At 36.6% G+C, this 104,421-nt stretch overlaps 9 protein-coding genes across 16 annotated transcripts; 3 read left to right on the top strand and 6 right to left on the bottom strand.

The window, feature by feature from the left end:
• Nucleotides 1-10,893: 10,893 nt before the first annotated feature.
• Nucleotides 10,894-13,735, bottom strand: LOC135623102 (protein trichome birefringence-like). Its single transcript, XM_065125649.1, has 5 exons — nt 12,281-13,735; nt 12,008-12,200; nt 11,740-11,933; nt 11,510-11,668; nt 10,894-11,423 (listed from the first exon to the last, which is right to left on the bottom strand). The coding sequence occupies exons 1-5, from the start codon at nt 13,555-13,557 to the stop codon at nt 11,087-11,089; spliced, it is 2,160 nt and encodes a 719-aa protein (XP_064981721.1). The 5' UTR covers nt 13,558-13,735; the 3' UTR covers nt 10,894-11,086.
• A 7,540-nt stretch (nt 13,736-21,275) lies between these two features.
• LOC135621964 (probable inactive receptor kinase At1g48480) lies at nt 21,276-24,020 on the top strand. The gene is made up of 2 exons (XM_065123591.1): nt 21,276-22,688; nt 23,216-24,020. Exons 1-2 carry the CDS (start codon nt 21,365-21,367, stop codon nt 23,818-23,820), a joined length of 1,929 nt encoding a protein of 642 aa, XP_064979663.1. The 5' UTR covers nt 21,276-21,364; the 3' UTR covers nt 23,821-24,020.
• An 18,397-nt stretch (nt 24,021-42,417) lies between these two features.
• On the top strand, nt 42,418-68,972 carry LOC103998021 (alpha-glucan water dikinase 2). 8 transcript variants are annotated; one of them, XR_001975655.2, is made up of 33 exons: nt 42,425-42,565; nt 42,671-42,866; nt 42,937-43,040; nt 43,120-43,198; nt 43,316-43,407; nt 43,496-43,649; nt 43,818-44,141; nt 44,210-44,320; nt 44,474-44,572; nt 45,293-45,427; nt 45,767-45,858; nt 46,022-46,156; nt 47,295-47,457; nt 47,553-47,642; nt 47,718-47,903; nt 48,607-48,669; nt 48,771-48,833; nt 48,982-49,041; nt 49,120-49,272; nt 49,354-49,437; nt 49,619-49,795; nt 50,600-50,706; nt 50,795-51,008; nt 51,123-51,226; nt 51,303-51,423; nt 60,180-60,305; nt 62,393-62,503; nt 63,789-63,887; nt 66,550-66,723; nt 66,800-66,892; nt 68,311-68,426; nt 68,561-68,824; nt 68,900-68,972. XR_001975655.2 is itself a non-coding variant. In XM_009419385.3 (32 exons), exons 2-32 carry the CDS (start codon nt 42,786-42,788, stop codon nt 68,763-68,765), a joined length of 3,912 nt encoding a protein of 1,303 aa, XP_009417660.2. In that variant the 5' UTR covers nt 42,418-42,565; nt 42,671-42,785; the 3' UTR covers nt 68,766-68,972. The 8 variants fall into 8 exon arrangements, 7 of the variants coding, with proteins under 7 accessions (XP_009417660.2, XP_009417659.2, XP_064981718.1 ...); XM_009419385.3 differs by having other exon boundaries at nt 42,418-42,565; nt 45,770-45,858; nt 68,561-68,972; XM_009419384.3 differs by having other exon boundaries at nt 68,561-68,972.
• Nucleotides 68,973-70,105: 1,133 nt separating this feature from the next.
• On the bottom strand, nt 70,106-71,659 carry LOC135622196 (glutamine synthetase cytosolic isozyme 1-like). The gene is made up of 7 exons (XM_065123840.1): nt 71,426-71,659; nt 71,257-71,332; nt 71,103-71,154; nt 70,975-71,012; nt 70,816-70,909; nt 70,679-70,739; nt 70,106-70,591 (listed from the first exon to the last, which is right to left on the bottom strand). Exons 1-7 carry the CDS (start codon nt 71,550-71,552, stop codon nt 70,500-70,502), a joined length of 540 nt encoding a protein of 179 aa, XP_064979912.1. The 5' UTR covers nt 71,553-71,659; the 3' UTR covers nt 70,106-70,499.
• Nucleotides 71,660-76,462: 4,803 nt separating this feature from the next.
• LOC103998156 (transcription factor MYB20-like) lies at nt 76,463-77,698 on the top strand. Its single transcript, XM_009419547.3, has 3 exons — nt 76,463-76,706; nt 76,809-76,938; nt 77,080-77,698. Exons 1-3 carry the CDS (start codon nt 76,574-76,576, stop codon nt 77,657-77,659), a joined length of 843 nt encoding a protein of 280 aa, XP_009417822.2. The 5' UTR covers nt 76,463-76,573; the 3' UTR covers nt 77,660-77,698.
• A 3,757-nt stretch (nt 77,699-81,455) lies between these two features.
• On the bottom strand, nt 81,456-84,734 carry LOC135623100 (protein TIFY 6b-like). Its single transcript, XM_065125645.1, has 7 exons — nt 84,576-84,734; nt 83,602-83,804; nt 83,233-83,507; nt 83,033-83,123; nt 82,572-82,935; nt 82,259-82,316; nt 81,456-81,866 (listed from the first exon to the last, which is right to left on the bottom strand). The coding sequence occupies exons 1-7, from the start codon at nt 84,625-84,627 to the stop codon at nt 81,677-81,679; spliced, it is 1,233 nt and encodes a 410-aa protein (XP_064981717.1). The 5' UTR covers nt 84,628-84,734; the 3' UTR covers nt 81,456-81,676.
• A 2,755-nt stretch (nt 84,735-87,489) lies between these two features.
• Nucleotides 87,490-92,613, bottom strand: LOC135623098 (plant UBX domain-containing protein 2-like). The gene is made up of 3 exons (XM_065125641.1): nt 91,662-92,613; nt 89,546-89,824; nt 87,490-87,992 (listed from the first exon to the last, which is right to left on the bottom strand). The coding sequence occupies exons 1-3, from the start codon at nt 92,451-92,453 to the stop codon at nt 87,744-87,746; spliced, it is 1,320 nt and encodes a 439-aa protein (XP_064981713.1). The 5' UTR covers nt 92,454-92,613; the 3' UTR covers nt 87,490-87,743.
• A 1,197-nt stretch (nt 92,614-93,810) lies between these two features.
• Nucleotides 93,811-95,974, bottom strand: LOC135585892 (uncharacterized protein At1g66480-like). Its single transcript, XM_065125642.1, has 2 exons — nt 94,994-95,974; nt 93,811-94,342 (listed from the first exon to the last, which is right to left on the bottom strand). The coding sequence occupies exons 1-2, from the start codon at nt 95,657-95,659 to the stop codon at nt 94,313-94,315; spliced, it is 696 nt and encodes a 231-aa protein (XP_064981714.1). The 5' UTR covers nt 95,660-95,974; the 3' UTR covers nt 93,811-94,312.
• A 2,734-nt stretch (nt 95,975-98,708) lies between these two features.
• On the bottom strand, nt 98,709-102,315 carry LOC103998015 (U-box domain-containing protein 10). The gene is made up of 4 exons (XM_018818354.2): nt 101,822-102,315; nt 100,736-100,852; nt 100,161-100,610; nt 98,709-100,057 (listed from the first exon to the last, which is right to left on the bottom strand). Exons 1-4 carry the CDS (start codon nt 102,179-102,181, stop codon nt 98,981-98,983), a joined length of 2,004 nt encoding a protein of 667 aa, XP_018673899.2. The 5' UTR covers nt 102,182-102,315; the 3' UTR covers nt 98,709-98,980.
• Between the last annotated feature and the right edge of the window lie 2,106 nt (nt 102,316-104,421).

The following is a 104,421-nucleotide window of genomic DNA, read 5'->3' as shown; positions in this document are numbered from 1 at the left end:
AAATTAAATAATAATCTATTAAAATTAGGATATATTTATGTAAAGAGAAATAGTCTTGTATATACTAGAACAATGAAATAAAGATTAAAGGGAGGCGAGAATAGATCATATATCGTATATACTATTTATTTATAGATAATAGCAAAGCATGTATGATAAGTAATTTAGAGAATCCCTCCCATCAAGGTTATCTCCTAATAAATCCTATCATAAGTAAATTTTATTTCTATTAAGAGATAATTATAATCAGAATCCAATCAAAATTATAATATATTTTATTTAATTAAATAGGATCATATAATCTAATATTCTCTTACTTATCCATTAATTAGTAAAACATAAAAGAATTTAAAATTAAAATAAATAAAATAATTTTTTTATTAAAAAATAATTTTATTTAATTAGATTTTAAAATTTTTGAAAAGTATTTTATATGTGAAAATAAATTTTAAAACAAGCCAATAAATCTAATAAGTATAATAATACTTCATTAATTTCAACTACTAATGCAAATCATAATATATTATGATTGGAATGTGTATCTTTTGCTGACATTTAGAATATCTTTATTTGAATAAAATACACTCGATAGTTCGGTTTGTAGAATGCAAAAACATTTATCTACAAAAGAATTAATTTCGTATTAGGATCACAATAAATGACGAAATAAAGACTAAAATGAGATGAGAATAGATCTCATATCATACATAATCCCTATAAGGTCTTGTCTATTTATAATTGACAATAGAGGGTTTAAGATAAGTGATTATGAGAGTTTCTTCCATTTATGTCATCTCCTGACTACTATCATAAGCCAACTTCCTTTCTATTAATTAATGATTATAATTAAAATCTAATCAGAACTAGAATATATCTTATCAAACTAAATAAAGCCACACAATCTAATATTCTCTTACTTAATCCACTAATTGATAAGATATAAAAGAATTTAAAATTAAAATAAATAAAAAATTATTTGAAAATAATTTTAATTAAATGAATTTTAAAATTTTTGATAAATATTTTACATATGATCATGAATTTTAAAACAAGCTAATACGTCCAACAAGCTAATATCTAAAATAGGAAATGATAAAGAAGTATCAACTTTCTTCTCCTTAATATCAAAATTAAATTTTTGAGAATTTTCACTCATACTAATTGTGTCATTTTTTTAAAAATCTTATATTATCAAATTCTATTATTCGCATACTATAATTAGGATAATTAAATATATATCTCTATGATTTTTTTAGATAACTAATAAAATATCTAAAAATAGTTTTTTAATCTAATTTCTTTTCATGTGGATTGAAGACTCTTATCTTTTTAGGACAACCTTATATATGTAGATACCTCAAAATTGATTTCCTACCGATCTCTAACTTAAATAGATTTAACGGAACAACCTTACTCATCATAACTATAATAAAATTTACCACTATTGTCAAATCTAGTAATTTTAACTTTTTATTTAATTATCTCTCGATTTTATTTATATATAATATTAATAATTTAATACTTTTCATGTATTAAATATAATAGTCATATTTTGATAGATCATTTATAAATGTGATGAGATATCTTTCTATTAAAATATAAAATATGAAGTGATATATATATATCAGTATAAATAATCTTAAGGAGTTCTTTATTTCTTATGATATTTTTCTTTATATGCTTCATTTTTTTCTTTAATATAATTTATACAAATATCAAAATCACTAAAATCTAAATCTTTCAAATATTATTCTTTATTAGTATTTCAATTCTTTCTTTGAAGATATACCTAAAATATCTATGCCAAAAGATGGACAAAATTTTATTATTAAAATTATATTTTAATTTAACATTTGATTATAGGGTTACCAATATCTTTTCAAATTCAAGATTTAAATTAATTATATACAAACCATCATATAAAATTCTAGAATCAACTTTTATTGAATCATAAAATATACTAAGTTTATCATCATAAAAAAATAATATCTTAACTCATCAATTCTAGATAGAAAAATAATTTTTTTTAAAATAGTAATAATATAATATGTCTACAAGATCCATTAGATGACTAGTCTCTAGGTATAGACAATAAGTTCTCACTATTGTCATTTTTGCTTTGAAATGATTTTCTATAACGATATATCTTCTATGTTCTTTTGCTTTCCAGATTGAAAAAAATCTCTTTATATTATTGGTAACATGAGTTGAAGTACTAGAATTAATCTATCAAATATCAGAGAAACCTCTATAATGTTTGATTTGAAACATATAAAAGTTAATTTATACTTTTCTTTTCGAACCAAGTGTTTAATGCAGACATTTTTCATATATTCTTTCTTATCACAAATGAAGTACTTTATTATGAATATTTTATTTTCAGTAATCTGCTTAGCATTTTTAGACTTAATAAATTTGTTTGGTAGATGATACTTTAACCTTATTTTCCTGTTATTGGCTCATTGAATAATAGTCAAAATATTATGAGAACTTTTTTATCTTAACCTTAATTCTTCCCATATATATACTAATTAGCTCATTCAAGTTTTATTTATCTTTATTTATATTGTAGTTAATCTTAAATGGGCTAAATTAAGGAGGAAAGAATTAAGAATGAACTATATGAAGAAAGAAAAACTTATCCACACTTATACATAATGGTTTAAGTTTCACGGTCTTAAAAGTCATATTAATTATATGATCTTGAATCTCTCAAGTGTCCTACATAGTAAGTTTCATTACTATATCAATCAATAACTTGTCAGCACATTTAAACCTATCTTTAATAGCCCTAAAATATTCTTGTGCATTAGTTATAAGCGATAATTAAGTCTTGATGTTATTTACAATTATCATTATTATAAACATTCAACTAAGCTTATTATATCTTTTTTAAATATTTATTTTATTAATTTATTCTATAATACTATTATCGTTCAAGTATGCGAGTTTTTTAATAAGTATCGGTAGGTTAAGAGTACAAGGACACTAAGCATAATAATGTATCAAAGGAAGTACTATTATAAAATATAAAATGACATTAATATTTTGAATTATCAAAACATGATGAACTATTCATCTCGTCCATATTTCACCTTTAAGTGAAACATTCGGTATTCACTCATAATTATATAGAGAAGAATAATATAAAAAATTATAAGGATATCTAAAATAGTATCATTTTACTATATTACATAATTATTCAAAGTAAATTTTAGGATTATCTAAATATTTAAATTGTGAGTCATTATGAATATTATTATTTTAATATTATTTAGGATTAATTTTTAATATAATTTTATAAATAATTTGTTCAAGTCAATTTAGTGATGATAAGGCTAATATAATAATATAAATATAATTTAGAACATCTTATAAATGATACAGTGTGTTTGGTAATTCACACCCATAAGCCTTACATCCTAGACTACTTTGGCAACTACTAATTAGATAAAACTTAGGGGTATAAGTTATAAATAATATTTACTAATTTTTTATTAATCAATTTTATACATAAATAGTTTAATAATAAAATAATAATTATAATAATGATTAAATATTAATCAAAATAAAAGATAACTCACATGATGATTATAATCATGATAAAACATAAATCATACTTTTATTAAAAATAAATATTATTTTATAATTTTAAATATATGTTTGTGAAAAACTAAATAAATATCCAAGAACAATAATTAAAATTTAAGCATCACAATCAAAAAATTTACTAATATGTCATATGAAAAATTCATAATTTATATTTTAATTATATAAAAGGTCCAAATCAATCTTATTTAATTGAACAGTCTAAATTGAGGCACAATGAATTAAGCAGTCCAAAATTAGACGATCCAAATTAGGCCCAACAACCAGTCCAATCAATCCAATCAAATAAAATTAGGGTTGTTCAAGGTCAAAATCTGGATTCGATCAAAATTAGGGCACAAGATTGGTCAAAATCCCTTGTACAACCTTTCAAATAGGTCAAAATCACTTGTACAACCCTTCTTTAATCTTTCTCATCGCACACATGGTTGTGCAACCTCCTTTGCTGTGCATAGTTTCCCATCGGTCTGACTACAGCTACTGCGACCACACGCTCTTCACTGGTGGCCAATCTCCAACATTGTTTGGCAACGCTGCAGTGCTGTCGCCCGTTGCCACACGTTATCGTGCACAACCACCATAGTCACACGACGCAACCTACCAGCCGTCGTTGCCACATAACCTCCATACAACGACGTCCTCTCCGTGGCCAGCTACCCCTCGGTCCAACGATCAATATCCTAGCAATGCAAACTCATACTATCGTTTTAATATAGAATTTATATATGTATGTGCCTTTTAATTTTATTTATGATTTATATAATATGTAGATAGGCTATAGGGTGTTGCATGACATAGGAAAAACTAAATAAGTTAGTGATATTTTTGATAGTTACAGGTGCCCTGCAAACTAATCATATAGTGACATGTCCTCTCCGTTGCCACAATTTATTATTTATTATTATTATTATTATATTTTTTACTTTATATTGGATGATGAATATATTATGATGTTCTTATATTTGAGCAATGAGAATTTGATCAAGATGAGATCATAATAATGAGACTAATTCATTTATAAACACAGATCCTAAATATCTTCGATCATAGGTTACTCGAGAGGGATACCGAGATAACTAGACAAACCAATGTACTTATTATATACCCATTCATATGATGAAGGCAGTTGGTCTTATAGCTACTTTGTAGGGATACTAAGGACATAGTGCATGTGCTCATTAGAGAATGAGTTCACTGAATGATCTGCTTACAGAATGCTGGTTGGTTAATGATACCTTGATATCAAATAATTATTTTATAGTCTTAGTTGTGCGTGTGGTCCTTAGACTTAAGACACCAAAGATGCCCTATATAAGTACTTCGCTTTTTAATACCAGACTTATAGGTTTGAAGGTTCCAGATCTAACATAGTCGGTCATCAAGAGTGGTAGCCAACCTTACAAAGATAATTAAGTGTCAATAGAGGATCATCCACTCTCGGTATCGAATATTCCATGTACTCTCACTCAAGCAAATCCCTAGTCAGGGTCGATTAAATCATGATGAATCTGATAAGCATGAGATTCGGATTGAGAGAGAATGAGTTCTATGGGAGAATCCAATTAGAATGAGACTCGGATAGATTTCATATAGGCCTGATAGCGCCATGCCCGGTATATGATCTCTGGAATATTATATAGATGAGGGACTATAGATACACGGTAACTAAGGGTAGGCAGGTCCAATGGCTTATATCCCCCTATACCATTTGAGGACTATGACGTAGTAGCCTAGTGCTAATCATATATATGCCCTATAAGCCAATCACGTGAGTGATGACAAGTGTGACATTATATATATTCTTTTTGTTTATTATGTTATTTGATATTTTATCATTTTATCTTGTATACTATATATATTGTAATGTTTGTGGATCTGTGCAATTAGAATCAGATCGTGATAAGATAACTATAATGAGACCGATTCATCTTTAAACATAGATACTAAATAATCTCGGTCATAGGTCACTCAAGAGGGACATCGAGATAACTCGATAGACTAGTGTGTTGTAACCTCGTCCATATGTTGGAGGCGGTTGGTCTCATAGCTAGTCATGTGGGGACACTAGGGATACTACGCAGGTGCTCATTGGAGAATCAGTTCACTAATTAATTCGCTTACAGAATGTTGGATGGTTAATGATGCATCGTTATCAAACAATGATTACCCCACTGGTGTATCTAGTCCTTAGACTTGAGACACCAACGATATCCTATATGAGTACCCCACTCTTTGATATCAGACTTATAGAGCTGGATGTTCCAGATCTAGCACAATTGGTCATTGAGAGTGGCAGCCAATCTTACAAGGGTTATTGAGTGTCGATAAAGAATCATCCGCTCTCAGTGTCATAAGACAAATATCCCATATGTTCTTGCTCGGACAAATCTTTGGTCAAGGTTATTCAAATTGAGAGAGAAAGAGTTCTCTTGTAAAATTCGATTAGAGCGAGACTCGAGTAGAAATTATATGAGTTTGACAACACCATACCCAATATACGATCTTTGAGATATTAGATGGATGAGCGACTATAGATATACTATAACTGAGGATATATAGGTCAAAAGGATTGGATTCCCTTGTATCGTTTAAGGACTATGACATAGTTGTAGGGAAATCTAGGGATGACATCATATATGCAGCGGAAGAACAGTAGAGTTGCGACGACGCTCCTCAAATCTCTAGTCCTAATATCGAGCTGGCCGTGAGTCATACCTGTTAGAACTTTTTCTGGCTTAGTGAATTATTATCTCTATAATAATTCACTCGACTCATCGATTGCAGACGTACTAAGCCACTATGTCATAGTCTCCAAACGATACAAAGGAATCTAATCCATTATATATGACTGTCCTTAGTTACCATATACATATAGTCCATCATCCATCTAATATCCCTGAGACCGTATATCAAGCATGGTGCTATCATACCCATATTGTTTCTACACGAGTCTTGCTCTAATTGGGTTCTCCTAGAGAACTCTTTTTCTCTCAATCCAAATGACCCTGGCTAGGGATTTATTTGAGTAAGAATACATTAGATATTCCTCTCATGACACCGAGAGTGGATGATCCTATATCGACACTGAATATTCTCGTAAGGTTGGCTACCGCTCTCGATGACCAACTGTGCTAGATTTAGAACTTCCAATCCAAATGACCCTGGCTAGGGATTTATTTGATTTAGAGAACTCTTTCTCTCTCAATCCAAATGACCCTGGCTAGGGATTTATTTGAGTAAGAATACATTAGATATTCCTCTCATGACACCGAGAGTGGATGATCCTATATCGACACTGAATATTCTCATAAGGTTGGCTACCGCTCTCGATGACCAATTGTGCTAGATTTAGAACTTCCAAACCTATAAGTCTGGCATCAAAGAGTGGAGTACTCATACAAGACATCCTTAGTGTCTAAAGTCTAAAGACTAGGTACACCACTAGGTAATGGAATCGCTGTCTGATAATTAGGTATCATTAACCATCCAGTATTTCATAAGCGAATCAATCAGTTTATCCAATGATCACCTGCATTGTATCCCTAGTGTCCCCACATGAGCAACTATAAGACCAATCGCCTCTATCATATGTATGAGTATACAGTACACCAATCTATCTGATTATCTCGATGTCCCTCTCAAGTAACCTATGACCAGGATTATTTAGGATCTATGTTTAAAGACGAATCAGTCTTATTATCGTGATCTCATCATGATTTGATTATCATTACACAGATCCATGGATATCACAATATATTCATGCAACATATAATATAAAATGATAATATATTAAAATATAATAAATAAAAAGAGTGTATATCATGTTACACGTGTCATCACTCACATGATCGGCTTGTAGGGCACCTATGACTAGTAATCTCCCACTTGATCTAAAGCCAATCACTTATGTGTCTGATCCCCATCAAACTCCTCTAATGCTCAAAGACAATATAACATAATGACTTTGTTAGTAGATTTGCGATATTATCTTCGGATGAAACTCTTTCCACTACTACATCTCATCGGGTCACGATCTCTCTAATTAGATGAAACCTCCTCAGAATGTGCTTAGACTTCGGATAAGACTTGGGTTCCTTCACTTAAATAATCGCCCCGTTGTTATCGCAATATAAGGAAATCAACTCCTTGCTGCCTAACACAACTCCTAGATCTATGATGAGCTTCTTCAGCTAAACTCTCTCCTTTACTGTCTCTACCATAGTAATGTACTTCGCGTTTGTGGTTAAGTCAGCAGTAGTATCTTGCTTGAAGCTCTTCCAGCATACTGCTCCTCCATTCGAGATATACATATACTCCGAATTCGACTTACTATCATCGACATTGAATTGGAAACTCGAGTCCGTGTAGCCTTCATCCTTAAGGCTACTACCTACATATACCAATAAAGGATCCTTAGTCCTTACAAGTACTTAAGGATACACTTTGCTGCTTTCTAATGCTCCAAGCTTGGATCTGCTTGATACCTGCTCGTGACACTCAGAGCATGCGCTATATCAGACCTGATATATAACATGGTATACATAATAGACTCTATCGCTAAGGTATAAGGTATCATATCTATGTTCGCCCTTTCTTTAGAAGTCTTTGGAGACATACTCCTAGAAAGCGATATCCCATGTCTCATCGGTATAAGACATCTTTTCGATTTTCCATGCCAAACCTTTTGATAATGGTGTCTATGTACCTGGATTGGGACAAGCCAAGCATCCTCTTGGATCTATCTCTATAGATCTGAATCCCCAAGATATAAGATGATTCCTTTAAGTCCTTCATGGAGAAGTGTTTAGATAACCAAGATTTTACTGTGGATAACATTTATACATCATTCCCAATGATTAGGATGTCATCCACATATAACACCAAGAAGGTGATAGCACTCCCACTTACCTTCCTATACACACAAGACTCATCTTCGTTCTTAACGAAGTTATAAGATCCGATCGCCTCATTAAATCTTATATTCCAACTTTGAGAAGCTTGCTTCAGTCGATAAATGGACCTAAGTAACTTATACATCTTATTTGGATAGTCCTTGGATACGAATCTCTTAGGCTGTATTATATACACCTCCTCCTCGAGGTTGCTATTAAGGAACGTTGTTTTCACATCCATCTGTCAGATCTTATAATCATAGTGTGCTACAATAGTCAATAGAATTCGGATGAATTTTAGCATAGCTACAGGTGAGAAGGTTTCGTCATAGTCAGCACATTATCTTTGATGATACCCTTTAGCCACTAGTCTTGCTTGAAGATTCACTTGCAATCGATGGGTACAATACCCTCGGGTCCATCAACTAGGTTTCAAACCTTATTGGAGTACATGAAATCTATCTAAAAATTTATGACTTCTTGTCACTTCCCGGAGTCTATACTCATAATAGCCTCCTCATAAGTCTAAGGATCAATATTCTCAATATCCTCTTCTCTAATATGTCTCACATGTCTTTCAAGAGAATGAGATACTCTACCGGACCTACATAAAATCGGAACTTATGTGCTAGGTACCTGAACTGACTTAGGCTGTGGAGTGATGCTTGAGCTAGATTCTCCAACCTCGCTCAACTCTATCACACTCTCATTGTCTCTGTCAAGAATGTGTTCTTTCTCAAGGAACTCCGCTTTCTTGGCTACAAAGACATTTTGGTTATCGAGATGATAGAAATAATACCCACAAGTTTCCTTGGGGTATCCCACAAACTTGCACCGCTCCATCCTCGATTCTAACTTATCGATATTGTATTTTTTAAGAACAAATATACTATAGATACACGGTAACTAAGGACAAATAGATCTAAAGATGATAAAGCTACTGTGCTCTTGTGCTACCACACGTAGCGCCATTGCTACATGTGCAGTCACTATAGATGGCAAGGCTGATAATTAAGGTGGGTTGTCGCCCTCCATAGTGTTGTCATTCCTCTATCGTTGCCCGTCGTAGCCACTATCCATCGTAGGGCCTACAACCATCGCCCTCAATAAGGCTGCCACACTTTCACTACATCACCGCGAATAGCCGCCACACAATAGCAACTCTTAACAAGGCCGATAACTACAGTAGACTATCGCCGTATACTACACCATCTCAAACAATAGGCCATTGACGGTAAAACAATGTTTTTTCGTTCACAACTTCTCTGTATATATAAGGAATCTTATATTACCGACAAGTAAGCAAAAAGATAGAAGTGCAGACTTGATTGAGTTGCATCAAAACAAACAGATTATATGAGGTAAGCTTCATATGATTAGAATAGTAACACCTTTTATAATGATAAGAACAAATCACATACAAAATAGATTTAATATTTTTACTATCTAAGTTATTTTTTATTTTGAAATATTTAACTCTAATACCAATTGTAAATATAAAATCATAATCATACTATTATTCAAAATAAATTTAATGTTAGAATCTCAAATCAAATATCAATAGATCAAGATTAGGATATGTACCTTACGATATTATTCAAAATATCTTTATTTGAATCGTAAATGCACTTTATAATTCAATCCATAGAATGCAATAACAAAAAAAAAAAAAAAAACTAGACTCGCTTTCTTTTCTTTTCTTTCATACGACCACTATAAATGATAAAATAAAATTTGAAAGGAGAAAAATAGATCATGTATCGTAGTCACTAGAAGATCCTATTTGTTTATAAACGAGAACAGAAGATAGTAAACAAAGTAAAACATTTGTTCTTTTTCGAAGAAAAGATGGTAAAATAATTTGTGTTTCAAGAGTGCCAGCAACCTAAATGGTCTCATCATCATAAAAGGAAGTGAAAAGAGAAGAGTCAAATAAAACACCACTTTTGTCATGGATATGCAATTCTTTTTCTCAAAATCAACACAGGATGGACCCTGAAGCAGCCAACAAGTAGACATAAACATCGGGAAGAACTCACTAAATAAGAACTAGACATAAACATCGCCTATATATTTATAGGCGAGAGTAAAAAAAACCAAAGATAAATGATTAAGAGAAACCCTTCTATCACAATCAAACTGAGAAGAATAAGCTCAACAAAAGGTAAAATAATTTTTTTTTGAAAGAAAAGATGGTAAAATAATTTGTGTTCCATTTCAAGATTGCCAGCAACCTGAATGGCCACATCATCATAAAAGGGAGTGAGAAGAGAAGTGTCAAATAAAACACCACTTTTGTCATGGACATGCAATTCTTTTTCTAAAAATCAACGCAGGATGGACAGTGTACAAATCTAAAGCAGCCAACAAAAGAATTGTGTAGACATGAACATGGGGAAAAACTCACTAATACGTTTTCCCTCTCTTGTTGCATAAACTAATTATATCTAACACTTCTTCTCCAGAAACATGTATTTAATGCTCCGTAAGTAAATCTTCATTTTGATCACTCAAGTTTACTTATTACCTCATAGGAAATTAACATACAACTCCACTGTATTATTCTCATGCTTGTTCAATTTTTGTTACAGCAGCTGATGCTGTTTGACGATTAGCTGCGCGTATAGTAGCTCATTCCAAGAATCAGGCACCCCAGGCAAGCACCAATGACTGCAATCCTGATATCTCTCAGGCGATCTCCTCTCCTCCTCCGTCAAATTCTGCTTACGGTATATGGAAGGGTGGGCATCCTTCCTGTAGTCAGTCATTGTCGTAATATTTAGATAACCAACAGGGGTTTTCATTCCCTTAATTACTGATTCCAGAACAGTCATCTTCCATGGATAGGATGAAAGATATTTCTCATTCTTGATGGGTTCCGTCTCCTTGTCGCATTGCCCACCAGAATTCCATCGGCCACCGCTAAACAATTAAACAGACTCAAATTTTAGCTACCGAAGCATTTGATGCTAAACCCTGTAACCGAGGCAATGAGGTTCATGAAGTACCTGAAATGGGTGACAGAATAGCCTCTGAAGAAAACTAGGGAATTCTTGGAGTTTACATTGGCATCCACCCATTTGGCCCAAGTGTTGAGAGCTTTGTGAAATGCATTGACGACATTCAAGTCACTGTAAATATGGTTGCCTTCTTGATAGTAGTCTTTCCTGTTTGGAAATATCGTATCAGGAAACCATGCAAATAATACAAGGTTTGATTGTGAGACACTCTTGGTTACCCTTTTGAGGTCTTCTCATGTGTCCACCAGTGCCCTGTGTTAAAGACAAGAACATCTGCATCCTTGTACTTGGCCGATGATCTCTCAATTATGTCAAGCCTAAGTGTCTCCTTTTTGTTTCCATTGCTTCCGGGCGTCTCCCATTCCTGAACAAGGAACGGAGAGCGGAAGAACTCCACGGAACAATTGAAGTCCTAAACAGATAATATTTCAATCACTGAGAAGATCATGAAAGCAACAGGAAAATAGACTAGGAACGGAGAAGAACCTCAAACACAAAAGAATAAGAGCCCTCTGTTCTGAATTCATGCCTGCCAGAGGCCTCAAAGACCTTCCTTTGATCCTCAATAGAGTTTCTCAGAATACAAACTAAAGACTCCCACATGTTTCTATTCAGTGAGTCACCAACAAACACCAGCCGTTTTCCTCTCAATCTCTCCAACATATCAGTTGCATTCAATCTAACACAGATATGAGCAAAACATTCAAGTCAGTTGACACACAGGAATCAAGCACATCAAAAATTTCTAATATTTCTCACCTTGGAATGCTGCAGCCATTAGGCAGCCAGCGGAGCTTCTGGTAAGCCCGATCAGGCCTGCCATTGTGATAACAATCAAAAGGTTCATCGATGTGAGGGCAGGACCCCTCAGGATAGAGTGGGTACGAATCATCTTTCACCCACCTTCCTTGAAAAATATCACAACCTTTCATAGCATTGATCCAATCCACCTGTTTCCTTCCATCACCACCAGAAGTTGGTACTGACGAACCATTTATTTTCACGAGCGAATCTGATAAACCTGAAGCCCCTTCCTTATCCTTCTTTGGAGTAGCTCCGGTACTCTTTGTAACTGAGGGAAGCGCACTGCTGGATTGGTTATTTGCTGCAGCTCCATTTTTAGGAGCATTAGTACCTGATTCCTTACCATTTGGGGGGACTGGATTTGCTTTCGAAGCAACCCCTTTTCCCGTCTGATTCTTCACTGGTAAATGCCCATTTTTCAAAGAGCCTACTCCAGTTGCAGTCTCATTATTCTTTAGAGGAGCTCCAGTTACTGTCAGGTTTTTCGCTGCCAAGATTGCATCTTTCTTAGAACCGTCTTCGACCTTAGTCTGATTCTTCGATGGCGAATCTCCAGATTTTGGAGGACCAACTCCGGATGTAGTCTGATTCTTCGTCGTCAAGGTTGTGGCTTTCGCAGAACCAACTCCATCCTTTCCTTGATCACTGGTCGAAATCGCGTTTCCTCCCTCTATCGTTTGGTTCTTCATGGAATCTCCACCTCCCTGCAACCCGCTTCCACTGGCCGTGCGATTTTTCTCCGCAACACCACTTTTCGGCAACCCAATTTCACTTGCCGTCTGGTTCTTCGCCGCCAATCCCCCACCTTTCTTCACCCCCACGCCCTCGACCGTCTTGTTACTCCCGGAAACTCCACCTGCTGCACTCGTCGCATTACCCCCCAAGATCCCGCCTTTCTGGGCCCCACCGCCGTCGGCCGGCATATTATCCGGCGAAGGCGCCGTATTTTCCAGCGACGGCGGAGGAGAAGAAATGGGGAAGATGTAGGAGACAAGGGAGGATATTTGAGATCTGTAGGGAGCGGTGGAGACGTTGGCCGAAGTGAAGAGGCTGTTGAACCAAGGCGAGGTCTTTTCCGGTGGGCAGAAAGCTAAGTAAGCACTGAAGGCCACAAAGGCGAAGGCGGATCCGTATAGGAAGACCTTGGTCCTCCGAGTCCTGAAAGGACAGAAGAGGGCCTTCAAATCTGAGACAACGGCCGAACTCTGCGGAGGCTTTGCGGCTTCCTTCATGCCGCAGAACAAGAGAGCGAGGGAAGACGGAAAAAATTGGAAGAAGAACGTAGTTCTCGGTGGCTTTTAGCCTCTCCAGCTTCAGGCAACGCCGAGGAGAAGTGGGAAGATAGACGGCAGGGGCGAGTCTAGAACTCTCCGCTGCCTCACAGAGTGTGAGAGTGCGGTGGGTCTGCAGAGTGTAGTCTTGCGATGATTTAAGAACTGCAACCGCGTTCCGAGACTGGCATTCGTATTCCCGTAATATTACTGTTCTGCCACACTGTTTCTCTTCTCATTGTCGGGATTGGATGCAGTCTCCGTTCCGATTTGGATCGAACTCTTTTGATCAATAGAAACGAGACAAATATTCAAAGATTTTGTTATCTTATTATTAAGTGAATAAAAGCAACTCTTCCTGCCTTCTCTTTTTAACTACATATACATATATTTTAATATATTTGTAATTATTTTTATGAATCTATTTTGATTTTTTTTTATAGTATCAAATCTCTTGACACGGGTCCGATGGCAATTGGACAGCCTCCTATCAAATCTCCGTAAGATTGTCAATCTAGGAGAACAATCTAAAGTCATAGATGTTGGAGTAATCAATTGCGAGAATGGCAAATGATATCATGTTGAGGTTCTCGACAGCAGTGGGACAGCAATTGCCGCGTGGGCCCCCTGCAATTTCACTTACCCCCAAAAGCCAGAGAGAGAGAGAGAGAGAGAGTGATGAGTGAAAGCACAGCCTCCTCCTTATGATATGGGTAGGCTTCAAGAGGACGTCGGCTGTCTTCTTGGAGTGAGTCATGAAGGGGACGATGAAATATAGTGGAGGAAGAGATGGAACGCATTGACATCGTGGTGTGTGAGAATAAATGGGCTGTGGGGGTGGGGTGGTACTACATGTTCTATCCGTACAGGTGTGTGTATCCCTCGTGAAGCCAAATGTACTAATGTTGTTTCTTTTGATTTGTGCTCTTGTAAGTGTGCACTCACATTTCAGTGGTTCGAGTCGATGTTGCCGAGATCTCGTTTTGTGTTTACGTCTGAAAGACTATATTAGAGCGCATATGATAAAACTTTTAAGTTAGAATCTTATTACGAGGATTCCATCAGAAGTTGTATGAAAGTTTAATTATGAATTGGAGGCGATTTTTTAATCGATTGAATGAGATTGAAGTATCGATCAAAATGAAGATAATGTGTCGATTTGTTAATGATGATGTATCGGTCAAAATATGGATGATATATTTTTTAAATGATGATGATAAGAATTTATATCTCATAATCTCACGTCAAAAAGACTGAAGGGTTTGACGTGGGATGATAATAATTCACACTGACAAACGAGATAAAATTGGAAAATGGAATGATAATTAAACCGCTATATTCAAACAGTAAGAAAACATTGGTCGGCAAGAACAAATGGGCACCGCCACCTCTCTCTCTCTCTCTCTCTCTGTCGTGGTGATGTAATTAGCACTAAATGGTAGTGATGGGGGAATGACATTCTTTCACGCGTGGGGTAATTTTTCTTAGAGCGGATGGGGAAAGGCATGGCATCGGAGGGTGGTCGCATGTCGAGTTGAAGTGGGACGATTAATGACCGGTTGACGAGGAGGGAATGGAGGTCGTTGACATTTGGGTCTTGCACACAATCGACATTAATGATGAGCACGAATTGATCCATTCGTACATGTGAATTGACAGGATCCATTGTTCGAATGACGTGGCACCCTTAAGTTTGAAGATAAAACAAATTTATGTAGGCATATATACTAACACCAACATGCCAGATTTAACAATAATAATAACATTAAATAAATTCTTCAAAAATATCTTATTTTTTTATTTTTTAATAGAACTCTTCGTTTTATTTTATTCTTGCATAGTATCTTTTAAAAAAAATATTATCCTTAACATCTATTTCATTGTATATCGTTGTCTTCGTTTTTCATTATCATCTTTTATCTTCGTCTCTTTGGTTTCATCATGAAACACCTCTTAACGGCTTCAGCTCTATTCTTCATCTCTTGCTCCTAATGTCTTATTTGTGCTTATGCCCTCAAGAAGAAAAAAAAAAAAAATTAAGATGAATACTATTGAATGAAGATAGTAGGGTGAAGACAATGATAATGGCAACGAGAAACTTTGTGGGATTTATAAGAACAACAATGAGATCTCTACAAGCAAGATAGAGATGATAAGAATATTAATAAGGAGCTTTGATAGACCTACAAGGATAAAGGAAGAAGGCGAGATGGAGGCAATAAGAATGATAGTAAACCCTTCACGAGTGGGGTGGAAGTGGCGAAGGGTCTCATGAAGCTTGCGAGGATTTTTATGACAATAAGAAGAGACGGAGGTGATGAGCATCAAAGTTAAGGTGAAAGATATACTCTTATCTTTCAAAAAATAAAAAGGTGCTCTATTGAAAAAAAATAAAAATTAAGATTTTTTTATGTCATAAAATTTTAGCAAACCTCACATATGTATTTTCTCATACAATGAAAGTTTTTTTATAAATAATAAATGATTAAGGTAAATATCTAACGAGATTATGTACATATGTTCGTATCATATGTCAATTTCATATAAAATTATAATTATTCAATTTTAAAATTTTTTTAATCATATTCTTCTTTTTATTAAATATCTAAAATAATTTTTTTATAAAAAAAAACATAATTACAATTTTTTTTTCTAAAATTGTAATTAAACTTTCGATAATAAAAAAATGAAAATTTATTTTTTTGAAGTGGCGCTTAGCATCTTATTATGGGGCATCAAGTCGTGGGGCCCGTCGCCCTTTGAACAGGGGCAGGACAATCACGTGCGACGCTACCGTGGTTTCATTTCGTACATATGTTGCCCAATTAAATTCTTATAATTTTAAGATGTTGGATTATATATACATATCATGTTTTGATTCGAATCAAACGGAATCAGGTCAATCGTTCTAATGATTTCAAACCGAATAACAAATAAAATGCAGTGAGCCCATTTTGAATCGGTAAAAAAAAAAAAAACTTAAATACATTCATAAATGATGAATTTATATTTTTAATAATATAATAAATGGTTAATTATAGGGATACTTTTGAAAAATAAAAATAAAAATAAAAGGATTAAAATAGTTGATCTAGTTTGAAATCAAAATCATAATGGGAATCATTAAGGTAAAATTGGAACCATTGGTTTTGAATTGGAATCAAAACGGACTAAAATCTATTCGATTTCTATTGTAAATTTAGTAGCACCGAAAATTATTCTTATTTTGAAATCGGGATTAGGGTTAAGAAAGAGAGACTAACAAGCAAAACTACAGACACCTTTTCCTTCCGAGTCTAATCACTCTGAGATGGTTTGGGTGTCTTCCTCCCGCTTAAGATTGCCATCATTGTGGTGATTTTTTGCTTGGTTGAGTAAATTACACCGATGGTGATGCTGACTTTAGAGGCAACTGTTTGCTCAAGCCAAAGTCAACCACATTATCAAGCCTCAGTAGACAATAGCAAATGGTCAGACTCCCCTTTACATTTTCATGGTTCACCAACCACAAAACTTGCCATATGAGAGAGGGGAATGAGGCAATGATTCATAAGTATTAGGATATTATATAAATATTAATTGAACATAGGATGAGAGAGAGAGAGAGATCGATATGATATTTAAATTTATGATTTCGTCTCATCCATTCTTTTCTTGAAAAATGAGAAAACTAAGTTTAACTAAAAATAACTAAAACAATATAATCTTGCACATAAGAGCAAAGTGTTGGGAAAAACATGTTAAAACAGTATAATTCTTTTCCTATCAAAATAAGTTTCTCATCAAAATACCAACTTGATATCAAAATATAAATATAAACCATAACAGCATAAACAATAGAGCAATAAATCAATCAGTGAGACCAAATTTTTAACATAGAAAACTCAATACGGAAAAAACCACATGATCATACTCCACCTCAAACTTTCACTATCAATAGCAATGATAACATATTTACAATAAATCTTCTTTAGAATAATTAGAGGATCATAATAACATCAAGAATATAGATCTTGTCTCAAGAATAACATATCATCGTCATATAGGATGAATCTCATGAATAACATATCATCGTCATATAGGATGGATCTCATTAAAAGGATAATTTTAGGTCTCACAAAGTGGGTATAGCAAGAAAGTACCTCAGAGAGGGTAAACTACAGATCGACACCATTAGGATTGTAGAACTTGCTACAAGGATTCTCCATATAAAATTTGGGTTAAAACTAACAATGTTTAGCCATTGATCATCAAATAAAAAACTCAAAAAACTATATTTTCTCTCTCCTTCGTCTCTCTCTGTTCCTTTCTCCCTCCGTGCGCCGCTGCTGCTAGCTGCGTGTATTCTTTGCGCCAATTATTCTTTGCACCAATTACCCTCGCGTCTTCTCTTTTTCCTTTTAATAATTGATTTGGGCTCAAAAGGCCCAATTGTACAAACCCACATATGGGTTGGACTCAACAATTCTTTCCCTCCAACTCATAAGGTGGGCTGTACCAAGTCCGCTCTACGCCTACATGCTTCAAGCTTCTCCTTAGGCAAATGCTTTATCAACATATCTAATTCATTCTCATTAGTATGCACCTTTTCCAACTATAATTCTTTCAACTCAAGTATATCACGAATCCAGTGATATCTCACATCAATATACTTGGATCTAGAATGATATGTTGAATTCTTAGAGAGGTGAATGACGCTATGACTGTCACAGTAAATAGTATATCCTTCATGTTTCAAGCCTAATTCCTATAGAAACATTTTCATCCATAAAACTTCCTTGCAGGCTTCAGTAATTGCTATGTATTCTGCTTCTGTGGTTGATAGAGTAATACAATTCTATAACTTAGATTGCTAACAGACTGCTCCCCCTGCAAATATCATCAAGAACCCCGAAGTGGACTTCCTAAAATCAATATCATCTGCCATATTTGCATCTATGTACCCTTCTAACATAGGTTCATCACTGCCAAAACATAAACATAACATGAAAGTACCTCTTAGATATCTTAATATCCATTTCACTGCTACCCAATGTTCCTTACTAGGATTAGAGATAAATTGACTGACAACTCCAACTACATGAGCTATATCTGACCTAGTACAAACTATAGCATACATCAAACTGCCTATTGCAAATGAGAAAGGCACTCTGGATATTTTTTCTTTTTCTTTCTCACTTGTAGGACATTGTTTTGAGCTAAGCTTAAAATAACCTGCAAGTAGAGAATAAACTACTTTGTCTTTACTCGTGTTGAATCTTTTAAGAACATTTTTAATGTAAGTCTCCTGAGATAGCCAAATATTCATTTTCTTCCTATCATCCTATCACAAAGAATCTTCATGCCAAGTATTTGTTTTACCGATCCCAAGTCTTTTATGGCAAAAGACTTACTTAGCTCTCTTTTAAGTTTTTCAATTTTACCAGTATTATGGCCAACAATCAGCATATCATCAACATATAGTAGGAAAATAATAAAATCATCATTTGAAAATTTTTTCATAAATACGCAATGATCATATGTGGTTCTATTATACCCTTAGCTTATCATAAATGAATCAAACTTCTTGTACCATTATCTAAGTACTTGTTTAAGTTCATATAACTTTTTCAACTTACATACCGGATTTTTTTTTCCCTTGACTTTGAAACATTCTGATTGCTCCATGTAATTTTTTTCTTTTAAGTCACCATAAAAAAATATTATTTTCACATTAAGTTGCTCAACTTCTAAATTTAAGCGGGCAGCCAAATCAAGAACAACTCAGATATAGAACAATTTTATGACAGGTGAAAATATTTCTTTAAAGTTAATACATTTCTTCTGATCGAATCCTTTCACAACTAGTCGTGCCTTATATCTTTGTTGTGAGCTATTATTTTCAGACTTCAATTTGCAAACTCATTTATTCTTGAGAGCTTTATTCTCTTTAGGCAACTTTACTAAGTCATAGGTGTGGTTCTCAAATAAGGATCTCATCTCTTCTTGCACTCATGTAGAATAGTTTCTTAGTAAGTTTCTGGCTTTCCCATGTCAGTAAGCATAAAATACTCATATGAAGGATATCTGGTAGATGGTTGTCGCTCTCTAGTAAATCTTCTCAACGTTTGGTCACTAATTATCAAGTAAAAAACTCAAAAAACTATATTTTCTCTCTCCTCCGTCTCTTTGTTCCTTTCTCTCTTCGTGCATCGCCACCGCTCGTGTGTGCTCTTTGCATCGGTTGTCCTCACGTCTTCTTTTTTTTTTCTTTCAATAATTGATTTAGGATCAAAAGGTTCAATTGTCCAAGCCCACATATCGGCTGAACTCAACACTAAAAAAATCTAATTGAATAGAAGGATCCCAAAAGTTTTGCAACTCGATTATTTTTAATAAAAATATATGAGAAATTTAGAATCTTAAAAATTTCTTTAAAAGATGAATAATATTTCTAATAAGATCTATAACCCTCTAAGGAGTTTTTATACACAACTTAATTTATCTCAACATAGAGTCTCTCTCTTATTTTGTATTTGTTATCCCTTAATTATTATTTTTTGCACAAAATAGGTACTCGTAACAAACTTAAACAAATATAGTACAATCAATTTTAAATCAACTTATATGAAGACATACCCATTTAATACTTTTGATAGATCCGTATCAGTGCGTTCATCGCTCACCTCTGACAAGGACTTGATACGCATGCCTAAAGGGTTACCATCTTCAACTGTAAGGAAGAGGGAGTAGCGGATGGCAACACGGATCAAGGAGCTCTCCATCTTCTATTGTGATGAAAGAGAATATATGGCTCCAACCTTGTTAAGGAAGTGGCATTGCACAAAGATGATGGGAAAGGGTGGATGACGGAGGAAGAGGGGGATGAAGAGGAGGAGAAGAGAAAAAAAGAGGAGGGAGAGGAGGCAATAGTTATTAACGGTAGATGACAAATGATATTTTTATCAAATTAATAAAAATTAAGCATCTTCAGACTAAAATTAATGTGAGATATTATTTGATAAAAACCCAATAGGAAAGATTTTTTACTTCAAATTTCTATAGTTATGTTATGATCACAAGTTCTAGAAAGATTAAACCATAAGGAAAGTATTCAATATATATATATATATATGTATATATATATATATATATATATATACACACGGACGGTCATGATCGGCTTCGCAGGTCTCACTGTGTACCGCGCCTCCGTTTCTTTTCTGACCCCATTTGCCTTTTTCTGATGGCATAACGGCCTTTTTGAATGGAGAAATGTGGGCCCCAAACACCGAATCCGATCAGACGGTGGACGAGCCGCGGGCAATGGATACGGCAGAAACGAGCGGAAAAGGGCATTCCCCGGGGCCCCGACCCACGTCTTCCAAAGCCGTCGACGTGGGAGACACGTCCCCACGCGGCCCTACTCCACCGACACCAATTCGCTGACGACGCGTCACGCGGAGATGGAGAAGCTTCCGAGACTTTTTCTTGAAATCGACGGTCGGATCTTGCTTAATATGGGTCCACATTGCCTTAACGGCTCCCAAACAATTAATTCAAATGAATTCCTTAGTTTCTGATGCACTGACGCCAATAGAAGATAAATTAACTTCCTTTTTAATTTTTCTTTTTCCAAAATGTTATTTAGATAAATAACATTCCAATTCTCAACTCGTTCGCGCTTTCCAAAAACAAAATCGAACACTTGAAAGAGGAAGAAGACTCCCGCTCTCTCTCTCTCTCACTCTCTGGCCCGAACAAGCTTCTGTTGACTTGTTACCTAAGAATGGCGTTCGGTCAGCGGACGACGGGCTCATCGCTCTTCCTCCTCTTCGTATTCTTCTCGTTTTTCGGCGGCGGGGCACCCGACGATCTCGCCTCCGACCGCACCGCCCTCCTCGCCTTCCGCGCAGCCGTCGTCGGCGTCGCGCGGCGCTGGAACTCCACCAAGTCCTCCCCTTGCTCGTGGTCAGGGGTGACCTGCGCCACTGGCCGCGTGACCAAGCTCCGCCTCCCCGGATCCTACCTAGTCGGCCGAATACCGCCGGGAACCCTTGGCAAACTCACTGCCCTCCGCGTGCTCAGCCTCCGCTACAATCTCCTTTACGGCACCATACCGCATGACTTCGCCGCCCTCACCAGCCTCCGCCACCTGTGTCTACAGCACAACCGCCTCTCTGGCGAGATCCCGACCGTCGTGTTCGCACTCCGCCATCTCGTCCGCCTCAACCTTGCTAATAACTCCCTCTCCGGCGCCATACCACCAGCGTTCAACGACCTCACCGGCCTCTCCACGTTGCTCCTCGAAGGCAACCGGCTCTCCGGTGCTCTCCCCGACCTCCACCTCCCCGGTCTCTGGCACTTCAATGTCTCCTTCAACCAGCTCAACGGTTCCATACCTGCGGGCCTCCGCAGCCTGCAAGCGAGCTCCTTTATTGGCAACACTCTTTGCGGAGGGCCCCTTCCCGCTTGCCCTGGCGAATTCCCACCGGCGCCGTCTCCATTGAACCCAAGAGGTGCCGGGGGAGGGAGCAAGAAACTCTCCGCCGGCGCCATCGCCGGGATAGCGATCGGCTCCGCCGCGGGCCTCTTGGTCCTCCTCCTCCTCCTGGTCCTATGTTGCCGGAAGAAGGAAAGAGGCGAAGCTGAGCCAAAGGCGGCGCGGAAGATGGAACCGGAGTCTGAGATGGCGCTGAGGAGCAATCGGGAGGTAGCTGATAACGCATCAGGGCCTCGCCCGACGCGGCCTCCGCCTCCAGCGGCGGCGATGGCCGGAACGTCGAGCGGAAGCGGCCGGAAGCTGGTTTTCGTCGGGAAGCTTCAGAGGATATACGACCTGGAGGACCTGCTGCGGGCGTCGGCGGAGGTGCTCGGGAAGGGGACGACCGGGACAACGTACAAGGCGATGCTGGAGATGGGGATGGTAGTGGTAGTGAAGCGCCTGCGGGACGTCAACCTCCCCGAAAAGGGGTTCCATGAAAGGATGGAAGCCATCGGCGCCACGGACCATCCGAACTTGGTGGTTCTGCAGGCTTACTACTACAGTAAGGATGAGAAACTTTTGGTGTACGAGTTTGCGCCCAACGGAAGCCTCTCTTCCGTCCTTCATGGTGAGCTCTCTTTTTTGAAGATTTCGTGACTTCGGATTGATAGCTGTTGCGTGTGTCACTTTCATCTTCTTCGGATTTCACGATCTTGTGCTATTTTCTCTTGTCAGCAATTAGGGTTTCGGATTTCATTGCCTTTTCCTCGAGTTTTTCGTGATATTGCAATGGAAAATGTTCAAGTTCTTGGTGACTTGGTCTGTATTTTTGATTGTAGATATCCTTGTTAGCAGTTCATATGTCTCACGCATTTCTTCAAACAAGTTGAAATCTCAACAGAGCTTAATTTTTCTTATTATTGACTTTTTGATGTTGCAATCTGTGATTCTTAAGATGTTGATGATATTTAAATAAGGCTTCATGTTGTATAAAATCTCTCAACAGAGCTCAAGTTTGATTATTATTGGTCTTTTGATATTGCAATCTATGATTCTTAGATGTTGATGACATTTAAATAGGGCTTCATTCATGTGGAATTACTGGTAAGCATTCTACTAGATGTTTGTATGCTCTTAATTGAACTCCATTGGCAGGAAACACCCTTCTCGATTGGGAGACGAGATTGGAGATTGCTCTTGGAGCAGCTCAGGGCATCGAGTATATCCACTTGAAGGGCGCTGGTGTCTCTCACGGCAACATTAAGTCATCCAACGTTATTCTCTCAAGATCAAACAAAGCTTGTGTCGCTGACTTTGGCTTAAGCAGTTTAGGCTCTATTCCGATGCCCAATCAACGTGCAGCTGGCTATCGCGCACCTGAAGTCACCGACGTCCGAAAGGTCTCTCAGAAGGCAGATGTTTACAGCTTCGGCGTGCTCCTCATGGAGCTACTGACAGGAAAATCACCGGCACAGACGCTCAACGATGAGGACACTATCGACCTCCCCAGGTGGGTCCAGTCAGTCGTCAGGGAAGCATGGAACTCGGAGGTTTTTGATCTTGAATTGTCAAGGCACCAGAATGTCGAGGAGGAAATGGTGCAGCTGTTGCAGTTGGCCATTGATTGTGCTGTACAGTACCCAGAAAGTCGACCGTCGATGTCCGAGGTAGTGGCCCAGATCGAACAGATCCGCAGCAGTTTCAGCGTGAGGCAGCAGCAGCAAGGCGGCACCATATCTAGTGGTGTTAGGTTTTCATGAAGGGTTACATATGCTCATTTGCACTTGGTCCTATTATCTCACGGATATCTTCTTCCATGGATGAACCAACGTTTGGATGTTTGTGTGTTTATTATGGGAGCAAGTTGATGGTTCTTTTGTTCCATTTCTTTTAAGTTGAGCTGCTGTATGTTGGTTTTTAACTCTACAACTCATGTTACTATTTTCATTTATTACTTGTGGAGGCTTGTTTGGTGCTGAGGATGACTAACTTTAAAAGACCAATGATGTACTTTTACATTGAAGGAAGATGTTATGGTGGGGTTGGTGACTGCTTCTCATTGATGTAATTGCATTCCACTCTTCATTACTTCAATCAACAAATGTAATTGCCTTGTAAACCTCTTATAATTCTGTTAAGGTTGTTTTATTCAGAGGTGGAAGGACTAGTTCCAGTTTGTCATGTTCAATATGCTAATGCAGAAGCCAGGGCTTCATTATTGGTCATTAAGAATGACCAAATCTAAATTTCTGGCTCCAGTTGTGTAATCTGTGTCTGCTTCTTGGTGGTGTCTAAAATGAATGGGGATTTTGACCTTTCATCATGTGATTCTTCTTAGTCATGAAATCTGAGGTGTTTCAGACTTGCCTCATGTTATATATCCTATTGCCTTTGCATATGCTTCCATGTAGACACAGTAGAAGATTAGACTTCTTAAGTAGACACTATTGATCTGCCAAGTCTTCTCAGGTGATTGAGATTATGTCACAAGTTATTTCTAGTGTTCTTATCAACAAAAAAAATTAGGAGAAATTAATTACATGCTGTCCAACTGTCTTTAAGCTCATTATTATTACCTTGTTATTACTGTGCCTACCTCTGCCGGTGATAGCTGGATATTTATCATCAAATTGTAATTAATTGGATAAACAACTTACCAAAAAAAAATTAATTGGATAAGCCATCAGCAGCATTTCCAATTATTAAACCAACCATGGAAAGAGGATTAGGGTGGTAAACTTTTGTCCAACCTTCCCTTAAGAATTTGATTGGGGCAAAAGCATTTGACTCACTTTAAATCCATATCAACTTCAAGTTTAAGCATCGAGACTACAATGTTTTAGATGGTTGGTCACATGTTTGACTCAAATTAATTTGATTCTAGGAATTTGATTTATCTTTATGTGTTAAATTCGGTTAAAATTTAGATCAAATTGAAAAGAAAATCATTTTTGGAGTAAAATTGGGTTCAGATAAATACTGGAGAATTATCTAAATGTAGCCATGTCACTTGAACAATGTAGCAAAATGTGAATTTGGACGCTTGCTTCATATCCAATGCTAACTTCGTGGAAAGAAGAGAAAGTTCATGATAAAAGCAACAGTTCGATCCAAAAGGCTTGATGTTAAGACTGATAAACCCTAAAGAGAAATGCTATGCTAAAGCAAAGCTTTGAGGCATATTAAAAACTTACCTCCGAGAATCTTAACATCTTGATTCTGCAACATGCCAGGATCTAATCATCTGAATCATGATATGGGATGGTAAAAGAGTATGGTTTACTTATGCTTTTAAGATATTCCTCTCATCTGAATTTTCTTTTGCTGCAAGTGTTGAATCCTTGAGTTCCACATTGAACTGTTGACCAATCTTGTATGATCATGATGATGATCTGTTCTTCCCAGCAATCATGATCATGAATAGTTTGTTTCTTAACACTTCACCATATAAACTATTGACTCAGATGCGCATTAGAAATTTGCATGATCTTACGGTCAGCATGAAACATCAACTACTGCAACTTTCCAAGCATCATCTACCACCTTCTCTTGCATCTCATGGAAGTTTAAACATGGAACTTCATATGATTTGCTATCATATTTCCCGATTGCATGAAATTGTGTTGTCAAGGCCTCCTTTAAGATTAGAAATAAAATATGTTAATTGTAATAAATTGATCTAATTATGTTAGATTATATGATCCTTATACTATGAATATGATTGAATTCTAATTATAATCATAAATTAATAGAAATAAAATTCAATTATAGTAAGATTCCTTAGAAGATTACATTGATGGAAATAACTTTTCTAATTACTTATCCTAAATCTTATGCTCTCGTTTATAAATAGGTAAGACCTCGTAGAGACTACATATAATGTGTGAAGATATTGATATGTAACATGATTGAGAGATTACAAAGATTCTCTTATCTCCCTTTAGTCATGTGAATTAGTCAATAAAGGATTACATATCTTCTCTTATATCCCTTTCTCCCTAAATCTATCGATTATAGTGGTCCAATGGAGGATAGAAAGAGAGGAGAACATGAGTCTAGTTCTTCTTATAGATCGATATTGCTATAGCTTTCGGTGTGCCCATAGATTATATAAAAGGTTTTTTTGAGCATCATCCAAATATATGCATCATAAATTTAGAGATATATTATTATTTGATTTCATAATATTAAAATCATTCGTTTAATAATAGCATATTATGGTTTTTATGCTTATAATTGATATCAAGCCATAGTTTTGGAATCAAATACTTCAGATCTATTAGTTAGCACCTCTTGCTCATGAAAATGTATCAAACAATTTTTATTTACGATACGTGAATAATTTCTCAATATTATTGATTTGCTTTTCTATCTTGTCTATCATATCGCTTGCTTACGATGATGTAAGATTCCTCATATTTGATCGATAGATCACTATTGACTATCAACGATAATATTACTGAGAGCGACGACCTCCGATGATTGCCTGCCCAATCGTGAGCAATAATTGCATAGTATCGTTGTGTGCGGCAGTTGTAATAGTGCCACTACCTATGACAACTGTGGTGGCTACGCAACTCTACATACATGGCTATAGCAGCACTATTGCTACCTATAGTAGTTGCGGCAGCATGCATTGACTGCGGTTGGCATCAATTGGACACCAAAGGTTGCACGTAATTGGCGGCTACTCATGGTGGCGGCAATCGCTTCTCGCATAGTGACCGCTGACGACTGTTGTGGCACCTTGCGTAGTGGTCATGCCTCACACACAACGACGGTCATGTCTTATGTAGCGACCACAAATGGCGACCGCTCACGACAACAATCTATGTGCAAAAAGTGAGATAGTTAGGGTCTATCTTAAAATGATATTTCTACCCTTCAAATGAAAGAATTTTAGTTTGTATCCTTAAATTTTACCTTTCGTTTATGCCCTTTAGAAATAAAAAATTTTCATCATATATCTTAAACCAAAATTATACTTCTATCCTTTTTAAGATTTAAAATTTCTAATTTATATCCTCCATTATAAAACTAATTAATTTGATTTATTTTAATCAAATACTTTGATCAAACTTGATTATAACTATATTTTTATTACTCAATTAGGTTTAGATTCAACTAATTAAGTCTTGATCGAATTCAAGAAAAATTAATTTTTGATTTTGATATATTTTAATTTTTGATTGACTTAATTGGGTTGATGTTTAGTCTAATTCTAAACTTACCTAATAAAATAAAGTTGACTAATATAAAGGTTCCATGCGAAATTTAAAAAATATATATAAATTATGATTTTCTTTTATATTTTTCTCATGTGACTTATTGATTCATATTTTTCATTTGATAAATAAAAATTTAATTATTATTCTTAGATATTTATTTGATTATTCATATGTATACATTTAAAATTATAAAAATAATATTTAATTTTCATATAATAGTATGATATATATTTAATCATGATTATAGTTATCATATGAGTTTTTCTTTATAATGATCTATGTTTAATAATCATTATGGTTATTATTTTATTGTTAAACTATTTTAATATAAATTAGATTAAAATAAATTTAATAAATATTATTTGTAACTTATATATCTAAGTTTTATCCGATTAGTAGTTGTCAAAATGGCTTGGGATGATAGGCTTATAGGATATAAATTATAATAAAATTATATTATTTATATATTATTTTATATTATTATATTGGTCTTGTAGTCATAAAGTGGTCTAGACCAATAATTTATAAAATTATATTAAAAAATTAGTCCTAAGTGATATTAAAAAATAATATTCATAATTATACATATAATTAGAAGATTTAGATAATATAAAAGTAGAATTTACTTTGAATAATTATGTGATGGGGTATGACACTGTTATCTTAGATATCCTTATAATTAAGGTTGTATACCTAAATGTAGTAATACTATTCCATGAGAATAATATTAGTTTTCTATAAATAATTTTGTGTAAACACCCAAAAGATAAAATAGAGATGATATCAATAATTCAACATTACCTGAAAAACTCAAATTATTAATATTATATTATGATAGTGATACTTCCTTCATTGTATTCTTGTAAATATCCATATATATTTTTGATTAAATGACTTAAGCATATACAATTTATACTGAATGTATTAGATCTTTATCAAATTAGTTGAAAGGATCACAAACTTAAATACTAAAAGTTCTGTTGAATAAATAATCAAGATAACTTATTAGGAAAAGTCTAAAATATTTTTTTATAATTACTAATAATATTTAGACTTCATTATAATATATAATTAGCACACTAGAATATTTTAAAAATTAATTTAAACTTATTGATAAATCATTAGTTGACACTTTAATGAAAGAACTAATTAAATTTTAATATGACAGTATTTAAGAAATTTAAGATTATATCATCAATATGACTGACAAAGTTGTAAGCTTAAGAATATTGAGCATAAATATAATTGTCATTTCTTATATAATTCATTCTTAATTTTCTTTTTTAATTTAATTTATTTAAAATTTATTATAACAAAAATAATAATAAGTAAAATTTTAATAAGCTAACTACTATATACACTCAGAAAGAATTAAGATCAAAGTAGGAAAGACTCATAATATTTTGAATACTACTTAAGGAGTAGGCAATTATAAAAAAAATTAAAGCATAAATCACCCGAGTTTATAAATATTATATGCACCTATAAAAAAAAATCTTTGTATTACATTACTACTTCTTTGGCAAGGAACATCATGTGAAGTGGCGTCATTTGCGAAAGAATATAAAACTTGGTTTAAAAGGGAAAGGTGTAACTCAGACCTATGTATGTTTCAAATCAAACGATATAGAAATCTTTTTCTAATACTTAATAGATTGATTCTAATACTTCAATATATGTTTCCAATAATAGAGATTTATTTTAACATGAAAACAAAAAATAAAATATTCATAATTATAAGAAATTATCTTAAGGTGAAAGTGATTGTATTTGGTACTTATCCTTTATATCTAGAGACCATTCATTTAATGGATCATGAGGATATATACTATCTTCTTATAATTTTAGAAATTTTAGTTCTTTACCTAAAATTGTCAAGGTATTATTTCTTTTTTAATGGTCATAAACTTAGTATGATTTAATAAAAGTTAACATTTGAATTTTGTGTAATAGCCTAACAAAATTAATGTGAATCTTGAGTTTAAATGATCTTATAATCAAATATTGAGATGAAAGATAGTTTCATAAACTTTTTGAGATTATATATACTTATATTTATGGGTCACTCAATGTTTCTATTTTAGTGAAGAGTAATATTTTATCATATTTATATATAACATATTGAGATATATATATATATATATATATATATATATATATATATATATAAAGTCTCATTTAGGTGTACATAAATGAAGTCGAGAGATAATTAAATAAAAAATTCAAAATTATGATAGTTCTGATGAACCTGATTATAATTTTACTTTTTTTATTAGATTCTTGAGAAAATAAAGTATTTGTTCTCAGTTTGATTTATTAGATGTGTTAGAATAAGATTGTTAAAAGGTTAAATCATACTTTTATGGATATTATAAGAAATATGATAGGTTATTTTTTTATATCCAAATTAATATGAGAAGCTCTAAAAATGATTATGTATATCTTAAATAGAGTTCCTAGTAAGTCAATTATATTAACTTCTTTATGCATTGATATGAAATCCAACTTAACATATTTACATATTTATGATTGTTTATAGAGATAAACATCTTCAATTCACATATAAAAAAATTAGATTCAAGGATCATTTTGAATATTTTATTATTTATCTAAAAAAATTCAAAGGGGTACACATTTTATTACCATAATCATAGTATCACAATAGTTAAATCTAGTAATACAAGGTTTTTAGAAAATAGTGAATCAGTGAGAGTAAAAATATCAAAATTTAATCTTAACATTGAGGTGATACAAGTTAGTACTCATTTATTATTTGAGAAATTATTATTACTTAAATCATTAAATGATTTAATAAAGATGAATAATAAAATAACATTAATAAACTCCCATATAATATTGATATCATTGCTAATGATCTTGTAGAATAATACAATTGATAGTTTTAATAATATCTCAGAATGAAAGGAGACCTGCCATTTCTAATTATTATGAGATACATCTATAAGAATTAGATTATAATATAGCAATAAAAACGATCTCATATTACTTTCATAAGTTATTAAAAGTAGTCATTTTAAAAAGTGATATGATGCAATAAAAGAAGAGTTTAAATTAATGACTAGAATAGTATTTGAGAACTCATCGAATTGTCTAATAATTGTAAAAGAGTATTGCATAAACATAATTCAAAAGACAATATCGATATAATGGGTAGATTTATGATCAAAGATTTTATTGATAAAAAATATATCGATCATAACGTGACATCTTTTTTATTTTTTTATATGAACATATTAAGAATCATCATGACATTAGTGATATTATGATTTTGAGTTAATAGATATGAAAATAATTTTTTTGATTAAAGATTAGTTTTTTATGTGTTAACCTGAACAATTCATAGAGAAAATAAAAGCAATATAAAATTTAACTTAAACGATTAACAGAGAAAAAAAAATTAAAATTTAGTATAAAAATTTAAGAACTAACCTTTAACATGCCTTTAGATAATGGTATATAATGTTTCTTAATATTATTATTATTTTTTATATTTTTTAAAAAATATTGATTATTATTTATATATGAAGATCAATGGAAGAAAGTTTATTTTATTAGTCTTATATATAGATAATATTTTACTTGCGAGTAGTGATCTTGGTTTATTATATTGAACTAAGAAATTTCTTATTAAAAGTTTTAAGATGGTTAATATGAATGAGACATCTTATATTATTAGTATTAAGATATTTAGGAATAAATCTCAATGATTGCTATGACTATTTTAGAAATAATATATTAATCGAGTCTTAGAGAGATTTAGTATACAACTTTGTTGATAAAAGTAAAAAATTTCAATCAAAACAAAACAAGTATTTTTTTTTAATGAGTTAGAAAAAATATTATTTATGTATGCATAGTTAGAAGTATATTATATGCTCAAGTCTATGCCAAATTACATATCAGTTTTGAAGTTAAAATATTAGGTAGATATTAGAGCTACTAGGAATGAAAATATTAAAAGATAACAAAGAAAATAATAAGATATTTGAATTATATGCTCACATATATAAAATTAGATCAGCTTGAAATGACTATATTTTTCAAGTGTTGAATTTATAAATTACCTGAAGTTCACTTTACGATTTATATCTATATTAGTTACAAGGGCAATTTATAGGAAAAAAAATATAAAGTAATATATTATTATATTATTAATAATAAAATCTGATTTTGTGATATGCTTTGAGATCACTAATCAAGTTTTATGATTGCAAAATTTTATCTTAAGGCTTGGTGTGATCAAACTCATTTACTAAGTCATTGAAGATATTTTATGACATATCATATTAGTTTTCTTTTTAAAAAAATGATAAGTACTATTGCAACTCTATATATTATGGTATAAAGTACTTGATGATGAGAGAAAAGTATCTAGAAATAACTAATGCTAATTAATAACTTGAGTTTTACTATATTGATTGTTAGTCCATTTGCTTATAACCTAAAATGTTTAAAAAATATATATTCATATGATTGAGTTTGTGAATGACCCATAAAAGATATAGTGATGCATGTTTGAATAAATAATATAATAGATAATATTATTTACATACTTAAAGTTATTTATTTATGTTATTCTATTTATATTTATATATGGACATATCATGGTTGAATACGATGATAAGATTGTCTTGACAAGATAAATTACAAAGGTTATTTTAAACTATATTAGGAAAGACTAACAATGTTATGGTATATCGAAGGAAGTATAATATTGATGATATACAACAATTATGACTTGTATTGCTAGTCAAACTTAATATAATATTATTATATTTACTAGACTTATTAGCCTATTTTTTTTAAATTCATGCGTATATAAATATTTTTCAAAATTTAGAATCCAATTGGATAAAATTAATTTTAAATAAATTTTTTTATTTTATTTTTTATTTTAATTTTTTTTTATTTTATTAATTAATGAGCTAAGTGAGAGAATGTTAGATTATGTGGCCCTATCTAATTAGGTAAGATCTATTATGGATATGATTGAATTTTAATTATGATTATCGATCAATAAAAAATAAATTCAATCATGATAGGATTCCTCGAGAGATGATCTTGATAGAAGAAACTCTTCTAATTATTTATTCTAGACCATCTGCTTTCACTTATAAATAAATAAGACTTTTTAAGGATTATATACAAAATATTTGGGGATATGGATATTTTCTATCTCTTTTTAGTCACATGAACTCGAGGAATTACATATTTTCTTTTATATCTTATTTATCCATAAATCTATCGATCATAGTAGTTTTATAAAGGATAAGAAGAGAAGAGATGATGAGTATAGTTTTTCTTATAAATCGATATCACTACAACTTTCGGATTCGACAACAATGTGCTTGTAAATCAGATAAAATATTTTCTGAGTAGCGTCGAAAAGTACTCATTATAAATTTAGAGATCTATGGTTATTTGATTTTAAATTTTGGCATTAAAATCTTCCTCTCAATAATAGCATATTACGATTTTTATGTTTACAATTACTTAATAAGGGTATTATAACTACTATTAAGTTTATTCTAATGGTTGAAAAGTAATCATAATTTTATTTATTTTAGCTTTTGCATCACAATTTATTATTGAAAAATCTGCACATATATATACATATATCCAGAATAAGGTAGATTTTTATATTTATATCTCAAAATTGAGTGTAGCATATATATTATTATCAAACTTTTAAAATAATTATATATTATTATGGTTAATCTTTGTTGACAAACTATCATTTGACTTTAATTAAACTTAAATGAAATTAATGTCCTTTAAAAACTCATGGTGACTGTAAAATCATTTGAGGTATTTTATGTATCTACATATCTTTTATTTATTACAGTTACACATAGTTAAAATTTTTTGATGGATGTAACGGAAGGAAAATATATAAAGGTATCATATGTAGTTTATATTTTACATTAGATTTTTTAAGGACAAGTATATGTTGAATCTCGTATTTTGATGATGAAACTACTTGATATATGTTTATGATTTAATCTGCGTTTTGAGTGACGCAGGATGCTTCGATCAGGATGAGACAATTAAAGCAGGATAATCATGTTGTGCCGAAGGAACATGTCAGAAGATTGGACGTCGGGCCGGTGGATCGGTCGACGTATCGACAGAAGGCTTCGGGCCGTGGACTCGGGCATCGGGCCAAGAAGAGCGGGTATTGTGCCAAGGATATCGGAGTTGCGGAGTCAACTGGCCGATTGGGCAATAGGCTGCACGAGAGGACGATGCGTCGAAGAATCGGACGAAGCGTCGAGGGACCAATGACATGTCGGACAACTTGGTTAATTGCTTAGGATTAATTGTCTCGATCGAAGTTTTGTTTTAGTGTGCAGGATTAACTACGATAAGAGTAAGACAAGCAGCAGGTGTTGCGCCGGAGTCAAGATCATGATCACGTTGGGAGTTCGAGAGTTCGACGGAAGTTCGGACGGTCGTCGGAGGTTCAGCGAGAACAGATCCGAGAAGTCCAGAAGCTTGCCAAGCGAAGCTCGTCGGAACTCGCCAAGTGGATCGTCGCAAAGTCCAGGAGTATGCCGGATGTCCGCAGAAGGATCACCGAGGGTTATCGGTTGATCGACGGAAGTTGGCAGGAAACTCGCCGGAAGAAGCGATTGACGCATCGGAGCAAAGCTGCAGAAGTTGTCTTAGAGTTAATCGTAGTTAGCATGATGATTAAGCATGAAAATGGGAGGTGATCCCATTAGCTTAATCTTGGGGCAATTGGGCCCCTGAAAAGATTCAAAGTGGGCCGAATGGAGTGAACCATTCGGACCCTGATTGCACCAGGAGGTGCAACCGCCCCAGCCAGGAGGTGCAACCGCCTGGGCTGTGGGGTTGGGAGGTGCAACCGCCCCAGCCAGGAGGTGCAACCGCCAGGGCTGCGAGGCTGGGAGGTGCAACCGCCCCAGCCGAGAGGTGCAACCGCCCAGAGCTCAGTCTTCGAGCTAGACTGGGCGGTGCAACCTCCTCTGCCAAGAGGTAGCACCGCCAGAGCTCAAGTTTCGAGCTCTGCCAGGCGATGCAACCACCGAGCTCAGTCTTCGAGCTCTGGCAGAGAGGTGCATCAGCCTGAGCTCAGTCTCAAGCTTTGCCAGGTGATGCAATCACCGAGCTCAGTCTTCGAGCTCTGGTAGAGAGGTGGATCAGCCTGAGCTCAGCTTGGAGCTCTGCCAGGTGATGCAACCACCGAGCTCAGTTTCGAGCTCTGCCAGGTGATGCAATCACCAAGCTCAGTCTTCGAGCTCTGCCAGGTGATGCAACCATCGAGCTCAGTCTTCGAGCTCTGGCAGAGAGAAGCAATCGGCAGAGCTCAGTCTTCGAGCTCTGCCAGGCGGTGCCACCTCTCCAGTCGAGAGGTGCAACCGCCTGATCCCAGAATTCTGGGATTTGATCGATTTGATCGTTTTGAGCTCGAATTTTGAATTGGGTTGGGGCCTATAAATACCCCACCCATTCAGCACTGAAAAGATACAGACCTACACCGAAATCTTGATCTTTTCTGTGATTCTAAGAGCTCAAAAGTGTTGTAAAGCCTTTAAGTCTCCTCCTTCTGTTCTTCAAGTTTTCAATTGTAAAGTGAGGAGAGAAAGGTCTGTAAAGGTTGTCTCCTAAGCCTGTCAAAAGGAGAGAAACTGTAAGAGGGAAGTTTGGCCTTCGCCCATTGAAGGAAGGCACCTAGTTGACGTCGGCAACCTCATCGGTGGAGGAAGCCAAAAGTGGAGTAGGTCAAGGCTGACCGAACCACTCTAAATCTCTGGTTTGCGTTTATTTTCGAGCACTTTATCATTACTGCAAACCTCCCTCATCACTACTACTCTTTGCGCTTTCACGAACAAGTTCTAAGTGTTGTTCTTCCAAATCTGCATTCAGACGTAAATTCGTATTTTCATACATTACAGTTTACGTTTACGTTTGATTCTGCAGAACTGTTTTCCGTGCTTTTACGAACGAGCTTCTTTGCAGTTTACGCTTACATTTTAATCCTATTAATAACTGCAATCTGTCCTCTACGATTTTACGAACGAGTTTCAACATTTAGACGTAAAACTGCATTCAGACGTAAATCGGCTTTCCTCGCTCAATCATCAGATTTCAGTTCACGTTTACGTCTTGATTTCAACTGCATACTGCCTTCTGCGAGTATACAAACGAGTTTCAAAGTTTAGACGTAAATCTGCGTCTAGACGTAAAACTGCGTTTAGACGTAAATCTGCGTTTAAACGTAAAACTGCGTTTAGACGTAAAACTGCGTTTAAACGTAAATCTGCGTTTAGACGTAAAACTGCGTTTAGACGTAAATCTGCGTTTAGACGTAAATCTGCGTTTAGACGTAAATCTGCATTTAGACGTAAATCTGAGTTTAGACGCAAAACTGCGCTTAGACGCAAAACTGCGCTTAGACGCAAAACTGCGCTTAAACGCAATCTGCCCTTAGACGCAAACTGCACTTAGATACAAACTGAGAATTTGCTTTTGCATCATAATAGTTTTTGAACGAACGCAGCTTTTAGTTTTTAAATTATTATAAGATTTCCGCTGCACTAATTCACCCCCCCCCCCCTCTTAGTGCTCTCGATCCTAACAATTGGTATCAGAGCGGGGTATTTCTCATTTCGGATTTACACCCGAGAGAAATGACTTTTCAAGAGGGCTGTTCGGTCTTTCGTCCACCGTTCTTTAACGGATTGGACTACACTTATTGGAAAACTCGAATGAGAGTTTTCTTAATTTCTCTAAATCTGGATTTATGGAATATCATTGAAAACGGTTTTCAACTTCCCTCCAAACCGATGAACGAATGGTCGGTTTTGGAGAAGAAGTATTTCTCTTTAAACGCAAAGGCTATGAATGCCTTATTTTGCGCTTTGGACAAAAATGAGTTCAATCGGATTTCTACGTGCGAAACAGCTTTTGACATTTGGCGAACACTTGAAATCACGCACGAGGGAACTAGTAGTGTCAAAGACTCGAAAGTTAACTTTTTATTGCATGATTTCGAGCTTTTTCGAATGCAACCAAGCGAGACTATAGGCGACATGTACACCCGTTTCACGGATGTCGTCAATAGTTTAAGAGCTCTTGGAAAATATTTTTCGGACTTTGAACTCGTAAACAAGATTTTGCGTTCTCTTTCTAAGAAGTGGGATTCAAAAGTAACTGCAATACAAGAAGCTAAAAACCTAAACAACTTACCACTTGAAGAACTAATTGGGTCATTGATGACATATGAAATGGTGTACAATGCACATGATGAACATGTTGAACTCTGGACAAATGAATGCCACTTGAGCGATGACTCAAGTGATGAGGACAATGATGAACAAAACAACCTTCCAAAGAACAGGAAGGATTTGGGACATAGAACATTTGAAGACCACTCGAGCCTAAGCTCAAGTGATGGTGAACTTAAACTACAGATGAAACGAAAATTAAAAAGCAAAAAGAATCAAACTACTTGCTTTAAACGCAAGAAGAAGAACAAAAATTGGGATGAATCGAGCTCCTCCGAAGAAGAGAAAGTCAACAAAAGCAAGGCGGCAAACTACGCCTTAACAGCCTACAATGATGAGGTAATCGAAATCCCCCTAATTTACTTCGAAATTACATGATGCTTTTCATGATGCATTTTTCTTTTTCTTTAAATTTTCTTGAAAATTATATTTTTAATAATTTAACAATGAAAATGCAAAAATATGATCATGCTTGTAATCTTGAAAATGATAATGAAAATTGCATGTCTTATGTTAATGCAAGATAGAAATCTAATGATTTTACACCTAGTGAGATTAATCTTATTTATGTGCTTGAGAAGCAAGAATGTATATTTTGATAATTTTCATATTGCTTTTCAATGATGATACATGGCTTTTGTCTGGAAGGCTTGATATTTTTCATTGTCTTTGTTTATTAAATATAATGTATGGTTTTGACATAAGAATAAAGATTTGAGCATGCTATTATAAAGTCAATCATAAATTAAAACTAAAGAAGTTTTAGGCATTTATAAGAATCATTCAAAATTATGTTCAATGAAACCTTGCTTAATGTTGCAATGAAAATATTAAAGTTATACTTGATGATTTCAGATTTGACAAATGCTACACTTTAAATATGAATCATTCTTCAATCAAATAAATTGCTTCAATCATTTTCTAACTCTAGAGTTCTCGATTTTGGTGAAATACAAGTGATAAAATCATTTATGATATCTTGTAAATCACTTGAATTATGAATGATTTTTTCTTTTTTATGATGTGTTAAAAGAATCACTTAAAAAGAAAATGTTTTTCCCATTTTATCGAGATTAATGATTTCATGATATTATGTGAATCTCGAAACTGATTTTGATGAAATAGTAATAACGTTATTCATGTTATGAATCTTAAAAATGATAATATGCTTCATGTGATAATATGAATACATGAAACACTTATGATATTCTATGTATTCATAAAATATTTATCTCATCATCCAATAACTCTTCTTGATATTCCTTATGAGATGAAATGAAATAATGCATGAAATACAAATGAGGAGTTAATGATCATGCATAATAGGATGTAATGAATTCTAGATACCATCGTTTGAATATCTATGATCATGTTGCCAAAATGATATATCATGAATGCTTGAATATCATGTTTGATATGCTCATGATGATGATTGATTTTTCGGTATCATGCATAAATTTTTTGAAATGTAATGTTAATGAATTTGTGCATTGAAACTATAATGATGCACAAATAAGAATGATTACTTACCTTTGTCATGATTTTGAAATCGTTCTAAAAGGAAAAGAGAACTACAAAACTGTATTCTCTCTTTCATTTTTACAATGACAAAGGGGGAGATAGCTAGCTTGTACAAGTCAAGAAGATGCAAAAACTTGATTGCTAGCTTACCTATTTTAAGAAGCAAAAATGCTAACTTGCTTATTTCAAAAAGAAAAATTGTCTTCTTGAACATCACTATCTTGAATATCTCAAGAAGCAAAACTTGCAATTTGCACATTGCAATAGGAAGCAAGAATCATGAGCTTACACAAGAAATTTATCTTGCATTTGCTTTCGAAATCTTTGCTAGCTTATATATTGTGAAACTTGTATATCATAAAAATTGCTAGCTTGTTGGTCTAAAGAGAAGCAAAAAGTTGCTATCTCAAAAGAAACAAATGTGCTATCTTGCCTATCTCAAGAGGCAAAAATGCTAACTTGCGCATCTAGCAAAGTGAGCAAAATTTTCAAGAAGCAAGAGTTGCCTTCTTGAACATCTCTAATTTGCTAGCTTGCATGATATAGAACTTGCTATCTTGAACATTACCAAAAGTGCTATCTTATATGTTATAAAACTTGAATATCTAAAACTTGATAGCATGAATGTTCTAAGCATGATGTAACACTTGCTAAATCTTCTAGCTCCAAGATTGCATGATGATAAAACTTGATATTATGATTTTCATGCAAAGAGTTGAACCAATATCACACACAAACACTTGATTGTGATACTTCTCCTTTTTGTTGATGACAAAGGGGGAGAAGTATGTTGATGAAAGTATGTTGATGACATGACATGTGATGCATAAGTTTATGCATATGTTCATGTTGACGTATTGCAAGTATTCATGATGAATATTGCAATGACTTGAATTCAGTTTGAATTCAAGGTTCTATCAATATGGCATATTGATAGGGGGAGTTTGTTTAAACTCCGGGAGTTAAGTTTAACTCCGTCATCAAGTGATTGTCATCATCAAAAAGGGGGAGATTGTTGAATCTCGTATTTTGATGATGAAACTACTTGATATATGTTTATGATTTAATCTGCGTTTTGAGTGACGCAGGATGCTTCGATCAGGATGAGACAATTAAAGCAGGATAATCATGTTGTGCCGAAGGAACATGTCAGAAGATTGGACGTCGGGCCGGTGGATCGGTCGACGTATCGACAGAAGGCTTCGGGCCGTGGACTCGGGCATCGGGCCAAGAAGAGCGGGTATTGTGCCAAGGATATCGGAGTTGCGGAGTCAACTGGCCGATTGGGCAATAGGCTGCACGAGAGGACGATGCGTCGAAGAATCGGACGAAGCGTCGAGGGACCAATGACATGTCGGACAACTTGGTTAATTGCTTAGGATTAATTGTCTCGATCGAAGTTTTGTTTTAGTGTGCAGGATTAACTACGATAAGAGTAAGACAAGCAGCAGGTGTTGCGCCGGAGTCAAGATCATGATCACGTTGGGAGTTCGAGAGTTCGACGGAAGTTCGGACGGTCGTCGGAGGTTCAGCGAGAACAGATCCGAGAAGTCCAGAAGCTTGCCAAGCGAAGCTCGTCGGAACTCACCAAGTGGATCGTCGCAAAGTCCAGGAGTATGCCGGATGTCCGCAGAAGGATCACCGAGGGTTATCGGTTGATCGACGGAAGTTGGCAGGAAACTCGCCGGAAGAAGCGATTGACGCATCGGAGCAAAGCTGCATAAGTTGTCTTAGAGTTAATCGTAGTTAGCATGATGATTAAGCATGAAAATGGGAGGTGATCCCATTAGCTTAATCTTGGGGCAATTGGGCCCCTGAAAAGATTCAAAGTGGGCCGAATGGAGTGAACCATTCGGACCCTGATTGCACCAGGAGGTGCAACCGCCCCAGCCAGGAGGTGCAACCGCCTGGGCTGTGGGGTTGGGAGGTGCAACCGCCCCAGCCAGGAGGTGCAACCGCCAGGGCTGCGAGGCTGGGAGGTGCAACCGCCCCAGCCGAGAGGTGCAACCGCCCAGAGCTCAGTCTTCGAGCTAGACTGGGCGGTGCAACCTCCTCTGCCAAGAGGTAGCACCGCCAGAGCTCAAGTTTCGAGCTCTGCCAGGCGATGCAATCACCGAGCTCAGTCTTCGAGCTCTGGCAGAGAGGTGCATCAGCCTGAGCTCAGTCTCAAGCTTTGCCAGGTGATGCAATCACCGAGCTCAGTCTTCGAGCTCTGGCAGAGAGGTGGATCAGCCTGAGCTCAGCTTGGAGCTCTGCCAGGTGATGCAACCACCGAGCTCAGTTTCGAGCTCTGCCAGGTGATGCAATCACCAAGCTCAGTCTTCGAGCTCTGCCAGGTGATGCAACCATCGAGCTCAGTCTTCGAGCTCTGGCAGAGAGAAGCAATCGGCAGAGCTCAGTCTTCGAGCTCTGCCAGGCGGTGCCACCTCTCCAGTCGAGAGGTGCAACCGCCTGATCCCAGAATTCTGGGATTTGATCGATTTAATCGTTTTGAGCTCGAATTTTGAATTGGGTTGGGGCCTATAAATACCCCACCCATTCAGCACTGAAAAGATACAGACCTACACCGAAATCTTGATCTTTTCTGTGATTCTAAGAGCTCAAAAGTGTTGTAAAGCCTTTAAGTCTCCTCCTTCTGTTCTTCAAGTTTTCAATTGTAAAGTGAGGAGAGAAAGGTCTGTAAAGGTTGTCTCCTAAGCCTGTCAAAAGGAGAGAAACTGTAAGAGGGAAGTTTGGCCTTCGCCCATTGAAGGAAGGCACCTAGTTGACGTCGGCAACCTCATCGGTGGAGGAAGCCAAAAGTGGAGTAGGTCAAGGCTGACCGAACCACTCTAAATCTCTGGTTTGCGTTTATTTTCGAGCACTTTATCATTACTGCAAACCTCCCTCATCACTACTGCTCTCTGCGCTTTCACGAACAAGTTCTAAGTGTTGTTCTTCCAAATCTGCATTCAGACGTAAATTCGTATTTTCATACATTACAGTTTACGTTTACGTTTGATTCTGCAGAACTGTTTTCCGTGCTTTTACGAACGAGCTTCTTTGCAGTTTACGCTTACATTTTAATCCTATTAATAACTGCAATCTGTCCTCTACGATTTTACGAACGAGTTTCAACATTTAGACGTAAAACTGCATTCAGACGTAAATCGGCTTTCCTCGCTCAATCATCAGATTTCAGTTCACGTTTACGTCTTGATTTCAACTGCATACTGCCTTCTGCGAGTATACAAACGAGTTTCAAAGTTTAGACGTAAATCTGCGTCTAGACGTAAAACTGCGTTTAGACGTAAATCTGCGTTTAAACGTAAAACTGCGTTTAGACGTAAAACTGCGTTTAGACGTAAATCTGCGTTTAGACGTAAAACTGCGTTTAGACGTAAATCTGCGTTTAGACGTAAATCTGCGTTTAGACGTAAATCTGAGTTTAGACGCAAAATTGCGCTTAGACGCAAAACTGCGCTTAAACGCAATCTGCGCTTAGACGCAAACTGCACTTAGATACAAACTGAGAATTTGCTTTTGCATCATAATAGTTTTTGAACGAACGCAGCTTTTAGTTTTTAAATTATTATAAGATTTCCGCTGCACTAATTCACCCCCCCCCTCTTAGTGCTCTCGATCCTAACAGTATACTCTTTCATAAATATGTAAATAACCCCGTTATTCTATATCATAATATATTAAGTCATCTAAACAAATGTATTGTTAGTAAAGTCATCTTTTATCCTTTGCAATGAAATAATACTACATGGTTGGTGGTGGAAAGTAAAAATTATAAATTTGAACAAAGTGGGTTTTGATGATTCGAAATGCAATTATTTCAATGCAAATAATGCTTATTTGATTTGAATTGGGCATTTTACTAGGTGTTCTTTTTTTCATTTGAACGAAAATTAATTATCAAAAAAATTTTAAAATAAAAAGTTATACTAATCATATTAAAATCCAAATGGTTCTAAGACAATTAGTATTATTTTTTTTTAAAATTTTATAATAATTGATTTTTAAAATTACAGATTTTTTAATAATATTTATGATCAAGAGGATATTTTTATCCAAGTAAAAAAAAAATACCCCCATTAAAAACGGATATGGGTAAAAAAAAAATGGATTTTTTAAAGTAAAATATCTATTTGAATTTTAAAAAAATTAAAAATTAAAATTATTCTCATAAAATAAGATTTTTGTTAAAAAATTATATTTCAAATTTCAAATTTCAAAATTTATGAGAATATTGACTATCGTTGCAACAAACGGGCCATCAAGTCGCCGTCTAAACGGCAACGAGACCCTTCGAATGATACTGTTCCCTCCAGACACCGCCACCGACAGAACCTCGAGTTCCTGAGAACCCTGACTCCCAACACGCCTCTTCCAATATGCGTCATCTCGATCACTCTCCAATTATGCGTCTTCTTCCTATTGAAGAATCCGATTCTATAAACACGGGACCGCTGCTTTCCCCTTTTGATCGTCACCAAGTGCGTGATCCGATTGTTTTATTCCCGTATCTCTTTTCTTCTCACTTTTCATCTCTATGGCTGTGGAACGAAGCATCTAATATGCATATTACCGATCCTTTTTAGTTCCTCGAAGTGCCTCACCGTTGTCCAGGTGCCTCGATCCCCGTCCACTTTCTCTTCGCCTCAGCCGAGACGTTTTCCTGTGAGCGCAGAGCTGATTACCCGAAACCGGTAAAAAATGTCGTCTTTGAAGCCAGTCGGCAGTCGACAGACAGCTGTTGTGCATAGATTTGACCTAGGAGACGGAATTCAGCTTCAGGTATTGAGGCTGTTGAAAGAATTAATCGGATATCGGGTGTCATTTTGACTACTCTGTTTCCTGTCGACAGGCTAATGTTAATAGAGATTCCAATTCTTCGATTACCACAATCGAGCTCTTGAATTGCTCCAGACCGTTGATTCTTCACTGGGGAGGCATTTGTAGTGGAAAAAAGTGAGTTTTAGCGTACTGCAGTTTCCACTGGATTTGGGAATGTCTAGCTACAGTTCACTATCTTTTTTTTCTCTTGTAGTCATTGGGTTCTTCCCAATCATTATCCTCCAGGGTCTAAAATCTACAAGGGGGAAGCTCTGCAGACACCATTTGCAAAGGTTCTTGTTTCCCCTTGTAACTTACTGGAACTTTGATATCTGTATCAATGGTTACGACCAGAGATGTCTATTTTATATCTCATTTTATTTTTATGATGAACTGTGATCGAAATTCAGAAGGGAGCAACCTACTCAATTACTATTGAGTTGCATGACCCAAAGATTGATGCGATTGAATACGTTCTGAAGGATGAAAAACATCATAAATGGTTAAGTACACAAATTAGTTGTAGTATTTCATTTTTATGAAGCACATTTCTGAGCACTTTAATTATTTGCTATTTCAACCTTTTCTAGGTTTAAATCAAGCCAAGGGAACTTCCGGATTAATATACCAAAGTTTGAGGCTTGTGCTTCTCGTGCTATGATACCGAAGGATATTATAGAACACAAGGCATACTTAATCTGGGAAAGAAAAGGCAGACCAACAAACTCTCCACAGGAGAAAGAGGTCTGTTAGGCACGAAGAAACACAGAATTTTGGACTTGATTAGTTTCCTCAATACTTTAGTATCACAATATCTTTTGAATTTGAAGTTCGTTCATAGTTTCTGACGATGCTATAAGAAGGTGGTTTCTGGCTATGAATGTATTGACAGTTGCATGTTTAACCTTGCAGGAAGACTATGAAACTGCTTTAAGAGAGCTAAATGACCAATTATTAAGGGGCATGTCTATGGATGAAATTAGAAGCAGTCTAAAAAATCAGAATGTCCAAACTGTCTCTGGTTTTAAAGAACTACAGATGCCTGGAAATACCATAATCGCAGCTGTATATCACAAGCAATATGATGTATCCCAGTGGTTATCTAAGCAATCTTTGGGACACATGAAAGGAACTCCTCTGTGTGGATCATCTCTAGTAAATCTTGTCGAGAAGACTCTGGGGACAGACAACGTCAAAATGAGACAAATTTATAATATCGGAAACAATGAGTTGGTGGTCAGTGCTTATCACTCTTGCTGGTCTTGTTTCCTTACACTATCTGCTAATCCGTTTGGTGTTTACAGGTCCTCTTGAAAAATGTAAGCAGTGAGTCCCACATTATTCTTGCTGTCAACCTCAAAGGTGATACAATTCTTCACTGGGGAGTATCAAGAACTTCAGCAGGAGAATGGTTGGTAAGTTAGTTTATTTACTTGAAAGTGACATGATTTATTGTATAATGTGATTATTGCAATTCTTAGAAAGTTGGAATACATATTTATTGAAAATTTTTTATTAAGGATTTTATCATAGGCTAGTCTTGTGATTTCTGGTTCATTTTTATCAAGGTCCCGCCACCAGAGATTTTGCCTGAGAGATCGAAGATGCTTAATGGAGCATGCCAGACTATCTTTAAAGAAATTTCAGATGGACAAAAACAGTTTCAGGCAAGATACTTGTTGCTTTTAGCAAGATAATGTTAGCTTAACATTCAATTTCTTGACATATCACAAAATCAATTTTGTGTTAGAGATGCCATGACAACCAATAAGCTACAAATAAGGTGCTAACATCAGTGTTTTGTATATCTAGCCTCAGCACTCTTTAAGTGTTTGTATCCTAAAATAATCAGCCAGCATCATACTAATTATCACTTCATTCCTGCTTATGTATATATCCAGTGAAATATGCACTTGGATTTGCAAAATGAACAATTGCAAAACTGTGTATTGAATGAAAATATAAAGTTCATTATAGCTATGACACTTGAAAAATGAAAAGGTTAGTATCGTACATTCATGTCATTGAGGGTAAGTGAAGTTTCTTGTTTATTCATACAAACTATAATCTACTAATAAGACAACTAAGTATTTCAAGAATCAAGACAGACAATGGATTGTGTCCAAATGGCAAATTAAAATGGATCTAGTATTGCAGAGGGATAACAACATTCATGGAACGTAACATGCACTGAATAGTGGTGACGCACTAACATAATGTCCAATTACTGCATTGAAATAATAATTGTTGGAGTTGGTACCATGATGTAAAGATCCTAGTCCACTCAGCCATCATTTGATTTTAATGTAGGCCCTCACAGAAACTAATCTAAGCCAACTTGACCACGTTTATCTAATACTTCATCCTTAAATTTTGTTTTTGTGCAGTACGTGGACATCAACCTCAGAGGAAGGCATCTTCTAGGTGTGCAGTTTGTGTTATGGTCTGGTGGGTCTTGGTTAAAGAACAATGGTTCAAATTTCTATATAGGCTTGAAATCATTGGAACAAGCAGGCGAAAAGGTTACTTTTATATTAATAATTTATAGGTTTCTTCTGCCTTGCTATAATTTGATTCTACAAATTTCATCATGAAAAAATCTAATAGAATTTGTATCAGAGGCAGTCTAATGTTTTATTTTCTCTATCAGTATATGGCTTTCAATACCCCTGCTCCTTTAGTTTCCATATATTATTTTTTCCACTAGTCTGTCTTAGAATTTTGCTTGAAGATTTTGTTTATGTTTTTAATATGAATATCAATTGAAGGCTGCTTAGTTTTGACAAGTCCTACACTTAGGTCTCCTGTTCTGCAGTTTCATTTTTGCTGAATTTCTTTAATTCTGGAGTCATATTATATAGCAGGGTGAAGGCAACAAGATTGAAATTTGCAAATGGCTACTTGATGAAATAGCTCAGAGAGAGAAGGATGCTGAGAGATCATTAATGCACAGGTAACCTAAAAAATTGGAGTTGTAGGCAATTCTCAACCATAGATTACTGATCTGAACATTTATTATTTGACTATTATTGTGGAAAAAGAATTTATAGAGTACTTTTCGAAAGGCTAAATTTAACAGAATTTTGACTGCTGATGGATTCCAATATCTTAAGCAGATTCAACATTGCAACAGAGTTGATGGAGCGTTGTCGACATGAAAGGGAACTAGGTCTTATTGGGATGCTGGTTTGGTTGAGGTTCATGGCATGCAGACAGCTTTGTTGGAACAAAAATTACAATGTGAAACCACGGTTTGTGACAACATTTTTCCGTTCCTTGCATATTTTTTGTATATATTTTATTGTTACCCATCGACTTGACAGGTCCATACCTGTTCAATCTATATACAACTGATCATGGACCGGGTGAAGGTCTGGTTGATGGTCGTTCCAGTTCGTTCAGTCAGTTCCATTTTGAAAAAATAATTGTCTGATCATATGGTCACTTATAAATTGCTAATTAGTTGTACATAGTCCAAAGAAAATAAAACGATGCACTATTGGATAAGAAAGCTTAAAGAAACTTTAATGATGGGTACTTGTGGATAGGTCACTTATGAATTACTAATTGGCTGTAGATGTTTTTTGTCATCATGGAGTTAGTATCTCCAGATGAAACATGTGCTGCATATCTGGAGATGAAAAATGTGTGCCCCTTGTTGCTTTAGCCAATATAAAGGCATGTTTTTTCCTTGCCATGATTTGATGTTTGTATTCCTAACTTGATGAGAGGACAAACTTGAACACCCTGAAACTAAAATTGTTAGATACAGTATCTAAAATAAACTTTTTGAAGCATTATTTTGATTTTTTATGAGATAGATTAACATCAAAACAAGGGAAATAAGACATGAAAGAAGGTGGAATTGGTATTGCCCGTAAAACTTTTTGCCTCAAATTTCATTTGCAATACAGGCATCAGCTACATACAGTGGTTGCATACGTTACCTTTGGGCATTCTATGGGCATTCTAGTCCCTCTAAGATATACATTGCTCTATGTAGCAGACCTAGCCACTGCTGCATTCTCTGAACTTATTTACATGTCTAGAAGAACTGTATGCTTGGTCCTTGGTTGCATGAGCTAAAACTGCCACTAGAAGATAAATATACCTATTGACCAATCTTATGACTTTTCCTTGGTTAAAACCTTGTTGCCAATCTGAGGAAGTTTAAATTTTTATCAGGCATAAATTTTTTTATTTTTATAACTAAGACAATCAATGGAAAAGGGCTTGGGTGATGATGCTGGTGCCATAAAATAAGACAACAACATTCACAATTGAAAATTAGTTTGTTTCCCTTTATTAGTCGATGCTCAACATATTTACATATGCAAGAGTAGAATTGTCATGTTGGCTACAAAAACATAACTTGTCTTAATTCTGCAGAGAAATAAGTGCAGCTCAAGATAAGTTTACTGATTTACTGCAAAGAACATATCAGGACCAGAAAGATGATCGAGAAAATTTGAGATTAATAATGGCAACTGTAGGTCGTGGTGGTCAAGGTGATGTTGGTCAACGAATCCGAGATGAAATACTGATTTTACAGGTGGGAAACTTGTAATATGTACTCAAATAACTCATAAATAAACATTTTGTGCCCTGTTTATACTCTGTTCACTTCCATTTGGTATTTTGGTATAGAGGAATAATGACTGCAAGGGAGGTATGATGGAGGAATGGCACCAAAAACTGCATAATAATAGTAGCCCAGATGATGTCATCATATGCCAGGCAAGCCTCTTACTCTTTTTTTTTTCTTTAAATTCTTTCATTGACTTAGTCACTGTTTTGTATTATTTTGATCAGGCCCTACTGGATTATGTTAAAAGTAACTTTGATATAAGTATTTACTGGAGAACACTAAATTCAAATGGTTTGACTAAAGCAATTCTAGCCAGTTATGATAGGCCCATTGTTTCAGAGCCTCACTTCAGAGCTGATAAAAAGCAAGGGCTTATTCATGATCTTTCAGAGTACTTGAAGACTCTTAAGGTTTGTTTTAAATACTTTGTCATTGCTGTATGAGACTGAATTTGATTTATTTCATAGATTTTGTTGGACCAAGGATATATCAATGGCATTAATCACATGAACACCTTATATGCTAGTTTGGTACAACTACTTAATCAAACACTTGGGTAGCTAGAAGCCTAGAACTACTAGCAAACTAGTGTATGTATGAGTAGCTTAGGTTTATCTTAGTGATTGCTTTGCTTCTGAACTGCTTTTGTGCTGTTGTCAGCTGCACAATAATTGTTACTCTTTAACCACATTTTTGTTTTGTGTAATTACCTTGAACACAAGTTTTGATGTTTAATATATAAATAGAAGTTGTGTTTGTGGTAGTTTCCAAGAAAAAGTATACCTGCTAACTTATCTTCATTTGACGGTGTGTTTAATGTAGTATCCAAATATTGTTTCTACTATGGTTCGTATTTCCGGTCCATACCAGTGTACTGATTGGTATGATACATACCGATATATCAAGACATGATATGGTAGAACGTATCAACAGACCAATATGTACCATGCATACTGGTCCCTTATCAGACTGGCACATACCGCCTATACCGAGCGATATGTGGCGGTACGATGAACCTTGGTTTCTGTCATCTTTGAATTATATAATATTTCAGAATGTACTTTGTTTATATTTGGAAAAGTGTTTATATCTTATTTTATCATACTTCCATAGGCTGTTCATTCTGGAGATGATCTTGAATCTGCAATTGCAACTTGCTTAGCACACTTGAATGAGGTAAGCTTCCTGATTGTCACAAATGAATCATCTCAGCTCTCATTATTTATCATGCAATTTATTACCTTCCAATCTCATGTTGTTTCTTAAAATTATGACAGAATTACGGCTTTATGAACACAGGCAATGGCCAATCTGATGGCTATTTTTCATTAAAGTTAAAGGTTCTGAGAGTATTTCACAGTCATTTTATCCATCAAGTCAATTGGATTGAAAGACAGTTTTCTGGATCCTTTTGTTGAGCATTCAATGCATTTACTTGTTTTGCTAGTTGAAAGTTGTATATCAAGTAACTCAGATTTTGTGTGGCAGGAGTCCTTGAATTTCATCCAATCACATGCAGGAGATAAGAATATTGTTCCTTTTATGGAGGTTGTAAGAATTCCTTAGTAGCTTTTTTTCCCTTTATATTTCTAGTGAATTTCTAATTCATGGATAGTTCATTGCCAGAAATTGTTAGAGGCACGTATTGAACTTCGTGGATTACTTTTTGGCACTACTAGAAGGTTGAAATATTTTATTTACCTTGACCTTGCTTTGGAGTTAGCTCTTAAAACATGTATGGAGAAGAGCTTTAGTGAACTTAAGAAAGCACCTATACAGGTAACTAGTAAAGTAGGATATATGGTTTCAATATTTGCTTTTTATCCATAAATCATTAATATGAAAGATGGTCATCTGTAGGGAATAATGTCTATGGTGTCTTTGATGTTAGAAAACTTGTGCCTGTCAACAGTTAACAATGAAGAACTCATTTTTATCACCAAGGTATGAAAGAAACATAATATGTCATAGTATCTTTTATCAATTTTGTAACTTGCTTCTTATTTCTATTCCTGCCTTGATGCGTCATATACGTAAAATGGTAAAAGCACTAAGGTTATGCACTTAAATTCACAAAAAACTCTATTCTATATTTTCAACTAATTCTGGATTGTTTTTCTTCAAGGACTGGTACCGTGTCTGTAACTTATTCAAGCCCAATGATCAACAGTGGTCTCTGCAAACAAAAGCTGTTCTTGACAGAATGCAACTTGCACTAGCTGATAAGGCTCAATATTACCTGAAAATGATACAGCCAACTGCAGAATATCTAGGAAAATTGCTCAGAGTGGAGACTTGTGCTGTATGTTTCCAGATTTACATTGTTTAGCTACTTTCTTCTTGTTATGAATTAATTAATGCTAAGTTTTTTAAAGTTTGTGTATTTGATTTTCTGATAAAACTCTGTTTTTGGAAGTTATTGACTATGCATTTCCTGATGAGAAATTTAACTCACCTAGTATGATGGGACACTTGACTCTGCATAGTGTTTTTGGAAGTTATTGATTATGGCTCCAATGGATGAAACTATGATAGTTCCTATTGTGCCCTTATGATTTCCAAGTGATGTGCCTCCTGCATATTTAGAATGGTACCTCATGTCAACCAAAAAAAAAAAAAAAGCAGGAAAAGATTAAAGAACCTGCCAAATCCTTTTTGGAGGTAGTTGAAAAAGATAGTTCCCTTCCACAAGCAAGCATACACAGAGGAACTTTGCAATTTCAGATATGCTACCCACTTGGCCATTGTGCTGATAGAGAGGTAGAAATCCTAGGCATGAAACACAATTACTGTCTTTTTGACAAAATGTAATGAACAAGAGGAATTTCATTTTTGAATCATGCTAGAGAGGCTTCAATTGGTGTCAGTTGTTATCTATGTTGTGTCGTAGCATCCAGAATGTGGATGCAAGGTACTTTCTCAGGTTTTTCATTGGTGAACCAGTAGTCCAATACTTGAGATTTATTTCATGTCCTTCAATGATCTTTATGGCCCATCAGTAAGAATAATGTAGTCTTTATTTGTTTCAAACTAATGCACACATTATTAATAAAACATTGCTCTCTCTACTATTTAGTTAGCTTTATACGTGAGTTTCTTAACTCAGGTTGCCAGCTTTACAGAGGAACTAATTAGGACAGGATGTGGAGCAACCCTTGCAATACTCGTTACTCATTTAAGTCCCATTCTTCGAAATATTGCAAACTTAGGCAGGTAAATGACTAAGTCAAACCATATTGTTGTTATAGATTGGGTTCCTTTGCTGCATCCAAATTGAAATGTTTAAACTTTTTTCTGGCAGTTGGCAGATAATCAGTCCAGTGGAAGTATGTGGTTTTGTAGATTGTGTAAATAAGCTGATAGAAGTTCAGAGCAAAGTCTTCAATAGGCCTACAATTTTAATATCAAACCGGGTAACCGGTGAGGAAGAGATTCCATATGGAGTTGTTGGTGTATTGACACCTGATATGCCTGATGTTCTTTCACATGTTGCCATTAGAGCAAGGAATAATAAGGTTTCATCTTGACAGTAAAATCCAAGTTTTTTCATGTGTCATACACAAAACTTTAATTGTGACAATAGCTGCTTGTGGATTCTTTATCAGAATATATTAAATGCTCACCTGCAGATTTGCTTTGCTTCATGCTTTGATCAAGATATCATTCAAGATTTGAAATCAAAGAAGGGAAAGGAAATTTCAATAACATTGAAAACATCAGGTCTAATATACAGGTATATTTATTTTGATTTGGTTGTTTCTTCAATATGCATGAGCTATTCTTTGTCTAAGGATTATTTTAAAATGCAGTGAATTCAAAAGCTCCTCTTCTTCCAACAAACTGAGTTCATTCTGTCCAAGAGTAACATTGCGAAAGAAGAATTTTAGTGGGAAATTTGCTATTTCAGCTGAGGAGTTCTCTTGTGAGATGGTAATTGTGTACTAATTGTGATGTCATAGTTTCTACATATCAGTAAAGACTTCAACCAAAGCATGAGTAGTAACCATTATACTGGCCTCTTCAGCAATTATTTTTTCTTTTGTCTCAGACCTTACAACAATTTAGAAGTTAGCACTCTTATTGCCTCTAAGTTCATTTGTGCTAAAATGAGATATTTATTGGAGTAAATAGAATGTCCTTCTAACAAATTGCCTTATCACCTATGATTTTAAGTTGAGAAGGCAGGTTGTGCCACATATCTTGCAGCCAAAGAAAAGGAAAAAAACTGTAGAATGGGAAATAAATATCTTCTAACTTACCTGAAGATGATCTAGTAATAGCACATTCTGTTGCTGCATAATAGGAGGATACTGAAATGATAATGACAAATTCAATGAGTCCATTTGATTGCTTCTTATCTTGTTATGTATTATACATTTAATCATTGTGTGCGGCATCAATAATTGCCTTCCGTTTAGCAGTATTTTACCGCATGTTATATGCAACACTTTGCACAAAAATTGACACAGGTTTTATGCTAGCTAATTTAAGCTAAACATGTTTCCAAGCTAATCGTATGCCTTTCCTAGTATTTTCTTCTGATTTTTCTTCTATTATTTTTTGGTTTTGTTGTTTAGAGACATATGAATTGTGTAATGATGTCTTAAGGAATGTTCACAATTGAAATCTTTCAAAATTTCTTTTTTTTGGTAAGTAGAAATCTTTCAAAATTTATCTTTTCCTTCTAAGTCTTTTCTGTTCTAAGTCTTTTGTGCACAACCCTAATTCTTTCTCCATTAACTATGTACTACATTGGAGAGTGATACAGTATAGTGTTATGTGAATTGTGAAGAATTTAAAGAATGAGATGAAAAATAAATGTATTTTTGCAAAAAAAATATTTGATGGAATGCTGATAAGGCAAACATCTCTAAACCATAATGGTGATTTGATTATTGAATGTTTCCTTGATAAGTTCCTGAAGATAGAAAGGTTAAGTTGGTTGCATATAGATTATAAGGTTATGCTTCTGCATGCTGGGATAGTTGTGAAGGAGATCTAGAGGAGAAAGGGCAGGATCTTATTTAAACATCGCATTATATAGAACAACTACTGATGTAAGAATTCTCCTTTTAGATTATGACCAATGTTTATTCCAATAGTATCAAGAGTGTGCTGCATGGTAGAAGCACATCCATGATTTCAAGGGGTGTTCCTTAGATTTGCTAAATGATGTAATCATCCATTAATGACCGAGGTTCGGCAACTGGTAAGGTATCTAATTTGGTTGAGGACTCTAATAAGCAGTGATTTAAAAAGCGCTAGGCGCCAAAAGGCGCCAAGGTCCAAAAACGCCTGAGGCGCTAGGCGCTCGCCCAGGCGCTCGCCCGAGCGAAGCGAGGCGCTAAAATATAAAAATATAAAATATAATTAATAAATATAATTATTTAAAATTTTAAATAAAAATATAAAAATATATAATATAATTAATAAATATAATCACATTAACAGTATAAATCTGCTGATGGAGAAACGAGGAAGCAGCGGCGAGCGACAGCAGCGGCAGCGGGAAAGGGAAAGGGAGCGGAAGGCGCGAGCAGCGGGAAGGCTCGCGGGAGGGCTCGTAGGAGGCGAGAGGGCTCGCGGGAGGCGCGAGCAGCGGGAGGGCTCGCGGGAGGCGTGAGCAGCGGGAGGGCTCGAGGGAGGCGCGAGCAGCGGGAAGGCTCGCGGGAGGGCTCGCAGGAGACGCGAGCAGCGAGAGGGCTCGCGGGAGGCGCGAGCAACAGGAGGGCTCGCAGGAGGCACGAGTAGCGAGAGGGGTCGCGGGAGGCACGAGCAGCGGGAAGGCTCGCGGGAGGCGCGAGCAGCGGCAGCGGGAGCAGCGACAGCGGCGAGCAGCGGCAGCGGGAGCAGCGACAGCGAGCGACGATATCGCGATCGGGATCGGCAGCGGCAGCAGGTTAGGGTTGGGGTTATATCGGTTTAGTTGGTTCGATTGAACCAACTAACAACCGAACCAGGACCGAACCAGACCTAAAATTCTGGTTCGGTTTACCCAGGCGCTCGCCCGAAGCGCCCAGCGCCTGGGCTCGGGCGAGCGCCCAGGCGGCGCCTGATTGAAGCGCGCCGCCTGGGACATTAGCGAGGCGCTCGGGCCTCGCCTCGCCTCGCCCGAGCGCCTAGGCGAGCGCCCGAGCGCCTTTTGCAATCACTGCTAATAAGAGATTGGACTGGGTGTAGATGTTATTGAAGTTCTCAGAGGCAGGGAATGTGGCACTAAAGGCAAAGATGAAGCTATAAGAGAGGATTAATAACAAATCTAAGATGCATCATCACCCAGCAGGATGATTGACAAACTGAAGGGACACTGTAGTTGCGATCCCCTTATTAAGACCTACTAAAGCCACCCAAGACATAACAACGACTGAGGTTTTATGCCCTTGTGCTAGACTAGTCCCAATCAAATGTGTGAAAGGTAATGACACAGACATGGACTAGTTATTTCTCATAATGAAAGTGGGTCTAGATGATTGTACATAGAGAAGAACAAGAAAATGAAGAAGGTGCCTCCATGGACTCGATGGAGACAAGGAGTACAAGGAGGACTCCTAGGCTTATGGGATGAGGAATTGGATTACACCTAGCAACACAAACTATGTTACAACTAAAAACCAACACTTTAGTCTTGTAATAACTCATGGTAGTTGTAACTTGTAAATATCTTAGTGGTGAAGTTCTTGGGAACTTGCAGTTGCCAGTTGAGAAGCATCCCAATCCCTATTTCATTGGCTGGATTAAAAAGGTAAGCATTAACCTTATTCTATGAGTTCCAAGGTTCCATTCTCCACAGGCAAGTTCAAAGGAGCGCTGTGGCTAAGATAGAAACTTTTAGAAAGTTGACAGGTCGCCCAATGGCCTCAAACAATAATAATTACCTATCACAAGGCAATCAGACTCATGTCCCTCTCATGCCTTTGAGGGATCAAATCATTTGGGATTTGTGTGGCTATATACTATTTGGGCACTTGAATCAAAGAGAACATAATTGTTATTGCTAAGGAGAGTTATGATTGGACTTAGGCGAATAACGATTTTGGTAGATATGTGTAGTGTTTTATATATGCCAATTCATAGAGTGGCTTGCTCAACATATAGGCCTGTACATATGATGGAGAACCATCTAGTTTTACAAGAGATTTTAGAAAAGTCTATTTTAGGCAAAGAAATTAACAAAAAGTCATCAATTCGTTGGCCTAAAAATTCTAAGAGTTGTGTTATAAATTAAAAAAGGTCTTTTGGTCTTTCTAGGGACTCCTTTTGTATTAAGTGCACTTTTACAATTTAGGTATCCTAGTAGTCACATTTTGAATTTCTAAAAAAGCATACTAATTCCCTAGGAGATTACTCTCGGGAATCATCATCTTCATTAATTGTACCAAAGCTCCTAAACCCCCATAAATAATGGAGCTTGTCAATGGATCAAGTACTTCGGATTTGAATGAAAAGAATTGCATCTTCTCTAGTCTCTTACTCTTCTCTCTTATTTCACACTTCTCTTTCTTTCTCTTCCTCTCTCTTTCTCTCTATTTTCTTGTTCTATTCTACATTAGTTTGGTATTAGAGCCCATCAAGAAAACTGCCCTGTACTCCATTGTGTTCTAACTAGCAACAAAAGCTTTGATCAACACTCAAGGATTCTTGTACCTCCAACTTTAACCCCTTGCGTGTGGAGTAGGACTTTGGGGCGATTGTCCTTACAAAATTGACGGACCACATAACTCTTAGTGTCGGGTAAAATTTTGATAACTTTACTAATATTTAGCTATAACTACAATACCATTAAAATTTGAACCCTTGAAAGTTGTCAAAAAAATAAAAAATAAAAATAAAAAGTGAGAAGCATTTGAAATTGTATTTCTATCTTGTGCATTGCAACAACTAACAACCTCATTATCAGAAGGTAATTTGTTGATAGTATTAGAATCATGACTAGGCAAAGTGAAAACTAAACTAATCTTGATAAATCTCTAAACCAATAGAGTGGGTTAGACACCCTTAGGACCAAGCTAACAAATCATGACACAATGTTAAACCAATTATGTGACCAATTATGTTAAACCAATTATCCATGAATGAGGAGGTTGATGAGTCGGTTAGGCAACATGTCCATTCTCCACAATCCATAGCTTCAAATCAAGGAATTTTACCTACTCTCCAAGTCCCACTTCGAATAAATCCTAGGTCCACCTATAGGGCACTAGTTCACAATTATTCTCCAACAATTCCTGATGACCAAACCTTTTACCTTAGTAATGAATTCCTAGAACCTACTAGAAATTCACAAACCCGAGTAATTGGCCAACAAGTTCGATTTGCTGATAATGTAGGAGAAATGGCTAAAAGAGTCTAAGTGAAAGTGTTGGACTTTGATGGTAGATTTGACTCAAAAGTGTATGTTGATTGGTTAGATAGCATGGAAGACTACTTTGAGTGATACATAACGATTGATATTGAATATGTACGATTTGCAAAAATAAAATTAGTAGGGTCCGTTGGGAAATATTGGCAACATGTCTAATGTAGTCTCAAACATCGTTGAGAGCCACCCATCACTTAATAGGAAGTCATGAAATAAAAACTTAAAGGAAAAATATTTACCAACCTACTTTCGAAGCCAACTGGTTGAACAATTATTAAACCTTAAACAATTGAATTCTAGTGTGATTGAGTATTTGGCCCTATTTGAGGAATTTTTACTTAGGTGTGAAATAGAATATGACTAAGTCATCACTGTTCGAAGATTTGTTAATAGGTTGAGGTTTGACATCTAACAGGAAGTCTCCCTTAGTTTCCCCAACACTGTGGAGGAAGCTTCCCGATGAACTCTTGAGATTGTAAAGTACATCAAACTTCATCTGATTCGTCGAGCATCTTCTCAGTCTCTTGAAAATAAAACTATTACCCAATCTACTCTAAGTAGTGGCTCTGTTAAGTCAAAAATCCCCACAACTAGCATTAATCCTTGCCCTACCATGAATTGTCTAACTCGTTCAACTATTGATTCTCAAACTAGTTTGTCTTCATTCTAATGTCATTATTGTCATAATAGAGTTCACATTGCCTCTTGTTGTCCTCAATGTATCCTTAGCTTAAAACAAGAACTAAATGATCAAATTGAAGAAGCAGACTAAGTAATTGAATCCAAAGCCTACTCAGGTGTCAAAAATGAACTAGAAATTGAAGATACTATGTTAATGTTATTTGCATTATTCTCTTTACTGCTAGTGATTCCAATGAATGGAAGAGGATAAGTATCTTCCATACTTTCATTCGAAACGGGGAAAGAACTTGTAGATTGGTTATTGATGGGGGTAGAACTATGAATGTAGTCTCAAAATTTGCTATCAACAGACTAAACCTTAAGGTAGAGTCACATCCAACCCCATTCAAAGTAACTTGGGTTGATAAAATCATTTTACTTGTGATCAAAAGATGTCTGGTACCAATCAAAATGAGCGATTACCTAGATGAGATCTATTGTGGCATCCTACCAATGGATGTTGCCCATATTCTTTTAGGTCGGCCTTGGTTGTATGACCTTGATGTTACCAATCATGGAAGAGAAAACACCTATGCCTTTCTATATAAAAACAAAAACATCATGCTGCAACTTGCAAAAGGTCAAATAGGGAACTCCCAAGTCTCTTCCACAAGCCTCAACCACCAAGGGACTCCACTTATTGGATCTTAAATCTTTTGAAATAGAGATCCTAGACAACAAATTTTGTGTGACCATCATTGTTAAAAAAATTTCTAGTCCTTGCACTATTTCTAGCCTAAATCCTAAGGTTAAATCCTTATTAGATGAATTTTCTGGTGTCATGCCCTTGGAATTACCTAGTGAGTTGTCACCCTTATAAGAAATCCAACATGCTATTGACCTTGCAACCATTCCACTTGACTATCGTGCCTTATAACCAACTCACTCCTTCACTCAGTATATTCGTGATTTGCATGCTAAGATTCGACTTAAAATTGTCCGAAGTAATGAAAGTTACAAACTTGCTACTAATACACACTGTAGAACTCAGGAGTTTCAAGTTGGTGATTATGTCTTGGTTCACATTCGACTTGAGAGATTCCCTAAAACTCATTAAAAAACTTTCATGATCGAGCCATTGGTCCTTTCCCCATTAACCAAAAACTGGAATCTAATGCATATATGCTTGATTTGCCTTCCGACATAAATATTAGTTCAGTTTTCAATGTGGAGGATATACTCCATAACATGGTACTTTTGAGCCTCCTTTGTCTACCGATGTTCCTACAGGTGACAATCCTCCCGAAGCATTGATTCTCCCACAACATAAGAATGATGTAAATGTCATTCTTGATGACCATCTTGTTATATCTACTACTAGCATTACTCAACACTTTCTTGTCAAGTGACATGATCGTCTAGCTTCCGATGCCACTTGGATTACTTTAGAGGAACTTTGTGAATAAACTTATTGGATTAGTACCTTGCAAAGTTAAGTTGAGTTCTTTTCCATTGAGGGAGAATGATGGAGAACTATCTAGATTTACAAAGGATTTCAGAAAAGTTTATTCTAGGCAAAGATATTAACAAAAAGTCATCAATTAGTTGACCTAGAAATTTTAAGAGTTGTGTTGAAAATTAAAAAATATCTTTTGATCTTTCTAGGGACTCCTTTTATATTTAGTGCACTCATTTACTATTTAGGTATTCTAGAAATCACATTTTGAATTTTTAAGAAGCATACTAATTCTCTAGGAGATTACTTTTGGGAATTATTTTCATTAATTGTATCAAGGCTCCTAAATCCCTCTAAATAATGGAACTTGTCAATTGATCAAGTACTTCAAATTTGAATGAAAAGAATTACATCTTCTTTAGTCTCTTACTCTCCTCGCTTATCACATGCTTCTCTTTCTTTCTCTTTCTCTCTTTTTCTCTCTATTTCCTTACTTTGTTCCAATGATTTAAATAGGCGTTCGGGCACTCGCCTAAGCTCTCGGGCGAGGCGAGGCCTGAGTGCCTTGTGTGTGCACCAGGCGACGCGCTTCAATGAGGTGTCGCTTGGGCGCTCGCCTGAACATAGGCACTGGGCGCTTCGGGCGAGTGCTTGATTCAATTACGCGAATCGAACTGGTTTAAGGCTAGTTCGGTTTGTAGTTTCTTACCTCAAAAGCCACGCTTCACGCCCGCATGACCCCAAGGAACCCTAGCGCTGCTTCTGCCTCCGCTGTCGATGCTTTTTGCCACTGGCTTCATAACAGACGCAACAGACCGAGCCTTCCTCTATTGTCGACGGACAAGTCCGATGGCCCTCGTAGCTTCCTTCCGTTGTCGCTTCCTTCCACTATTGAGGGAGAGGACAGTAGGTTCCTCCGCCACTGACGGATGGATGCCCTTTGGAGCTTTTATTGTTGTCGTTGTTGCTGTCCACAACTTCCATCGTTGTCGTTGTTGCTGTCCGTAGCTTTTATCGTTGTCACTAATACTGTTCGCAGCTTCTCTCGTTGCTATTGCTATTGTCCACAGCTTCTGCCACTGTCACAACTATCTTAAACTAATCCTCCACCGCTACTGCTATCTCCCTCACTAACATTTTTTTCTCCCCCCTCTAACTTTAAGTAATATATTGTTAACAGTATATTTTTTATTTATTATCATATTTTAGTTTAAATAATTATATTTTTAATTATATTATATATTTATTATATTTTAATATTTCCAAGAAGATTTTTTTCTCCCCCTCTAACTTAAGTAATATACTGTTAACAGTATATTTTTAATTTAATATCATATTTTAATTTAAATAATTATAATTATAATTATATTATTTTTAATATTTTAATATTTCAAAGAATATTTTTTTCTCCCCCACTAACTTAAGTAATATACTGTTAACAGTATATTTTTAATTTAATAATATATATTTTTTAAAATTATTATATTTTTAATTATATTATATATTTTTATATTTTTATATTTTAAAGCGTCTCGCTTTGCTTGGGAGCACCTAGCACCTCGGGCGTTTTGGGACCTTAGCGTCTAGCGCTTTTTAAATCATTGCTTTGTTCTACATCAACATGCCATTACCCACTTTTGAGAATATGAAGGAAGGCATTTGATGAGATTTGTGCTTACCTTATCCTGAATCATGTGAAACATGGATTTTAGAATGTGTCGCAGACTTCGGGATAGATATTCAAAAGACAAGTCATCTCCTTTCCTGCAAGGAGACATGCAAATCATCTAATGCTTCTTAGCTGTTATTTAAAGAAATTGTATGGTGTACATTATCAACTCTTGACAAGAATTTCCTGAGTCATATTTGTATCACTTTGTGGCATATGTTCATTCTTTCCCAAACTTAAGTAATACAACAAATGAATAACCCCACAAATTGTTGTAAATATTGCAATCTGAACCTAACTTTGAATATATAATTTACAAGCATAACAAATCCTATCAATGGAAGTAAAACTTTGTGTTTGCCTAAATATTGTTAAGCATTGTGCTAAACAAGAGGTCACTGTTTTCATGAAGAACCCAAGAACTGCCTCAATTTTGGTTTCTTCCCAAGTTCATGGTTAAATACATGAACAAAACTTTGAGGTGTTGTTCGATCAATATGCATTTAATCTGAATCTAACGTAAGTTTCCTGTATTTCATACTCATATTCTAAATTGTTTCATTATGAGCATCCTTGTGTAGGTTGGAGCTAAAGCTAACAACATCGAATACATCAGAGGGAAACTTCCGTCATGGATAAAGCTGCCAAGATCTGTTGCACTTCCTTTTGGAGTTTTTGAAACTTCCATTTCTTCAGACATTAATAAGGTGATTTTCTTTCTATTCAGACAGTAAGAAATTTCTTTTGGGTCCAAGTGCAACTTTAGCTCTTAGTTAGTATGAATATTTTTATAAGTATCTAGTACAATATCACGTTTTCTTTATGCTCACTTATTAATTGCTTTTCAGAAGATAACTTTGGTAGCAAAACATACTTATTTCGGAAAAAGAGGGTATATATCTTACGCTGCATTCAGACTGCTTCTTTCCAATTTTCAAGATGATTTTCTAAATGGGCTCAATCTAAAAGAGGGTATATGATAATGATTTAACTAGCTTTTAGTTCATCATTATTTTTTTATACAGTTGTAGTGGGAACTTGCCAAATAATATCTTCAAGATCAAATTCTGTAATGAAGAGTTGACACTACTGCCTGTGATGTTCATACTAAGAGTCTCTAGGTAGATGTCTCATGATCTCCTTGTGCATATATTGATACTCCAAGGATGCATGAATCTCAAATACAAGTCCCCTGGTAATCGTCAACGTTGTCCTTGCAACCCTTATAAATGTATATGACTGGCTCAGATGTCCACCTATCCATATTCTCTCGCTATGCTTCTTACTAAAGCATAAGGTTTTCCAAGTATCAAACTTCATCCTCAAAGCCCATTGTTTCGTGTTTGGTCACATGAAAATCCATGGTGAAATATTGCTTTGGACAGGTTATTCCTCCACCTTGACCTAACTAGTCATAGCGAGCATATTGTCACAGTGACAATTATCAGGATAATGCCAAATCCACGAAGATGAAGCCCAGTTATATGGAAAATTAGGTTGGATTCATATATATGTCTAGACCACATCCTCATACAGAACTCTTTCAGGTCTATATGATCTATGTCAATTCTGTGTGGATCTAAGTTAGATCTATCAACATGTAGGTCTGATCCGCACAGATCTAAGCTGGATCTATGAATATCTAAGCCAGATCCATGATGATCAAGGCCAGTCCCAAATGGACACTAATGGATATATGGCCAGATCTGAACAGATTTTGGCACAATCACTAGTGGATCTTGGTCAGATCCATATATGTTAGGCAGAAGCATTCATGAAGTCATGTAGCATTCGTCCATAAACTTGAAAATCTATCATTTAATTCTATATGCATTAAATAATGACCTAAAGTAGAATAAATCACAAGAATAAAAGTTCATTAAATTAATGATTTGTGGTTTCCCTTTTCTAGGAGGAAAATGAGATGATTTATTAAGGTTGAACCTTCAATTGCTTGAGATTGGTCTCGGATATGAGATAAATCAATTTTAGAGAGCGTGATCACAAATCTTAGCTGAAGAAATGGGCCAAGAAACGGTTGAAATTGACAGAGGGCTGGAGAATTATAGATGAGAGGTTTAAAAATGGTCTGACGGGTGGATTTTTGGATCCAAAAACTGGGGGGTATGCTTACTTCCTGGTACACTAGCTTCACCGATAAAAATGTCGGCAGTATGTCTGGTGTGGTAAGCATACAGGATGGTATTTGCAGCTATGACCAAATGATATGGTTAGCATTTGAATCCTTGGTTTTCATAATAAATTTGAACAGTGAGGATTACTGCAACAATGATATCTAATTTTCTATAAACTGAAACTAGGAAGTCTTTAGGTCAATTCAACCATCAATAGAATTAAATGGTGAAAAGTATCAAATGGTTAATCATGTTCACCGTATTGACATTTGATAATACTTTTGTGGAACTGGCATTTCATTATCTGAATTTTATAATGTTTTCTGATGCAGTTTCTGGTGAACCTCTTATAGATATGAGCATAAAGGTGATTGTATGGAGTTAACATCTTTAGTCAGTGCATAGAAATTTTCTTTTACTTTATAGTTTAATCTCATGAAACCAAGAATGATTATTCTCACAAATAAATTGAATGCATCAAAACCATTATTATTCTTCTGCAGCAGATAAAATAACAAATACTATTTCTGAAACCCTTTTTTAAAATGAATAAATTATTGGTTGATTCATTAGCAAACAATCTAGATGGCAGCAGTTAACTTACCTTTTCATTTTCTGTTGCTTTTTCTCAATCAAGATGTTTTTTTCTCTTGTTTCAGGATCTGGCAAAGAAGATTTCTTTATTTAAAGGGCTTGTAAATGGTGGAGACATTGCAAAACTTCAAATGATACGCGACGCTATACTGGAAATGAAAGCTCCATTTCAGCTGGTAACTCTTATGGGTATATGTATTGTAACATTAGATTGATTACATTTTAATGTTTATCTTCTAGGTGAAACAGGTAAATTGATATTATGCATAAGATTTGTTTTGAAGTGGAATTGTACTGTGGTATGTGGCTATGCACATGATTGCAATGCCCTTGCTCCACTATGCAAAGCCCATGCCATTTACATTCCTGCATATCTGTATATCCCCATGGTAGTGCATGCACCCTTATCAAGTGTGAGTATCTGATTGAGACAGTGCCAGCTTGATAGTCACGGAGTCAATTGTGCATTGAACATAAGGCTCTAGGTCACAGTCAATTGTAAATGTACTTGGTCTCATGTAACTTAATATTGGTTTGATGTCTTATCTTAGTTTACATCATGGCATGCCAACAAAGATAAAATTATAAAACAAGTCATAACAGTACTAATGGTCTAATATGACTAGATTTGATTGTGTATACCATTCCCTTGGAAAGTCAAAAAGAAAAAATAACTTCCTATCAATCTGCTTAGAATAATTCATATATTAATTTCAGAGAATTTCCTTTATCATAACACTGCCTACTGCCAGTCAATTGCCATCATCAGCAGATGACTGCTGTTTCTGGCATACCTATTTTCTCTGGCAATTGACGTGTAGTCTGTGTTCATGACATTTTTCCTTCAGATTTAGATTCAGAACTTTGGTTAAGACTCCCCCTCCATGGAAGAAAGAAATCATTGCAAGGCAGTTCAGTGCTCTTGACAACATGGAAAAAAGAAAAGGTTAGAGATTTGTGTTAAAAGACTTGTTAATAGGAGTTCAATTATGTGTAGATCCCATGTACCGGAAACATGTTGGAATTGTTAGAAATATTTTTAGAATATCATTGTCAGAAGGGTAATATGTGCCACTTATAAGTTGGAGCATAGAAGAAATATGATTTCAGATGGTATCTAAAGTCTAAAGACTCTAAACATATAATTTCACCACTGTTATATGACATTCTAAATCCATCAGACAAATAATCATTGAGTCAACAAGCAAACCAAATCATAGAAGCATATTTATATGAAAAAGATGAATCAGAATGAGGTCTATGACCTTTAGCACCATTTGTTGGACTAACTACAGGCTTAAATCCAATTCTTCCCTTAGATTTCATTATTCTTTTTTTTCTTTTGGTGATGTAAGTTGTGTTTTCAATAGTGGTATGGTTAAACACCACCAAACTGCTTTCGAAGACTACTTATAAGCATATATTTCACATTTTATAGATGATCTTATACTGTTTCCACAGATGAATGAGCTTAAACACAAGATGAAAAAATCATTCTTATATTGGCCTGGTGATGAGAGTGAGGAGAGGTGGAATCAAGCCTGGCAAGCCATAAAGAAGGTCCTTTTCTCAATAGCTCAATGCTTTAGATTTGCATGTGGTTGCCATTGGTAGATGTCCATAATTTTTTTTGGAAAAGAAATTTAGTTGCAGTTAGTGCAACTATATGATTGAATTACTAATTTCATTTAGTGGCTATATCATGGGATCTCAACAAAAGCAAAGCATTATGTTGGTTATAAGTTCAAATTGCTTTTTTTTTTATCTTTTAATGGTTATTAAAAATAAAAAGTGCTCAATCTATGCTCTTAGAGCATGTGTAAACCTTTCATAGATTGACATCGCTTTCACCAAGATGCTTTTGTAACATGTGTAAATTTTTCCATCTTCTGTAACTGGCTTTAAAATATCAAAATTTTTCTTTTAAATTATAATTTCAAGGTCAATTTTTTGAAATCAATTCCAAATTATGTCAGTTTTGCTTTCTGATGCTTAGTTTTCTTAGTAAGCAGCATTCAACCAGTTTATTTAATTTCAAAGTTTTGAGCTGAAAAATTGTTCATCTATAGCAAGATCATTCAAGTTCATGAATAAACTTTTAGTTATTAAGGTCAAGAGGAGGAATGCTTCATGGCATATCATCATAAAGTTCAACCTGAAGAACAAACAATTAGAGTGGTTGTGGATTTCTCCACCTTTAATTCCAATTATCAGACCCAAAGGGTAGAGTTGACACCAAAATCATAACACATTTTTTTCTTCTTTCCTTGATCTTAACTTAATGGAAAGATCTCTAACTTATTGTGTATTATTTCTTGTAGTCAAATATGGGTGTGTTTGATGCTATTTTAGTTGTCAAATAATGCCATGTGTAATCTGTCTCTTTTTTGTTCATATTTATAAAGGCCTTATACTTCACTTGTAACCTCCATGATGCAGGACTATTATGATTTACTTTATTTGGAATATACATATTATTTTAGAGGGTTCCTTGGAAACATGATAAGCTATTACCAAGATTATCCAAAGAGAAAGGAAAATGGAAGCCAAATAAATAAGGAAAGCGATGAACGTTGGGCTTGATTGGGTATTTTAAGGAAAAAAGGATATATATAATGGGTTAGTGGAGAATTCAAGACATGATTGAATATTCCATTCCCATTGAAAATTTTAATCATGATTAAAAAATCGACAAGTAAATCTATCAATTAAGTATCTTATCAAAAACGAATACAAGTTTTCTAAGAAAAAAAGAAATGACTGATATGCTTTGATTTATAGGATGTAACATTTCTTGATTGTATTATTTCCCTTTTGTGTTTTTTTCTTTTTCTTTTGTACTACTTGTGAATCTATAACAGGGGAAAGAGTTTGTAATCTAGAAACATCATAATGTGATTTGATGAATATAATTTATTTTTACATTTTCATTATCGATTGTCTGATTTCATCATCCATGGATGAGAAGTATGAAGTTGTGATGCCTTCTTTTCCAGAAGTTAATCCTTGAAACAGTGCAAGTCTAGTAGTTATTTTTTCTGATTGTTTAACTTATATAAAAGAGCTAATCTTTGAGACAGAGTGAGTTAGTAGTTGTCCTATCTGTTTTATTTAATTGTCTTAATATTTTTTTTATATCCCTTAACTATCAAATCATAGAATTTCTTTTACTTGTATATGTACTAATCTTACACTAGATTGGTATTAGATCCACTTGTCCTACAACTCTCCCCAAGAGGCTTGTGCTGGATTATGCCAACACAGGAGGGCATTGCAAACAAAGTTGAAATCCTTAACTATATGTGTGTTGGATGGCTTCCTTTTCTTAGTTGTTGGGAAAATTATAAAGGATGGTATCTATTGTAGCGAACAAACCATAGTGGTAATCGCCTCTTATTATAAGAATAAGTTGCTATTCTTGAGATCCAAATGCAGCCATGTTATTTCTTTAGCAATTTATAATCTATTCCAAGGGTTCATATATTGATCACCTCCTCCTCCTTGCCATGTCACCTTTGCCTCCGCTGCCTCCTCTTCTTCCTACCCTTCCTCTTCTGCCTCCTTTTCCTCCTATTCTTCCACCTCTACCTCCACCTCCTCTTCCCCACTTCTCTCTCTCGTCTGTGGTATTGGATCCTAATAACCTGCACTGATTCATCTGATATCCATAATGAAATGAAATTTTGATTCATGATATGGATACATTGTATATTGGCTGGCATGGAATATAATCATGCCATGCTAAAAAGTATCAACCAGATCTCATGCCATTTCACGACTATCCTTGATCTGCACATAATGGTGCAGAAAATGGAGAATTGGAAATTTGCTTAAGTGTATTTGACTTTTGACTGAATTTGGAACTGTCTGATCAAAACCACTCTTTGCAAAAATTCTTGGATTTGTCTCTAATTACTGCTATGATGTCAAATTCACTGGAGAACTAATGGATTACTACCACTATTTCAAGAACATTCAGGATGCATAATTTCTCATCAACAGAAGATTTATGTTCTCCCTTTTGTCTATACTGGATCAGTTAGATGTTCTAGCCACACCTACATAGGTGAGAATTATTTATTTTAAACCTCTTAGTTTCCATGAGATATAATTAAAGAGGAATCCATGTGCCCAGCTTAGTTATATCATTTCAAAAGTTTTCCAAAGTAATCTTTATAAAATTGCAATAAGTGCTTGCATAAATATATTATGAAACTTCCAGGTTTGGGCTTCAAAATGGAATGAAAGAGCATATCTTAGTTGCAGAAAAGCTAAATTGGACCATGATGATCTCTGTATGGCTGTGTTAATTCAAGAAGTAATCAGTGCTGACTATGCTTTTGTTCTCCACACTCGAAATCCACTTTCAGGAAATCCTCATGAGATTTATGCCGAAGTAAGTCAATAACAACAAAATTTTGGACTATTTTTTCAGTGATCAAACAATCATCTACTCTTTTATCGATGATCAGATAGTGAAGGGCTTGGGTGAGACTCTAGTGGGTGCCTATCCAGGACGATCGATGAGCTTTGTCACCAACAAGTCTGCACTAAATTCAGCCAGCGTAAGACATACGAAGCAGTTTTCTTTTTCACTTTCAAGTACTCCTACATGTTCAAACTTATGATATTAATGGATCATGAATGAAAAAGGAAATTGCATTCTGTAAAATAGCAGATACTGCAGTTCGTGCATTATATTTGAGGTTCTTTATATCTGATATATTTATGACAAAATTCTTGAATTGCTTTTCATAATAAACAGTTGAATGCTTGATTTCTTGAATAGTTTTGTCTGATGTTGTTGAAGTTGGATTTCAAAAATTTATACATACATATGATAGAAAAAATAAATCAACCAAGTTGAGTTAAAATGATCTGAGTCACATATTTGGCTTCAAATCAGTCCATAGACATGTGTTGTTCTCTTTTGTCTTCTTTTCTTTTGTTATTTAATAAAATACAATTGAAAAAAAAATACCGAAGGAAGTTCTAGATTGTTTGGGTGTTTTGTATTAGTTTAGTATTCCTCATAACATTTCATATGGGTGGGAGTTTAAACAAAATATGATGCACCTGGACTCCTCAACTATATATTGGCTCTAGTGTCCTATTTTCTTATTCCCTAACTATCGTTTGATTGAATAGTATTAACAATTTGTAGTGGTTATATCTTAAGCAAAAGATCATTATATTTATGAAGTGTCTTTTTCGCTTTTTAAGCTAAGGAATATCTTGTATGACATCTGTAAAAGTAAATAGTAACTGTGCTGCCTAACCAGTATAATTCACAAATAAGAGTATTGTGAGATACTGAAACTGCAGGATCACCAATTGAGGAGTAGTTTTCCAACCCACGACATTGCATCTCCATTTCAGGACCAAATCAAGTGTGTTGCTGTAATCCTTGATAAATTTGTAGATGGACAAATCGGATACTTGGAAGTTCCCTTCAAGTGCCAAAAATTACAGGAGCTTTTCGTACTTATATCTTTCTTATAATGTAATACAGCATACATTATAAGAAATTCAATGATAATTGTTTCAGTTCAGAGTCCTTTAGATGAGAAAATCATGACATCATGAAATCTTGAAATTGCAAAATCATCAAACTTTCAAATCTTTGCCTCCGCTTCTTAAACTGTTGAAAGGCTTCTTGCTTATTATTTGGTTTTTGGCCAAACTTTTTGAGTCCTCTTAAGGTGCAAAATGTTAGAGAAAGTATTCAGTAATTAATCTATGAACATGTTCAAGCATAAATTACACATGTTTCCTAACGTTATTGACCTCGTAAAGTATTGCATTTATTAGATGATAAATATCTGATCAAGCATCAATATAAAACAACTGAACAATATGCTTCTTGCTTGTTGATAAAACTAATCAGAACAAATTATGCATTAAGTCCCTCCACATTACCAACTGCTATCTTATTTTAGGCTTATGCCATCAGACTTTTTTATTACATTCTTTTATTTTTCAGATCATTGGTTATCCAAGCAAACAGATAGGTTTGTTTGTAAAAAAGTCTCTCATATTCAGATCAGACTCTAATGGTGAAGACTTGCACGGTTATGCTGGTGCAGGACTCTATGACAGGTTTTATATTTTTACTTACAGGCCATTGTTACTCTTAATATTTTCCTTCAACTTTTTTAATGAACTGTGGCAAAATAATAAGGATAAATCAGTAACATTCTGACATTCAAGTTCTTTATTTACTTAAATTACAGTGTAACCATGGATGAGGCGGAAAAGGTCCTACTGGACTACTCATCTGACCGTCTTATTTCTGATAAAAGCTTCCAACAGTCGATTTTCAAGAAGGTTGCAGAGGCTGGAAAGATTATCGAAGGTGTATATGGTTCTGCACAAGACATAGAAGGTGTAGTGAAGGACGGAGAGATTTACATTGTTCAAACAAGGCCTCAAATCTAGAATATATGACATAAATATGCATGAAAGCGAAGACTGGTAGTGAACTTTGGGCCACCTAGGTATTTGTTCCGTATATTTTCTCGTACCATTGCCATATAACTTGGTATACTAAATTATGCATCTTCATTGTCTAGGTATAATAAACAATTTTGCTCTTGCATCCTCAGCTTAAATAACAAGATTGTAAGTTATTTTTTCCTTGATTAATATTCACAAAAGGAAAGGATAGCATGGACACAACTATGACCATCACCAAACTATATATGAAAGGTGACATGAAAATAGATTTGACAACGGACTTGGTAAGTCCCATTCTCTTGAGAACTTTCCAGTTAGTTTCAGAACTGTCATGGATTATACTTGCGTGAAGATAAAAAATTTGCAAATGTCTTTGGTTCTAGTACCATCAAAAAGACATTTTATTTGGCAGCCCCACCACTGCCCTGGAACAGTGTATTGTGAATAAATATTTATTTGGGTTGGACTGCTCATGATCAGTGTGAAGTCAAGTGAAATGTTGTTTTTCTGATTCCCTTAACAGGACTGCAAGCATGCTGCAATTACCAGTTTTGTATAACTGATTTCTAATCTAGATTAGAGAGAATTTCTTAGCTCAAACACTATGTAAGCCCATCTACATGTGTACCACTACTACTACAGATGATTTCTATAAAACTTTATGTGCTTAGGGGTGCGTGCCATATGTTTTCTGAAGATTTAATTAGTTGGTTATTGTCATTTCTTGCCATTCATCTGAACTTATGCATGGTTGATCCATGTAGAAACCTGCATCATCTTTCAAGCTTATTTAGCTTTTTGACTTTGTTGTGATATCTTTTGTTCATCCCTCAAACACCCACTAAAATAAGTCAAAGAGCATAAATCTTCATAGATCATAGCCTTTCTTGCGCACTTGCAATAATCATGGAGAATCATTCTGGAAGAAGTTGGGCATCTTTCTATATCATGCATCAGGTCTGAATTGATTGAAATCTGCACAAAAAAGAGGTCTGAGCCCATACTTTAAATATGAGAAATCATTACACTGCATGACAAAATAACAGCCCATACTTTAAATGAATTCTTTTAATGAGCTCCATTATCCTAGTGTTATACCTTCATCATTTGATGCATCAAGTTCATAAGAACACTATCATCTGAAGCTGATGGTCTAATCTTGGTTGAATTTAAGCTTTCATGAAGAGAGTTGAAGACTAAAATGCACCAGATAACAAGCAGATTACTAAAGCCAATGAAGTAGATGCTTTAGTCATGTACTTCAAATGGAGATGCTGTCATCATACATACACCCAAGACAAAAAGAAAGAAAAGAAATCATAGACCAGAAAGACAATGATTCACATATCACAAAGAAAGCTTAGGTGATCTGTACAGTGTATTTGATCTTTCCTCTCTATATAAAATCCAATAATTTCGAGAATTATTGGATAAAAGCATCCCAAACTGTGGATCAACTTTTACACATTCGAACATGATCCTGGATTGCATACAAAATGCAAGGTTTAGCACTGCAATCGTGTACGAGGCACATCAACCCTCACAGCACAAGACACAATCGTAATCCTAGTCTGTTCTATTACTGTCATTACTGGAAATAATACAATGAGACAATGCGGGGCAAACACTGGATGATGACAGGAGAAGAAATGAGAGCTGTTCCCTCTGCAGCATGGGAATCCCATGAAGCAGCAGGCGCACCATCCCACGATTTGCTCATGGATTCCAGAGGATGGTCGTCTCAGCAATCATGGAAGTGACGACATAGGGATCCTTGTTTGATGTTGGCCTCCGGTCTTCGAAATAGCCTGAAGAGATCCACATAACAAATCCATTATGACTGAGGACTAACATTTCAGTTAAGCAAATCATCGAACAGTTGCAAGGAGATCAACGTTTTCCATTCTTCTCCGTCTCGCGGCCTACTCGAATGGAGGCTCCGCGATTGGCGACTCCCTGTCGAGCCAAGCAAAATCATGATCACTGAGAACAACGAAGAGCATAAGTTCGATCGTACAAGGAAGCAGCGTACCCATAAGAAGGTATTGATATCAGCAGTCTCGTGTCGCCCGGTGAGACGACGCTCGTTGCCTTCTCCGTATCCATCGCATCTCATGGACTTGGTGCTGCAAGCCACAAGAACAAGAATGAGAGCCTGCTGACAGTGTGAAGGTGCGCCGACATGGATTACCAGTAGTTCGTGTGAGCACCAGCACCATTCCAATCTCCCTGGCAGTCAGTCGCAACAAAGAAATGGTTTCAGATACCATTTCAGGGGATTGCTGATGGGGAAAAAAAAAAAGAGAATGCAAACCTGACCTGGATTGGCTTCGGATCAAAAGAAAGAACTACACCTGCAATTTCGGTGATCCTGTGGATGAAAGAACATCGCAAGTAATCATGAGCTTGGAAGTGTTCTGTTCTCAGAATGATCGAAACACACGATGTCAACTGTCAAGTTTGCAGTGATTACCTCAAGAATGTAACGAGCAACCCACAGTTCATCACCAGCAGAGATAACAACGGCAGGGGCCAACTTGGAACTCCCACTGCATGCCGAAGATACGTAGCAACTGCTTAGAAACGTCATCGAGACAGACAAAGATGGCAGCTTTCACTGCAGAGAGAGACGCGAGGATTACCAGACTTCCCCAATAATGCCACCGATGTTGATACCAGCAAAAAGACGAGCCTTGTCATGATCATCAACCATGTCTCGGCCAAAAGCTTTTGTCTTCCCCGGCAGCACAGTAGTAGGGTCCCTGACATGAAATGAACATTACTATTTGTTGAGGAACAGGACTCACTGATACCTAAAAAGAATATAACGAAAATTCTTTTCCTAAATAAATCAACTAAATTTACATTTGATCAGAGAAACAAAAGCATGAGAGATGCATCTTCTGCTAAGCCTATCAAGAACTTAAAAAGACCCCAAAGAGTGGTACTCCCCTGTTCAATTCCATACCTATTGTTCGTTTAGAATGTGAAGCAAGGTCAGACTTTATTTAGAGAGAGAGAGAGAGAGAGAGAGAGTTACCATATCTAGGTATATTGATATAATAATCGCTTTGACTTGCATCCAAGTTAATCTAATATTATTGTATTTATTAAATTTATTATATTATTTTAAAATTTATGATCATATATAAAATACTTTTAAAAACTTTTAAAATCTAATTAGATAAAATTATTTTAAAATAAATTTTATTTTAATTTTAAATTTTTTTATATCTAACTAATCAATGGTCCAAATGAGAGAATTATAGATTATGTGATCTTATTTAATTAGATAAGATATATTATATATATCTGATTGGATTTTAATTATAATTATCACTCAATAAAAAGAAAGTCTATTTATGATAAGATTCCTTATAAAATAATTTTGATAAGAGGAACTCTCCTACATTTGACTTTTATGTGTTGCACGATCATTCTCACGTGGTCAATCGATGATATGTTGTCGCTACCTATGGTGCCTTCACTATGTGCCTTCATACATCGTTTGCACATCACCAACCCTCCGTGGTCGATCATGACCCAACAACGGTCGTGACCAACAACATAGCCGTAATCTTTGTGAAATGTGATGTGCCTGTTATGTATGGCCTACATGAAGCATGCAGCCATCACGATGCATGACCTTCTTGTTACGAACTTAATTGGTTTTACGTAAGTCTATATGACACATTTACGTATCCGTTTGTAAAGATCAACCTCTCCAAAATCTCCTATGGTCTTTTAGGACCTACAAAAGAGAAAACGGGATAGAGAAAGTATTTTATTCAGGATCCACAAGCAATCATTTCAATAAACACTTTATAGCTAATGCAAATTATAAATATAGACTCCAGAATGATTGTATAATAAATAGTCCAAGATGGTTCACTACAAATCGAAATCCCTACCTACATGACACAATCTTCATTTATAAACCTAAAATGACTATCAAAACCAACCAAAATAAGACTATAAAGCTCACGATCAATCCTCTACATATTGTGTATAGTATGAATAAAACTGAAAAGTACGGATATACATGAGCATTACATCAAATATCCCGTTTTCAACTCTGTGCATACTCATTCTCACGGAGTTGATCGACAACTTGGCATTATATCACCCATAAGCATTCTCACGGAGTTGATTGACAACTTGCATTACATCACCCATAATATATCATGGATTAATTTAAAAATAATATTAATCTATCGAAAGATGAACAAATGTAATCATAAATAGATCTAAAATTTCTTAATAATATAAGTTATTTTGATTTTAAAACATGGCTCTAACAATAATTGTAAGCATAAAAACTTTAAAAATACTTATATTATGCGAAAAATTTAATGTTAGAATCTAAATCAAATAATAATATATCGATTGTATACCTTTTGATACCATTTGGAATATTTATTTTATCTGTAAACTAATGGTGAAAGTTATATCAACGTTGATTTGCAAGAAAAACCATACCCATCTTCTTCTATTTTGTTATCCACCACTAAAGCTATGAAATAGAGACTAAGAAAAATTAAGAATAGATCATTTTATGTAATCCATAAGAGATTCTGTCTATTTATAAGTGAGAATAAAGAGTCTAAAATAATAAAATAGAAGAGTCCCTCCCATCAAAATCATCTCTTAAGAAATTTTATAATAAATAATTTTTTTTTATATTAATTGATAACTATAATTAATATTTAATAAAATATATAATATATCTTACTTAATTAAATAAAATCATATAATCTAACATAGACACTCACAAATGACCATCTTGATGAGGTTATTGGAACTACCCACCAATTCCCTAAAAATGAACTGTAGCTACTGAGTAAGCTTAAAGACACACATGTGGGACACACAGTGGCATATTCTCATGAAGCACTTTTAATCTCATAAAGATGACTTGAAATGGTTCGGTTCCGGCAAGAAGGAGATTGACTGACTTAAGCTGCAAGTCTGTTCCTTCACATCAGTTCCTGGATCAACTTGTCATCAATCAAAATCATCCGTCACCAAATGGTTTCCATGTGAGTTGGCAAGACGGCCAGTGCTACAATGAGAAGAAGATTCTTCTAAAAGACTGATGATTAGGGCCATCAAATGAAGACCACTAGTGCACATTGGCTACTTCCCGGAGAGCATCTGCTTATATGTCAGAATCTTATCTGCCAAGGCAAATGAAGCTGAGGACTGCAATTTTGCTGCAAACTACTGCAAAAGTAGTTTGAAGGCAAAAGGATGATAAATGTGCTTACTGAATGAAAATATTTTCTCCTGGCTTTGATATACTCATCTGACAGGGCTCTCTCTTCTCATAGACCTTGTTCTTGACAAGTGTTATCTGATGATAAGTAGCAGTTGCTTTGGCTGGCACATCACTTTGGTTCATGAGATCAATGTAGTGAAATAATGCAGTCACATATTACAAAACATGTGATGTATCTGAGGCTTGATTGATGTGGATCTTCTGTAGTATCATGATTCTGTGTTTGAAGCTCAACCAGTGGTTGCGCCTACTAATTCAAATATCATGAGGGCTACCCAGAAAAGGTTCAAATTGAAGACAGAAACGTTGCACCACACTTTGCATGGCTTCTTGTTGGCATCAGACCTGTTCTTGGCCACCAAGCCTGCCTCCCAGATGTCTCATCTGTGGATATGTACTTTGTTTTCTTCAGAAGACCTCTATATCGAAGCAGTTCATAAGATTACTCACATTTACGAATCCTACTACCTAAAAATTACATAAATTATGCTTTACACAATCTAGAGATGATTGAAAACCAAATGAAAGTACAAATTTCTAGCAGAGTCTAAAAAAAACGAAGCAATCAAACCGGTTACTTACAAACTGCCCATAAGCACAATGCAGCTTCAAACCATCCTACATCTTATAAACCTTCAGATACCATAGTGTCGTTAGAATGGTTCGAGTAGGACTCAGAAGTTTCTCTTCAAGTTACAAAGCTTCAGTCAAACTCTGGAAGGGCCAACCTACTCACCTCAGTCATATACCTGTGGTCATAATTTGTCAGAAAAGGATGCCCAGAAACAAAGCCAATAATTTGATAATGCAATGACAAATCCTATCACTCAGCCATCAGCAATACTGAATTCTATTTTAGACACTCAAAAGCAGATACTTTTGGCTCATGCTTTGAAGTCTCAGTTTCAATCATCTGCATACTGAATAATAGACATGTTATTCTCCTCTGAATATCTACAGTGGAGAACACACTAAAGGCCGGAATTCCACAGTTCTGAGTTGTCTATTATTAATGAAATCATGCTGTTCAAATTCAACCAGTTGAGGGGATCACTTTTGCTAATCTTAATGCCCCATCTTCAAATGTATGATGCTAAAGTCTGAGACTAACAGTCATCAATAAACTGATGTCTGATTAATCAGTGAAGATTGAAGAATTTTAGAGATCTAAATCTCCAAGTCATTATCAAGACTTGTATTACTACGTACTCAACCTTCAAGCCATTCCGATCTCATATGTGGGTGCTACAAAACGTGAATCGTAGACAAAATAATAGGGAGAGAGTCTTCCCCAAGCTGGTAATAAAGTCGGTCGCATGACTCATGGATTCTTAATCTTGAAACTTTCTTCTCAAATGATGGTTTCCAATCCCGTGATGGAAACCACTTAAGCACAAGTTCTAAGTAGTGGGTCCATCTCACCTGATGTGTCATGATAACCCACCCCTATTGCTTTTGATGTGCAACTAATCAAGGTGTCAAAACAAACAGCTGATAGAGATTTGGAACCTTTATAACAAAGTCTTGGGATTGAATAAGGCAGATAACAAATATCTTTGTCTTTGTTTCGTGATTTTCGTACGATCGAATTCGATCTTCACCGTTTATCTTTCCTCAAATTTTGAATTGTGTGCTAAAAGAATAATGTTTAGCAAATCCAGATGTAGTGATGATGTTTAGACGTTTTTGGGTACTATTTTTAATCATTTTTCTTCCATTTTGATTGATAACTTTAGGCCTTAAATATTGATGAAGCATCTCATTCAGCTAAATTACAGCTTAGATGGCAATGGAAAACCATGTGTGGGAAAAGAGAAATTCGACAATAAATTATGTCTCCATCTTCTTCATATTCATTAAGCCCATTTGACACTTTTCACCAAAGGTCAAAGTCCAATGCTGATCGGTCAAACCAGAACCACTTATACTAATTGACCAAGAAATCCAAAGTTCCCATTTCGACAAACTGAATTCAAATACTATTGGCTGCATTTGAACCTATTATGTAGAATATAATTGATGCTACTACTTTCAACACTCTACTATGTATCCTTTTATCCACACAATCCAAGTAGAAGTGGTCTCTGTAGCGTCTCTTTCGTTACCCACACACACACAAGTGGAGGATAAGAATACTACATATCGAGCTGTCTTGGCTGCTGCAAGTCTTTGTGTGGAATACAAAATGTTCATTTCCTCGTTTATAGTTGCTAGTAGTAATTATATAAGTTCGACCACAGAGCAATCGATCGTCATGATAACACAGGCTTTCTGAAAGCAAGAGATAAGAATTCATGAACACCATACGATCAATCTCCACCAACCATTTTGGTGCAAGCACGCATCATAATCTCTTTCTATTTCCGAAGAAATATGGGCACATTAGTTTCACTTGACACGTAGATGAGACAGGCATAAGGTTCGAGATTGGTTGAGCTATAAAGGAAAGAGAGGAGTTGATAGGCACTCTCTGTGTACCCTCTTCTAATTCAAGTGGTTTTGTTGTGAGAGAATGGGGAGGAAGCCATGCTGTGAGAAGGTGGGGTTGAAGAAGGGGCTTTGGACAGCTGAGGAGGACAGGAAGCTCGTCAACTTCATGCTCAACCATGGGAAATGCTGCTGGAGAGCTGTGCCCGAGCTTGCAGGTTTGCTTCTCTTGTGATCAGGAGAGTATGATTTCTGGGAGGGAGTTCTGAGGGGAACAGGAGTGCTTGGGCTGAGCAAATGATCTGGTGTTGTTGATACAGGACTGCTGAGGTGTGGAAAGAGTTGCAGGCTAAGGTGGACAAACTATCTCAGGCCTGACCTGAGGAGGGGATTGCTATCGGACGCCGAGGAGAAGCTAGTCATCGACCTCCACTCTCAGCTCGGCAACAGGTTCTTTGCCCCCCCCCTCTCTCTCTCTCTCTCTCTCTCTCTCTCTCATGTGTAATGATATGTTATTATGTTTGTGTTGTTGGGCTCCCCACTTTAGCTGAAGCAAAAAGCCTTTCTATTTCCCTTTACTTCTTCTGGTAGATGGTCGAAGATTGCATCTCATCTCCCCGGTAGAACAGATAATGAAATAAAGAACCTGTGGAACACCCACATCAAGAAAAAGTTGAGGAAGATAGGCACCGATCCCCTGACTCACATGCCCATCATCCCTTCAGCCAACGAGCAGACCCACCAGCAGCCGAAGCAGCAACGGCGACACGTGGATGCTTGGTCTAATGGAGATCAGAAAGCCGAGGAGGCCACCTCAAAGTATTGTTTTGAGGTAGATGAAGCACCGGAAGCAGAAGAGAAGAGCGCAGTGAGCACGTCCGATCGTGCACCTGACATTGCTGATGCATCCCTTAGCAGCTGCCCCGAATTCTGCACTGATGAGGTGCCAATAATACAACCGCATGAGATACTGATCCCCTGTGGTTCTTCTTCTTCGTCTTCATCCTCATCATCATCATGCTCCTCCACCGGTTCATCAGCAAAAGCTGGGCCGATCGAACCTCCTTCATTCATGGAGTTGCCAGAATCCACGTATCTCTGGGGTGTGGATGACTTAACTGTATGGTCTTCCATTCATGGAGAGGAGCTATGGAAACATGACCTCTTCTGACTCTCTTTTCTGATGGTTTTGTGATTTGGCGAACAATGAAAATCCATTTTGCTGAAAAAATAATTGCAAAAAGATTCCAATGTTTTAGTCTTCTTAAGTTAAATGTGCAGAAAACACATTCAACTACTTGATTCGATGTACGTTTCTCCATCATGAACTTAAACACAACCACAAAATGAAATAAATAGCTAGACACCAATATCCCTCAAAATGACAAGTTAATAGGTGAGTGATTAACAATAAGGCTGCGGTCAATCAATCTACATGTACGTCATTTGGTCATGCTGAGAGAAAATGATGTGTGTGTGTGTGTGTATATATATATACATATACATATATACATATATATATATACATATATACATATATATATATACATATATATATATATATATATATATATATAGAGAGAGAGAGAGAGAGAGAGATTGACTTCAATCCATGTTAATTTATGTATTTAGTTATACAATCATATTATTTTATTATTATTGCTATAAGATTCTTCTATCCATGTTGCGTTTTGACCATGTATGGATAGAAACATTTTAGATCCGGTGCAGATATTTTGATGTCTCGATGTTGAATTCCGAGATTAGTTTCTGCATGACTCTGATTACAATGAGGACAAATAGGTGCTGCATGGTCAAAGTGCTTCCATCATCAATTCAATACATGTACATATAAAACTCCAACCGCTGTATATATGCCACTGCAACTCACCTCATTAAACATGCTATTGGTTTGGACGACGATCCAAAGTTGCTAAAGTCTATCAAGCTGCACCACTATCAGAACAGGTTAAACTTGAAAATTATGGCACAAGGCACCTAGTTTTTGACTGTTTCTCGCTGGTCAATGCTAATGGTTCCAACTTTATGAATCTTTGAGTCGTGGTGGGGATGTTGTCATTCACGACCACAGTGGCTCTCTCTCTCTCTCTCTCTCTCTCTCTCTCTCTCTTTGACGTGGACTTGTAGTTAATGTCAAAGTCAACAAAAGTCTTGGTTGAAAATTGAGGTTGTGGCAACTAATGCATGCTGAGAATAAACATGACATCAGGCTTGCATCATTACTGTAATAATAATAATAATAATCATCATCATCATCATATTGATCATATTATACGAAGACTCTATAATTAAATGCCTTGTTATTCATCCCCACCATGACTCAAAACTCTTTATTCATGAAAAAACCCCTGTAGTAATAATAACATTAATAATAATAATAATAATAATATTAATATTAATATTATTATTATTATTAATTGTCAACCACTATATAAATTTCTTGTTGCCACAAATAGAATTAATTGATTAAATTGCATATCTATACCTTTTAATTCAATTATTTTTGTACTTACCTCTATTATTTTAATGGTACCATATATATAACTTGAATATATATGTGTATATCCTTGTAGTCAATATTTTTGTAAGTTTATTATCATTTGACTGAAAATTATTTAACACATTAGTAACCTTGAGAATGTGTGTGTGTGTGTGTTAGAAGAAGGAAGATACATGAAGAATGAGCAGATATATTGATACCTAAAAGCTCATAATACTTTGATGGCTATTATATGAAATAACTTTCATTATTTATGTGCACAAATATGAGAGGTTGGAACTAATAGTCCAAATCCATTTGAACTATATGTATATTCTGACAATCTTCACTTAAGTAATAGGTCCAAAAGCCTATCAAACTTTCTTGCTATCACAATCTCTCACTTGAAGCATATTAGAACTATTAAGTAACCCTAGAGTTAGGGTGTCATGAAACACATAATTCACTTGTTTGAATTCACATGTGGAGAGTTAATTGCTTATTTTGGACTGACTTGGAATGTGGGTTCATTTTGTGCTCCCAATCATATCATAAACAAGGACCATATTCGACTGTGATACATATTTGTCAAGTTGAGTGTGTGTTACACTGCAATGTGTTACTTTTGTGAGTTGAAACCGAAGTCAATTCCAAATTGTTTCTTCTTTTTGTTCTTCTTTTGCATGTGATAACTGGAATCTGATTTTTTTTTATTGAGGATGTTTAATATGATGTGTTAGAGTTTTTTTTATTTCTTTTTATTCACTCATCTATATATATAATAAACTAATCATGTTAAGCTAATTAAGACTTTATATGTTTAAAGAGAGGAGTGGGGCTTTTTCTTTTCTTTTTTTTTGCTTTAACCTACTCTTTTTTTTTTACTTCATATGCTTAGTTAATATATTTTTCTTTTGGTAAGAAAAAAAGGTTTAGCAAAAAGAAAGAAAAGTTTGATGGAATCTTTAGGTTCCACACAAAATCTACAAAGACTTCATGCATGGTTTCTTACTTTTGCAAGAACCTGGTATCTTAGATCATAAATTAGAAAAAGAAAAACACTTTGACTCTAGATTTCAAAAAACTAATATTAATCCTAATTCTGTCATTTATCTTCTAGCTATATGATGTGACACAGTTTCCTTGTAGTTGTAATGGTCTGAAATGGGAGATGTTGTTATATGCTTATCTTTTCATAGGTGGGGTCCAATTACTCATTTTTTTATAATACATGCATGTGGTGACATGACATCAGTGAATCCAATTGTGATGTGATAGATGCTTGGGAAAGGAAATATGAAGTCCAAAATTTGAGAAGCTGTATCTCATATGAAAGCATTACACCATGTGAGCCACTCCTCCTTTTTCTATCAAATCTTTTTTATAACAAATAATGATTAAGAATATTTTGATCTTTTCTAAGATTTAAACAGTCTAATTGGTGAATTCTGATTCTGATTTTTCCTTTAACTATGTTCCAGAGACAAGGCAAAGATTGAAGACACATATGGACTGCTATAGTTGTTGATGTAGATTACCTATGACTCCCAATACCGACTTGCTTGGAGTTGCCTCATGAAAGAGAGCATAGTTTGTGGCCTCAGCTTTCGGATGATGATGGACATGAGAGAGATGTAGTGGTGCATTCTGAAATGTGAGGAGGAGCTGCTGCAAAGAAACATCACTTTCAGTATTTTTCTGCGTATAAGAATCCATGAATTCAATCTCCCAATTGGGTGAAGATGAAGGGCACTGATTAATGACCCCGCATGAGCTTCACCAACCTGCTGACCAAACCCAAATAGAAAGGTAATTTGCAGGCAACCTAATCTTTACTCTTATGTAAGCCAACAAGAATCAACCCTCAGTCCTTATTTTTAGATCAATTTCTCTTCATTGGAAATGCATGCAAAACATATCCTACATGTCCTGTTTGAGAGAATGGCAAGGAAAATTTGATGAATCATGCATGCTTCCCTGATATTAAATATAGTCTCTGACAAATTTGGAACTATTGCTTTTATACCAAAATCAAAGAGTATGTTTTTGCCTCTAAGAAAATAACATGCACAAAAGAAAAAGAATGGAAAAAAAAAATTTCAGCACAGAATATGCTCTAATTTACTCGACTGTAGATGGATTTCATCTGAGTAAATTTCCCAGACCAGATACAATATAAGTTCTCCCTGTTAGATGATGCCATTTGCTTTCTTAGATGCAGATATTGAAAGAAGGATATTATGATCTGTAACATGATAGAATGGACAACCATAGCCGAATTCCTTGCCTTCCTGTTCAATCAGTATGCATTATAAGAAGGATATTATGATCTGTAACATGACTCTGAAAAATATAAGGCTTGCTTAATTGATGTGCTGAAATTTCAAGCTCGAGTGAATTGTGTTTCTCAAGGAATCATCAGAAACTATTGTTAGTTTTCAGCAATCTTCTAAAAACTAACAAAATCTATCACCTGATATTGACATCATTTTTATTTTTCTCTAAGATATAGAAATGATAACATTTAGAAGACAAATGATAAGAGATCTCTGGACAAGTCCTATTACATTTCAACAGAACTCTCTAATATGACAGTCCCCTATAATTACTTCTCTTGTCCAACATTATATGACATGCTCCACTGACCAAATAGTTGAATTGCACATTGCATGACTCTTCCGATAAACGTCACTTACTGCTTAGGGACTCCCCACTATCCATGCTGCCCTTCGGATGTGCCACAAACCAAGAGTCCTCTCGATTGCTTGAAAGATTGAGATCAGCTGATGAAGATATGCTTGACACATTGCAACTCTCAAATCCACTACCATTCTCTGGGCTTATCTTTGAACAAGAATAGGGCATGACACTGGTCATCCTGAAATGGAGCAAGCAAGTCAAGCGACGGACCCCTCTCTTGGGTGGATGGGAGAAATACCCAGATAAACAAGAAAATAAATATGTCATGGTCTTCATTTAGCTCCGAGTGTTATGTTTGGAATATAATTTCATAAAAAAAAAAACCTAGGAAATGGTCCTTGCTTGCATCTCAAAAGAAATAACATAAATATGTCATGGTCTTCATTTAGCACAAAGTATCATGCATGAAATGAAATAAATTCACGAAAGAAACTAGGGATGGTCCTTAGTGTTATTGGTCATGCATTGGATCAAATCAGGTACAAAATCAAACAGATAATCCAATGGACATAGCTCATTAAGTAGCCAACTATTCTAAGAAATGAAATCAAATGAACGTGACAGACCCACCTCTCCTTGCGCTTTTCGAGGAATCGTGCCAGTGATGCCTTCCGAGCTTGAGGTACAGCTGCAGACATAGATGGCTATCTATTTAGTTGAACATGCTAAAACTGAAAAAACAAATTCCTATAGTGAGTAGGAAAAACAAATAGAACACTTGAGGTTTGTTTGATGTGCATGTGAAATACAAGGGTCTTCTCTAACCATAGATACTGACTGATGGATGTATTTCATGTATACAATACAATTGTTCACCTCAATACTTGGTGCACCTCAATATTCTGAAGAAACATAGCTTGCATGGAACCATGGAGAACATTACCTTTAGGAGTGCTAGTTTCCACGGTTTCTGAGCCTAAAGCAGCAGACAAAGTTTTGGTGACATTTTTCCGGTTTGTTGGGACCAGTGGATTACTAGCTTTAGGCCCTGTTGTATCATCATTGGTGCTTGAACCATTCCCTGAGCTACCCACTGTGTGAGATGCAATTGAAATCGGGCTTGAGAGACCCGAATGGGTTGATGTCACGCAAAATGGTTTAGGGATGGAGGTCTGCTTTAAACTTAAATCATTGGGTCCTGCCATTTTGATTGGCACTGTGGCTGTGGCTGGTACTTCAGGTCTAGGATTCATTGCATTTGAAGTTGCATTAGATTCTTTACCCGCCAACAACATAATTGCTTGAGCCTGAAAAGAATTGCTAAATTAACGAAACAGTTTCACAACTGTGGTACCTTTCATATCATCCAACTAATGCCAACACCATGAGATATAAAACGAATACCTTATCCAATGGAACATCATTATACACGTTCACACAACCCGCATAAAAAATAGTTAGCTGAGCAGTCATATAAGTGGGTTGGGGCGCATTCCTAAAGAAAAAAATCAACCATATCATATTGTCAAAAGATAAAAAAAAACCAGTGTTTCATAATAGGAATCGAAGACTTATTTTGGAAGCATATACCCAATTAATTTTACCTTGAAGCAAAGGCTCCAACAAGAGGTCCACCAACAGGGGTGTTAACTGCAGCTCCACGTCTAAAAGTTTGCTGCTCAGTGTTGGTGACTGTTATATTAGGACCACCATGGGCATGCTGAACCTTGAAGAAAGGACTGCTGTGATGTGAGGCCAATGGAAATGTTTTAGCCTCATTTAATTGGTGATGCATAGCATCAAAGGAGTCAGTGTTCTGAGCTTGATATGCCTGCATGGGATATTGGCTGAAGCCTTGCCTATCAACACTCGAGCATTTCTACAAGATCGTGTGACACATGAACATGTCATTTCGGTAAGCAAAATGAAAGCTTCATTCATGATGTTTAGATTATCATGACAGACATGTATACCTGAGCTGCTAATGCATGGGGGGTTTTCTGATTGGCCTTAAAGGCATCCAAGGCTGATATGCACTGAAATCTAAATGATGAGTTCTTGTCGAAGACATGATTTCTTGGTTGCTCCTCTTGGGAGGACTTGTAGAACATGAATTGATGCATGGCAGAGACCTTATTCGAGAAAGGCCACTTTACCGCCGAACCTCGTAAAAGATCTTAGAGTTCGAAGGAAAATATAAACAAATTCAGAAGAGAAATTTGAAATAAATCAAAAGCACCAACAATTAATCTGACTATTGATTCTTATCACAAGCTATCAATTATCCACTCAGACCTATGAAAAAAAAAAAACCACCAGTTACACTATGATGCATTAGAACACCAAGTGCTCTGTTTTCCTTCCGCAATGGTTCTTCACATTAGGTTAGAATATAAAACACACACTCTCAAGTAGAACTTGAGCCATAGTAATTAAAGCCCCAAGATCTTAGTTTAAAGCTTCTTGCAAGAACGCCATCTAAATCTTTACACGTTGAGCTTCAGACCTTTTCAACAATTGACTAATAGCAAAAGGACATCAAAGCAAGACACCCTCATAAACCGGGCAATCCAATCTTCAGAACATGAAAACAAACTAAATTCATCAAAAGAGTAAATAATTCAGAAAATTAGGTATCAGAACTAAAGAATTTCTGCTACAAGAGCGACAGAGGCGATCCAAGTCCCGGCCTTCGATAACCAGAAGTATTACCGTACCACATGCCCAATCCATTTATCAACGTTTACGCAAGATCACAGGACATCAAAAGCGCAAACAAAGAACACAAAGCCTAATCTCCGATCATTTTCGATCATCCAAGATCGCATCTTTAGCCTCGAAAAGGAGAAAAAAGAGGGACACTCTTCGACAGAAAATGGAAGAGAAGATGAGCAACAAGGCACGGCTCAATGGACCCAACAGAAAAGCTTGAAGAAGGATGTAATACCCGGCTCCTCGCTGGTTTCCCTCCCGTAGATTCCCAAGAAATCCCTCTCCATCACTCGATCCGATCAAGGCAGAAATCCTACTGACACAAAGCTTCCTTCCTTCCCCTCTTCGTCCCTCGTTGGAGAATTAATGAAGAGGACTGCATCAGAGGAAACCGGCTCGCTTCCGGTCGTTGATATAGGGATGGGAGGAGGGAAAGGGGGAACTCGAGCGGCCAGATAGCGGGCGCCACCGGCTGGCGCCGGTTTCGGCCCACGTGCGCGCGCCCACCATTACATCGGTGCTGACCTCGCCGCGGCGTGGGGTGGTCCCCGTTGTTGGTCACGTGCTGTCGTTCGATTCAGCCAGCCAGCGAGCAGCGCGTGGGCCGTCGTTCACACGTATGCATTTAACGGTCACAAAAATGTATGGATCCCAAACAATAGCATAATTGTAACACCGTTACAACACGAACTTGTTGTCGAGTCTTCTTATGGTTCGTTGACACCTTTAATATATTACCGAAAAAAGATACTAATAATTAAGTTGTACAAGAAAAAAAATTACGATTCAGAGCTGCTTTTTCATTTTTTTTTTCTAACATTTTAAGAATATTTTATTTATTAAAAAGAAAAAAAAAATCCATACAAACTGAAAAATCTAAAAAAAAAATCTTGAACTATGTTTGTCGCACGTGAAAATTAGTGCCATTTGGTTAAAAAAAAATTAATTTTTCACTCTTCTTTGATTATTCTAATATTCTAATATTTTGTATAATTTTCATTTCAAATATAATTTGTTAATTAAACTTTTAATTAAATAATTTTTTTTCAAACTTATCTTAAATTATTACGATGAAGTCATCATGAATAATATGAGAAATTTCCGTTACTTATAATTTTTTAAATTTAATAACTTGTTTTATAGTATTTTACTTAAGTCCTGCAGAAAATGAAAATCTTCGCTCTCCTTTGCCTAAGCTGAAAAATCTCTCTTATTAAACTTTTGTAATTATTTTAATTTTTTTTGGACTTGAGTAACGAAAAAGAGACTAATGCTAAAAGAACAAATTAATAATAAAGCATTAACTCATATATATATATATATATATATATATATATATATATATATAGTGCCCGACTGAAGGCACAACTCGTGAACGTAGTAAAGTGGACGACACGGCAGACACCCACGAAGCAATTGGGGTGGGGTAGCGTGCCGTGCCTTTCGATTTGTGCCTTGAGTTGGAGATCGTGTTTGGTATAAATTTTTTTGGTTATCTATTACAAAAAAATTATCAGATTTGATGATCATAAAATAATTCGTTGATGCTACCTAGATTTTGTGAGATTAATGAACATTATTCAACGTAATTGGGATGGTGTTTTGAGGCAAAAAAATTATTTTGATTGGTTGATAGACAACATGGGGGAGGACTGAAAGGGATAGAAAGAAAGAAGGAAAGAAAGAGATGGGAGAAGAGAAAGGGTGGCTCTTCCACCACCTCGGTCGGGCCAATGCTCGTCGTCGGCAAGTGCTCCGCTTTGAGCAGGACAAAGAAAGGAGCAGCATGCCTTCATTGGCATATCTTGAGCCGCTGCTGTTGACTGAAGGAATTATTGGTCGGAATGATATGTATTGTATTATATTATATGCACACAGGCGTGCCGAAAGCCAAGCTTATCCACCCACACGCATTCATGTGCCCTCGTGACTCGAACAACTTGGCTTCCATCATCAATCATATTGCCAATGACACTGCCGCTGCTGTGAGCAGTGTCCAAACACCGAGGCCACGCAATCCCGTACCTCTCTCTCTCTCTCTCTCTCTCTCGTGAAGGGTCAAATGATACACGAGTTACGTGATCGTCGAGATGCTTCGTCTCAGCTGGTATTTAGTTCGTCCGTAGATGAGTATCTGTAGAAATTCCCCAACTTCTGTTCTTCGATATTTCACTTGGGATAAGCGTTGGGATTGCCAGCAATAGTGGTAACTTCAACTTGTTGTCTAACAATCTAAATTGCAAGTTCAATTACTAGTAAATGTGCTGATAAATGAGAAGGAACTACTTTGCCTCGGAGATGAGACAGAGAGCTGTCCATCCCTCACCTCCATCGCTCGTCGCCATATCCACGCAATGTTTGTTATCCATGTCCAATCTCCTTTTGGGTGTGTGGTGAACAAAGAATTGTTTGGAGCACATGTTCCCGTCGACTTGTGCACCGGTCGTTTGCATGTTCTTATTCCGCCCGCAACGCGCATTTTGGTACATCAGTGCGGAGGAATGTCTGTGGTTACAAATTTTCTAGTGATAATAAGTATTTCATCATATGAGGATTGATAGGAGGAAAACTAAATAGTTCAAACTAATATGTTACCAATGTAAGCTTGTAACCAGGTTTTTATCAAGGTAAAGAAACCAGACATGTCCATGGTTAATGAAGTCTTTGATCATCCGACGCATCGGCATAAGTCGCAGAGTCAACCTAATTCGGGCTTGATTCGATCACAAGGTCTGTGTCGAGATGGCAGAGAGAGAGATTCAGATGAACATAATGCAAAATTATGTTACAGATGTGCTGGTAAGAATCACTCAACCAATGTGGCAAAGCATATCATATCAGCAAGAATCACTTGACCAATGTGTTAGAGCATATCATATCAACATTCGCATTCACATGTGAATGAGTGTCCAGTAACTATGATTTTTTACTTTCGTTCAATAGTCCACATGTCACAGAACATTGAGATAAATTACATCACGGATATGTCCGACAAGAACCACTCAGCCAATGTGTCAGGATTCACATAACATATCATATCGACCGACGATTCACATATCATATCCGCGTGAAGCATATCGATATTCAGTGACAAACCAATTTTTGACGTTCGTTACATAATCTGTAACACCCATCAACTCATATCAATATTGAGTTCAAAATTTTCTTCATGAAATCAACAAGAACATTCTTACACTTTATACATCATCGGTATATTCGTCTGATCACACAGCAACCAATTGATTTTTTATTTTCTTTATCACCAATACATCCTTTCACCCTATGAGAACAAATAGAAACAACGTAGTGAGGAGAGAAATCGCTCAGTTCTTACGGTATCCAAAACAGCACATATTGAAAAGAATAGGAGTTTGACTGATCGAGTCAGCCAGCCACTTCATCGTTAGGACAAAGCTGCTGTACTATTTAGTGGTTCACTGGCTTCGAGGAGTTCATTGGTTAGGCCTGTGAAGACCATGGAATCTGTCTCTGTTGGCTTGAACTTGACAAGTGCTGAAGGGACCAAATCTTCCTCCTCCAGTGTTGTTGCCCGGGCTCCTGGTTTTGCGAAAGGAACCACTCGTAGCTTAGGTACTGCCGGCCGTAGGAGCTCAAACTCTAAACTGGGGTCCTTTAGAGCAGAGCTGACAAACTACAGAATACCGTAAGAGTTAGAATACACACCTAAAAGCCCAACCAATATGATGATAATATTTAACATGAATAAAAATATATGAGCATTGCCGAACAGGGAAAAATGTCAAAATCTTTTACCCAATCATTTCTTTATTACATTGGTCTCAACAAACAAAATGGGAGGCATGGAAGTCTTCCAAATTTTGTACTTTTAAGAATTCGCATTTGACAGGCCCTTTCACATTAAGCTGCTAAACGAAGACTGAATCACCACATTCAGTTGCTTAACTAAATCACCATAGTTATAACAATCTATTTTGTAATAGGTCAATTTACAGGATAAAAGAGCTTAAATATGAATAGCACAGGTGATCTAGACATTGACCATAAAATTGCCTGAATGATCTTCTAAAATCCAACGAAAGAAATTTTTTCTATATTCCAATAATACAAGAAATAAAAACCAGTATATACAAGCTAGCATTGAAGAATCGGAGGGAACAAATTTACTGCACAGCCATATATTCCTGACTTTGGTAGATAGAAAGAAGATAAACGATATGGTATGTAGTAAAGCATTCATAATGTCAACAGTTAAATTAGCCACAAGATTAATGCAACCAATGATCCCTAAACTGAACCAAAATGGCACTTAAATCCTATGCTTAGCATTTTTCACAACAGCCCCTCAATTTTAGAACATTAAGACCATCTATCTCTGGCCGATTAGGGTGGTCCACTTGGCACAAACAGCCATTTCCGAGCTTTTTTCTGATAAGTTGGCTGCTAGCATGGCCATATTTTTCACATCAGTTGTCATCCCTAAATTCAGGCTTCGAGTTGACAAGAAAGAAGAAGAGGACGAACAAGCAGGGGAATGGAAGAGGAAGACAAAAAAGAGAGGTAGGAGGGAAGAAGGTGGTGGCGGAGGCAAAGAGGACAAGACTGAGGTGGTGGAGGTAGAGGACGAGGAAGAATGGATGTGTTTTCATGCCCTATAAGACAGCCTTTTAAAGTATGCAACACTGCCACGGGTAGTCCTAACAAAGATGGCTTCAGTAGCAGTCTAATCTGCAGTTTAAAGTTAGGCATGAAACCAATGGCAACTTACAGATAAATTTTGGGAAATTCATACCTCATTGTAGTGACACCTGAGTTATCTCTAGCCCTTACAAGTAGCAGTCTAATGACTCTAATCTGAATTTCACTTGTTAAAACTTCAAGATATAGCCCTTCTAAAAACAACTGACTCCAATGCTGTGCTTGTACAACACCGCTAAAACCAATCATTTCTCTAAGACCAGTGCTGTGAAAAAACTTGGTTAACATGAAAAGTATCATTATAGTCACAAAAGAAAAAATAAATTATGAAATGGTGCTCAGACAAACTAGGACCAAAGTGCAATTTGATATGTAACCATCACAAATACTCGATTACTATATCTCGTCTTTCTATCAACCAAGAATGTTTACATCTTCTACAGTTTGCAAAAGAAATAATAATACTCTCGTACCAATACTAGCAAGGGGAATGAAAAACTTAATAAAAATAAAGTTTTAGGAATTAACCTCGTAAAGTGCTGTAGTAGGCTCCCAAGGAAGAAATACACCTTGAAGAAGCACTCCATCTGGAAACTGAACTCTAACAACTGCCCTTTTATACTTACGCTTAGCAGCCATGGCCTGCTTCTCCCGATATGATTTGGGAATTAATAGCTGAGAATCTGCCAACCTTTTCTTCCTTAGATCAGCTTCTCTCTTTAGCTCAGTGGAAGATAGATTATAGAAAGAATCTGGAAGGTCAATCCTTGCTGCTTCACTTTCAGGAACAGGAAAGAAAACTTTAACCTGTAAAATTAATTTGGTATGTGACCATTAAAGTAGACAATCAGAAGCATTCACTTGGCAGTATGCATCTTAACATCGCACAAAAGCCCACCCTCTTCTGTAAAATCTAGCTTATTTCTATATTAAAACAAAGAAAAAGCTTTAACCTGTAAAGAAAACTTTCAGGAACAGGAAAGAAAACTTTAGCCTGTAAAATTAATTTGGTATTTGACCATTAAAGTAGACAATCAGAAGCTTTCACCTGACAGTATGCATCTTAACATGACACAAAAGCCCACCCTTTTCAGTAAAATCTAGCTTATTTCTATATTAAAATAAAGTAAAGCAACAGAATAGCTAAATTTAAAGTAAAAGTAGTTCAATCTCATGCCTAGGGCAATCAACAATATCACAAGATATACAATTGCTGTTCTTTTATTTTTTGGTCGAATCTGTGTCTAAATTTCCTTGTTTCCTGATGGAGGAAGCTTCATTTCTTTTTGGTCTTGTTCACTGCTATATTGCAGACTGCAATATTGACCAACAAAGTCTTAAGTATGTGACCTGTGATTATCGTTTTTTCTAAATCATGAAACGACCAACATACACTGAAAACATCCATTCTCATTTGCAAGTCGACCTCATGTCTTCTTCTCAGCTCTTTTGCTTCATAAAAGTGAATTTCCTCATTTTCTTTTCTTGATCGAGATATTAGTCTTTTTTTTTTGTACTTTACATATTTAGGTAGCAGCTTTGGTTTCTTTATGTCATATAGTAGTTTTCTATTTTCACTAACAGTCTGCACCATATTACGACCAGGCATCAGACTGGTATGACACCATGATATCAACAGGCACCGAATATCAATGGGAAAATATAATCGAAAAACTTGTACCGAGTGGAAAGAGTGAAATAGGTGACACAAAGGAAAAAGTACTCTTCCTCCTGCTCTTCTACGTTGTTGCTTAAGGCTTACTTATCGCACTGAATAGCTAAGACATTAGAAGATCAGGTGCCGCAGAGAAGGAAGCCTTTCTTCTTTCTCTCTTAGGAATAAATGGATAAATAGAGGAAAGGTAAGCCAGTCAAGCGACAAGGATAGGTAAGTAACATAGAGAAGATGAGAAGATTGGGCAGCAAAGGTAAGGAATTGCCAAGTGTCCAGTCAAAAAAAGGAGGAATGAGGATGAAGAGAGGCAGCAATTCGAAGGCGACACAAGCTATGAGCTAAGAGATATAACGAAGCATATGTAGCAGATGACAGATAGAACGGGGAGAAAGAAACAAAAGAAGGCATAATATCAAGTACAAAAGAGGCTTACTTTTGTTTTCGGAAGTGAAATGAAAATTTCTTGACTTGCACATCTCCCTTCCGTGTTCTCATTTCAAAGCAAAGAAGAAGAAATCAAGAAAATTCCAGAGAGATTGTACAGAAATTATATGCTTGTTTGATACAGCTATCTATATTGTTATTCTTGCATTAACTACCAAATTTCAACCTTTGATACTGAATCAATGAACCAATAGAATTTAAACTAGTCAACTTCACTCCTATTATAGACCAGTGTTCAGGTCTCAGAGACAACCTCTATGAACATAGAGCTACGGTTGCATATATCGATCCTCTCTAGATGAATCAGTGGGAGCTCCTGGGTTTGCCCTAATATGATTTAAATGATAATTTTTTGCAGATCTAGATGGCTTCCTAACAAAAACCACTTCAACAGTTGCCTTATAAATAAAGAATTGGAACAATGCAACTAAGTACGCATTCTAAATTGCATAAACTAAATATTTCAAATTATTTCTAGATGCCAGTCATATCATGTCACAGGGAAGAGATTCTACAAGCACATACCTGCCTATCAATCTTCTTCGGCTCAATTGATCTCTGAGTTTTCACATCGGATACTACCACCGGAACAGAACCCTCTGACTTCCAACTCTCCAACAGTGTCGTTGCTTCTTTAATCACCGCAATCTGCTCCTCGGACGGGGCCTCCATAGTGGCCCAAACCTCGCCCTCCTCCTCCCCTAACCTAAACCCCACGGACTCCAGCAGCTCCACCCCTCCCCTGGCGCCCACGGCCTCCTTGATCTTCGGGTTCCCCATCCGTATCCGCCGGAACTTCTCGTTCTGGGGCTCCCTTGCCACGTTTCCCAGCAACTTCAGCACCACCTCCACCGCTCCCTGCGGGGGCCCCGAGGAGACGAACGCAGAGACCCGAGCGGCCACGTCGCTGCTGTCGGCCATCGCGGGATCGGGGGCGGCGGAGGCGTCGTGGGCGAGGCAGACGTCGAGGTGGGCGGAGACGTCGGCCTCGGTGGGGAAGGGGCGGGTGCATACGGGGCAGGCGAAGGGGGCGGGGACCGAGGGGCCGTTCTTGACCTGCCTACCGGAGGAGATGAGGGGATCGAAGGGGTCGAACTCGGCGGAGGAGGCAGAGGGAGACGGGGTGCGGCGGGAGGGAGGGGATCGGGGAGGCGGATTGGAAGGTCTGGGGTGAGACAAAGAGGAGGAGGAGGAGGAGGGAGGAGTGCCGGAGCCTAAGACATGGCCTTGACCCTTGAACTTGGAGGAGGAGGAGGAGGAGAAGGGATTGTTCACCTTCTTCAGCAACCCCTTCATCTTGTCCTTCATGTCATCCATAACAACAATGGTAAGAATTATACTGGACTCGGAGATGTAGGATTGTGTTGCGATTTGTAGTAGAATTAGTTGGGAATAAGGGAAGGGAGGGAGAACGACGACGAAGAAGCATAAGGGGGTGTTGGGAGGAGACCGACGGAGAGGAAGATCCTCAAAGCATTATAAAAACGTCCCCACAGACGCATCCCAAAACCTCTCTCTTCCCATTGGCTTTCATCATAAACGAGCCAGCCAAGCGGGTAAACATTTGAGCGTTAAATTTTGGGAACATGAAACATTATATAATAATAAAATATCCAACTAGTGTGAAGGTAGATGCACACCCCCAGAGATCCCCACCTGCCGTTTCCGTGGCCCCCCTCTCACTCACTCACGGACGCGTGGTGGGGCCCGACACGGTGTCGAACGTTTGGTTCGGAGTTTGAAGGCAATGGAGCCCGTTTTAGATTCGAAGAATCGATTCTAGATTTTCCAAAGAGAGACAAGACTTGCTCACTAAGATTGATCCTTGGTGACCAAGCTTTATAATTCGTACAGAAATGGATTGGAGATCGATCGGAACGAGTCTCGGTTTGTTAGATAATTTATTATAATATCAATATGTCAATCGTAGGTTTATTATTTTTAAAAAATAATATATGGCAAATATTATTTTTTCATTATATAGCGAAGCAAAATGATAGGAAATTAATAGACACGCTAACACATTATTATAATAATATTTCTTTCCCTGTCATCCTTATAATGGAAAATCTTATATATATATATATATATATATATATATATATATATATATGGTAATTAAATAAATATTGAGAATATTTTAACATTTTTATGAATCAAATAGTCTAAATAGTAAATCTAATTAATTGGGAGTCTCGTTTTAAATATTTTCAATGCATTCATTATATGCAAAGATAATATTTTAAGATATGTCAAGTGTTTTAAATACTTATTTAACTTGGACAAATATATGGTATGAATGGGTGAGACCACACAATGAGTCAATCCCTCGCCTGCGAGCATAGATTGATTGCCTCTGGGATTGGATTATGTTAGCAAGCAGGTCAAGCAACAGCTCAAGTTAGGCAAGATTATTATATCTTGTGGTACATCGAGTGCGAGTTACGTATGACTCACCATTGCTCCTCAAATCATGCAAACATTTGATGACCTATTATGGGATGCCTTGATCAGCCCATGGTGGTAGGGTTCAATTAGTAATCTCTTTATCATTTCTTTAATAAGTATACCAAATGTATAATTATACAAATTATATTTAAATCAATCCCAAAATTCAAAAACATTACAATATAATATGATTATTATATATACTATTATAATATATATATATATATATTAAAAAAATAAAAATAATATTCCTGTGGATAAATTACACTTGTATCTGCAAGTCACATCAAGTTTGGCACAAATCCTATAGCACTTTTTCTAGTCTTCCAAGTTCAGATCGTAGGGAAAATATTTGCACTCGCTTTACTTAGTTATTAATTATTTATTTTTTAGAAAAAAAAAATGTTCAGGATAGATGAAAGCGAGAAGGTTGGATAAGCACGGATCTGCTGCTTATGGAAACAAATCCACAGCTCTTAATCCCGTGGGAATCCCACCCTCTTGCCCATCCCATCTGCATCAGGAATTCCATGCAACGGAGAGTAAGTAGTAAAGAAAGCACTATCTGACAGCTTCGAGGGGACGAGGAAGCCGTAGGCAGCTTCGCATGTTCCCACCCACAATTCCTTTTCTTCTCTGACAAATCTACAAGATCTGGTGATTCTGTTGCTTCTACATTGACTTGGAGTAGTGAAGTGACTTGAAAATTTGGCAGCTTTGATGGTTGACTATGTGACAGCAAGAAACCTCGTTCTCTTCTGCAACAATCAATCACAAAAAGCCCATTAAACTAGTGGAAACGGTCTTAACTTCGCGAGAGAGGGTTGTCAGATTGAGTTGTATAGTTTTGGTCAGTAGCTTCCATGCACCACAACCATTTTGACCAAAATGCTACAACCATGAATGCAACAAAACAACATGATTATGATGATACAGGACCTAACAAATCTGTGGAACATAGATCCAATTCACATGTTACTGTACTTGTAATTGTCTTTCATGATGCTACGTAGAATTAATTGCTTCTTTGTGATCTGAGTGATCAGGACTCAACCCATGAAAGCAGTTTCTCCAGCTAAGGATAAGACTGCATAGGAAAGCATTGTGCATCGTGTTGTTTCTTTACAGACACGAACACTCCAAGCTTGATGACCTTCACAACTGCAGCCATGGAGATACTGACAGTCTCATCCTTGTTACACCTATAACAGCATGTTCTTCATAGGATAAGCCTTTGGATCTTGCATTGTATACGGACGTACGCTTGTGCTTCTTATGATTCCGTTCAAGTCACCGAATTAACATCAGCAATGCAACCCCACCGAGCAAACTCACAGCCATGGTGGTTCACAGGGGTAATTGGGAAGCAGAGGAGGACTAAAGGGGTTCGGAAGGAGAAGAACGCGTACCTCCTTGCGTCTGGCGTCCACAGTTGACGTTGTTGGCTCCGGCGAGGGCGAGGGGCCACTGCCATCTTTTCCAGCACAAAGATGCATGATCTTCTGCGCGGCGTCGGTGGCGTCCTTGCTCTCCCGCATGAGCCTCTGCACCTGCGCCTTGGGCAGTCTCATCTTGAGGCGGACGGTTCCGTCCATGGCCTCCTCGGCCTCGACCGAGGGCGGCGCCGGGGTCGCGATGGCGAGGTCCGACATGGAGCGGCGGGCGAGCCGGAGGCTCTCCAGCCGCTCCTTGGCGCTCACGCGGAGCGCCCCGGACGAGGCCCTGCGGGGGGCGCGGTGGTCCGGCAGCCGGGGGAGCTCCACCATGAAGTAGAGCTTTCCCGGCTTGAGGGCCGCGTCCGGGTCCAGCGGCCGTGCCCGCAGCCCGAGGCGCTTCACCTCCTCGGCGTCGAGGAGGGTGTGGCCCGGATGGTCCCGCAGCGCCTGCGTGGCCTGCGCCGGTGGCTTCAGCTTCACCGTGGTGCCGTCCACCTTCATCACCTTAACCATCTTTTTCTTCCCACCCAAACTGTTGCCCATCTTTTCTCTCCTATGATGCACGCAATGGGGTTGCGGAAGTGAGCCAAGTGGAAACAGAGGAGGGGGAATAAAAAGGGTCGAGCAGGTGGTGGGCATTTACGAAGGTGGGTTCGGGTTGGGTTGAGGCGTCAACTGAGGAGAGCAAAATGGAACCAAATTGCTATTCGAGAAACTGCGGTAGGGTGGTGTGAAGGGAATATAATTACCCGTCGGGCCGTGTTTTTACGTTCTGCGTTCTCACCCACCCAGATTTGCTCGCATGAACAAAGTTGTACTTGCCGACGCCATAACGACGGAAACAGAGTCATCACGGTCCGTTACTGACAACTGGTTTTGGAAGATGTCGCTGTGTTACAAAGCACGACATCACAACTACCTACTTGTTGATGGTCAGCGAGGGGAACACCAAACCCGAGTGTCACACACCACTGGGCCTGTTAGTTCTTGCCTTGGTTGGGACAACATCAATCATAGATTTAACCCTTGGAAGCTTGCATTGTTCCATGAAATAAGATCAAAATGAACAGGAATAACAACGACGGGGTGGCTTTTACTCAAAACTCTTCCTCTTCTGATACTCAAAAACTATAATAATATCACTCTCAACCTACCCAAAATTAACTGTATCAGTTAGATAGCATGAGAAACTTTTAATTTTCTTAAGGTAGATTGGGAGGGAATGTAATAATTAACACAATGGAAAGTTGTACCTGAAATTGACACACCCAGGTATGAAACCAGGTGATGCTTCCCTTCTTCTAGTTTCCGGGCATGCTGAGAGAAAACCTACTTCGAGCACGCCTGAATCCAATCATGTCAACCTTTTAGAAGTCAAAGATGCAGCCACCGCCCTCAGAAATCAGCTCATCATCAGTCATTGCATGCTCGAATCTGATGATGGCTCAGGCACGCTTTTTGCTTCCAGTGTTCTGATCATGTTTACAGACATGAACAGTGCCCAAGGTTGTGCACTCTTCCTCCCAAATCATGGTGGCAGCCATGAACTCATCCCACATCAGGAGCAGTAGCAGTAGATCTTTGAAGACAGAAAATGGAACAAGGATCTGCTTGTTGAGCATGAAATGCAGGCAGCAGAGTAACACTCGAGCAAGCATGCCAACTTGAAGTGTCTTTGACTAATTCCATTCCCAGGACACGGAGAAAACACAAATCTACAGATGTGTGGAAACAATAACAAAGCATTCCTCTAGCTTGAAATTAATCATGTCAAATGTGAATTAAGCATGGATGAACTGATAGAAACAATGTCAAAAGTTGTGGTCTTCATTTCTACCATTTTACTAATAGAAAACATACAAGCCTCATGCCTAACCTGAAAAGGAAGCTTTACTTGTCTTGGAGTCTTTTTCCTCCCAGAAACCTGAAGCAGTCTTCATGGTGAGGACAACTGCGCTTATAATTGGCCACATGATTGAAGACTAAATGCAAATCTTTGAAGTGCAGCAAAGTCTAAAGCTATCATGAAGTCTTTGAGCAGAATGACTCCTGTACACAAGCATATAGTAAAGCCGAGTTGGAATGGTTTGCTTGCCAGAACTGACCTAGTTGTTTTGGTTCAATTAGAACAATAACATGCTGCACAGGATACTAGATACGTTCGGTTCATCTTCCTCAACCTATTCCAATTTCTAGTGTGACCTAAATGTTCCAATGAAGTTTTTAGCATATTTTCGCTGTCGAAACTCTGAATCAACTAATACTAAGTTGAACAAATTTGTTTTTGTCAAACCCTATTTCCTAAAATAATTTCCATCAGTTCTAATTTATTTTACTACTGAGACTCTGACTACCCTCTTTGCTTTGTAGGCCCTAGTAGTGTCAAACTTGATACAACTACACAAGTCTTGAATTGGTGTGTCAAGGTAATTAGCTTGTCATAGTCTATAGGAGTTTGAAAAAGTAGTTTTAAGGAATAAACAGAAACTTTAGGATAATTATTTTGCTATAAGATAGGGCCAACCATTTTTTTACATGAGATGAGTACAGAATGCTTTGATATTATATATTATAGGTTATATATCTGATGCTTGATAATTGATATGGTTTTTTTAACTTAATTTGAGCTTTATAAAATAGAGTTATCAACTTCAATAAATTCTTGAAAAGCATGTCTTGATGAGTGATTGATATTAATGTCATGACTAGGGAAGACTAAAAGCTCTTGCTTCATCTATTCAATCAATCTCAAGCAAGCAGCCTCTATAGTTTACAGGAGTAGTGTTGCCAGGAAATACATTGTGCTTTGCAATAGCTAAAGTCCATACCATCGTGATTAAAAATTAAAATAGAAATGGGAAAGGCTTAAAAATGGGGTAATTACACATTTTTCAATCAGATTTTGCATAAATGTATATTTCCAAGAGCTCTTGTGGATTCAGATATTGCCTTCAGCTTACCTACTAATTTCTCATGATTGTTTATACTTTATGGTTTCAGGTTTAGAACCTTTAAGACTCATAAAGGAATCAGTCAAGGTGATTTCTTGTCCTTTCATTTGTCCAATTTAGCTTTTAATTGTTATCTTACTTGTTCAATGATTACTGTACAAGAAGAAGATTACTCCTTTAGTTTGAGCTCTAGCAAGACTTATGGCATCCTTTACGCTTGCGATTTGTTATGGCATAATAGCCACATAAAACTTGGAAATTATTTTAAAGATAGTAAATTTTCATAAATTTGATGTTTTCTTCATTAATATAATTAATCCTAATCTTAAATTACCTGTTTGTGAAAGTCTTGGAATTAAAGCAGCAATATTTTGCCTTTTATTTTTATATATTTCAAGTTACATAAAGTAACAATTTGCTCCAAGGTATAAAGTTTCAGCCAATAAATTATTGGCACTCTGTCTCAACATCCGTTGTCTACTCCATCAACTCGCATTGGCTCAGTATCTTCATTGTGGGTCTTATACATGGAAAATTAAGAAATAATAGTGCTCTTTCTCTCTTAGAAAAAGAATTATGCGCCCAACACATGTAATGCCAATTGTCGTAAGAATCATGTATTTTGTCAAATGTCTAATAAAATTTAAACCACATAAAAATATTTTCCATCTATGTTATCAGGAAAGAAACAAGTCCAAATAACCATGCTGGCACATAAATTGTGAATGCAAAGTAAATAATACAAAAGACTGACAAAGATTTTTATAGTGCAGATTGTTCCATCTATACAGAGAGAATAACCAAAACAAAAGGAGGAGCAACCACACCAACTGTTTATTTTACACAATAAGTTGGAAAATAGCAAAAGGTACTTAACAATCCTTGCACACTTCTGCAAAGAATCAAATAACGAAAAAAAGTAGACAGACATGTAGTTGACATCAATGAGTTTCACTCATAAATAATGCAAGCTAGCCTTCAAGTATATATAAACCGAAATGAAGGTCAGCTATAGCATTTGCAACTTACAAAGATGCTCCAAGAGAGAAGTGGCCTTGCGCTTAGCTCGGTCCGTACCACTCTTTGCGAGCTCGGTCAGCGGTATAAGGGCACCTAATCTCCCAATGCATGCCAAATTCTCATTATCTTTCTTGCAAAGTGCAAGTAGTATAGCTGCTGCATTCTCCTTATTGCGAGGTTGGCCAGTCCTTAGCAGGTCAATCAGAAGTGGGATAGTGTTGGCCCTGGCTATTGCCATCTTTCCTTCTTGATGGCTCACAAGAACTGATAAAATGGTTAGTGCTTCATCTATCATGCCATTGCTCAATGGTTCCTGAAGCATCTTCAGCAAAGGTGACAGAATTCCAGCTCGAATAGCACGGGCTTTGTTTCCTTGATATATGCACAAGTTGAACAAGGCTGTCGCAGCATCTTTCTTTCCCCTGTGACTCCCACTATACAGTAACTCGATCAATGCATCAAAAGCTCCTGGTGCACTTCCAATTGTTATCTTATTGTCATCAATAAGTGATAAGCTAAAAATGGCAGCTGCTGCATTTTCTCTTGCTTCCATGCTTCCACCTCTGAGCACTTGAATGATTGGACCAATGGCACCAGCCAGTACTATTAATTCCTTGTTATGTTCATAAATAGAAAGGTTCAGTAGTGCTGTCACTGCATGTTCTTGGATTTTATGGTCATCAGCTGATAGCAGTTTCACAAGAACAGGAATTGCTCCGGCCTCTGCTATCAGAATCCGGTTGTCTGTGCTCCTTTTTGCCAGGGACCTTAGTTCAGCAGCAGCAGACCTCTGATCCTCCAAAGACCTACTTGAGATATTGCACACCAACACATCAATAGCAACTCTATCCGCTGTAAATTCATGAAAAGCTCCATCACTCTTCCTTATCCATCCACTCACTGTTTTGTGTGGCTGCTCAACCTTATGAAGTTCACACCACTGCATGATTAGACTTCTCAAAACATAGTTAGGGGTCAGTGTAAGATTTTGAAGTTTTTGCTGGGTCTTTGGACATGTTCTGTTGCCGCAATCTATCCATTTTTGTATATAAGCTCGCTCATAAGTCTGAAAGCATGCATAGAAAAAAATAAGCATTCAGAACCTATAAAATACTTGAGAATTTTCATAATTTGAAGACCTGGCTTATAATGTTCTTTTATACAGTTACCTGCCCTGTGGAAACTATAACAGGATCCTTCATTAGTTCCAGGGAAATTGGGCATCGGAAATCCTCAGGAATCTCCAAAGGGACAGGTCTCTTAAATACCTCCAGCATCTGCGAGGTTAAGTTAATTTGATTATCATCATTAACAACAGATATGAAGGAATCAGCTATCCTGGCCTTATTAAGTCCTGCTGTTATATCCGATGTTATATTATCCATATCATGGTTAGACTTTCCATTAACTTCTGCAACCAGCATAACTATGTCTTTGAAATCATGATCACCATCAACTGTGTCATCAATATGAAGTTCCGGAGAGCTGCTTGTCCTTTGCAGTTTGAGTTCTTTACCACATGTTTGTGACAGCATATCATATATCTCTGAAAATACTTTCAGATTTGTAGTTCCACTTTTCACAGTTGCTCTTCTTAGCTGAGCACGTATCAGCTCAACCTAATAACAAGCAAATAGCGTGGTAACTCAGAGAAAAAAGATGAAGTTACAGACTACACCTAGTTTATTCCCATCTTCTCCAAAAGAATCATAGACAATGCAGTGGAAATCTATTTTTCTCACACCTGTTCTTGGACTTCATCAGATATGCCAAAGTTTTCATATGGAATCTTCCCAAGAACCTTCTCTAGCTGCCATGTCACATACTGGAACTGGATATCAATGTTCTTTTCTACCAAATCCTACATGAAGTGCATAAAGATTGATCAGAGAAGAAACAGGATATAAATATCATACTGGAACACACATGCTTTAAGTCTCTCAAAAATTGCTGTCATGCACTACAAGGAAGAGACACCTATAATGAATAAATAATGATGAAGTCATTGAGTTATTGTTAAACATGCCTGCGAAACAAGATCATTCTAACATGCAATATCTTACAGCACATAAGAAGCAAATTTCAGACCTAATGATGTATAATGCGGAGAACTGTCATTATGAATTGATAGAAAAAGAATGTATGTACTAGTATGGCAGAATATATTGCATTCTGCAATAGTTTGTAGAAGGAAATGACACTATGTCTACATTTTGGACAATAAAGAGAGTAAAAAAGCGTAACATTGCACATCACATTACAAGCAAATAGTTCCAACGGAATATAGAAAAAAGGATTTTGTTCAACCACAGCTAGTAGGTTCTGTGAAGATGGAAGGAGTCGGTTACACAGCAGTTCACAACTAGGCACCTGATTTTTCTCATAATTTTGTGGGTGACATCAAACTATCATGATATGTATCAGTCAATTTTGTTAATTTTCTGTTGTAATGCTTGCCTAATTGCACGCAAACAACATTAATAAAGCCGATCTAGCAATAATGGATTGGAAGATGAGCAAAACTAGAATGATGACAACATGAACCATATAGATCCAATGATGTTGAGAGAAAACCAAACAAATAACTCTCCAGCTAAGCAAGCAAGAACGATGGGCATTCTTCGAATTCAGTTTTAGGAAGCTAGAATTCTCAGTGAGATTTGGGTAGGCTGTGGTTGCTCCTTAACGACTATGACCACATAGTAAACAGAGCATGATGCTAGTACTTAATATAGCAGAGTAATACATAGATGATTTGATCTACTAGATACACTTCAAAAAAAGAATCATTTACCGCAGAATCAAGAAATGGAAAAGAACAGAGACTCACAGAGGAGGCATTGTCCTGCCTCGGCCGGCGGCCAAGCAGAAGACACTTCTTGGCCGCTTCAAGCGCCATCAAGAGATCAGCCAAGCAAGACGTGACGTCCACCGGCGGGGAGGGGGAGGAGGAGGAGCAGGCCGCCTCCGAGGGAGGCAGCGACGGCGTAGCGTCGTCGGATCTGGCGGCGAAGTCCCAGATCTCCTCGAGGAAGTGGGAGAGGAGGGAGATCTTCCTGGAGAGGCGGAGGCAGCTGGCGCCGAGCGAGCTCGGAGCGGAGGCGGCGGCGAGGACGGGGCCCATAGCGGCGACTTCTTGGACAAGCGTAAGCATCGCCTCCGCCGTCGTCCGGATCTCCGGTGCGGCCATGGCGGCGGCAGAGGAAGAATAGGAGGAGGCGCGATCGCGCGTTCGCGGGAGGAGTGTGACAGAGGAGACGCCGATTCCAACGGCATCGCAATATAATTGAGGGAGGGATCAGTGGAGAGATTCGCGGGCGCAGAGACAGCGCGAAGACGAATAAAGAAATCGACAAAAGAAGCGGCAACAGGAAAAGAAAAGAGCGGAGACATTTTCCGGGTACAGTTGGGAGGGAGGCCGAGGCATACACAGACAAGACTTAACGACGGGTAGATACAGATGGGTACCACTGTCACATCTACCCGCCTCATGATTGGATGAGTCGATGAGTTGTGACGTTGTGATGGTATCCGGGATAGGGTTTAAAGGATGGGTTGGAACGCGGGGTACGTGGTGTTGGGAAAGAAGGGCCAGTTGGGTACAGCTCTCGTCTTCGATGGGTGGAGTGCCTCAACTGGAACGTGGCGGAAGCTGGAGGAGTCGATGACAGCACAGCTGTAGCATAAACAAGTCGCATTGCAGGCCGTTTCCTCGGCGCGTTTGGACCCCCGCTGTGTATTTGAATCGTCTCCACCACTGCTGCTTCACAAATCAATCGTTTGTTTCTGAGAAATGATAGAGACGCGCTTGTAAATGACACTACTATTCCAGCTCTCAACGGTCATGGACTTCTCCCATGACTTTAGCTTACATAGAATTAATAAATTCAAAAAAGAAGTCTTTTTCATTTTCTTTTTCTCAGCAGAGAGCATTTTATTTTTATTTATTTACATAAAACATCCTTTATTTTATGAAGGATGAGATTACTCTTACAACCATCCTGTCATCCCGCTGTCTCCACTTCTTGTCTAGGGTTATCATCGTGTCATCGTCTGTCATGGTCGAGTCCCCGAAGGGAAAGCGGGTGATGGTCTGTGAGGGCGACCTCGTCAGCATGTACGCTGTCTATTTCCTCATAGCTTCCATTTCCACTTTTCCTTTGTTGTCGCCCTAGATGATCTCACCAACGACTGTTATCGACTCCTTGAGGATCTCTCCCTATCGCATCCATTGTCGTGATTGCTCTAGTGTTGCCTTCCCTTCCTCCATGGACTTGTCCCTGTTTATGCCTTCATCGGGGGAGTCAAGGGAGGGCGATCACTGTGGGGGCTATCCATCAAGGTCGACAAATAGGTACGATAGGGCAGAGGCGAGGCCTTAGCAACACCTCATTAGGGATGACCGAGGGTGATAGACGAGGATGAGAAAATAATCGATAGATGAGGGCAAGGGCTGTAAGGCAGAGACAATCACACGGATGTGGTGGCCGGCAGCGAGATGCGAAGGCGGCCACGATAGGAGGGCGACAATGAGGGCAACGATATTCTGGTATAAAAACTTGAGGTTTTTTTAAAGAAATTTATTCAATAATCCTATATTTGATCAATTCATGAGTGATTTATCAGTAAATTATAGCTGCTTGGGACAATGATGATGTTGCCAATTTTAATTCTATGTGACTTCGTCGGATTAAGTACTTGCATCACTATATACTTGGTACTTTAGAGGTGACTAAATTTTGATGGATATTTTTAGGTGTAGTTGCATTGATGATATAAGCAACCATCTTTTCTAAGATATCCTAACAATTCTGTGTTGAAAAGGTCAAGCTACTTCGATGCCTCTCATCATCGACAATCTAAGTGGTTAGTCTATTTAGTTGAGCAACAATGTTTTGTTATATCTATAGCATGTCTGTCATTAGGGTGTCATAATGATTCGCCATGATAAAAAAAACATAGCAGATTCTATGAACCATGAAACAAACACATTGTGATGTTTAATGCATAGTACACTCATCTCTTTCTAAACTACGATATGATAGTCTCAGGATGAATCAGTCATTATCATGGTGATGACCAAAAATTTCCGTTAAGAACTTCTCATACTACGTATGAGTTCTCATTTTGTTGAGTGATAAGCTCAATTTGTATGAATAATTTTGATGTGAATGCAAGAACTTGATATAAAGCTTATAGGAAATATAATTTAGATGTTCATAGGATTTTCTCTAAACGATTAGATTGAGAAATTTTTTTTAGAATTTATACAAGAGAGAGTGATAGGGTTGAATTTGAATCAACTCAAAAGAGAATCTTATTTCTTGTATTTTATTATTCTCATATGGTAAAGGATTTTCTTTTTTATGAATTAGGTAATACATAAATCTTATACTTGCTATTTTTCTGCATTTATGATTTATTATTAAT

Source organism: Musa acuminata, chromosome BXJ2-9 (assembly GCF_036884655.1).
Source record: "Musa acuminata AAA Group cultivar baxijiao chromosome BXJ2-9, Cavendish_Baxijiao_AAA, whole genome shotgun sequence".
Classification (NCBI taxonomy): domain Eukaryota; kingdom Viridiplantae; phylum Streptophyta; class Magnoliopsida; order Zingiberales; family Musaceae; genus Musa; species Musa acuminata.
This window is presented reverse-complemented; position numbering and strand designations above follow the sequence as displayed.

Bases quoted from the DNA above. Each gene is read 5' to 3' on its own strand.
- LOC135623102 (XM_065125649.1), bottom strand. From the start codon at position 13,557: ATGAAGGAAGCCGCAAAGCCTCCGCAGAGTTCGGCCGTTGTCTCAGAT. The intron at 12,201-12,280 runs GTGAGAAATATT...TATCTGTGTTAG, and splicing joins AATGGCTGCAGCATTCCAAG to ATTGAATGCAACTGATATGT. The intron at 11,934-12,007 runs GTTCTTCTCCGT...TTATCTGTTTAG, and splicing joins CTTATTCTTTTGTGTTTGAG to GACTTCAATTGTTCCGTGGA.
- LOC135621964 (XM_065123591.1), top strand. From the start codon at position 21,365: ATGGCGTTCGGTCAGCGGACGACGGGCTCATCGCTCTTCCTCCTCTTC. The intron at 22,689-23,215 runs GTGAGCTCTCTT...CTCCATTGGCAG, and splicing joins CCTCTCTTCCGTCCTTCATG to GAAACACCCTTCTCGATTGG.
- LOC103998021 (XM_009419384.3), top strand. From the start codon at position 42,786: ATGTCGTCTTTGAAGCCAGTCGGCAGTCGACAGACAGCTGTTGTGCAT. The intron at 46,157-47,294 runs GTTTGTGACAAC...TTAATTCTGCAG, and splicing joins AATTACAATGTGAAACCACG to AGAAATAAGTGCAGCTCAAG. The intron at 47,458-47,552 runs GTGGGAAACTTG...ATTTTGGTATAG, and splicing joins ATGAAATACTGATTTTACAG to AGGAATAATGACTGCAAGGG.
- LOC135622196 (XM_065123840.1), bottom strand. From the start codon at position 71,552: ATGTCAGGGACCCTACTACTGTGCTGCCGGGGAAGACAAAAGCTTTTG. The intron at 70,910-70,974 runs GTAATCCATGTC...TGTGGCTTGCAG, and splicing joins GGTGCTCACACGAACTACTG to CACCAAGTCCATGAGATGCG. The intron at 70,740-70,815 runs GTACGCTGCTTC...TTGGCTCGACAG, and splicing joins ATATCAATACCTTCTTATGG to GGAGTCGCCAATCGCGGAGC.
- LOC103998156 (XM_009419547.3), top strand. From the start codon at position 76,574: ATGGGGAGGAAGCCATGCTGTGAGAAGGTGGGGTTGAAGAAGGGGCTT. The intron at 76,707-76,808 runs GTTTGCTTCTCT...TTGTTGATACAG, and splicing joins AGCTGTGCCCGAGCTTGCAG to GACTGCTGAGGTGTGGAAAG. The intron at 76,939-77,079 runs GTTCTTTGCCCC...TTCTTCTGGTAG, and splicing joins CACTCTCAGCTCGGCAACAG to ATGGTCGAAGATTGCATCTC.
- LOC135623100 (XM_065125645.1), bottom strand. From the start codon at position 84,627: ATGGAGAGGGATTTCTTGGGAATCTACGGGAGGGAAACCAGCGAGGAG. The intron at 83,805-84,575 runs GTATTACATCCT...TCGAACTCTAAG, and splicing joins GGAAACCAGCGAGGAGCCGG to ATCTTTTACGAGGTTCGGCG. The intron at 83,508-83,601 runs GTATACATGTCT...ACGATCTTGTAG, and splicing joins CCCATGCATTAGCAGCTCAG to AAATGCTCGAGTGTTGATAG.
- LOC135623098 (XM_065125641.1), bottom strand. From the start codon at position 92,453: ATGGATGACATGAAGGACAAGATGAAGGGGTTGCTGAAGAAGGTGAAC. The intron at 89,825-91,661 runs GTATGTGCTTGT...TTAATTTTACAG, and splicing joins CGAAGAAGATTGATAGGCAG to GTTAAAGTTTTCTTTCCTGT. The intron at 87,993-89,545 runs GTTAATTCCTAA...GGTATTCTGTAG, and splicing joins CTACTACAGCACTTTACGAG to TTTGTCAGCTCTGCTCTAAA.
- LOC135585892 (XM_065125642.1), bottom strand. From the start codon at position 95,659: ATGCCCACCACCTGCTCGACCCTTTTTATTCCCCCTCCTCTGTTTCCA. The intron at 94,343-94,993 runs GTACGCGTTCTT...TGATTGTTGCAG, and splicing joins TGGACGCCAGACGCAAGGAG to AAGAGAACGAGGTTTCTTGC.
- LOC103998015 (XM_018818354.2), bottom strand. From the start codon at position 102,181: ATGGCCGCACCGGAGATCCGGACGACGGCGGAGGCGATGCTTACGCTT. The intron at 100,611-100,735 runs GTGTGAGAAAAA...GCTTGTTATTAG, and splicing joins CTGATGAAGTCCAAGAACAG to GTTGAGCTGATACGTGCTCA. The intron at 100,058-100,160 runs GTAACTGTATAA...GCATGCTTTCAG, and splicing joins TTATAGTTTCCACAGGGCAG to ACTTATGAGCGAGCTTATAT.